Below are 137017 nucleotides of genomic sequence, written 5' to 3' on the forward strand. Positions count from 1 at the left end.
TAAAGGTTTATTTATTTTTGAGAGAGAGGGAGAGAGAGAGAGACAGAGCATGAGCAGGGGAGGGGCAGAGAGAGAGAGGGAGACACAGACTCCGAAGCAGGCGCCAGGCTCTGAGCTGTCGGCACAGAGCCTGATGCGGGGCTCGAACCCCCACACCGCGAGATCGTGACCCGAGCCGAAGTGGGACGCTCCACCGACTGAGCCACCCGGGCGCCCCAAGGATTCGCAGCTTTGATCCCCTGGACAGTTGGAGGCGGTGGGTCTTATCGGGATCCTTTGGTGCGGGGACGGAGGTGGCCAAAGTGCCTTTTGGGGAGGCCCTGCGGCTGGCTTGCAGAGGCCAGGCCAAGAGGGCCGGGTCTGAGGGACAAGCCTCGCCTCCCAGCGCCCCTAAGGGCTTCGTGCAGAACATTCCGTGGCGGGACCTTCTGGAACAGGCGATGAGGGCTTGGCAGCCCTGTCCAGTCCCCGCTCTCGGGTCACTGCCCCAGCCTCCTCGCAGCCCGCGCTCACCCTCCTCCATCCCTGTTCCCCACAGCAGCCCGAGGCAGTACTTTTTATAGAACACTTGAAAAAAATGTTAATAGGTAATTAAAGGCACAGATCTCTAAAAGCACAGGAGGGGGATGCAGTGAAAGCCTTCCCTTCCCCCCTGGGGCCCCTCCGGGTGGGGGGGGGGCCTGGGGCCACCAGTTTCTTGGGTTTTTTCCCAGAGATAGTCGATCATATGTAAGTAAATACAGCTGGTGAAATGCTATGGAGGTAATTCACATGATCCTGCCCCCCCGTTTTTTTTAAACATAAGGGTACATTCAGGGGCGCCTGGCTGGCTCAGGTCGCTGGAGCCGGTGACTCTCGATCTCGGGGTTGTGAGTTCGAGCCCCACGTTGGTCGTAGAGCCTCCTTAAAAAAAAAAAAAAAAAAAGAATATATTCACTTATTCAACACTTGCGTATTGAGCGCCTACTGTATGCCGGGTACCGTTCTAGGCCCTGGGGCTCCAGCGGAAAAGGGAGTTGACATTCCAAGTGGGGAAGACAGTAGATCGACAAAGTAAGTACATGTTAACATTACGTAGTGGGTCGGATGTTGGGAGTTGGGGTCCCTGGATGGCTTGGTCCTTAAGGGTTCGACTCTTGGTTTCTGCTCAGGTCAGGAGCTCACGGTTCCTGAGATCGAGCCCCCCCCCCCGACCCCCCGCGGGGGATTCTCTTCCTCTCTCTGTGCCCCTCACGCGTGTTTGTGTGAGTATGCTTTTTCTCAAAATAAACTTCAGTACTCGATCTCAAGTAGCTATCTCTCAGTGGGCTGTGGGGTTATGAGGAAATGCGATCTCATCTACCTTTCTTTCCGCCTTTGTTTCCCATATCCGTGGTTATCTGGGGGCAGGGGTGCAAACAGCGGCGGGGGGACAGCACGTGCAAAGGCCCTGAGGTAGGAGCCTGAAGCGTTCCACATCCGGAAAGGAGCCGCGAAGCTGAAGAGCGGGGCTCACTCTTCGGCGAGAAGACTGAGGCCCAGACACGGCCTTGTAGCGACTTGTCCGAAAGTTGGCTTTCTCTTTCTCATCTGGGAGATGTCTCCCTGGTGTGCTGGGGCTGGCTCGTAACCGTCTGGGAGAGCTGATTGCCAAACTTTCGGGAATTTTGCAAGCCCGTCGTTAAACTCGGCCAGTTGCCGGAAATGAAATGATGTGCACTCGCGATGAAATAAATTACATTAAACACAAAGACGATCGGTGGTCAACATGTGTCGCTCCGTAACGAGGAGGCTAATCTCTGCTCCAGAGATTATTTATGTCTTTCTTGTCCGCACGGTAGAAACACTCCCTAACGTGTGGGCCATTGGTGTCTGTGGTTTTGTTTTAAGTAGGCTTCGCGCCCAGCCTGGAGCCCCACCCGGGGCTTGAACTCACGAGCCTGAGATCAAGGCCTGAGCTGAGATCCGGAGCTGGACGCTTAACCGGGGCTACTGTGTATTTCTTCCGATCTCCGCTTTCGACAAGGTCATATTCGAAATCGGTAACCTGCAAATCAGGGCTGTTTCCTCCCCCAAAGAGCCAGTGGTTAACTATTTGCCAGCTCGCCGTTGTAATGCAGAGAGATTAGGCTCTTTTTTCTTTTTTTCCTGTAAAGTTGTGTACTATTTTTTTTTTAATGTGTATTTATTTTTGAGAGAGAGAGACAGAGAGAGAAAGCAGGAGCAGAAGAGGGGCAGAGAGAGAAGGAGACACAGAATCCCAAGCGGGCTCCAGGCTCTGAGCTGTCAGCACAGGGCCCGACGCGGGGCTCGAACTCACGAACCGTGAGATCATGACCTGGGCCGAAGTCGGACGCGTAACCGACCGAGTTACCTGTCACCCAGGCGCCCCTGAGGCTTAAACTCTTGGATGGCTCTGGCTGCCTGATTCTCCCAAGGCCCCGGTCCTTCAGCGTTGGGGCCTGTCCCTCTGTCTTGTGACAGGAAGGTTGTTGCATCACGACCCCACCGATGATGGGGTTTTGGGGGTGATGGTGGGGTTCGGAGCCGACAGCCGAGAAAGAATTCTTGAAGACGTCTTTGGTGCAAACAGGGGATTTTATTAAAGCCCGGGGACAGGACCCCGTGGGCGGGGAGAGCTACTCTGGGGTCGTGACAGGTAACTGATTCTATCCCCTCAGGTTGGGAGGGGATCAGGGATAGAGGAAGTCTCTCAGGTATTTCGGAAGCAAGGTTTCCAGGACTTTGAGGGGCTCTCCGGGTTAGGAAAACGTCATTGATTACCGTTTAGTAAAACCTCAGTCGTCTGACCCTTCAGATGGCTATCAGGGGCCGTCAGCTGGGAGTATGATTGCCAACACATATCCTGGGGGAGTGGACATAAAGGAAGTTTCCAAAGGCATTTTGCTACGTTCAAGTGGACTCACGGGATCCTGGGGGGGTCAGGATAATATTAAGCTAAGATTCTCTTTTGTCCCCCCGCAAAGTGTCCTCATCGAGGCAGCTGAGCTCCTAGAAGGAGGTCGTTCTGCCCGTTTCAAGGATGTGCCAATGGGCTGGAGGCAGTAAGGCGATTTAACTCTTCATTTGCCTTAGTTTCCCAGGTCACCGTGGCAAGCACTGAAACCCCTTTCGTTTGTTCTCGGGGAGCCCGGGGGTGTCCAAAGAATATCACACGGATCCCACCTGGGGGCGGGAGGGGTACTAGCTTGTATTTTGCCCTCAGCCTGCGTTATGCTCCCTCATGACCACGACCCCTTGTAAATCGCACATTCCAAGCCACCTTGATAACCTGCTGTCTGTCCCCTGAGATGGGCCGTGTTCCCACCCGCTCTTGTTTTCTGCCGCCTTCCCCTTCTCCGGGAGTTTACCCCCAGAGCCCTAGAGCCGACCGACTCTTACGGGATCGCTTCGGTCCCTTTCTACGTCAGGGGCCCGAGATCCTTATCGCCTCCGTCTTCCGCAAAATCAGAAACGGGTCGGCCCATCGGAGTGAAAAGTCGTCCAGTTGGCTGGCTTCAGGCATAGCTGGCTTCAGGGGGCTCGAACGATGCCACGAGGCCCATCTCGACCTGTCAGTTCTGTTCTCTTCCGCGCTGGCACCCTTTAGGGGTCCCCCCTCGTGGTCACAGGAGGCGAGGGGCTGGAGGCGGTGACAAGGTTCCCGGCAGCGAGAGGAGCCCGGTGTGGGGTGTGCCCGCCCCGGTGCTAGAACCCAGATCCTGGCGGAGCCCGGGAAACGATCCGTAGCTACCGATCGCTCTGCGGGCCTGACTCCCAAGACGGGAGGAGTTCTTGCCCACTTGCGAAATTCCTCGGGCGAGAGGCTGAGGGGGAGCACCTGCCTCGGCTCTGGAGGTAGAAATCCCGCGTTCGGATCCTGCCTGTTCTTTGGCGTGATGAAAACCGGGTTGGAACCGGGTAGTGCTGATGGCCACACCGTGAGTGTGTCAACGCCACTGGATTGTACTCTTTCGAATGATTAAAAGAGTCCAGGGGCGCCTGGGTGGCTCAGTCGGTTAAGCCTCCGACTTTGGCTCAGGTCATGATCTCGCGGTCCGTGAGTTCGAGCCCCCGCGTCGGGCTCTGTGCTGACAGCTCAGAGCCTGGAGCCTGTTTCAGATTCTGTGCCTCCCTCTCTCTGACCCTCCCCCGTTCATGCTCTGTCTCTCTCTGTCTCAAAAATAAATAAACGTTAAAAAAAAAAAAGAGTCCACAACCTGTTACGTATATTTAAAAAAAATTTTTTTTAATGTGTACTTATTTTTTGAGAGAGAGAGAGAGCGAGCGTGAGCAGGGGAGGGGCAGAAGGGGAGACGCAGAATCCGAAGCAGGCTCCAGGCGGTCAGCTCGGGGCCCGACGCGGGGCTCGAACCCCCAAGCTGTGAGATCGGTAACCTGAGCCGAAGTCGGACGCTTAACTGACTAAGCCACCCAGGCGCCCCTCAGGTTATGTATATTTTACCACGGCGTGAAAAGTAAGAAGGCCAAAGATGCTAAGAATAATAATCGGATAGAATATAAAGTAAAAGGAGAAGGAAAAAGGTCTCGGTGCGGCCACTCACCGGCTGCGTGAACCCTGGGCGGGGCCGGCCGCCTCTCTGTACCTCTGTTTACGGGACTGTCACAATAAGGGTAATTTTGGCAGCTTGTTGAGAGGCTCAAACAGGTTAAGACGTGTGCCCTCCCGGAAGCACCCAGGATTTAGTAAGGGTTCAATGGTTGGTAATGATTACATCAAACTACGGGTTGCTAATTGAAAGAAGTCCAATGTCAAATTCACTATCATGGTCTGGTCGGGCTGCTTTACCAAAATGCCGCAGACCGGATGGCTCGTCAACGATAGAAATTTATGGCTCGCTGTTCTAGAGGCTGGAAGTCGGAGATCGGGGGGCCTGATGGCATGGCGTGGGCAGGTGGGGGCCCCGTTCTGGTAACAGACTCGTCGCCTCGCCTGGCAGAAGGGGCGACGATGCTTTTGGGAGCCTCTTTTTTTTTTTTAATTTTTTTAAATTTTTTTTGAGAGAGAGAGAGAGAGAGAGAGAAAGGAGGGAGGTGCAGAGAGAGAAGGACGCGGAGAATCCCAAGCAGGCTCCACGCTGTCAGCACAGAGCCCAAAGTGCAGGGCTCGAACTTGCAGACTGTGACGTCATGAGCTGAGCCGAAATCAAGAGTCGGACGCTCAGCCGACTGAGCCAGGCACCCCTGCGGGGGGTGAGGGTTTCTACATATAAACTTGGGGGTGACACGCACACTCAGACCGTCGCGACCACCTACTGTGCGGTTCCGTTTGTGCGAACGATCCCCAGAAGAGGCAAATCCACGGAAACAGAACGCGGATCACTGGTGTTGGCACCCGGGGGCAGGGATGGGGAGTCACTGCTTAATGGGCACGGGTTTCCTCGGCAGGGGCTGGGGGAGGTGACAAAAATGATTTGGAACTAGACAGAGGTGGTGGTTGCACAACACTGGCATTGTACTGAATGGCGCTGAATTGTTTGCTTGAAAACGGTTGATTTTCATGTTGTGTCGGTTTCACCCCCCCCAAAAAAAATTTTTTTAAATGTATATTTATTTTAAGAATTCTATGTTTCTTTATTTTTGAGAGCGACAGAGACAGAGTGTGAGCGGGGGGAGGGACAGAGAGAGAGGGAGACATAGAATCCAAAGCAGGCTCCAGGCTCTGAGCCATCAGCACAGACCCCGACGCGGGGCTCGAACACATGGACCGTGAGGTCGTGACCCCAGCCGAAGTCAGACGCTCAACCGACTGAGCCACCCAGGCGCCCCTTATTTATTTATTTTTTAAGTACGTTTTTTTTTTTTGTTTTTGTTTTTGTTTTTGTTTTTGTTTTTTTTAAGTACGTTTTTTTTTAACTTGGTGCCTTGGGGTAAAAACATAAAACGGATGGAAGGTATCTTGATGTCCTTCTCGGACTTCTCTGGCTATTCTGGATGTTTGTGCCCTCCGCTCTTCCCGGCCTGATACCCCATCTCCATCCCCGGTGACGGCTTCTCTGGCTTGGCCAGTAATGCCCTGGGGGACTTTGTGACTCGGTTTCCTTGTCTGTACCACGAGGGGATCGGACCCACTGGTCTCTAATAGGCCCTCAAATGGTAACTGAGCATTATTTGAGGTCAAGGTGGCAACATCTTTCACAGTCCTCCCCACCCCACAACCCCGGCGGGGGGCGGGGGGGGGACTTTGCCCAGAGCCTGTTAATCAGAACTCAGATGAACTCAGATGCCCCGTCACCTCAAGCTCCAGTGCAAATCCTGACCCCCCTCAAAGCCAGGTCACTGGCCTCACACTCTTCTCAGAAAGTAAAGCGGTAGCTCTTTGGACGTTTCTCCGGGGACCCAGCTGGCCAGCCGCACAGGTGGGGACAGCACTTGATACTCAGGGGCTGCCCTAGCCTCAGGGGGCTGGAGGTGACAAAAACTCCAGACTCACAACGTCCTGGTCCTTCGCGCCGGCTGCCTTCAGAGATGACACCCACATAGTCACCGTGAACAGGCTGCGTGGTCATTAACCCTTTGAATTAGCTCCTGACGAGGCCATGTTCCTTTTTTTTTAATTTGTTTTTTTTTTATGTTTATTTTATTTTTGAGAGCGGGGGGAAGGGCAGAGAGAGAGGGAGACACAGAATCGGAAGCAGCCTCCAGGCTCCGAGCGGTCAGCACGGAGCCCGACGCAGGGCTCGAACCCCCAAGCTGTGAGATCATGACCTGAGCCGAAGTGGGCCGCCCAACCAAATGAGCCACCCAGGTGTCCCAAGGCCATGTTCCTTTGGATTCGCCTCAGACGCCCCCCGCCCCCAGGGGGGTATGGCTTGGCGAACGTCTGACCAGGGATCTCTAAAGGGAAAAGCTAGGGGCGCCTGGGTGGCTCAGTCGGTTAAGCTTCCGACTTCGGCTCAGGTCACGATCTCGCGGTCCGCGAGTTCGAGCCCCGCGTCGGGCTCTGGGCTGATGGCTCAGAGCCTGGAGCCTGCTTCCGTTTCTGTGTCTCCCTCTCTCTCTGCCCCTCCCCCGTTCATGCTGTGTCTCTCTGTGTCTCAAAAATAAATAAACGTTAAAAAAAATAAATAAAGGGAAAAGCTAATAATCTGATATACTGATAGACTAATCTGCCATATACTGACCTCTTATCACATGGCCAAGGCCTCTCTTTTGCAGCCACCTGGTTTTATTTAATTCTCCTGCCACCCTGGGGGTAAATACGACTCTCATCTTGCTTCAGAGCTGAGGACATGAGGCTCAGAGGTAGAATCCCTCGCCCAAGGTCAGCTAAGAAGTGGGAGGGCCCCTGTCGCTGCCCTGTACCCTTGACCCCACACCCTTGACCATTATCCTATCCTGACTCCCTGAAAGCATCCAATGCCTTTCCATCCAGGTCACCCAAGCTCTGAGGCAGCGGTGGGGTCCCGGGGCAGGCCCGGGAGTGGTGGTAGGGGGCAGCTGGCCTGGGAACCAGCTCCCAGGACCTTAACTGGGTGTGGGGAGAAGTAAGGAGGGCAGCACCCTCTCTCTGGGCCTTAAAGGCCCAGAAACCCGAGAGTTACTGTTGCACCACAAGCCGCAGAGACCTGACAGCCTGCAGCTGGGCGGGGGCGGGGCAGAGCAGCCCAGACAAGCCGGCTCTTAAATAAATAACTAGAAAGGTAGGAAGGGAAGGTCTGGGCGAGTCTCAGGGCCCCAGGCTGCGGCTTCCCAGGCAGGCCTGGATGCCTGAAGGCCCAGAGTCTTTTGGCTCCGGTGTACCCAAGTGTCCTGCCTCCTTCCTTTCCTTCCCGTTTCTGAAAGAGTCAGACCACATTCCCAGAGGCCCTACTGTGCGCCCTGGCCCCGTGCAGGGCAATGTGGGGGACTCGGCGGTGAAGACGCTCCCACCCTCCAGCCCAATGGAGGGGACAGACCTATCCCCAGACAGTGACCATCCAGAGTGGGCAGGGCTGGGATGGGAGACTCGAGGGACTGGAGGAGCTTGGAGGGACACGTGACCCAGACTGGGGGTCTGGAGGACACAGGGGATCCCTGGGTTGGCATGAGAAAATCTTGGCTAAAAGCAAAGAGAAGTTTGTGTGAGAAAAAGATGGGGAGATGATTGGGTAGGGGGCCGCAGACCAGTGTTTTTTTTGTTTTTTTTTTTTAATTTTTTTAATGTTTTTATTTATTTTTGAGACAGAGACAGAGCATGAACGGGGGAGGGGCAGAGAGAGAGGGAGACACAGAATCGGAAGCAGGCTCCAGGCTCTGAGCCGTCAGCCCAGAGCCCGACGCGGGGCTCGAACCCACGGACCGCGAGATCGTGACCTGAGCTGAAGTCGGACGCTTAACCGACTGAGCCACCCAGGCGCCCCAAGACCAGTGTTTTTCAAAGTGTTTCCGATTTGGGGCGCCTGAGTGGCTCCGTCGGTAGAGCGTCCGACTTTGGCTCAGGTCACGATCTCACGGTTCGTGGGCTCGAGCCCCGCATCGGGCTCTGTGCTGACGGCTCAGGGCCTGGAGCCTGCTTTGGATTCTGTGTCTCCCTCTCTCTGATCCTCCCCCGTTCATGCTCTGTCTCTGTCTCAAAAATAAATAAACGTTAAAAAAATTTTTTTTTTAATTTTTTCAAAGTGTGTCCAATTTACCTCACTTGATGCACAACAGAATTCATATTTTATCGGCAACACAGTATGTGTGTGAACAGGTGCGCGCCCACAGTTAAGTTAAAATACCAGGAAACCATAATTATTTTTACACATGCTCTGATTGACTGCTTGAGACTCACTGTTTTATGCCTAGTAGGTTAACACCTGAGGTTGGAAAATACAGATCTGGAGGGGCGCCCGGGTGGCTCGGTCCCTTGAGCGGCCGACTTCGGCTCAGGTCAGGATTTCACGCTGCACGAGTTCGAGCCCTGCATGGGGCTCTCTGCTTTCAACACAGAGCCTTCTTCTGATCTTCTGTACCCCCCACCCCGCCCCTCCCCTGCTCACGCTCTCTCAAAAATAAATAACACATTAAAAAAAAGAAAGAAAGAAAGAAAATACAGATGTATAGACTGTGCTAAGAACCCCTAAGCACTCCCATCAAAGGAGTGCAATTCTAGAATCTTGAGGACCGGCCGCTGATATTCTCGTTCTCTTCTTCTGGGGTTGTGGTAGGATTTTACTTCCTTCTGTTTCGCCTCAGGGCCGGGAATCTGTCTGTCAACATGCAACGGAAGCACATGATGTGGTTACTAAGACTCCCTGAGGACAGAGTGGAACCCCCTTGGCCACCCCTGTGACCGCAGCAGGACCCCGCTGCCTTTAAAACCGAATTAAATGAATGATTTTGACTAAAGTCTTTTTTTTTAAGACTTTGTTTTTTTAATGTGTATGTATTCCTTTTGAGAGAGAGAGAGAGAAAGAGAGAGCAGGAGAAGAGAGAGAAAAGGAGAGGGAGAATCCCCAGCAGGCGCCCTGATGTCAGCGCAGAGATGGGGCTCGATCTCACGAACCGTGAGAACCGTGAGATCACGACCCGAGTCGAAATCAAGAGCCAGACGCTCAACCGACGGAGCCACCCAGGCGCCCCCGCCGGGCCTCACTTCTTGGCAGTTTCCAGATGGAACTCTTCTTAGTTTCATAAATTCCTCACTTCCAGGTCTTTCTGCCCGGGCTGTGTCCTCTGCCCTTCCCCTTTCCCTCCTTCCTTGGCCGGTCAGCTCTGACGTCCTTCACAGTTCAGCTCAGATGCCCCCTCGTCCAGGAAACTGTCCCTGGCCTCACTTCCCAGACTGAACTTCTCAGAAAAAGTTTGCCGAACACATGAATGCAAATCTGAGGGAGGAGCAGAGGCCGCATCCTCTGGGGGCTCCCAGGTCTGAGGGAGGTGGCGGATGCCCCCCGAAGTCAACTCGGTCCCTCCAGCTGTCAGATACCCCGCCCTCTCACGGAGCCAAGCAATACCCATTTCGCGGGCGGCAGACTGAGGCCAGGAAGGCCCTCCCTGCTCCGTGCGCGGTGCAGATGCCACACCCCTCCGCCCAGCGTCCTCCTGGCCCCTCTCACCTCCTTCCCAGAGCCCCAGGCCTTTTCTTTTCCAATGATGAAATTCTAGTCTGGGTGGGAGGCTTGGGGATGGGGGGGGAAGGAAGGCTGGCTGGGACTAGTTGGTATACTTTTCTCTCCAAGCCTGAGGAGGGGAAGGGGTGGGGACGCTCCACTGGCCAATCCTGGACCAAACCCTCAAACCTTCCCCTCTTGGCCCAGACCCACCCCGTACTTCCCGAACGTTCGGGGCAACTTTGAGTTCCAGGGTCCCCTGAGTCCTGGAGACTCCTCCCCACCATCTTGCCTCCCCATCTGGCACCCCCACACTTGAAATTCAAGAGCGGGGCCTGGGCGCAGGCTGGCCCTTGCCCATGTTGCCCAACCAGCCTGGGCCACGTCTCCATCCCCAGGGCCCCGCTCACCAGGAAGGCTGCCAGAAGCTTCCCTGCCTCCCCGCCGCCCCCCCCCCCCAGCCTGGCCACCTGCAGCCACCGCACCTGAAACTCAGCTGCCAGGTCCCACCTGCTTCCTCTCAGGCTCTGTTTGCCCAGTTGCCCCGACACCCGAACGCTTCTTGGGTGGGGAGCACCAGCCTGGGCGTCTGTGTCCGAGGGAAGATATGGAAAAAGCCCTTTTCCACTTTGGCCTTAGATAAAATGTTGATCTCAAGAGGTCATCCCAGCTTAGAATCCCATGAGGGCTGCAGTTGGCCGGCCATCGACCAGAGCACTCGGTAGACGTGACCTTGGTTGGTCCCTCCGTGATCTCTGAGGCCAGACGCCGCTGCTGCTGTCTCCGTTTGGCAGCTGGGTGAGCCCCAGCGCTCATGCTGAACCGCAAAGCCACGCTTTTCTCTCTGAAAGCAGCCACTCCGGGCAGCTCCTGTGACACCCTGCAAGAGATGTCAGTGCATTCGAGACAGAGGCGGGGAAATACTTGTTTTCCCCCACAGAAGGCGTGGGGCCCGGTCCTCTGCGCCTTCTCTCGCCCCTCGTGTTTTCCTCTTCAACAATATTTCTGGACACCGGATTTATTTCTGAAGCCTGCCCTCCACCCAGGTCCCCATCTGTCTTGCCTTATTTGACGGCTCTTCTGTGTTCTGCTCTGTGGCTGTGGTTTGTTGACTGACTGAGGGAATGAATCGCTGGACAGACAGATGCCCAGCCGGAGAATTTGGACTTTGTCCCGAGGGAAGCCACTGGGGCCATTCAGAGGGTGGAGTGACTAAGTCAGGGCCACGCCTGGGAACATTCTGAGCTCTTCTCCAGTCTGGGGCTTTGCAGGTTCTGGTCCCTTTGCCCGGAATACCCTCTCCCTGGGCTTGGTCCAACTCTTTGCTATCCCAGCCGGGATGTCTCCTCCTCCGGGAAGCCTTCCCCGAGCCCCACGTTGCGTCAAGCATCCCTTCTGGGCTGCCCATCCCAGCCCTGCTCTCTCTGTCATCACCTTCTGGGGATGAGTGGTCTCCCCACTTGTCCTGTGAGTCCCCGCAGGACAGGGCCCTAGCACCATCCATCACAGAGCCTGACATTGTGCTCAGAATAGATGATGGTCCCTCGACAGAAATGCCTCTGCTTACGGGAGGAGCCACGCGCAGGGGTAGCCATAGTGTCCCATAGGGGTTGAGGGCGCAGCCTGGGGTCAGGGACACCCGCGATCAAATTCCCTGCCCAGGTAGGGGGTTTGGGCCAGAGCAAACCCCATTCCTCCATCAGCTCCCAAATCAGAAACACCAGAGCTTGAGGTCTCGAGGATTAGTGGCGACAAGATAACGTCCGACAGCATCTCTAACGGGGCGGAAGCCTCTCTTCCTGCCGCCTCAGGGCTTTGCACCTGCCGGCAAGTGGCGGAGGCCGGATTCGAACCCATGCCTCGGTAGCTTTAGCGCCCACACTTTCTCGCGCACAGCCAAGGCCAGGAGCTGAGCAGGAGTTTGTTAAATGAAAATAACTTCGGCCTGTTAAGAGTGAGAAGGGGGTGGGGGCTTTCTAAAGCAGTGGAGGAGGGAAGATTTGGGAACGCAGAGTGTCTGAGAAACACAGGTAGGAGGTCCGCAAGGCCACACGTGCCTGGGGTGGCACGTGCTTCAGAGCCTGGGCAGATCTCAGCTCAGCCTGGCCCCACTGGCTGAGATCCCGCAGATGTGTTCGCAAAGACAGTTCTCAAAGCTCCTTCCCAAGTGGGTCTGGGTCTAGGGCTGGTGGTGACCAGGAGGGAGAACTCACCAGCAGCACCCGGGGCTGGTCGGAGCCCAGACCATATTTTTTTTAGGGCTCTAAAATAAATACACAACAACAAAAAAAAATTAAGCAAAATGAAGTTTAAAAAGTGAATGGATGAATGGATTGGGAGATAAGTGGATAAAAATAATATAGACGAGATACTGACATCTATGCCTATAATATAGATAATACACACGACGGAGAAATTTGACGAAATAATTGTAGATACGGATGTTCACCGCAAGATACTTTACAATTTTTTTGTATGTTTGACATTTCTCATAATAAAATGTGGGGGGAAATATTTGGTGAAAGCGTTTGTGAAATCATTAGCACATTAGAGTGGATTCTAATTTTCAACGAGTGAATTACGAATTGCATACCCAGGGGTGAGCGGATTACCACCCTAATATGGGAACTGCCGTTATTGATAAGCGTCGGGCTCTGAACTGGGAATATTTATTTTATTTTATTTTATTTTATTTTATTTTATTTTATTTTATTTTATTTTATTTAAAAAATTTTTTTTAATGTTTATTTTATTATTTTTGAGACAGAGACAGACAGAGCATGAACGGGGGAGGGGCAGAGAGAGAGAGGGAGACACAGAATCGGAAGCAGGTTCCAGGCTCCGAGCCATCAGCCCAGAGCCCGACGCGGGGCTCGAACTCACGGACCGCGAGATCGTGACCTGAGCCGAAGTCGGACGCTTAACCGACTGAGCCACCCAGGCGCCCCTGGGAATATTTATTTTAAAACCGTGTTTTAAGATTTTATTTTTAGGTAATGTCTACACCCAACGTAGGGATCGAACCTACAACCCGGAGATGAAGAGTCGCAGGCAGGCTCCACCCACTGAGCCCGCCGGGCGCCCCGGGAACGTTTTATTTGTTTTCCTTGTTAACATTATTGAATAAATAACTCCATCTAATTGAAATCTTAACGCCAATCATGGGTGGGATGAGCTTTTCCTAATCTGCATTTTACATTCGAGGAACTTGAGCTCCGAGAGGCGACGAAAGACTGGACTCAGGGCGGAGCCGTCGCAGCTGGGTTGAGCCACCTGCCGACCACTTGCACTTTCTAGAGACCCTCAAGCCAGGGAACTGCTGTAGGTTAACGGCCCCTACCTGCACCGCGATTCCTTTGGCGGGAAAAAAAAAAAAAAAAAAAGCCTCGCTCGTTAGGCCCCGCCCCAACAGGGCCCCGCCCCCGTCCCCCCAGTGTCCCCGCCCCTCGATAGAGAGTTTGTTAGTCTGCCTTCTACGGTTGATTGGCCCCACTCTGGCCTCAGCCCCACCTCTCGCTCGCAGAATGGCTCATTAAACACTGCCGCCAATCGGCGCCCGCCGTTCGCTGCCCGCCTTCTCAAGCCTCGCCCCTGCCCTTAATTCTCGCAGCTTCCGCCGTGCGGGCTCAGAGCCACGCGGCGCGCCCGCGAGCTGCTCCCGGGATCGGTGGCCGTTACCTCCCGGGGTCCCGGACCGCAGCCTTCCGCACTCAGGGGCTCGGATCTCCCCTCCCAGACGCAAAAGCCTAGCCCCCCTCTTCCTGGAGCTCTTGTCTCCCGTCCCCCAGGTTCAAGCTTCCCAGCCTCCGTTTCCAGGACCCCGGCGCCCCGGATCCCTGCCTCCCGGATCGGCGCTACCGGGACGTGGCCTCTTGAGGACCTCTGCCACTTGGACGCCTTCAGCCTTCCAGAGCCCAAGACCCCCTGTCCCAGCCTGATACACTCCTGTATTCCCATCCCTAGGGCCGAGAAACCCAGGGGTTTCGGGCGCAGGACACAACCTGGGAGAGCAGAGGAGCCTCGGCGCCCAGCTTCGGGATCTCAGACACTCCAGCTTCCACGAGCCAAGGAACCTCGGCGCCGTGAACTCCCAACTCCAAGGAACCCTCCAAAGTTCCAGCCTCCAGGCTGTGTTACAAAACTCTCCGTTCTAAGGAACGTCGGCGTTCCGGGAAGGAGCCCCCCAAGCGCTCGCAGCTTCCAGACGCCGCAGAACTCCGGGGGGCGTTCCAACATGGTGGCCGATCCCCCGCGCGGAGAGCCCAAGGGGTTCGAGGCGGCCGAGCCCACCGGGAACGGTGCCCCGACGTTGCTCCCTAAAGAGGACCCCGACCCGGCAGGAGGCCGCTGCTGCGCTTCCCGGGAGCGGGTGCGCCGCTGCCTTCGCGCCAACCTGCTGGTGCTGCTGACGGTGGCGGCCGTGGTGGCAGGCGTGGCGCTGGGGCTGGGGGTCTCGGGGGCCGGTGGCGCGCTAGCGCTGGGCCCCGCGCGCCTGGCGGCCTTCGCCTTCCCCGGCGAGCTGCTGCTGCGCCTGCTGAAGATGATCATCCTGCCGCTGGTGGTGTGCAGCCTGATCGGCGGCGCCTCCAGCCTGGACTCGAGCGCGCTCGGCCGCCTGGGCGCCTGGGCGCTGCTCTTTTTCCTGGTCACCACGCTGCTGGCGTCCGCGCTCGGCGTGGGCTTGGCGCTGGCCCTGCGGCCGGGCGCCACCTTCGCCGCCATCAACGCCTCGGTCGGCGCCACGGGCGCCGTGGAAGAGGAAGAGGCCCCCAGCAAGGAGGTCCTCGATTCGTTCCTGGATCTTGTGAGGTCAGACCCCGCCCGCCCGGTGGAAGTCGTCGAGGGGGGGGGGCGGGGGCGGGGAAGCCACGTGGGGAGGGGACCCGTGTTAGGGATGGCCGGAGCGACCACGCGAACGCTAGAGGGTTTTGAGTCCTCCAGAGCCCGGAACCCCCCCCCCCCCCCGGCCCCGGCCCCAGGGCTGGATGGTGATGGTGTGGCCCTTTGAGGGTCAGAGTCCAGCGAGTGAGGACAGACCCCTGGGGAAGGAGGCTTCGAATGGGGGCGCCTGGGGACGTAAGTGGGGACGCTGCAAGACGGTGATAAGACAAGGAAGTCTCCTAGAGGGAAGAAAAGTAATGCTTGGGGAGTTTGTGGGGGAGGGAAGGGATACAGAGGCTTTTCTGTGAGGGGAGAGGATTCTGGGGGGACTTGGGAGGGGATTTGGGGGCGCTCAGGGCCTCAGGATTTGAGTCCAGAGTCAGAGAGCTTGTGACCCCCGAGGAGTTCATAGGGGACCTGAGGAGATCGGAGTGGCCTCTGCCAGGCCCTCTTCCCGGTCCCAGGGCTCCCCCATATTATGTGTCATCCCTGTTACCCGGACGCAGCCAGGTTTTTTTCTCAGCCTCCCTTCCCCGCCCGGGGCTGGGCCCTGGCAACTTCCCTTTTTACATCTTCCTGCTAAATCCTGCCACCTCCAAAGACTTTCCATTCCATTTCTCGCCCCCCTCCCCCAACCAACACCAGGTGGCCCAGAAGCGGGGGCCAGCGGGACCAGCTAGAAAGAGAGCAGGCTCTTTGCCTTCTGATCTCTGCTCCCCCCACCCCCGCCCCCCGCCCCATCCCAAGAATAGTTCTTCCCTTTTGAGGAGGGCAGACCCCTGGGTCCACATGGCCTTGCCTTTGGGACCTCCTGATTCAGTGTCTCCAGGTGGGTTGGGGACTTCCAGGAAGTAGGGGGGGGGAGGAAATGACGAGTCGCAGAACTGGGTTCTCCCAGCCTCTCGGGGGGGGGGGGGGCGGGTATCAGCACAGGCTGAGATGAGACTCTGGGGCCGGCTTGGTGTCCCAAAGCTGCAGTGGATGGTCGTCTCCTGGCCGGGCGAGATTAGCTGGGTCCTGGCCCAGCCCTGCCAGGTCTGGGTGGATACGGGCCTCCCGGGCCAAGGGCACACCCACTCGAGGGCTGTTGATGTGTATGTGTCCAGGCTCCCCCTGTGTGCCAAAATAGAAGTCACTCACACTTGGCCAGCCCCTCAGAGACTTTTCTGGAACGTCTCAGAACCACACAGCTTTCTGGCCAATTGACGCGGAGCTGGACACAGGCCCTCGGACACCCAGCCACAGCTGTGGCCTCTCTCACACTGACGCGTGGCCTTACACCGGCTGTCACACGTGTGCTCACCCACGGTGTCCTAACATCCCTTTACACGGCCGCCCGCGGATGCCACTGACCACAGCGGCACATCGAGCGTCACCTAGGCACATACTCAAGAGCACGTGCGCACCGACCCTGTCCCGCGAGTCCGAACCCTCACCCCTGCCCCCGAGTTTCTCACGTGTTGACATGAGAAACTGTCTAGGGACCCACAGCAACCGCCGTTCCCCCACTCACGTGGCGAGGAGTGGTTGGGACCTTCCAGCCAGCTGTCTGGGTTCCCTTTACTGTTTTTATGTTTAAGTACTCTTGTTCTTAATGTTTATATATTTTTGAGAGAGAGAGACAGAGCGCGAGCAGGGGAGGGGCAGAGAGAGAGGAAGACACAGAATCCGAAGCAGGCTCCGGGCTCCGAGCTGGCAGCACAGAGCCCGGCAATGCGGGTCTCGAACTCCCGAACCACGAGATCATGACCTGAGCCGAAGTTGGCCGCTCAAGTGACTTGAGCCATCCAGGCGCCCCTACTTTTTTTTTTATTTTTTATTTTTAGAGAGAGAGCGCGCGAGGGTGGGGGAGAGGGACAGAGGGAGAGCGATTGAGAGAGAGAGAATCTCAAGCTTAGTGCGGGAGTCTCAGGGTCGGCTCAGTCTCACAAACCATGAGATCCAGACCTGAACGGAAATCAAGAGTCGGATGCTCAACCGATTGAGCCACCCAGGCGCCCCACGGTTCCCTTTTCTAGAAAATGGGGATGACGGTGCGGATCCCTGAGCCAGGATCACACGAGTGGCTTTAGATCAAGCATTGCAGGGACTGTGGACACTTCAGCCCTTCTTTTCTTCCCTCTCCGAGAGACGCAAGAGGGTCAGGGTCCCGCTGATCCCCTGACACGCCCAGTGGGGTTGAATGTGGGCTGCCGCACACACACCGCCATCCCTTGTCACCCTCTCTCATTACCCCTTTTCCAATGCACCCCCGTCCCCTGCCTTTCTCAGCCCAGCCCCAGGGCTGCAGCGTTTCTCGGCCCTCCAGGAGGAAGTTGGCTGATGCAACACGCCCAGGGTATTAAGTTTGCTGCCCGGGGTGGAGCTGAGGCCCAGGTGACCCTGCCTTGGGAAGCCAGCATTCCTTACGGCCAGTCCACAATCCCTCGGGGCTGGCCGGCCACCCCACGGGGGCCCTGGGAGGCCAGCTCAGACTCCCCACACCCTGGAAAAGTGTGCAGGCCAGGGCTCAACTCTGCCTGACCAAGCCCGGCTGGGGCCTGGGGGCCAGTGGGGCCTCCCGAGTTTTTTCCCATCGCAAGAGGCCAACCCAGCTCCTCAGACCCCCCCCCCCGCCCGGTAACCCCCCCCTGTGGTATTTAATAACACCCCCCCCCCCCTCACCGTGTCTGTCTCTGCAGAAATCTCTTCCCCTCCAACCTGGTGTCCGCAGCCTTCAGCTCAGTGAGTCCTTGGGGGTGTGTCCCGAGGGGTGGGGGGCGGGCAAGGAGGGGGAGAGCCAGTTGGAGCCCCTTGGTGCCAGCTCTACGGTGCTGCCTGGCCAAGGGCACATGCCCGCGTATTTCTGAACGATCTCGCAGGGTCCTTGGGGAACCTCCGAAACCCATCCCGTGCCCCTCCTCGAGAAAGGAGCATGCGGGTTCTGAGCCCCTTCTGGGTTCTAATTCCAGCGGCGTGACCCCGGGCAACTGCCTTTTCCTCTCCGAGCCTCGGTTTCCGCCTCTGGAAAATGGGCGCCTGATAAGAAAACCCTGCCTCGGGGCGGTTGCTGGCGGGGATGAAAGGCGATGATGTTTAGGGGGCGCTTAGGGCAGGACAGGGTGGGGGAGCCTCCATGGCCGTGGATACTGACTGTTCCCAACCCCACCTGCAGTACAGTACTGTCTATGAAAGCAGATGGATCAACGGAACCAAGGTGAAGGTGAGAGCAGGGGAAGGGATGGGGGGAGGAAGGGGTGCATCCCTTGGCCCGTTGTTGTGGGTTTTCCATTTTGCTCCCACCCCGGCTTTTGTTTGTCCCGTCTTCAGACATCTGGTGGTATTTGTTTTACACTCTCTGCAGCCTCTCCCCCGTTTCTGTCTCTTCTGGTACCTTCGTTTGGCCCCCTCTTCTCCCTCCCTGGTCCGGGCTTCTCTTTTGCCCGAATCCCATCCTGCCCTGGGATGATCTGCCCCCAGAGCCCCCCTCTCCTACCTACCCTCCTCCGCTTGGCAGCCAGAGTGGTCTTTCCAAAGCACAAACCTGATGCTGTCTCTCCCCTGCCTGGAGCCCCTTTGGGCTCCCTAGTGCCCTCAGAAGAAAGCCCAGGCTTCTGGCCACAATCCCGGAGACCCTGCACAATCGGGCTTCTGCCCGGCCGCCCACCCAGCTTCCTGTTCGGGCTCTGCCCGGCCTATTCCAGCCCCAGTTTCTTTCTGCTCTTCGAATGCCCGAGCTGCTGCCCTTTCCAGACTGTTGCGCATTGTTTCCTCTCTCTAGAACCTTCTACCGCCGCTCTTTACCTGGTTCATCCTCCTATTCTCCAGATCTCTGCCCCTTCCTCCACGAAGCCCTCCCTGATCCCCCTCCCCCCAACCAAGCCGGCAACCCCTTCAATTCCCACACTACCTTGGGTTTCCCTATTCCAACCATCGTGGGTGGTCCCTGATGACGGGTCTGTTTCCCCAGGACCTGGACCGTGAGCCTTGGGAGGAAGGGACCCAAGGAGCCATCTTGTCTGTGCTGGGTCCCAGCAGTGCCCAGAACAGGCCCTTAGTGACTGTGCAGGTTGACTGAGTTTCCTCCTCCCTTTCTGATCTGTTCCTCACCCAAAGGTGCCCGTTGGGGATGAGGTAGATAGTATGAACATCCTGGGCCTGGTGGTATTTGCCATTATCTTTGGCGTGGCCCTGCAGAAGCTGGGGCCCGAGGGAGAGCTGCTTATCCGCTTCTTCAACTCCTTCAATGACGCCACCATGGTGCTGGTCTCCTGGATCATGTGGTAGGTGGGGGGAGTGGGGGCTGGGGATGTGGGATCGGGCAACCCTCCCTCTGCTGCTTGGAGCCGCCTGGCCTGGACCCGCACCCAGTGTTGACCGTCCCCTGGCTGTGTGACTTTGGGCAAGTGACTTACCCTCTCTGTGCCTCAGTTCCCTCATGATAACGTGAGGACAGTGCTGTATCCCATGGGAGCTAAGACTGACGGGGGCACCTTCCGGACCCTCCTGGAAAGTGACAAAAGGACGGCCAAGCCGTGGCCCCGGTTTAGCTAGTGCATCTCAGTTGCAGAGACTTAAATGTGATCGAATGTACAGGAGACAAGTGGCATGAGGTAAAAGTAAAGCGCTTACAAAGCGGGTTTTTTTTTTTTTAATTATTTTGAGAGAGAGAGAGAGAGAGTGAGCTTGCGTGTCTGCATACACGTGCTAGCACAAGAGTGGGTCAGGGGCAGAGAGAGGGAGAGCGAGAATCCCAAGCAGGTCCTGTGCTGACAGCACACAGCCTGACTCGGGGCTCGATCCCACGAACGGTGAGACCATGACCTGAGCCGAAATCAAGAGCCGGATGCTTAACCGACTGAGCCACCCAGGCGCCCCCCCCCCCCGCCCCAGCAAATGTTTTAAAGGCCTAACACCTGCTGAGCATTTACTTAATGTTAGCTATGATTATTATTATTATCAGTTTTATTAAATGATCTCACATGTGCAGAGGCCTCTGGCTTCTACCTGCCCTGGATCGAGATCCAGGATCTCGAGATCGAGAAGGTGGGAAGTCAGAAGAGGGAGCAGGATTGCTGCATTTTTAACAAATCCCTCCGCTCCCCGCCCCGCCCCATCCTGATTCTGGCGCAGGCGACATTTAAGAGGCTGCACAACCTCGTAAAGGCTCCTTGCCAGAGAGTCAGGGTGGTGGGTGGGTAAGAGTAGGCTCTAAGCGGCTTCCCGCCCGCGTGCCCTCTAACAAGTTACTTACCTCGCTGTGTCTCAGTTTCCCCGTCTGGACAACGGGATTGACAGTTCCAGGCACAAATGAGTTAAAACGTGTAAAGTCCTGGGGCGCCTGGGCGGCTCCGTCGGTTGAGCGTCCGACTTCGGCTCAGGTCAGGATCTCACGGTCCGTGAGTTCGAGCCCCGCGTCAGGCTCTGTGCTGACAGCCCGGAGCCTGCTTCCGATTCTGTGTCTCCCTCTCTCTCTGCCCCTCTCTTGCTCGTGCTCTGTCTCCCTCGCTCTCAAAAATAAATAAACGGTAAACAAAACAAAAGAAAAACGTGTAAAGTCCTTGGGGCACTGCCTGACCTATAGCGTGCCTCTGATCAACACTAATCTTTAGCAAGTACGTCACTTGTATAACTTGTGGGCACATCCCACAGGCCAGAGCTTGGGCATTTGGCCAAACCTAGCTTTACAGGTGGCTGGGAAGTGCCGCCTTTCTTCTGTTACCAAAGAGGGGAAGGGGTTTGAGGGACAACAAGCCGCAGTGATCAAACAGAGAGGCAGTCTTGGGAGGCTTCCTGGCTGGGAGGCACGAGCGCCCCTGGGATCTTTGCTTCAGGAAAGGGCGATAATAATTCCAGCAGAAGTTCATAGATCACTTATTGTGTACAAAAAGCTTTCAAGTCCTTTCACCTAGCACCTCATTAACGTCCGACATTCCTATGAGGCTGGTAGCATTAATGTCCCTGTTTGACGGACCTGTGAGATTTTAATTCAACCGTAGCTTCAAAAGACTAAAAGAGGGGCTCCCTCGTGGGATTGCGGTAAAGATTCAACCACTTTATATCTATGGGTTGTTATTAAGACGTGAACCGCGGACTGTTTATATTGCATGGACGTGGGGAGAGATTGAATCGGTTTAAATCATCCTAGCTACTATAACCACGAACCCGGAAAACGTAAATGCCTCACGCATGGGGTGGGGGGGGGGTACGTGTTAAGTCCAAATGTGGTTGGCGATTGTACTTCGGCTGGCAATAGAGGCTCCCAGGCTTCTTTGATCTCCCTCTGCTCTATTCTCTTCCTTTTTTTTTTTTTTTTTTAATGTTTACTTTTGGGAGAGAAAAAACGTGAGGGGGGAGAGGCAGAGAAGGAGGGAAACACCAGTCTCTGAAGCAGGCTCCAGGCCCTGAGCTGTCAGCCGGGAGCCCGATGTGGGGCTCGAACTCATGAACTGCGAGATCATGACCTGAGCGGAAGTTGGGCGTGTAACTGACTGAGCCCCCTGCCCACTGCCAGGCGCCCCTCCCCTCTGCCCTATTTTTTTTTTTTTCCCTCTGCCCTATTTTTAAGGGGATGGAGCTTGGAGGATGGCAGGCAGGGAGGGTGCCAGAACTCAATCACACATGGATCTGGGTGTCTCCTGCCCGCGAGGGAGGCTGTGGTCGGGCTGCGCACTGAGCGCAAAGCCCGGCCCTGGGCGGGCACATAGTCAGAGGCTGCAGTGGGTCTCCTGTGTAATTAGGTATGCCCCCGTGGGCATCTTGTTCCTGGTGGCTGGCAAGATCGTGGCAGTGGAGGACGTGGGGCTGCTCTTCACCAGTCTCGGCAAATACATCCTGTGCTGCCTGCTGGGCCACGCCATCCACGGGCTCCTGGTGCTGCCCCTCATCTACTTCCTCTTCACCCGCAAAAACCCCTACCGCTTCCTGTGGGGTATCGTGACACCGTTGGCCACTGCCTTCGGGACCTCTTCTAGGTATGGCCTTGGGGCAGACCAATGCAGGATTTTTAAGCTAAGGGGCCCTAAGTGGACATCAGCTTTCTGGAGACCCTTGAAATTTCGTATCTGGGGACGTTGGATCTGGGTACAGGGGCCATACTTTAGTAAAGTTTCTCATAAGGTCCTGGAACCGTCCCCCTCCACCCCCACCCCCCCCTACCCCCCCCCCCGCATTTGGAAAACCACTGACTGCTTAGAGATTTCTTCTTCCCTTCCTGAAAACCTCTCCTCCTCCACAAGGCCTGGCCCTAGGGGGCAGTGGTCTAGTGCCGCCCCCTGGATCCAACCTCTGGGAGCTCTTTCCACCCTTTTCTAGGTATTTTGTCCACCTGTCCCCTCAGAACCTGGCTGTCCCCACAGCAGCAGGCCCAAGGGAGTAGTAATTCTTAGCCAAGGTCTATTATTGGTGGAGTGGGGGGGGGGGGGAGTGTGCTAGATATGATAGAATTTAGGTTTCAATTTTTGTGTGTATTGTGAAGGAGAGCCGTCCATACCCTCCCAGGGGGTCGAGGCCTCACACAGGTTGGAATCCTGACATTCTACAGGATCCGCCGCCCTGCCTCTGGCTCCGGGAAGAGAAGGGAAGAGAAGGGCCGAGAACTGCAGAAGGCTGGGGGTGGCGAGGCGCGGGGCTGGCGGGGGCGGGGTCTAGGCTGGCGGGCGGAGCATGGGCTTGTGCTGATTGGCCAGCGCGGTCTGGGCGGGGCTTCGGCAGGGGGTGGGTCAAGTGCGCTAACCGACCTGCCGCCGCCGCTCAGCTCGGCCACGCTGCCGCTGATGATGAAGTGCGTGGAGGAGAGGAATGGTGTCGCCAAGCACATCAGCCGCTTCATCCTACCCATCGGTGCCACCGTCAACATGGATGGGGCGGCGCTCTTCCAGTGTGTGGCCGCAGTGTTCATCGCACAGCTCAACCAGCAACCCCTGGACTTTGTGAAGATCATCACCATCCTGTGAGTGTGGGGTGGCTGCAGCTAGGACCCCGGACCCACTTGACCCCTCCCCCGAGGATGGACAGAGGCCGGAGGGGGGCAGGGCTCCCGTGGCAGCTTCTCCCCCTACCGAGATCTTTCACTGACCGCCCTTCTCTTCCCCCAGGGTCACCGCCACGGCGTCCAGCGTGGGGGCCGCGGGCATTCCGGCTGGAGGTGTCCTCACTCTGGCCATCATCCTGGAGGCAGTCAACCTGCCAGTTCACGACATCTCCTTGATCCTGGCTGTGGACTGGCTAGTGTAAGTGTGGGTTTGGGGCTTCAGGGGCCCAAGGGGTACCCTGGGAAAGGAGATGAACAAGAGGGTCATCGAGAGCCTCCGAGGAGGAGAGGAGAGGAAGGAAGGAGTTCCAGAGGAAAGGGGATGGCATCTTGAGCGTTCTAATCAGAGGGAAAGAAGGGATCTTTGAGGTTCTTTTTTTTTTTTTCACGGTTATTTATTTATTTACTTGAGAGAGAGAGAGAAAGAGAGAGAGAGAGAGAATCCCAGGCAGGCCCCATGTTGTCGGTGCTGAGCCCCATGTGGGAATAGGCCAATCTGTAGACTGTGGTTTAGCAGTTGCCAGGGGCTAGAGGGAGGAGGGAATGGGGAATAACTGTTTAATGGGTATAAGAGTGTCTTTAGAATGATGGAAACGGTCTGGAATGAAATAGACGTGATGGTCGTACAACTCTGAATATGCGAAAAGCCACGGGATTGTATACTTTCGAAGGGTGAATTTTACCATATGTGAATTACAGCCCCATGTTTGAAAATGGCACACACCCCCACAAAGTATAAGGAGGCCAAAAGAGATCTTTAGGATTATGAGAAAGGCCTGAGGGAGAGCATAGTATTTCGGTGGGAAGAGGAGAGGTGGATGGGTCTTTTGAGGCCCCAAGAAAAGGGAGGGATGAACTTTTTGAGGTTCTAGGAGGAGCAAATCTTGTGCTTTGTTGGAAGAAGTATCATTTGGGGTCCCGAGGGGATGGAGGAGGAGATCTTTGGGGTCCTAAGGCAAAGAAAGTGTGATGGGGCGCTTAGATTTCATGGAAAAGAAGAGAAGTAGTGGGCTTCTTGGATTCCAGATGAAAAGATCTTGGAGGCTCTAGGAGGAAGGGATATTTGGGAGGATAGAGCGATGAGTTGGATCTAGAAGCAGAACGGGGTTCCATGAAGGAGGGTGTGGCAAGGACCTCAAGATCTTGGGGGAGGGGGGGTGCCTGGGTGGCTCAGTTGGTTGAGCATCCGACTCTTGATGTCGGCTCAAGTCGTGGTCTCCTGGTTCGTGGGTTCGAGCTCTGTTTCAGGCTCCACTCTGATAGTGCGGAACCTGCTTGGGATTCTCTATCTCAAAAAAAAAAAAAAAAAGAATCGGGAGGGGAGGTGGGAGGGTTGGGCCCTCCCCTCTCCCCTCTCTCCTCCCCGATCCCCCCTCCCCCCTCCCACTCACTTCCCTATCCTGTTCTTCAGGGACCGGTCCTGCACAGTCCTCAATGTGGAAGGTGATGCCTTTGGGGCGGGACTCCTCCAAAATTACATGGATCGTACAGAGATGCGGAGTTCAGTGCCAGAGTTGATCCAAGTGAAGAGTGAGATGCCCCTGGCTCCACTGCCCGCCCCCACTGAGGAGGGGAACCCCCTCCTCAAACACCGCCTGGGATCTGCTGGGGATACAGACTCCTGTGAGAAGGAGTCGGTTATGTAAACCCCATGGGGACTTTCCCTGCGCTGATGGGGGCACTCTGGACATTGGGATTGTGAGCCGGGATTCTGGAGGCCCTTCCTGCTGCACACTTAAGGGATCCAGGGTCCCAGCCTCTCTCCCTGACATCAGATCTGGGAGGCCTCGATGCTGGGGTATAGGCGTGTGTGTGTGTGTGTGTGTGTGTGTGTGTGTGTGTGTGTGTGTTTTGCGGCCCCATGGTACATCCCACCCTGTCCTCAGGCCCTCTGTTCCCTCCGCTGTAACAAACACTCCTGGGGACCCTGCCAGGGTGGGGGAGACTGAGGACAAATACTGCTGTCACTCCAAAGGACATTCTGTAGCAATAAAACTATCAAGTGTATCTCCTCAGATGTTTTTAAGACCAAAAGCATGAGCCACACAGAAAAAAATCAAACATGACAAATCAGAATCTGTTTGTCAAAAAAACCCCACTGAAGGGGCGCCCGGGTGGCTCAGTCGGTGAAGTGATCTCGTAAATGTTCCGTGTCTCGACGCGGGTGATGCTCGCACAGACGTATACATTTGGGGAAGTTCGCCTGCACGCTTAAGATGCGTGTGATTTTACCCCACGTAAAACCCTGCAGCTGAAAATGCAGCTGAAAATGTACAACTAACTCCTGGCAAGAGACTGACTTTCTGCTGTAGCCACTTACGGGTACTTCCCTGATACTTGAACTCTGTCCAATAGTGGCAGTAATGACCTGCTCCCCCCCCGCCCCCCCCCTTTTTATTTAAACCAGAATTTGCTGTTTGAATAAAAAACCTGCCGTGCAAGTGTTTTTAAGTCGTGTTTTGAGTCCAGGATGTGGATGATGCCCAGTCGTGGCTCACGTGATAACGATCCTGTCTGGTATGCTGCTGAAACGTGTTATACGTTACTAATAATTATCTTCCCCCTTCCTGGGGCCCTGTGCAGGCTCCTGCCAGGTGCCCGGGGGGCACCACCAACCCAAGTCCAATTGTAGATGGTATCTTGGGGTATCTTTTGCATCTTTTCGTTGGTTTGTTTTTGTGTATTTAGTTCCGTGGCATGATCATTGCAGTGTGGAAGGAGAGTCTAATTCCTATCTGATTCTGTGCAAAACTGTTGTGTATCACACACAAACATAACCACTAATGAGCTCATTAAGTGCTGAATAGTTAAGCAGTTGCCACATTCAGTGCTTTCTATTATGCTCAAATCCTTGGTGGGTGGTTATAAAAGTGTTGAAGGGTTTTAATGGTATTTGGGGAAGGTGGTTGGGGTTGCTGGAAGGAGCTGGGAGGGCACGGTTTTCCCCACTTAAAATAATTGTTTGTCCTCAGTTTTTCCATTTGATTTATCTATTATGTGTTTAGATTATGCCTGTTTAAAGAGATACACACATGCATAGGTAATATATATACTGTATATACAATATGTGTATATACAAGGAACACGTAACCCAGACAAGCCCAACCGAATAGTATTTCCCTTTTCCTCTATTCCATTTTTTTAAAAATTATTTTTGAGAGAGTGTGAGTGCGGGAGGAGCATAGAGAGGGAGCGGGGACAGAGGATCCGAAGCGGGCTCCATGCTGACAGCAGCCAGCCCGATGCGGGGCTCGAACTCACGAACCATGAGATCATGACCCGAGCGGAAGTCGGACGCTTAACCGAGCCACCCGGGCACCTCTTTCTATTCCATTTTTTTTTAAGATTTGCTGGGCACATGCCACTACTTTGCTGATCTGGGTCATATAAAAAGTCTGGAACCATTTCAGGCCTCCTCAGTGTGGACAGGTGCTCCAGACCTGTTTTCCCACTACAACGTGCCCACCACCTTAGTCCTGTTCACCACTGTATGCTCGGCACAGCGTGGGGACTGGCACATAGTAGGTACTCAACAGACATTTGCAGAATGAATGGATTGGGCTCCAGCTACAGAGCCGCCTGGCTAGAAGAGGCTGTTAGGCTAGGTCAGATCCTGCTTTTTGCTACCTGCCAGTTGTGTGACCTTGTGTAAGCCCTAGGGAGTCTCACCCTCTGGTGACAATGGCTCTGTTATGTGTGTGCCTCCCCCAAAGGCCACTAGTGAAGTTTACGTAAGAGCAGACGGCAAAGCGCACGTGAGGCCACCTTCCGGGCCCGGCTCCCACCTCCCGCTCCCTTCCTCCATTGCCAGATCCACCCCTGTTTTTGGGGACACCCCTCTTGCTCCTTCGAAGAAGCCTGGCTTGGGAGGAAGTGCTCAGGCTAGCCCAGCATTTAGGCTTGGACCTGCGTCCTAAGCTCTTAGTCACAGGATGGGGGTGGGGGACTGGCAGACACAGGGTGATGACAGCTTTGTCTCTCCTAGCGACAATGTTTCTATGGCGGTTGGACTTTTGTAGGGGGGAGGGGTCGACCTTATTAAGGTATAACTTGCATGCCATAAAGTGCATCTGCTAAAGTAGGTAATTGGATGGGGGGGGGGCGCCTGGGTGGCTCAGTCGTTGGGGTGGCCGACTTGACTCCAGCTCAGGTCATGATCTCGCAGTCTGTGAGTTCGAGCCCCGCGTCGGGCTCTGTGCTGACAGCTCTGAGCCTGGAGCCTGCTTCAGCTTCTGTGTCTCTCTCTCTGCCCTTCCCCACTCGCTCTGTCTCAAAAATGAATAAACGCTAGAGAATTTAAAGAATAAAGTAAGTAATTGGATGAGTTTTGGCAAGATGCATACGTTAGTGAAACCCACCGCATTCAAGATATACCATGTTCCCACTGCCCCCAGATTTCCTGCTGCTTCTTTGCAGTCTATCCCTCTCCAGCCCCACAACCACTGATCTGCTTTGGGTCACTAAGGATTAGTTTGTCTCTTCTAGAATTTCGCATGGGTGGAGTTATATAGTATGTTGCCTTTTGCACCCTGCTTCTCTTACTTTGTATCGTGCCTTTGAGCTTTTAGGCATGTTTTTGCACAGACCAGTTTATTCCTTTTTGTGTTTAATCACCAAAGAGTATTCTGCTCTCCACCCTTCACGTTTGTTTATCCGTTCACCTGTAATGGACACTGGGCGCTTTCCAGCTTGGGGCTAATGTATATAAAGGTGCATTTGTACATGGCTCTTTGCCTGCCCTCCACTTTCCATAGCAAATATTTTGCAATGCCCACGAAGGGTACACCAATATTTGCTGCTCCATAAAGGGAGCAGACCATCCAACAGCATTTAAGACGGGGGGGGGGGGGGGGGGGGGGGGGGGGGGGGGGCATTCCCTCCATCTATGCCCAGTGTTAACCCCTTGGTTGCTAGGGTGGGGGAGATCCAGGGAGTCCCCACGTCCAGCCGGGGGAGTGATAATCCGGGGGGGGGGGGCGGCGGCTCATGGCAGTGGTCGTTTAGCAGCAGGTTGAATCTATAATCTGATATTTTCATGTTTGAACCACCCTGATGGCCACACCAGCGCATGTGATGGCTTGACTATCAGCTCTGGGAAAACCCTCTTGGCTCTGCTGAAATGGAATGAAATGAAATAGATAATGTAACTCATCTGCACATGACTTTATTTAAGTTTACTTATTTTAGTTACCTCTATACCCAGTGTGGGGCTCAATCTCATGACCCTGAGAGCGTCACATGCTCTTTTGATGGAGCCCGCCAGGCGCCCCCCTGCACATGATTTTAAAAACAATCTCTTAGGGGCGCCTGGGTGGCTCAGTCGGTTAAGCATCTGACTCTTGATTTTCGGCTCAGGTCCTGATCTCACAGTTCATGGGTTCGAGCCCCACCTTGGTCAGCACAGAGTCTGCTCGGGATTCTCTCTCTCCCTCTCTGCCTCCCCCCCACTTGTGCTTGCACTCTCAAAATAAACTTAAAAAAAAAACCCACACAACCTCCCCCCCATCTCTCTATTGCCCTAAATGTAACAAAAAAGAAATAAAATGGTAATTTATAACAGGAATTTTAATACGAAAATCTGTGGGGCAGAACCGAGAACCCAAGGAGGTAGCTAGATATTTCTTTACATGGGTAATGTAGGCAGCTCCATGCTATTGGTGTTTGATTATCAAGAGCCACGTAGAACATGATTTTCAGAAATTGTTGACAATCCTTGGCCGGGTTTTGAACAAAACACCATACAAACTTGCCTCATTTAGGACCTATTAAAACCTTACACAAAGGACTTTGTGTTTGCATGAATAGAGAGTTCGGTTCTGGGCTCAGATAATTTTTTTAATTAAATTTTAATGCTTATTTTTGAGAGAGAGAGAGACAAGAGTGGGAGTGGGGTACGGGCAGAGAGAGAGGGAGACACAGAATCCGAAGCAGGCTCCAGGCTCTGAGCTGTCAGCACGGAGCCCGACGCGGGGCTCGAACTCACAGACCGCGAGATCATGACCTGAGCCTAAGCTGGATGCTTAACCGACTGAGCCACCCAGCCGCCCCTTTTGATTTCTAAACTTTATTTACTTTTTATTTATTTAAGTAATCCCTGCACCCAAGGTGGGGCTTGAACTCACGATCCAGAGATCAAGAGTCGCATGCTCTTCTGGCTGAGGCAGCCGGACCACCCTGGGCTCCGATGATTCTTACCCAGGGTTTTCTGAGTGAGGCTAAAATTTGGTTAGTAGACATTGGTATGAAAGTGCTGGTTTTTACAATACCGAAACGTCTCTGTTCTAGCTAAAAGCGAGAGCACTAAATCCAGTAATACACATCCTCATATAAACTCATTAATTCAAGTTAATTGCTGCGGTAGGGTTTTCTGCCATATTATTACTTAATCGATAATGAAGATAGCGAATGCACAAAGCTGTCACACAGTATTAGAGAGGCTACAAAAGATTTTAGTGTAATTGCTGATAGTTCAAGAACAGTGAGGAGAGGAGAAAACACCAAAACGCCGTGGATAATGCCAAGAGAAATGATCTATTGAGACCCCAAGTCACCTGATGAAACTGAGTTCGGTGGGAAGTTGCCAGAAGCACTTGATGGGGTTCCCTTATCAAATCACAGCTAAGGCAGGGTCATTTTATATATATTTTATATAATAAATAAATAAGCGATATATATATTCATAAATATATACGAATATATATATATATATATATATATATATATATAGCTGTGTCAAGAAATCACACCAACAATTTCTAAATAAGTTTCTAAATAAAACAAAATCATTGCAATGATTAAGAACGATGTGAGCTTCAGCTTATGTTCCTGGCAAACAACTTAAAGAAATATGTATATAGAGAGGGATCGTTTCCATTCTTTAGAGAATCAAAAAGAAATATTTAAATAGACGGATGCATACATTAACTTATATATTAATTTATATTACTGTGCCTGTTACAAAAGGTTTTAGACATCACACATCCTTCACGAATGCCCTGTGGCGCATTTCAAAACCGCATGTGACAAGAGACGATGTTTTATTAGGTGGAGACGCCCTGCATATTATGGGACGTCTCCATCCCTGGGCCGTGGCTCTGGAGAGCCAGGAGCACCCCGTGATCACCCCAAATCATCCCCGTATGTTTCCCAAACGCTCCACGGAAACCCAACAGTCTCGGGGCCATTTGCGGGTTCAGTGGCTAAAAACAGAGGCTGTGTTCTAAGAAGTCAGGCTTTGGACATCTGAGTCTCAGGAGACTGGGACAAATTTGCATTCGTCTTCCCTCTTGCTGGCCTGTGAGGTCTCCTCCTCCAAGGGCTTCATGTGTCTGCAATGACACCGATCCCCCACACCCGACCTATAGGTTCAGGGAGGCCGTGACTTGCCTAAGATGACCAGGAAAATCAGTGGCCAAGCCAGGAGCCAACCCCAGCCTTGATTCCTGACCCTTTACCACTCAAGTGCCACCCAGCACCCAGTCACCTCCATTTCTTAGGTGCAAAGCAGCGTTTCGGAGAGGCAGAGCGGTACCACAGAGAGGGGCATAGTATCCAACTTCTGTGTGGGCTCCAGACTGACTGCCTGGGTTCAAGTCCCTGCTCGGTCACTTCCCAAGCTGTCTGACCTTGGGCAAATGGCTTTACCATTCCAGCCTCAGTTTGCTCCCCTGTAAAATGGAAATAATAGCAGCTCTCACCTCAGGACCTGGGGGTGAGACATAAATCAGTGGATCTGTGTGAAATACTGAGAAGGATGCCTGGCACACGGTATGTGCTGGGTAACGTGAGTTATGACGACTGTTAATCCGGCCTTGCCGTGGGCTAACAGGTGCAGAGAGCTGAAATCATGAGGTAACACCGTTAACATGGAGTGGGGCCGGCATCCAGGACCCGGTTCTTAACCATAGCTGCAGCTCAGGGCTCTGAGCCTGTTCCCTCCTCTGGAAGAGGAGGTCAAGAGCAGCATGCACCTCCCGGGGCTCCCGAAGGGCGATAGTTCTCCGGTCCTGCAAGACACAGGGGATTAGAGAGGCCTAAGACTCAAGAGTCAGGAAAGCTACAGAACCACGGAGGGGACAGGCTGACCGGCGCCTTGGCCCCACAGCAGGACAACGGCGCCCTCTGGTGGCGGAAGCAGCCCCAGCAACCAAGTGCCCCACGGACTGTGAGCTGGACAGAGGGCGCTCATTGAATCCCGGAAGAAACTGAGGCACAGAGAAGCTGGGACAGTCGCCCGGGCCCACCTAAGTCGCAAGTGGTAGAGCTGGGGTTTTGGTCGCGGCAGTCCAGCCCAGAACCCACACGCTTTCCTCTTTACAAAAACTGTCCGTGCTCTGAATAAAGCCCACGCTCTCGGAAATCTTGGGCAGCGTAGGTCCTCGACGTCCGGGCCTGTGCCGGGCCCTGCAGGGCAGCTGGGCATCCCCGGCCCGCCCACCAAACGCCAGCGGCGCCAAAGCAAAGGCCAGCTCCCCGCGCCTGAGCGTTCTTCTCCCGACCCCAGGAGCGGCCGCTGGAGCCTCAGCCGCTTCCCGCCAAACTCAGGAGTGACGGGTTGGGGTACTCGGGGTTCTCGATGACCCCGGGGCCGAACTTGAGCTCCAGGAAGCGACGGTAGTTGTTAGGCGCCTGCGCCACGAAGCCAGCGAAGGGCAGGGGCACAAGAGGCTGCAGGAAGTGTTCGGGGAACTCGACATCCTGCCGGTGGTCCAGCCACGTGTCCTTGGTCATGACCCCGTTGCGGGGGTAGAAAGGCCACAGGTCCACGTGCAGATGGTTGCTCTCGCTGTACTGCACGCGGAAGAAGTCGCCCTCTACGGCCTTCTCCCACACGAAGCCGCGCTCGTCCACCACCGAGCCCGCCTCGGCGCCGCGCAGCTGCTCGCAGTTGCCCACGTCCTCCAGGTAGATGCCCAGGTCCACGTCGTAGTCCCACGGGATGATGTCCCCGTGGCGGGCGGCCCCCAGCAGCGAGCCGCCCTCCAGCCAGTAGCGCACGCCCGCCGCCTCCAGCACGCCCACCACGTAGCGGGCGGTCTCGCGCAGCGCGCGCAGGCAGCACGGCGGCGTCCAGCGCTGCTCGTACAGGTAGGCCGGCGTGTCGCCCACCACCGTCCCGAAGCAGCGCGGCGTCTCCTTGCCGCAGCCGAACCACTCGAGCCGCCCGCCCTCCCCGCTCACCAGGCGGATGCCCAGCGCGCGCAGCAGCGCCGCCCGCCGCGCGCGCCCCTCGCGCTCCGCCTTCCAGCGCGCGTGGGCCGTGGCCAGCGGGGGCAGGCGCGCCGCGCCGAACGGCAGGTCCAGCAGCCGCACGGCCCAGCCGCGGAGCGCCGTCTGCAGGAAGAGGCCGGTGCCCACCGGCCGGGCCAGGGGCGCCGACAGGTTGAAGAGGTCGCGGGCGCGCAGGAGCACCACGGCGTCTCCGTCCAGGGCGTCGCAGCGGGGCGCGGACGGGGCGGGGCCGTAGCGGGCGGTCCACTCGCGCAGGCTGACGTTCAGGGCCAGGCAGCGGGCGGGGTTGGCGGAGGCGACGGGGGCGGCCACCAGGCGTGCGCCTCCGGCCCGGAGCACCTCCACCATGTGCTCTAGCTGGCCCGGTACCTCGGCCCTAGCCCCGTCGGGCACCAGGGCCACGAACTCGGTGGCTACATAGGTCTCGGGGCGCGAGGCGGCGGCGGGCCGGTCCAGGGCGGGCTGGAGTAGCGCCAGACGAACGTTGGGAACCCGGGGCAGGGCCAGGGGTGGGTAGGGGAGCGTGTCGGCGGCCACCACCACCGGCTGGGCTGCGTCCTGTTGCAGGAAGGAGTCCACCAGCTCTGGCACCGCGTTGTCGAAGGCCTCGAACTCGCGCACCAGGACGGTGACGCGGGGGCCGGCGGCAGCTCCACGGCGGGGACCCCGGGCCCGGGAGTTCCTGGGCTGGTGCTGTAGCCACGAGACATAGAAGAGGACCAGGAGGTTGAGCGTGATGGCGGCTGCCAGGACAGCCTGGCAGCGGGTGAGCCGCATGGGGCCAAAGTCGGGCCCTAGCTGGGCCTCCAGGGCATCCTGGGGAGGGAGAATGAAAGGGGAGGCTGGAGCTGGTTGTCAGAAACCTCCTCACCAGACCTCCTTAATCCTCAGCAGTGCCCTTCTCTCCCAGCCCTTTCTCTATGTAGTGTCAGCTCTGACTTGCCCTCCTCCAGGAAGCCCTCTCTGACTTCCCATCCGCCCCCCTCTGGGCTCCTTCAGCTCCTTGGGTTCTCCCACCCTAGTCCACCACTCTACGTCATTACTGCGTGGGGACAGGTCTGCATCCTCCCACTGGATCGTGAGACCCATGAGGGCCCGCCCTGAGCTGGTCTCGATCACTGCTGGGTCCCACGTTCCACCCGGCACGGGACCTGGTGCTTAGCAAGTTTTTATCAAGTGATTCACCTTCCCTTCTTCCTTGTTCAATCCCACCTATTCCTTATCCTTTTCTTTGTCGACTTCTCATTCTGTTTTGGGTTCGATTAGAAATGCCCAACTCCATCCCCGAGCCCAGGCTGCACCTTCGGCTCCACCGTTCCCTCCTCCAGGAAGCCCCTCCTGATCTCTCTCTCCTGTCCCTCTCACACCCTGTCCAGGCTGCAGGGGGAGGCTGCAGCATGGGCACCGAGCCCCTCCCTCACCATCCCCTTCTCACTTCCTCAACTCCTGTGCCATCTGGTCATCTGATGGTCGGCCAGATTGGTTTGGTTTTGCAAGAAAAGCTAGAAATGTTTTCTTAAATCAGAATTATCCCAATTTTTAATACTGCCTACTCATTAAATTAAACAACCACCATGGACTGGATCACACTCCTAGAAACATAGGGGCGCCTGCCTGGCTCGGTCCATTAAGCATCAGACTCTTGATTTCGGCTCAGGTCATGATCTCACAGTTCATGGGCTCGAGTCCCACATCCGGCTCTGTGCTGTCAGCACAGAGCCTGCTTGGTGTTCTGTCTCTTCTCTCTCTCTGCCCCTCCTCCGTGCTCGCTCTCTCTCAAAATAAATAAACTTAACAAACAAATTCCTAGAGCCAGAAAGTAGAAAGGTGGTTGCCAGGGGCCGTGAGGAGGGTGAAATGGAGTTGTTTAATGGGTATAGATTTCCAGTTTTGCAAGATTGAGAAAGTTCTGGAAACTGCACAATAATGTCGAATATATACAACACTACTGAACTATGCGCTTAAGAATTGTTTAGATGAGGGGTGCCTGGGTGGCTCAGTTGGTTAAGTGTCCGACTTCGGCTCAGGTGTCGAGCTCTGTGCTGACAGCTCATAGCCCAGAGCCTGCTTCGGATTCTGTGTCTCCCTCTCTCTCTGCCCCTCCCTTGCTCATGCTCTGTCTCTCTCTGTCTCTCAAAAACAAATAAATGTAAAAAATGAAAAAAAATTGTTTAGATGATAAATTTTGCTTTGTGTATTTTATTACAACTCAAAAATTTTTTTTAATGTTTACTTTTGAGAGAGAGCGCGAACAGGGGAGGGGCAGAGAGAGAGGGAGACATAGAATCTGAATCAGGCTCCGGGCTCTGAGCTGTCTGCACAGAGCCCGACGTGGGGTTCCAACTCAGGAACTGTGAGATCGCGACCTGAGCTGAAGTCGGATGCTTCACCGACTGAGCCACCCAGGGGCCCCCACAACTAAAAATTTTTTAAATGTTTGTTTGTTGAGAGAGCATGAGCAGGGGAGGGACAGAGAGACAGGCAATCCCAAGCAGGCTCTTGCTGTCAGCACAGAGCCTGACAGGGGGCTTGAACTCACGAAGCATGAGATCACGACCTGAGCCGAAATCAAGAGTCAGCCGCTTAACAGACGGAGTCACCCAGGTCCCCCTAGAATTTTTTTTTTTTTTTTTTTTTTTTTTTTTTTTTTAGGGGGAGTGGGACAGCCCAAAAGAGGCTGGGGAGGTAGGGCACGCCCACTCTTCATTCATTGGCCGCACTCCTAGGCAACCTCCAGGTGGCGCTGTCTCCCTGTGCCCCGCACAACTTTGAAGCTCTGGCTGGTCTCCGGCACAGGAGTAAATACTCAGAATGTTTTTCCACGAGGGATTTCCATGGGTTTCTACTCCTCCGGGAAGGGTGACATCAGAGACTCAGCTAATCTTCCCACCCACCTAAATACTTCTGACCAAAGCTCCCCCTTGGGCCCGGGTCCACCCAGATCCCCCCTCAGCCTCCCTGGTCTCCTTTTTTTTTTTTTTTTTTTTTAATGTTTTTATTTATTTTTGAGAGGGAGCGAGCATGTGTGAGGCGGAGGAGGGGCAGAGAGAGGGAGACTGAGGATCTGAAGCGGGCTCTGTACTGACAGCAGAGAGCCTGATGTGGGGCTTGAACCCTCAAATGCAAGATCATGACCTGAGCTCAACTGACTGAGCCACCCAGGCGCCCCTCCTGGTCTCCTGACTAAATCCCCTCCTCGTGGCAGCCAGAGAGGTTTTCATAAAGCACAAACCTGACCTCTCCCTCCCTGGTCCGAACCTGCCATGGCTCTTCCGTAACCCGAGGAGAAAGTTTAAGTTTCTTACAACGTTCCATGAGCTCTTGGGTGACCTGTCCCTTGCTGGCCCACCGGGTCCAGCCCCGTCTCCTGCCATGTGTCAGACTCTGTGCCTAAGCCACCTTGGCCTTCGTCTCAAACAGATCTTATTTCTAAGCCTTTGGACATTCTGTTCCTTCTGCTTCTCCTCCCAAACACCCCTCCTCCCCATGCCTCTTTTCTCCTGGAGAACGCCTACTTAAGCTTTAGGCCTCAGCTCTGATGGCTCCTCCCCCAGGAAGCCCTCCCCGAACCCCAGGCTGGGTCAGAAGTCCTCCCTGGCCCCCCATGCCTCCGGTTCCTGAAGCCAAACTCTGCACTATGTGGCCTGAGTCTTTCTGCCTCTTCCCTCTCTATCTCCTACCAGGAATAGGCTCCTATCTCTCTTCACCCATCCCAGGCCTGTTTCCCCTTCTCTGACCCACCTCGGCTGACACTTAAGAATCCAAGTTGCACTTTGAGAGCAACTTTTATTTTTATGTTTATTTTTTGATAGAGAGAGAGGGGATCTAAAGTGTGCTCTGCACTGATGGCAGAGAACCTGATGCGGGGCTTGAACTCACAAACTCTGAGATGGTGACCTGAGCCGAAGTCGGACACTTAATTGACTGAGCCACCGAGGCGCCCTAACAACTTAAGTTTTACAACCTTGGAATTGCCTTCTGGATCTTAGATTGATTCTTCCTTCCTTCAGTCCTTCCCTCTGTTTGTGGAACTCCTACAACGTGCCAGGCACTGTCTGAGGCACTGGGGACACAGCAGTGGACACATGGCACACAAAGACAGACAGCAACCCTGACCTCACATTACTGGGGGGGGGGGGGGGGGGGGGGAAGGAGACTTTGGAACCACAGAATCTTCGGGGTCTTAAAAATCTTAGACGCTTAGAGCTTATGTACATAGAAGCACAGGAGAGACCACGGATAGTTTCGGAACCTTCTGAAGATTCTAAAAAGAGACCATCATCCTGCTCTGCCCGCATCTCCCAACAGTCTGTTCCCCACTCAGCGCCCAGAGGCATCCTGTTAAAACTCAAATTAGATCCCGTCCTGCGTCTGCTCAGACCCTTCTGTGGCCCACAACTCACTCAAGGGAAAAGCCGAGTCTTTACCGGGGCCCCCTGGGCTCTGTCTAATCCTGCACCCCCTCCCACTCTTAGCTCCAGCCGCGCTGGCCGCCGAACACCGGCGTTCAAATACATCCGGGACACCACGGCCAAAGATCAGCTGCTCCTTCTGCCCGGAAGCTCATCCCCAGGTCTCCACATGGCTCCTCCCTCCTGGCCTTCGGGCCTCTCCTCAAATGTCACCTGTCCAGTGAGCCCTCTCTTTGGCTTTTCTTTCTCAAAATGCATCTCCCCGTCACCCACGTATTTCGTGCGCCCCACCCATCCCTGCGTTTTCTCCCCTCATCGTTATCACGTAGATTTCACTTATTATTTTGTTCCCTGATGTATACTCAGGGCACAGCTCGGTGCCTGACACATAGCAGGTGCTTAAGAAATTTGTGTGGCACCAATGACTGAGTCTAGGTGTTCAGATGGGGAACGTGGGGCTCAGAGATAGAAACCATGGAGAACTCAGGTCTCTACTTCTCAGGCCCTGGCTCTTGGAATGCTCTGTCTGGCTGACTCTAGGCCCCAAGGTGCCCAGCCGGACAGAGGACAGAAATGGGGTCCTCAGAGACCAGTGAGTATGACAGACGAGCAAGCGAAGGCACCAGAGAAGAAAGAGAAAGGAATCATCCAGCCCCCTGACTAGGTTGCTCTTGGCTTCCCCAACTTTGAGGGCTCAAATCTCCTTTATCGAGGCAAAGTGGATGAAATGATGATTTTGAAGGTGCGAATGTTCTTTCTCTGAGTCCCATCAGAATGATACTATCAACGATTCTAGCCAATCGTGATACGCCAGACCCCTTTCTAAGCACTTTACACATAGGAACTTGTTTGCTCTTCAAGTTCTGATCACATTTAGAGATGAGGAAAACTGCAGCACAGAGAAGCGAAGTCACTCGTTCAAGGTCACACAGCTGGGAGATGGTGGACCCAGATGTGACTCCCAAGCCTGGCGAGTTTTGTCCAGGGTCTTTGTCCAGTTTATTGTTTTCAACCAATAAACTCTGCTATCCCTCTTGGGTCCACTCAAGACAGCTCAGCTCTCTGTCCACCCTCAGCGAACATTCTGCAGGTGCTTTCAAAGCTGAATATGGCATATTCCGTACTTTAACCCATTAACTCTTCTGGGGACTCGGAAAGATCGAGGCAGTCATTGGGCAGGCCCTCCAGAGGTAAGCAGACAAAAACCACACTCACAACTTACAGATAGGTCAGGAGACCAGCAGGGGGTGTGGCAGAGGAAAGGGGGTCAGGGAAGGAGAGGACAGTGAAGAGGAGACTTTGTGTCTCTCCGTGTCCCATCAAACAAGTGTCAGTGGATCCAGATTCCCTTCAGGCCTAGGTTCACCCGGCCTGAGCTCTGATCTGGACTGAGTCTTAGCTGCTGCATCTGCGGGGTGCGAATGTGGCAGGTGAAGAAAATGAGCGATATGTAGGAACGGCTTTGGGGAGAAGGGCGATTTCCACCTGAGTGCTGGTGACACTGTGGGACTTCTTACCTCCTAGGCTGCTGTGGGAGCTCCCGGTGGGCGGTTCCAGACCAGCTCAAATGCACCGCTGAGGGAACAAGGACCAGAAAACCCCAAATCAGCCAATTTTGCACGAGAGTACGGCTTCATCTTACCTACAGAAGTGGCAGCGAGAAGGTCAGAGAATCCTTTTTCTTGAAGTTCCATAAGCTCAGGCACCGCCTGGAGTGTCTCAGGAGTGGGTGGGAAGCATGTCACTTACCACAGCGACCTATAACCATCCCTTTCTTATGAATGTGTCCAGAGAGGTGGGGCTAGAAGTGACCAGAGCTGTTACCGTGACAACGCCTTCCCTAGACACACTCCATCCTGAGACACAATCCTAAAACATCTCCTGCCTTGGTGGGCCTGGTTCCTAGGGTCCCTGGAAGGGGGGGGTGGGGGGGGGGTGGGAGGTGGGGCTGCTCTTGTTACCATAGTAACCAGGGCGTGACCTTGCCCTTCTCCACCTCCTGGTCCAGGCCCTGTAACCATAGCAACTAGTCCTCCGCAGAGCATCTTCTCCTCTAAATAAAAACACCTGGTTGGTTTGGGCCACAGGCCTCCCACGACGAGAAAGAGGGGGGGAGCCGGTTACCATGGTAATGCCAGCTGGGCGGCTAGGGGGAGGGGTTGGGAAAGAGGTGTTCTCTCAGCAGTGTCCTTGGGGCTGGGGTCCTTGCTACCTGAGTGCTAGGTGAGGTTGCCATAGTAACCGAATGAGGGTGGGGGCAGAAGGACCACCAGGGGCTTAGGTTACCTTAGCAACCTTCCCCAAGTCCAGTGACAGGGCAGGTTTGGGAATTCATAACCACAAAGGGGGAGGGTTCCAGACCGCGGAAGGGTTACCATGACTACCGACCCCGGCCAGGAATCAGAGAGGTTGGGGCCATCGCAGAAATCACCCTTGGTGGTCGCCCTTTCTCTCTGACACTGTTTGTCCAGGAGAGTGGCATTTGGGTCTGGAGGGGGTTAGAATCTTTCTTTGGGGCGAAGGGGCAGGAAACGGCCCCTCCCAAAGTCCCGCTTTTCCTAGGGGCGCCCCTCGCGCTGGGCCTGGGTCTCTCGAGCTTTCCTCGAGGTGCGCGCTTCCGTCCCGCCCCCTCCCGCCCACCCGCGCGCGCGCGCGCTTTCGGGGTCGACCCGGGTGGGCGAGGCGCGCGCCGGGCCTCCTTCCCATCACCGGCCCCCCCGGCCCCCGCCAAGCGCGCGCGCGGGCGGTGCGCGCGCGGGGGGGGGGGGGGGGGGTCCGGCCGCGCAGGCGCGCGAGGCACAGCGGGCGCGCGGGCCGGCCCCGGGGCCTCCATGATGGAGGAGCGAGCGGCCGCCGCGGTCGCCGCCGCCGCCTCCTCCTGCCGCCCGCTCGGCTCCGGCGCGGGCCCCGGCCCGACGGGGGCGGCCCCGGCCTCTGCCGCTGCCCCGGGGCCCGGCCCGGCCGGTAAGGGAGGCGGCGGCGGAGGCAGCCCGGGGCCTTCAGCGGGGCCCGAGCCCCTGAGCCTGCCCGGGATCCTGCACTTTATCCAGCACGAGTGGGCGCGCTTCGAAGCGGAGAAGGCCCGCTGGGAGGCCGAGCGCGCCGAGCTGCAGGTGAGCGCCGCCCCGGGACCCCCGACCCCCCGCCCGGCCCGGCCCGGCCTCACCCGCCGCCGCCGCCGCCGCCATCTTGGAGCAATGGCCGCCGGGACGGCCGGGGGGGCGGGAGGGGACCGCGACCGGCCCGGAGACCGAGAGAGGGGCCGTCCGAGGGGGCTCCTGAGGCACCCGGCGGCTCGAGGCGGGAGGGGGCGGGAGAGCCCGACCGGGGCCGGCCGAGAGGAGGCGCGCAGGGCATCGGACCCGGCTGCGAGCGGGAGTGGGAGCGGGAGCGAGCGGACCGGCAGACGGGTTCCCGGGAGAGGGGCCTCGGGCCCTGAGGGGAGCCCAGGAGAACTCAGCGGAGGGTGGTGGGAGGAGTGGGGGGGGGGTTCTTGTTGGGAGTGAGCGGAAGCCCGAAGGGTGCCCCGGGGTTCCCACCTCCGTCCCCGACCAGGTGAGGGTTGGAGGTGGAGCCTGATGGGGTTTGGAGGGGAGAGAGCGGAGGTCGGGGGGGGGGGGGGGGACGTGGGAGCCGCCGAGGGCCAGAGTGGAACGAGCGGGGAACCGGCCTGCGTAGGAAGAGGAAGTCAGGGAGCCTGGGACGGGGTGTGTTTCGGATTGTTTGGACGGTGGAGGCGAAACGAAAAGACGGCCGTATGCGGACTCGGGATGAGAGGAGAGCCTCGAGGGGTCCAGGAGGAAGATGTGTGCCCTTCCCTCTCAGGAGGGAACTTTGGGGAGGCCTGGCCTGTGTGGCTGAACAGTGCAGGGAGGCGTCCCCGGGGACAGAAGCGTGGACAGGGCCAGGACTTGCCCTGGGAGCCTGTATGGAAGAGCTGCGGAGCCGAAACTCTAGTTTTGGGAGTGAGTGGGTGTGGGGGAGGGGGCGGGAGGAGGGGGCGTTTGAGACGGGAGGTGTGTGCCGATGTCCGGCGGAGAACCCTGGACTGGAGTGCGCTGGCGTCCAACGTGGAGATAAGGGGACCTGGGACGGGGACAGGGGGGAGGAGTCCAGGGGCACCTGGAAGATGGCAGGGGGAGCATTTTTGCACAGCGGGTAGACAGCATAGAAGAAGCATCTCAGAAGGACCCCGGGAGGAGGTATGTTTGTGGAAGTTTCCGGGGAGAGGACCCCATGGTTTGTGGAGTCGTTTGGGAGAGGGATGTGCCCAGGGATGATGTTTGGGAGAGCTTGAGGAATTGGCCCGGGTTACGTGACCTTGAGAAGTGCGGGTCCGCTCGCTGAGCGCTCCGCAGAGCAGAGCTGGGGCGGCAGAGTTGTGGGGATATGAAGGAATCCGGGGATGGGCAGCAAGGATTCTGAGGGTTCCTGGGCTGGGGTAGAATTAGCAGGAGCCGGTGCCTACTTCTGGCCGCCCATCTCTCTCCTTCCGGCTCACTGTTTTCCCGTCCAGTGGCTGTGGGGACCCAAATAAATAACTGATTCGAATTCTGTCCAGAGGATGAATAAAGAGAGCGTTCCGCAATTCTCCCACCCCTAGGGAGGGATCTCAGCTGTGTGGTAGCTGGGGCTCGGCACTGAGGTGGGAGAGGAATCCTTATGTAAGCACCCCTCACTTTTGGGTTCGATTCTCAGTTTCCGGAGCTCTTCCCCAGCCTACATCTCTCATCAGATCTCAATACCCCATTATGTAGACAGGGCCAGGGTCATTGCCCTCATTCAGCTTACTGCTGAAACTGATGCCAGCTGCTGTTTAGTGAGCACATAGGAGGTGCCAGGCCTGTATGAAGCACTTTAGCTGGAGACATGGTATCGTATAATCCTTGCAGCATTCAGCAAGGGTAGGTAATAGCATTCCCCCCACCACCCTGCTATTTGAGAAAAGAATCCCAAAAGGAAAGGGAGGCTCTGGGACACTCAGTGATTGATCTAGGATCACAGCCTGTGGGTGGAAGGGCTGGTCTATGGGCTTTTATTTTTATTTATTTATTTATTTATTTATTTATTTAAAAATTTTTTTTTCAACGTTTATTTATTTGTGGGACAGAGAGAGACAGAGCATGAACGGGGGAGGGACAGAGAGAGAGGGAGACACAGAATCGGAAACAGGCTCCAGGCTCTGAGCCATCAGCCCAGAGCCTGACGCGGGGCTCGAACTCATGGACCGCGAGATCGTGACCTGGCTGAAGTCGGACGTTTAACCGACTGCGCCACCCAGGCACCCCTCTATGGGCTTTTAAAAGCACATGCTCTGTACCTCTCTGCTGTCCAGTACAGATGAGGAAACTGTTCCCAGGAAGCCCAGTGGCCTCCTCAGGATCATCTAAACAGTCATAGGCAGACCTGGGATTGCATTTTGGTCTCTGGGACCACATGCGTGTGCACCCTATGGCACCCACCCTACCACTGTCCCGTATTTGTGACGAACGAGAGAAGAGTTCTGTTTATTCCCTCCCTCAGTGGCTCTTGGCAGGAACTCACGGACGGGACCCAGTTAGGCTCTCCCAGGTCTAGGCTGCGGCGTTAACTTACTTTGTACTTTTGTTTGCTGTTCGTTCCGTCCCGTTAGTAAAAGCGCACAGATCTCAGGAGTGTTTGCGTGTGTGTATATGCACGTATATAAGTGTGTACTTACGAGTGAGAGGGGAAAGTCCCCCTCTTGTCCCTTCCCTGCTCTCCCCTGAAACTGTTACTGCTGTGAAAGTAGTTCAGCTCTGCCCTGTGTGATATGCAAGGTCTATTACACGTATCGTTTTGTGACTTTTTTCACAGTCTCTGTGTCTTGATGTTCCTTTCCTATCAGCACAGAGAGCTCTCTTGTTACTTTTGATAACTACATTGGGCTGGATGTTTGCACCATTCCTCCTTTAGATGACCTTGTGGACAGATTTTAGCCTGTTTCCAGTTTTCCCTTCAGAAATGGCGGCGGTGACTATCTTTGCAGGGCAGGTGGATGGGATGATAGAATAGATACACTTATGAGACGGTGATGGGTTCTGCCAGGTTACCCCGCGGTCACACCCCCAATAGCAGCACCTTTTTTTGCATACCTGTGCCCGGAACACTTACCGCTTGCTTACAGAAGTGTGACTTCTCCCTCCCGTGAGGTCCTTTAAGGCCTGTGCTGTGTCAGACTTTTGCGAGGAGCCCTGAATGCCTTTTCTCCAGATAGCTGAGCTACAGCTGCTCCTGGCACAGGACCTGCTGAGCATCAGTGTGCGCTAGACGAGGCAGCCCCTCGTGTGGTCCTGCCAGGAGGTACCCAAGGATTGGAGCAGGGAGGTGGCACGGATGTGGTCTGACGATACGCAGGACTTTGTCAGGTGGGGGATTCTGAGAGGCAGGCAGCGCGGTTCCTGCCCTTCAGAAACTTCCAGGCTAACAGAGGAGGCGGGTGTGCACAGGAGGCTGCAGAGAACCGTGTTCTCACGCAAGCTGGGTACTTGATGGGGTGCCTCTGCTTGAAGCACAGTGATCGTTTCAAGAAAGCATAAAATATTTTAATGAAAACGTAAGTTGAAGTCGCAAATATTTGTGTTTTGTAGATAACGTGTGTTGCGAATTTAGGGTAAGTCGACTCAGGGTAAAGTAAGCACGAGCGGTCACATACAAACCCTATCGCTTATCGACCCATGGCACCTCTGGGGAGGGGAGCTGCTTGAGGACAGGAGGAACCTCTCAGGGGACTCTCAGCTGGATGCCCACTTAGGAGCAGCGAGGGGGAGAAGTGGGGAGTGTGGCAGCAGGGAAGGTGTGGAACTGGCCGCTCCCCACCTCCAGCCTCACTAGGGGCGCCGACGGATGGGGGGGGGGGGCGTGTCCTCCCTGCGAGGAGCCCGTGCAGCTTGGGAAGGAGGAGTGCAGGAGACACAGGGCTAGGTGGGTCCAGAAGGGGAGCACACAGGACTGGGGGCTGGGACAGGAAGCCCGGCACCAGCTCCTGGGAGGATTGAGATGCTGAGGCTCCCGGGAAGCCTTTTCCGCGCTGCCTGGCTGGAAAGGGGGAGCAGCCGCAGGAGAGGTGGCAGCTGAGTTTGGGCACGGATCTGGGGTGGGGGAGGGGGTGTTCTAACAGTCGGGCCAGAGGGAGTGGCAGTGGGTGGATGTGGTGGGTAGAGAAACTTCCAGATCCTGGGCTTACCTGCCGGCCTACCACGGCACTCGGGTCAGACAGACAGCACTGGCTGCCGGCATTTTCAGAGGTAGGAGGGACTGGCCCCTGACACTTCCCCTTTCCATGGGATTCCGTTGAGTTGGTTCGGGGCTTCAACCACATGTTTGTGGTTCTCTCTCTCCTCCCTTTGCCAGAGGAACTGGGGAAGGGACAGCGGAGCAGAGCGGGCTGAGCCAGGTTCTTACACCATAATTAGGACTTGACGTGGTGGTAACAAGGAGATACAGGGGCCAGGCTGAGCACGTGTGAGGGTCTGGCACGTTCTTGACTTCCCTTTCTCCCCCCACAGACTGAGGTCACCTGTGTCATCAGTCCTGCCTCCTTAGCACCTCAGATCCACTAACCCAGCACCCCCATCTAGTCTGAGCCACTGTCATTTCTCCCTGGCGTTTCTGGGACTGCTTCCTGTGACTGGCCTTCAGTTGTGTGGGCATGCCCCTCCCCCCAGGCCATCAGTTCAGTTCTCCACAGTATAGCTGGAATTATCTTTGTAATATGCACTGATCCCATCTCTCCTTTGTTTGAAACCTTTCCATGGCTTCCCCTGTGCTCTTAGGACAACCTACGAACCCTAGCTTGGTCTGCGGTCCTTTCTCGGGCCTACAAACCTCTCTGCCTTTCTTCACGAACCCTGTTGCACATTCTGATGTGGCCACACTGGCCTCAATTTATGACCCCACCAGCGGGATACAAGTGTGCCTGTGTCCCCGGTTCTTGGCCAGTCCAGGCATTACTTAGCATGTACGTGCTCAGTTCTCAGCTAACCTGAGGGCGAGACCTGGTCCCTAGAGCAGGACAGAGGTGACAGTTGGCTTGTGGGCACAGATCTTGTCTCTGCCCTCTTCCAGCAGCCACTCTACTCCCCTGGCTGACTTCTGACAGCCTTCGGGTCTTGGCTGAACTGTGCATCTTGACCCCAGAAACGGGTTGGGCGTCCCTTGTCCCATAACACCCTTTGCTTCCTCACCGTGGCCCCAGTCAAATCGTGTGTCGGTTGTCGATGCTCCTGCCTGTCTCCTGTGCTGCACTGAGAGCTCTGTGGGGCCAGGAACCACTCAGACGAATGCCTCATGCAGGACCTGGCTGTCACAGGCTGTCACAGGTGCTGGATGTTGGAATGAACGGAGGCTCTCAGCAGGCTGTACTGGCCCTGGGAACCAGAACACTCGCTGTGGAGGCCACAGAGGGCAGGGAGGACGGTGAGGAGGTAACTCAGGGCTTGTGTTTGGTGATCGACCTTTTCTTCTCCACCTCTCTCCCCCACCTTCTAAAATAGACGGGACAGGGCAGACTTGGGTGACTGAGAAGATACACAAAGGACAGACATTTCAGACTTCCAAGATGGTGATCCCACGAGAGTCCGCCTGTCTAGCCTTAGATATTTACGTATGTATGTGTTGATTTAATGTTTGTTTACTTTTGAGAGAGACAGAGTGTGAGCAGGAGAGGGGTGGAGAGAGGGAGACACAGAATCTGAAGCAGGCTCCGGGCTCTGAGCTGTCAGCACAGAGCCTGATGTGGGGCCCGAACCCGTGAACCGTGAGATCACGACCTGAGCCGGAGTTGGATGCTCAATAGACTGAGCCACCCAGGCGCCCCTGTGTTAATTTAAAACGTAGAGCGAAAACAATGTTCACAAGGGCGGGGTGGGGAGTCCCATTCCTTCAATGGACGGAGGATTTTTTCCCCCCATAGTGTGTCTGGTGACATATAGCGATCTGTTTGTTATTTGTCCCCTCCCCTCTGTAACACACGTCTCCTCGTGTTTAGTGCTGTTCTCTGTCTGTAGCTGTATCTGATACTTGGTTGGAGCTCAGTAGGTATTGGTGTCAACGGGTGAGCACGTGAAACCCTTGTTTTATGTCAATGCACATACATCCTTTTTTATTCTCTCAGAAAGAAGCCTACGTTGCACTTACAGCTGTAGGCTAGCTACATCCCTGGAAGTGGACCTGTCGGGACAAAGGGAATGTGCGTTTGACATTTTTATAAACATGGCCAAATTGCCCTCCAGGAGGGGTGCGTCGATTTATGGCCCCACCAGCGGAATATGAGCGTGCCTGTTTCCCTGGTTCTCAGCCAGTGCCAGGCATTACTTAGCACCTGCTCAGTTCTCAGCTAACCTGAGGGAAAGACCTGGTCCCTGGAGCACGACAGAGGCGATAGTTGGCTTGTGGGCATGGGCTGTGCTGCACTGCCAAGTGCACAGGGCAGATAGGTCATGGCCCTTGGAGCCCCAAGGAGAGGGAAAGCCGTGGGGGGGGCGGGCGTCCGAGAGGCTACTGAAACTTACAGTCCTGGAGCAGGGCTTTGAGAACGGTCATGGCCTGGAAGAGGGGTCTGTGGCCAGACCCGGGGCTTCTGGTGGAGTCACTGACGTCCTCCAGCAAGCACGTGGTGTTTGGGGAACGGCTGCGTAGACGACGCAGCCGCCTGTGGGGCAGGAGGCCTGTAAGCCACAGACCTCTCCGCTCACTGGGGCTTGGGTCTCAGAGGGCTTTTCACTCCCTTAAGGAGCTGGGCCCATTTCAGCGTTGCGGAAGAACGGACAGGGAGAATAAAAATAATAGGTAGGAGCTGGCATTTATTAGCCCTTCTTCTGTGCTAGGCCTCGGACTGAGAAGAACTTAACACATGAGGGGCAGGCACTCTCGTGAGCCCCATTTTCTAGAAGGGGAAATGGAGGCTCAGAGAAGGCCGGTGACCTGCCTAAGATCATGCAGCAAGTAAGTGGCCGAGCCCGGCCTGGAGCTCAGGCTGTCCCAGCCTGTCACAGTGGAGCACTTGGGGAGAAGCCAGGGTTGAGCCCTGCTCTCAGGGCTTTGGCACAGGACTTCTGGAACATGGTCAGGGGCCAGGATCCTGCCTCGAAGGCCGTTGGCCCAGTGTCTCCAAAAGACCTGTTGACAGACCAGAGCAGACTGGGGTAGCCCCTGCCAGCAGACGGTGTGAAGTGGTTGGCAGGGGCCCTGGGTCATGTCTGTGGCATGTCTCGCTCACCCTGGGCAGACTCCGGTGGGACGCGTGGTCCCCACGGCGGGGGTTGGGTGGTAAAGCTTTTGCATTGGAGCGGGAGCTGAGCTGAGCCACCCACTCTTGTCCCTAAGCTCCAGAAGTAGCTTCCTACGCCTCCCAGAGACAGATGCTCTGGTAGAAATAGTGAGACGCCACCTCCACCAGCACTGTAGGGGACAGCACCTGCCTTAGGGTGGGGGAGAAGGAGCCCGGGGCTCCTCATGCCTACCTCCCCCGCCTTCGTCCCCGGTCCGGCTTCTCCCCCAAAGGCAGGGGCCACGTTAGGCCCGAGCTGGCCCCATTTTAATTGCAAGGGTTAAAGACTCCTCCTCAGCTCTTTCACGGTGGGTCACATGGCAGGGGACTCTGGAAACAGATCCAGCATGCCCTGTCGCTGCTCCATTGAACCCTGGCTCGGGGCCTTCACGCCTGAGGAAGTGGCTGCTGCATGTCATTGTGGGGGTAGGGGCTGGCGCTGACTGTCCCTGTGTGAGCGAGGGACGCACATCAGTGAGCCTGAGCCCTGTTGCCTTCCCGTTCCCTCCTATCCCCCAGGCTCAGGTAGCCTTCCTCCAGGGAGAAAGGAAAGGGCAAGAGAACCTCAAGACAGACCTGGTGCGACGGATCAAGATGTTGGAGTATGCACTGAAGCAGGAAAGGTGAGCCCTGCTGCCCTGGAATCCTGCCTTCTGAAGTCAGGCCCGGATGGAGGCTCAGGAGGCCGGCCGCTTGCCTTCCGGCTGAGGGAGGTTTGGAGCCTGGCATTCTCTTCCCCATTGCCCACCGCCGTGTGGTTCCAGTGGGGGGGACAGAAGAGGGCGCCGTAGGTGGAGTTCAGGATAATGGCTGCTAACGGTTTTCATAGTGGCGGCGGCCCCTGCCCGATGCTCACCGCCTCGTTCCCCTTCCTCCTGCCTAATGGGTCCAGGTGAGGCTTCCAGAGGGTGAGGACTTCTTCGGGGTCTCCTGGAGCCGGGGTGGCTCCCCCGTCTGCCTGACTCCGAAGAGTGGGTCCCTCTCAACGCCGCGTGTGGTGCCTCTCCCACCAGCGCTGCTTCCTGAAGGCCGGGGTGGGGGCGGTAGGAGAGTGGGCTGGGGGGACCCTGGAATCTGGGGCGCCTGAGGTGAGTGCTGGCCCAGTCCGCTCTTCTGCATCTGTCCTCCAGTAATCATTTTGCTCTTTTAGGGCCAAGTATCACAAGTTGAAGTTCGGGACGGACCTGAACCAGGGGGAGAAGAAGCCAGAACTGGCAGAACAAGGTACCCACCGTCAGATCCACCCTACTTGCGCCCCCCGTTCCCAACAACCCTGAACGTGACGTTGTGGCGCAGAGTGGGGTCGCCTCTTTCTTACTTCGCTCCACAGGAAGCAGACTTGGCCGAGTGGGGGGCTGGGGAGGGCTTGAACCTCACTCTCAGCGCCCCTCTTCGTGGGCTGCTCTGCAGGGCCCCAGAGTGGGGAGGGTGGTGGATAGCGAGGTGGAGAGTGAGGAAGGCCTGTCCTGCCTGCCATCCCTCCGTGAAACCGACAGACAGTGTCCCTAATGTTCTAAGCTCCCTGGAAGAGGGCTCTGTTCACCAACAGGTAAGGAGGGCAGGTGTGCCAGGTAGAGGGACGCGTGTACAGAAGCACGACGATGTGGAGGAGGGTATGTTAGGGGACAGGGAGTTACTGGGTGAGACTGGCACAAGTGGTGTGGGGGTAGTGGAGGCGACCAGCTGGGCGACCCAGCAAGGCCTTCGGTGCCGCGTGAACAGTGATGCTGTTATTTATGTCAGACCCCTCCTACCAGGACAGGAGCTCCACAGGGCAGGGGTCTTGGTCACTGATGTCACCCAGGTGCCCACTCAGGAGCCTGGTTGATGCCGAGTGAGTAGTTAATAAAATAAACAGACGGTCTCATTTAATCCTCACGAGGATCCCGGTAGGTAGGTGCTACCGTTATTAACTGATTTTCTCAGAAGAGGAAACTGAGGCTCAGAGACGTAAAGCAGCCTGCTCAGTGGCACACAGCCGGAACATGGCAGAACCGGATTTGAAGTACAGAGCCTGCTCTATATACGCTCTCCGAACAGGATCGGATTCCCATGTAGGAAAATAACAAGGAGAGTAGAGGGCGTGGAGGGGAGAGGGTAGTAGGTTTCAGACGCCGTCAGGTAGGGACTCAATAGGACCTGTGACAGTGACCCGATAGTGACTCATTAGGGCTTGAGGATGAGGAAGGGGGAGGAGGTGATGGGTACATGACAGCACCCCAAGACAGCCTGTCTCCTTTGTCTCCACTCTCCAGTTTCCAATGGCCCCATGGAGTCGGTCACCCTGGAGAACAGCCCGCTGGTGTGGAAGGAGGGGCGCCAGCTTCTCCGACAGTGAGTGTGCACGGCAGGGGTGCCGGGCTGGGGTAGGCAGAGGGACGTGTTTGGCTTGGGAGATAAACTTGAAGACTCCACAGTCCTTCCTGTCCCCGCTGGGCGGTTGGAGGACATCGAACTGTCCTTGCTGGATCCTTGCTGTCCTGTCGTGCTGTGGGCGGAGGCTGGCCTGGAGGGAAGACTTGGCTGCAGGAGGCAGACATGGGGGACCTTTGCTCTTGAGAAGTGACCCCAGAGGCCTCTGGTTTTTAAAAAAAGGGGGTATTTTATTATTAAAGAGGTTTGTGTTTTTTTATTTTTGTTTTTTGAAGAAGTGACTTTTTTTTAGGCTTCTTTATTTTGAGAGAGAGAGAAAGAGAGCATAGGAGAGACAAAGAGGAGGAGAGAGAGGATCCCAATCTGTCAGAGCAGAACCCGATGCAGGGCTCGAACTCATGAACTGTGAGATCATGACCTGAGCCGAGACAGAGTCGGATGCCCAACCAACCGCGCCACCCAGGCACCCCATGTCCCTGATTTCCTTAAGCTAAATATCTGGAAGCACATTGCTAGCTTCCGGTGTGTGCAGTCACAGCAGAATGGTTGTAACACGCAGCACCTGCCAGGCGCCTGTTACGTGCCTGGCGCTGTGCTGAATGTCGCGCTCACGTTGATTCCTCGCGAGACTTCCTGTGCGGTAAGCTCCTAGCGTTCCCCTAACAGCATGGGTGCGGCGAGGGCGTGTGTTTGCATAAGACGACAGCGCCATCAAATGGAGGGTCCGAGAGGTGATCTTGGGGGTCCACCCCCAGAGCCCAGCTTCTTCACCACTGTGCTTCCCTGCCTCTCCCCTGCGGGGGTAGGGGGACCTCGGACACAGGCAGGCACTCTAGATGACACGGCAGGTGAAGGCAGGTGTGCTCCAGTGTGTGAGGGGCAGTCTCAGGGGTCCCCGAGGGACAAGGTCATGGTGAACGTAAAAGACTTCTTGAGGAGCCGCCAGAGGACCGGCGAGGGACTCGTCTCGTATCTTTTAAAGCCACAGATACCCACAATTGATTTTTCCCCCTATTTTTAACTTTTAGACTAGTCCCAGCTAGTTTCCATTTTTTTTAATTACAGAAGTAATAAAAACTAATTTGTCAAAGTGAGTAGAGTAAGTTGTAAAGGTTTATTTCACATCTCGAATCCCTTGTTCTGAAGATTGAAAGTCACTGCTGTTGAGTTTAGTGTGTCTGTCTCTTTCCAGGCCTTGTGGGGGGCATACTTCAGATACGTTTGTGTGTGATCTCATACTCTTGCACCCATTGACGCTTTTGTTGTTGTTGTTCGTTTATTTTTGAGAGAGAGACACAGAGCGTGAGCAGGGGAAGGGCAGAGAGAGGGAGACACAGACTCCGAAGCAGGCTCCAGGCTCCGAGCTGTCAGCCCAGAGCCCGACACGGGACTCGAACTCAAACGAACCGTGAGATTGTGACCTGAGCTGAAGTCGGACGCTCAACTGACTGAGCCACCCAGATGCCCCTAACACTTTTTAAAAAAACGTTTATTTATTTATTTGGAGAGAGGGAGAGATAGAGATGGAGCAGCGGAGGGGCACAGGCAGAGGGAGCCCGAGAATCCCAAGCAGGCTCCACGCTGTCAGTTCAGAGCCTGACTCATGGCTTGATCTCGTGAACCGTGAGGTCCTGGCCTGAGCCAAAGTCGGGACGCTTAACTGAGCCACCCGGGCGCCCCGACACTTTTTTTTTTTTTAAACTGAATTATACGGATCACGTAACTTATTTCGTGAAACCGTTTCCTGTGGCCGTCTTGGCACTCTGCCTCCTTTATTTTCTGCCTAGCGTCCCCATCAGTCATTTGCGGCCCTGGTCCTCTGCAGCGGACATGTTGCTTGGCCCCTGCGTTTTGGCTCTTACGTACAACATCCTGGCAAGCATCTGTGTGGCCGCATTATGCCTGTGTATAAAGGCTTCTCCTGGAAATAGACTTGAAAGTGAAACAGTGGTGCCAGGGTATGCTTATTTAAAATACTGGTGTGCCGGGGCGCCTGTGTGGTGCAGTATGTTGAGCATCCGACACTTGATCTCGGCTCAGGTCATGATCTCACGGTTCTTGAGTTTGAGCCCCACATCGGGTTCTGCACTGATGGTGTGGAGCCTGCTTGGGATTCTGTCTCTCCCTCTCTGCCCCTCCCCTGCTTGTATGTGTGTGTTCCATCTCTCTCTCTCTCTCCCTCTCTCTCAAAATAAGCCTAAAAAAAAGGAAATCTAAAATACTGGTGTAGAGGTGCCTGGGGGGCTCAGTCGGTTGAGCATCCGACTTCGGCCCAGGTCACGATCTCCCGGTCCATGGGTTTGGAGCCCCACGTCGGACTCTGTGCTGACAGCTCAGAATGAACCTGCTTTGGATCCTGTGTCTCCCTCTCTCTGCCCTCCCCCACTCCCACTCTGCCTCTCAAAAATAAATAAACGTTAAAAATTTTGTTAATTAAAAAAATACCGGTGTGTAGTCTTTATTATTTTTTCCTTAACATTTATTTATTTTTGAGAGACAGAGTGGGAGAGGGGCAGAGAGAGAGAGAGGGAGACACAGAATCCGAAGCAGGCCCCCGGCTCCGGGCTGTCAGCACAGAGCCCAAGGCCGGGCTCGAACCCACGAACCGTGAGATCGTGACCTGACCTGAAGTTGGGCGCTTAACCGAATGAGCCACTCAGGCACCCCTGATGTGTGGTCTTAAGTTGCTTCTCCAAAAAGGCTGTCCCAGTTTGCAGCAGCCCCCAGAGAAGCCAGGAGACCCCTGACCCATGCCAGTGCTGTCTCCCTGCAGGTACCTGGAGGAGGTGGGCTACACGGACACCATCCTGGACATGCGGTCCAAACGCGTGCGGTCCCTACTGGGTCGCTCGTTGGAGCTCAACGGGGCCGTGGAGCCCAGCGAAGGTGGCTCCAGGGCCACGCCAGGCCCCGGGGGGCTCAGTGGCGGTGAGTCGCTGCTGGTGAAACAGATCGAAGAGCAGATCAAAAGGTGAGCCCTTGGTGAGGCCTGGCAGGTCTGTTCCTCTGTGTCCCCTCCTCCTGATGAAGGCCCATGTCAGAAAAGCCAACGGTACTCCCTCGTGCTCTGGTGGCCACTTCCTTCCTGGAGGATATTGTGGGTCCCTTTGCTCCAGAGCCTTCGGTGCCTTCGTTGTGGGATCCCTGGATTCTCTTCTGGGTCCCCCTGCACATACTCCCGTGGTGTCATCTTCGTGCCGATTCGCGTCACGGCTCCCGTCCGGCACGGCGCTGCTTCTGAGGCTCAGGCCTTAAACCGCTCAGCACGTGGGGCAGCAGCTGAAGGCAGAGCCTGGGTGGCACCCCCAGCCCCCGGTGGGGAGCAGAATACACGGCCACCGCCCTGGGGAGCTCTCACTTGTTCGTCGTCTCACTGGTAGTTGTTCCTCAGCATCAGTGACTTAACATTTGGTGACGTTCGGTGCTGTGCAGAAGGGGAAGAAGGAAGAGTGATAGGCAGTGGCCCTGCTTTGAATGGGCGGCGGGGGGCCTCTTCACGGGGTGACATCTGGGCAGAGAACCGCAGGACATGGAGTAAGCCGCCCACGGGAACAGCGACCGTCAGGGTCCCGAGACTTGGCACGTTGAGGAACCCGCGGCCAGGCCTGTGTGGCTGCAGGGAGTGAGCATGTGGGGCTGTGGTCTGTGGTGAGGTTGAAATCTCAGGAGTGAGATGAAATGGGGCTGTACCGGCCACGATAGGGAGTTTGGATTCTTCTCTACGGGTTGTGGGAAGCCCGTGGTTTCGAGCGGGGGTGTGACACAATCCGGTGTGCTGGTCGGCTTCGAGGAGGAAGGGCTGGAGGGCAGGAGCCGGAGCGCGGCTGGGAGCCTCCTGCGGTGTCCTGGCGAGAAGCGGAGGGCGCGCCAAGCGGCCAGCCTCTCCGTGGGTTTTCTTTTGGAAGGAGTGGATGTGGGGAGAGGAGGGAAACCGGGGGGTGGCTCTGGGGTTCGGGCCAAGCAACGGGAGCCGCGTTGGCTGCGACAGGGGAGACGAGTGGAAGGAGCGTCGAGGGGGCCATCGAGGGCGGGCGGGGTCCGCGGCCGGGCGGCCCCCAGTGCAGGTGATGCGTGGCCAGCCTGGAGCTCGGGTGGGGGTGGTGGGGGCTGGACTCCGGACTCCCCTCTAGTTCACCAGCATGCGGGCGGGGTTGGCAGGCTAGAGGCAGCAGCCGAGGAGGCTGGGCCGGTGCAGCCGTGTTGCCGAAGGAAACCCCAGAGATGCTCTGCTGGGAGGCCGCACACCATGCGGCCAGGACGCGGTGCCGGATTTGGCAGCCCGGAGGAAAGATCTGTCCTCCGGGCAGTGACCGTAGACCTGGGCAGTTGACAGGAACTCTCCGGAGCATTGGCCCCGTGGCCATAAAGGAGGATGTTTGTGTTCATCTGAACTTCGAATTCCACCCACTTTTCTACCCTGGAGTCAGGTTTGGGCAAATAACCCTTTTGTTAAAACCCGTTATCCGCTTGGAGGCATCCGACGGTTGGCCAGGAGTGGAAATGGGAGGCCATCTGTCAGTCGGGAGGGTGCAGGTGCGTTGACGGCTGGGCCACCCACGGGGCCCTGGGTGTTTTCAGAGTGACCGGTTCCTCTTTCCCGCCGGGCGCGTCTGCCGCTTGCTTGATCCGCGCCTGTGGTTTGCCCGGGCCGTGGGAACAGGGGCTGCTGAGTCAGCGACACTCCCTCGGCCCACTCTCCTGACCCGGCACTTGAAGGTGTCGGGGTGGGGTGAGTGTCTGTTGGTCAGAGGCTGCGATTGGAGCCCCGCGTGTGATCATGGTGGTTTCAGCCCCCTTGAGCGCCGGGGCCAGGCTCTGGCCGCCTCTGAGCTTCGCCACCTGGCGGGACTAATGCCCCCCCTGCCCCCCTGTCGTGGGCAGGAACGCGGCAGGCAAAGATGGCAAAGAGCGCCTGGGCGGCTCGGTGCTGGAGCAGATCCCCTTCCTGCAGAGCTGTGAGGACGAGGACAGTGACGAGGACGACGAGTTGGACAGTGTGCAGCACAAGAAACAGCGGGTGAAGGTGCGCTCCCCGCCCCATCCCCTCCCCCGGGAGGGCCCCCCTGCTTTGTGTGCCGGTGGCACAGTGCCCCCGTGGGTGCTCTTGGGGCCGTGTCTCTGGCCACGCCCCTGCCTCGGTGACCAGTCGGGGCCTCGTCTTCCCCCACCCGTCTCCTCCCATCCTTTCTTCAGCTCCGAGAGGCTTCAGCTCTCCAGACTGGGCCAGCCACACCCTGCCCTCTCCGCGCGCTCTGTCCCTTGGGCTAGTCTGACCTCCATCACCCACACCACGTGGCTCTCTGTCTTCTCCCTCGATAGACTGTGAGCTCTGCCAGGCGGGGACTTAGTGTGCTCGCAAGCGTGTGTCCTCCCGCTCTTCTCTTCCCAGCACCCAGCCCCCGGCGTGGATGGCCGCTGTGGTCAGCCCGGGGCCAGGTTGGGGCATCCGCGGGGGCCTTGGTAGTTTTGAGCGTCCATCCTGCCTCGAGACCGAGGCCCAGGGGCACTCCCCGCAGGCCAGAGTCCAGATCTCAGCTTGGCTTCAAGATAATGGCCCTCGCCCCATTTGACCCCTGCGCCTCGACTGCCAGAGCCACCGTGTTCCTGCCGTTTCAGTGGCACCGTCCCCAGGCATGACGTGGGCTCATGTCACCTGTCCAGTAAAAAAAACCTTGCTTTGGGCCTGTGCGGACCTAGCTCTGCTCTAGCAGCGGCGACATGGAGAGAGAGGTCCGGTCCCTGGCATGGGGAGCCGGCAGCCGGCGGGGGCTGGTAAGCAGTCCTGTGCCAAGGGACGTGCTGCCATGCGGGCTGCACGAAGGGGGCCTGTGTGGGGCCTTCCCATCAGAGCCCTTCTCTGCCTCCTTCAGCCTCACCTTAGCGCCCCTCCTCCGCCGCCCCTCCACGCCACCTTCTCTGACCTCTCACCGGCCCTTCCTCCCCTTCCCTCGGCAGGGTCGGAGCCATCTGGACCCGGACCGCTCTGGGTGCTCCCTGTCTGGTGTCCCCACGTCTGTGTGGGACCACGTCTGTCCTTGCCACAGCTCTGTCTCCAGGGTCCCCGGTGCGGCCCAGCATAGGGTCCCGCCTAGCGTAGGCGCTTGGGGAACGCACAGAGCCAGGACGCTGGCGCTGGGTTCCAGGAGAATCAGGATGTGTCCGAGGCTGGGGCCTCTGATCCTGTTCGTGGTCTCTCCCGTGCCTCTTGGGATTTTCACTCCTTTTTCAGCTCTTACCTCATCCTCCTCTGGGAGGCCTGCCCGCTCCTCTCTGCTCCTCCCAGCAGAGATCATCGCTGACTTACACTCCCTCAGGCTTTTGTGTCTGTCCCCGCACTTGTCCCGCGGGCCCTGCGGGGGAGGCTCATCAGACAGGGGTCTCGCGCCTCCCCGGGCCCGCTCTCTCACCCGGGAGACCTTTAGTGACCAGACTGTTCTTCCAAAGACCTCTAAGGCTCCCGCAGTGGCCACTGGCCTGGCTGTGTGCCTTCGGGCATGTGATCCTCTTTGTCTTAGCGGCAGTTTCAGGGGCTCACCGTCTCTGTCTGGGTTGTTGAGGATTTCTTTAACGTGAATTCGTGCCTGTGGAGTCCTTGGCTACGCTGGGGCTGGCCGCACACGGAACGGCACGGGACACCTCTGTCGTGGGCCCTGGAGAACGCCTGTTTACGCTTCATGCTTCTGCAGAGCCCTGGCCCCACCAGGGCCTCTCTGGGCACGCCGGCCAATCCTTGAGGGAAGGAGGAGGAGGTCGCCGCGTCCCGTCCCTCTGGTCCCCCCACACGGGCCAGTGGCTGGCGCCTCACGGACGCCTGAGCGATTTTGACTCCACGGACGCATAGCCCGCTGTGCCGGCTTGGAGTGCTGGGCCTGCGTGGGGGCGGGGGGAGGGGGGTCAGCCACACCCTCCAGGAGCCTGCGGTCTGACTGAGGCTGGCCTTGTGAGTGCCCGGACTTGGTGCAGTCCGGGGACACTTGGGAGGGAGAAGATTCCCCGAAAGGGGCGGTGTTGGAGGCCGGTGGTCGCCAGAGTCCCGGTGCCGGGCCGGGGTGTGCTCTGACACCAGCGCCTAGAGCAGAAGTCAGAGAGAGACCCGAACTGTTGCTGAAAATCCTGGAACCCCCCTGTGTCGTCTCAGGCAGCCGTGGGGGTGGCGCGCACACAGCCCCCGGACGGCACTTTGTGTACGACGTGGTGACGCGGGCGCCGCAGGAGGGTAACGGATCGGGTGCGGGTGTCCCTGTGGAAGGCCGGGCCGCGTGGGGAAACGCGGGCGCCGTGCTGCTCCGAAGCCCCACGTCTGGGATGGGGTCCGAGCTTGCGGAGGGAGGAACACGAGAGGGTTTGGTCGTGACCCTGCGGAAGACCTCGCCTGCCTGGCCTCCTGCTCCTCCGGGCGGGGGGACGGTGCTGTGCGCTCTCGGTCCGAGGTGGCGCGCGCTACGGAGCCTCAGCCCACCCAGCAAGATGGAAGGGAGACGCGGAGGACCCTCGGTGATCTTCCGGTCCAGAGCCGCCTCAGCGTCTCGAGAACGGCTTGGACCGGGGACCTGGGATGCGGGGCTTCGCTGTTCAGCCTCGGTTTCCTCGTCTGTAGTATGGGAATAAGCACAGCGATGCCAACTCTTCACAAGGTTGTGAAGTCACACGGGTGAAGCTCGCTTGGTGCGCTGAAGAACGCGTAGAGGCTGGCACGGAGTTCGATAAGCGTTTGCCACCGTCACCCCCGCGCGTCCGTGCCACCCGAATCGTGCATCTCCGCACGCTCGCTTACACACGTAGGCACACACGTCTCTCCCCTCTGCCCTGCGGCGGCCTTTGCTGTCTGCGTCTCCCCACCCCCTCCATACAGGCTTGCGGAAGGGGAGGGTGGGGCCTGTGAGGGGATCACAGGCGGGGGCAGGGGTGGGGTGGCCGGGAGGCGAAGAGACTTCCGAGCTGTGGGGCCGTCTCGGCCCCTGAAGGCTGCCAGCAGGGGGAGCGCTGCCACCAAAGCGCGTCCCGGCCCCTGGGAAGGGCACGAAGGGAGGGAGGTGGAGCTGGTGTCCGGTGTGGGACACTTCCGGGCAGGGCCAGGTGGTTCCTGGAGGCGCGGCGGGCCTGGGCTTGGGCTCGCGCCGCGGGCGGGAGCCTCCTGACCCGTCTGGTTTCCTCCATGCCCAGCTGCCCTCCAAGGCCCTGGTGCCTGAAATGGAGGACGAGGACGAGGAGGATGACTCTGAAGATGCCATCAACGAGTTCGATTTCTTGGGCTCGGGAGAGGATGGGGAGGGCTCTCCGGACCCTCGACGATGTGCCGCAGAGGGGACCCACCACGAGTTGGGTAAGCTGAGGGTTTTCTGGCCAGCCGTCCTCACCAGGCGAAGTAGGGGCACACGCGGCCGCCCACAGCTGCTTCCTGCCCCAGGGTCTCCACCGGACGGATACGCTTCCTGAGAGGAGGGTGGCCGAGGAGAGCAGGAGCCCCACACCGTGGCGGCCGGGCCCTCACCCCTTCCCTGGAAAATCCCTGTGGGGACGCAGGCGGGCCCAGCTCTTCCCGGAACGGGGCCTCTGGCCCTCCGCGCAAGCGTCTAGTTCTTGGACCTCGGGGAGGGAACAGGACGAGGACCTGGCAGGCAGAGGCAGGCAGGGCAGGGCTGCATTCTCCTGTTCTGTGACCCCGAGCCACGGGGCCCTCGGCCGTCACACAGGATGGCCGGGGACTGAGTTTCCCGCAAGGCTGGCACCACAGAGCATCCTAGCTCAGTGCTCCTCTGCCTGACCCCACTCCCGCTTCGAGCCCTGGTGCTCCCTGGTCAGGACTTTCCGGCTACCTCACGTTGGCAGGAGAGGCCTCCGGTGGCTAAGGTGAACCGGAACACGGGCTCCAGCCCCGTGCTTTGTCCCTGCAGAAAGCCGGCGGGTCAAACTCCAGGGAATTTTGGCCGACCTTCGGGATGTGGATGGGCTGCCCCCTAAAGTGACGGGTCCCCCTCCTGGCACACCCCAGCCCCGGCCACACGAAGGTAAGCGGCCCCTCCCCCCCGGCCCAGTCCCCTGGGGCTCATAGCAGAGGGGGGCTGCAGAGCTAAGCCCAGGGCTTCTGTGTCCTCAGGGTCGAAGCCTGGCCTCTAGTCTGCAGCCTCCCTGTCCCAAAAGTTTGTCTGTCTGTCTGTCTCCCTCTTTTTTTGTCTGTCCTGCCCTGTGTGTCTGTCTGTCTCTCCCTGTCTCTTTCTTTCCAGCTGTGATTCTTGATCTCGTCCTCTCCCTGTCTCTTTCTGACTCCTTATCTCCCCCTCTGCCTCTTTCTGTCTTTCTTTCTCTCTCCCTGCCCCTCTCCGCCCCTTCCCTCCCCTCCCCCTACCAGGTTCCTTTGGCTTCTCCTCAGACGTTTTCATCATGGACACTATCGGGGGCGGGGAGGTGAGCCTGGGGGACTTGGCGGATCTCACCGTCACCAACGACAACGACCTCAGCTGTGATGTAAGTTCTTGGGGTGCCCTACCCCCCACGAGCCCTCATTGGGCATCCCGCACTGTGCCCACTCTTGCTGAGCTCTGACCCGGTGCCTGGCCTGCGCTGGGTCCCTTAGCGGGAGGACGCTGTGAGGTCATTCAGCAGCTCACCTGTTGTACAGAGGGGTGCGGACATGTACTCGGCACGGGGCTTGACAGGGTCGCCGAGGCACAGGGTCTGGAAGACACCATGGCCCCTGCCATCTCCTGTAGGCAGTGCTCCCTCCCACCCCTGGCCTACGTGCCCCTCACACCCAGGCCCCGGGTGGGCCGGCGGCAGGGCAGGACGGCATCAGAAGGGGAAGGGCACTCTGGGTTGGCACAGCGTGGGGAAGCGGACTTGTGCAGGAGATAGGAATTGAGCTGAACTTGGCAGCCAGAAACCAAAAAACCAGGCGTGGATGGGGCCTTGTAGGCAGGCGGGCCGGGGTGACAGGGAGGCCTTTAGGGCCGGTGTTCTGAGCCCCAGATCCACAGATGGGCCTCTGGCCCTCTGGTCTCTGCATCGGCTGCACGTGCACATTTCCCCCAGGAACGTTCACCACAGCTTTTAGCAGGATCTCGAGCGGTTGGTTCCCCAGCAGGGTTGTGGGCCCTGCTGTGAGATGCCAGGAAGGGGGGCCAAAGTAGAGGCTTCGAGCAGGCGTGTGTGCCTGTGAGGGGTAACCACACAGCGGCGGAGCCTCTGGCCCTAAAGAACGAGGGCATTGGTGACAGCTGCAGTGGGGACCTTTGGGGATAGAGCCCAGACCGAGGGCTTTATCAGCTGTGGAGCCCGTGTTGGGGCAGGACATGGCATCTTGCCTGACAGTCTGCTCATCCTCCTTCCCGACGGGCTGCCCCTGGGTCCCCCGCGCGGAGAGTGACACCACCATCCACCAGGGCACCTGCAGGGTCTCTGGGACTCCCCCAGCGACCTATTGATTCTGCTCCCCAGTCTCTCCCTTCTGTGCATACCTGTCCCCATTTCCGCTCCCCAGCATGTGGTCTCTGTGCCCTCTCTTTGCCTGAGAGGCTTCTCTCAGGGCCCCTTGGCCCCTGCAGCCACTCGTATGTTCCTACATCCGATCCGTGTCATTTCCCTGCTCTAAACCCTTCCATGGCTCCCTGTTTCACTTAGGATGCGATACGGGTTCCTAGAAGTGGCTCCAGCCCCAGCTCCTGCCACTCTCTCCCTTGCTTTCTACAACCCAGGCCTCCCCTCAGGCTCTAGATCTGGCCTGCAGCCTCAGGGACTTTGTTCATGCAGTGTCCTCCCTCAGTCCCCTCCCCTGATCTGGTTAAGTCCTGCTCTCTTGACACCTTAGGAAAGCCACACCGACCCCCACAGAGGCGGTCAGGCTGCTCGGGTACTCAGAGTTCAGGGACCTGGCACCGCGGGGCAAACTGACTTGACTGCTTTCCCGCAGCCCCCGCTGTGGGTCTGGGTGGGGAAGGGACCGGTCCTTGGCCTCCTGGATGTCAGTCCGTGTCTGCGGGACCGTGGGGACGCTGAGGCACCTCCCCCTACCCCAGCTCTCTGACAGCAAAGATGCCTTTAAGAAGACGTGGAACCCCAAATTCACCCTGCGCTCACACTACGACGGCGTGCGCTCCCTGGCTTTCCACCACAGCCAGGCCGCCCTGCTCACCGCCTCTGAGGACGGCACGCTCAAGCTCTGGAACCTGCAGAAAGCCGTCACGGCCAAGAAGTGAGGGCGGCAACCCCGGGTTGGGGGGAGCGGAGGGGAGGGGCTCTCGGTGACATCCGGCTCCTCTGCCTCCCCCAGGAACGCCGCGCTGGATGTGGAGCCTATCCACGCCTTCCGGGCTCACAGGTGGGGAAGCGCCCCCACAGGCGGGTCTGGCCCCGGCCCTCTGCACGCACACCCCCTTGCTCCCGGTGCTCTGCAGACACGGCGCTCCCACGGCCGGTTCTGGGCGCAGCCTTCGGAGGAGGAGATGGGTGTGGGGAGCTAGGGGCAGGCCGGTCCGGGGGCACCACCGGCGCCCCGGAGCCCCGGAGGCCGGATTCCTTTTGGCCGTCCTCGAAAAATCTAGCAGAGGACCTCAAGATCCCACGGAGGGGGCCGGAGGAGGGCTGAGGCTGAGCTTCTCATTTCTCCTTCGCCACTTTTGTACCTTTCAGGGGCCCTGTGTTGGCAGTAGCCATGGGCAGCAACAGCGAGTACTGCTACAGCGGCGGGGCCGACGCCCGCATCCACAGCTGGAAGATTCCGGACCTCAACGTGGACCCCTATGACGGCTACGGTGAGGACGGCTCCCTCCTCTGGCTCCCACCCCCCCTTGTCCACCGGGGCCTCTTCGTTCCCTCAGTGCCCACCCGTGCCTAGCAATGCAGCGCCCGGGGGGCGGCGGGGGGCGCACCGTGTGCCCCCAGCCCGGGTGAGCCTGGAGCCTCGTGTTCAGTCTGTGACGGGGGTCAGATGGGCCGAGGCAGGAAGGCGGTGGCGTTGGGGGGCCGCTTCCTAGAGGAGCTGGCAGGTGAGCGGACTCGGAATCCACACCGGGGCCGGGGACCGGCCCACGCGGGGGCTTGGTAGGCCCTGCCGGTGTCTTCCTGTGGCCGAGTGCAGGCAGTCGGTGAGGAGAAGTGGAGCGGGTGACAGGGGACAAGTTAGTTGGGCCGGGCTGTAGGAAGTCTGCACTTGATCCTTGGCACCCCTTTAAGAGTTAAGTGGAAAAGTGACCGCACTGCTATTTATTGTACGTCCCCCTTCTTGTGGTGCCTCTTCCGATAACTTTCTTGGTCACACGCGTGGCTCTTTACTGCATTGTGGTGGTAGAGTTTAGAGGTCTGTGTCTTCCCAAGAACAGTCCCACCCTGTAAAAGGTCAAGGGTCAGTCCCAGGTAGTTTGTGCTCTGGGCCATGCGAGCTGCCACGCGTTGGGGGTCAGCAGGGCCTGACCGGAGCACGCCGTGTGGACTTGAGTGACGGGGGAGGCAGAGGTGGGAAGGATCAGAGGGCTTTAGAGAGACTGGGCAGGGCTTGTGCCCTGGGGGCGAGGAGCCAAGGCAGGCAGAGTGGGGCACGACCCGAGTCCCAAGCTGGAGAGGGTCTTGGGGCCACAGAGCCACCATTGTTCCTTCACCAAGGAGGACCAATGCTCCTTCACCATTGTTCCCCTTCACCAAGTCCTAAAACTTGTGTATTGAGCGCTCATTCTGTGCCGGGCACAATGGTGGGCCCTGTGGGCGTGGCAAGGGAATCCCTGCCCTCTGGAGCTTCTGTTCCGAGCTAGTGGTCAGAGTGTGTGCGGCCGCTGCGGCGGGTTCCAGCGGTGACAGCGCCGAGGGCAGGAGGAGTCTGGGTAGAGCTGGGTGAATGGGCGGCTAAGCCGGGCAGCCTGGCTCTCAGCAGGGGTCGGTGCCCTGGAGCTGTCTGGGGTGGGGCCGCTGGCCCTGACCTAGCTTGTTTCCTCCCTCCGCTGGGTCTAGACCCGAGTGTGCTGAGCCACGTGCTGGAGGGCCACGGGGACGCTGTATGGGGCCTAGCCTTCAGCCCCACCTCCCAGCGCCTGGCCTCCTGCTCTGCTGACGGCACCATCCGCATCTGGGACCCGAGCAGCAGCAGCCCAACCTGCCTCTGTACCTTCCTCACAGCCAGCGGTGAGTCGGGGGAGCAGGGCTGGGCGCGGGGTGGGCGTGGGAACACGTCACAGAGGAACATGACTCCCCACGAGGGGCCCAGGCTTCCCAAGTCCCGTCCCGCAGCCCCAGGGCAGGACCAGGTCTGTTAAGCAGCCCTCCCTTCCCTGTGCCCTCAGATCATGGGATCCCCACCTCAGTGGCCTTCACCAGCACCGAGCCCGCCCACATCGTGGCCTCCTTCCGCTCTGGCGACACGGTCTTGTACGATCTGGAGGCTGGCAGTGCCCTCCTCTCGTTGGAGTCCCGGGGGAACAGTGGTAAGGGGGGCCTCAGGGACAGGGGCTGGTATCTGAATGCCTCCAGGGCCCCGGTTCCTCCTGTGGCTCTGCTGAGCCGGTGTCTCATCAGCAGAAGATGTCTCCCCTACCCCCTCGTGGGCTCTGGGTAGGAAGGAGATAAGGTCCCAGCAGCTGCCTGGCTCTCGGGAGGGCTGAGGGGACAGAGATCATCAGGAACTTGCCCGTCAGGCCTCTTGGCAGAATGCATGGCCCTTATGGGTGGCTCGTACCCGTCCTGTGGCACCCCAGGCATCTTACGGACGAAGCACTGTGGCCCGGGGAAGGGAGAGGCCTGGGAGCCCAGGCCCCCGGCCAGCTGAGCAGACAGCAGGGCCGTGGAGCCGTGGTTCTCTTCCTCTGGTCTTTGTCCTGGTCTCCCTGATTTCCCCGACATCCTTCCCTCTCCTCCTCTCCTTCCAGGCCCAACCCAAATCAACCAGGTGGTGAGTCACCCAAACCAGCCCCTCACCATCACCGCCCACGACGACAGAGGCATCCGCTTCCTGGACAGCCGGACAGGTGAGGCCCAGCCTTCCTGGTCCCCGCTCACTCGTGCTCACGGTGTCCCGTCGGGCCCTTGACCTTCCCCGCCAAGGGAAAGTAACCTGCCGCCCACCCTCTCTCCTCTCAGGGAAATCCGTGCACTCTATGGTTGCCCACCTGGACGCGGTCACCTGCCTAGCCGTGGACCCCAATGGCGTGTTCCTGATGTCGGGAAGTAAGTGGGGACTCTCCTGGCTCCTAAGGAGCAAGGGTGTGTGGGACCGAAGAGGAAGAGACGCGGGCACTGGTCACGAGGGCGTATTCTGGGGCCCCCTCCCGCAGCGGGGCAGGGGCAGGGAGCCTCCCGGCAGAGACCGCGCACGCTCAGCCCACTGGAAGCTTTTGCGTGCGTCTTCCCGCTTCATCCAGATCACGCTGTCGGCAGGGTATGTTATACCCGTCGTGCAGATGCGGAAACGGGCTCGTGGAGGTTCCGTGATTTGGTCGAGCGTGGTGGGTTGGCTGCAGGAACAAGTCCGAGTGTGTCTGGCTCTCAGTCCCCACAGGATTGTTAGCATTTGGAGCCACGCGCTCCGTGGATAAGGGCACTGGGGCCCGGCCACCACGGGGCCGTGCCTCAGAAGGATGAGGTGCGACGTGGGCAGACGGGGAAGGGAGGTGACGCGTGTGCCGGGCCATCAGGAGTGCCATGGGCGAGGGGTCTCCTTCCGCTCACCTCTGCTCCCCACTGTCAGAGTATGTGGGAGGTTGCAAGCGAGCACACACAGGGCGTGGGAGAGCACGTGGACGGGCCTGGTCCCATTGTGGCTGGGTCTTTGCCTGGTGACGGTAGCAGCTGTGCCTGCAGGTGCCGGTAGAGGGGGTGGTCAGGGAGGTCAAGCCCAGGGCAGAGAGGATTTGGGACAGGGCCCAGGTCCTCCGTATATAAGGGACACATCGAGCCAGCCTCCGCCACAGCCAGCCTGGTCCTTCGGACGCATAAGTCGGGCCGTCTCTGAAGGGGGCTCTTGCCCCAGGGCCCGGCCCTGTCCGCTCCACCCTCTCTGGCCTCCTCTCCATGCTCCTGCTCAGGCTGCTGCAGCCGTACCCGCCTCCTGCCCGTCCTCAGAACCTTCCCCTGGCCACCCCTGCTGTTCCTCCTCATACCCCCGTGGCCCTTCTGTCATCACGGTGACCAGCTTGTGCCGGTGCTGCTGTCCGCCTGGCATTGCTCCTCCTGTTTTCTCATTTACCGGGGGCCACGTTGGAAGGTCAACAGCACTGGGTGGGCAGCTTTGCCCAGGACGTTCACCGTGTCCCCGGGGCCTGGTACGCAGGTGCCCGGTGAGCACTTGGTAACTAATGGGTGGACGGCCAGCTGGGATAAAAGCATTCTCCTTTGGGCTGGGCATCAGGAGGCGGCCGGCAGAGGTGGGGGACGAGAGGATGGAGACCCCCCCCCCCATTGTTGAGGCTCCTCCAGTGGGGGAGGTTCGGGGAAGCCGGGGTACCTGCTGGGGGACAGTGCTCTCTGGTCCCACACCTGCGCAGGCCATGACTGCTCCCTGCGTCTGTGGAGCCTGGACAACAAAACATGCGTGCAGGAGATCACGGCCCACCGCAAGAAGCACGAGGAGGCCATCCATGCCGTCGCGTGCCACCCCAGCAAGGCCCTCATCGCCAGCGCAGGCGCCGACGCCCTGGCCAAGGTCTTCGTATGATGCCCACCTGGCCCCGCCCCGGCCTCCACCTCGGCTGGGGAGCGGGGCCAGGCAGGTGGGACTGAGGTGAGAGGCCAGACAGGAGGGAGGCTTGGTCTGGGAGGGCTTCTAGAAACCCTCTGCGTCCTCACCCCTGACAGGAGGGACCTCAGATGTATCCCTTTGCCTGGCACTTCGGGAGGGGGCCACGTTCCCAAGGTGGAAAGCCCTGGGCGTCGAGAGAGGGGACGGAGGCGGCCCGACCGCTCGTACCCGGGGTGTCATGCTCCAGTCCCCCCTCCCTTCTGTCTCCCTCAGGCGACTCCCAGCCTCAGCGGAGGCCCGGAGGCCCGGCCTCTTCCCGCCTGCCTTGGAACCTGGTGGTGCTAATGCCCCTTTCCCTGGGAGGCCATCCCCCACAGCCTCCCCTTCCCCAAGCATCCAGCCTGGGGGGCAGCCTCCTTCAGGACTTCCCCTCCCGGACGTCCTCGAGGAGTTTCCTCTCTGCACCCGGACACCCAGTCCTGGTATCTGAACTGCTTTCTTGGGTGCAGCACAGCCAGGGCTGGGTGTCCTTGGGGATCAGCTTTTCCAAGACGCCAGAAGGTGCCAGGTTCTCTCTTTGAACCCCGATACCCCCCTCCTTCTTCCCAGACCTGGGTGGTAGCTGTGCCGGGAAGAGCCCCAGGCGCCCCCGCTCTGGGTCCCCTGGGAAGCCATGGCACCAGCTGGACCACCTGGTCCTCCTCAGCGGGGAGCGCCCGGCCTGGTCCACTCCAGAAGCTAGCCCCAGTCCACCACCCTCTCCTCCAGTTCCCTCAACACAGCTTTCCAGACACTACCCAGCGCCTCCAGGGCCAGTAACTGCCTGGGGATCAGGTGATGCCCTCGGGGGAGGCGCCCACCCCTCTCCCCTCCCTCCCCCAGCACTCTTCCAAGGGCAACCCCCCAGCCCCCACGGGGTCACCCATGGGGAGAGATGGCCTTCTCTCACCCCTCCCTGGGGCATGGAGGCTGGAGGGGGTCCCCCTGGTCCCCCACAACTCCCTGTATATCTGTATAAATAAATGGGATTTTAATGGAGCCCCGCCCCCACCCATGTTGTTATCACTGTGTGATAGTCTGTGTCTCCTCTCCTGGCCCTCCACTCTCTTCCTCTATTTATTTCACTCTTTTTTTGGGTTCCACCCTGAGCCCTCGGGCCCCCTTCAAGGTTCCTGTTTATAAGCCCCGTCCCCTCTGCCCCGGACTTGGATGTGAAACTTGTCTCAATAAACCCTTTGGAGTAAGATGGGTGGCGGTGCTGACTGTTGAGGGGGCTCAGGGGACCGGGGACTTCAGGAGAGGGGTAATGGGTTCTGCCTGGGCTGGGTGGAGCTCAGGGAGGGGATGATGGGTTGGGGTTTTGTGGTAGGGTGGGGGGGGGGGGTGCCAGAGAGGGGCCCAGGGTTTGGGCGGGTTGTGGGTGGAGGGCCGGAAATGGGGGCACAGGACCGAATCTCCCCGGGCCCCTCCTTTCTGTTCCTGAGCACACTCCTTCCCCAGGGGCCTCAGCAGCAGCCTGGGGGCAGAGCCCTGAGAAACATGACATGATGTGACAGCTTGAGACTCCCCCTCCCCACCCCCAGCCCCCATGTGTGATGGGTGGTAGGAGGCCAGAGGGCTCATCCTGAGTACTTAACTCCCCACCTCGCCTGTCCTCCCCACGTGGGCCTGGGCTTACTAGAGCCTCAGCCACCATGGAGGGTGAAGGGAGAGCTCCCGCCATGCGGGGAGGAGCCCTGAGGAGTCCCTTCCCCTCACCAAGGTGGTCAGACCCAAGTGGTCGGTTACGCACCCAGTGGGAACCAGATGCCACGCCAAGTTCCTCACGTGCTATTTCACTGGGTCCTCACGACACCCTCCAAAAGTGGGATCGTTAGACCAAGTTACAGAAAACGGGGTGCGGGCGGGGGGCTGCTCAGGGCCTCCAGAAGGCCATCAGAATTTGTACCCAGTCCTGTGGGACTCCCTCTGCACACCCCTGGCCCTCGGCACGGTCTGTACAACGCGCCCAACGCTAACGCCCACCCCCTGGGTGGTCAAGGGCTGTGCCCCAGTGCCCACAGTAGGACCTGGCTCCTGTCGGGGCCCTGGGAACGCTTGAAGAAGGATGCAGGTTGGCAGATGGCCATCAGGTGACACTGACAGGAGCCTAACTGTGAGCTCCACGTGGCCTTGTTCACCCCTCATCCCTCTGGGCTCTGAGCAGCTTCCCCAGGTGGTGGTTTGGGTTTTCACTCCAGCCTCAGACTTCCTTCCTTCCCCAGCCCCAGCCGGCCCAGCCCCCGGATGTGGTGGCAGTCGCTACTGTACCGACGACCTCAGCTGCCCCTGGCAGCCCTTCACCAGGAAGGGGGGCCCGTCTCGAGGCCCCCAGCCCCAGCCAGCCCTGCTGGTCTGGAACGCAGGCGGGCAGGTGGCCCATCTCTACTGGGATGTCTTGGAGCTCAAAGCCAGGCCTTGAACCTTCAGTGAAGGGGATGGGGGCGGTAGCAGCTTCAGTGGTGATCTCGGACGAGTCTTAATGCCCCATGGGGGGTTCTGTTTCCTGAACGTAAACTAATGGCAGCCACTCTTCTTCTTAGCTGGGGAAGAGAAATCGAGTCTGAATCGCTCCTAAATAGGCTGGAGGAACTGTTTTAGGACAAGCTTGGCACATAGTAGGCCAGCATTCAATGCTTCCCGAGACGACTGACTGAATGAACATACTCTACTTAACCCCTGAGTGCTCGAGATGCCTACCCCTTTATTTGTGCAAATTACAGTGATGGCCACCACCTACTGAACCTCAGCTGTGTGCCAGGGCCATCATACAACCTCATTAATCCCCACAAAGACCCTCTGGGGTCAGTCCTATCACTGTCCCACCTAACAGATGGAGAAACAGGCCCAGAGAGGGGAAGCCACTCACCTAAAGGCACACAGACACATGCACAGTTCCCCCAGGAGAACAAACTGTTCTCCCTCTATGAGGTGGGGGTGGGGGTGTTGTCTTCCCAGGTTGCTATGGCCCTTTCAGGCAACCCCCCCCCCCCCCCCCCCGCAACTCCCGGTCTGTGGCTCTCCACTCCTGAGGGCTGGGGCGGAGTGGCGAGCTGATTAAAGGAAACTACATCCCTTCTCTGTCGCCCCTGGGTCTGACTCTCCCTGCACAGATAATCCAGCTCCAGCCCCTCCAGGTTTCTCCATGCACCTTGCCAAGATTGCCAGAGACAGACATGAGTCAGGGTCCTTCTGCCCATCTGGAGACCTCTGCCTTCCCACTTGTGTAGCGGGCTTGTGGTGGGGGGGGGGTGTCTCTACAGCACACCCTCTCCTGGGCGGGGTGGGGTAGGGGTGGGGAGGACGACGATCTGAGAAGAGGCGGACCGAGTTCAGAGATCCCGGAGCGGGCTGGACCTGACACCAGTTTCCCACCCTTTCCCCTGCGGTGGGCGCCGGATGCCGGCCAGGCTAGACGGGCCCCCTTCCTTAAAGGGCCAGGCGCCTCCTCAGCCCGGGCCCCCGCGACCTGTGGCGGGGATGAGGGTGGCTCGCCCCTCCTCTCCAACTCTGGGAATAGTTAACTTTCTAGACTCGGGTGTGTTGGGGGGTAGGAATCGGTCCCGGATCTCTGCCCTGCCCTGCATCTCGCACCCCAGACTCCCGGACAGGGGCAGGAGGGGCAGGTGACGCCCCCACTCGGAGGTGCGGGGCCCGCCCTCTCCTTCCGCCCCCGGCCCCTCGACAGGCTCCGCCCATCTCGACGTCACCGAGGCCCGCGCGGATTGGCCGACTGCGCCATCGCTCCGGACACTTCCTCCTGGGCCGCAGCCGCGGAGTTAAACTTTGGAGGGGGAAAAAGAGCCACCGGCGCCCGGCGCCGGGCGACCCTCCCTTGCCCCCCCCCCGCCCCCTCCACCGCCGCTGGGAACGCCCCCTTCTCCACGGCCCCCGACCGAACTTTTCTCCAACTTCTGAGACCCGTGAGATTCCCTCCTTAGTACCCCGGCCCTCAGGATCCCTTTGCCCATCCCTGGGCCCGTCGGATCCCTGGGATCCACTCGATCCCCGACTCAGAGACTCCTGTCCTCCACCCCCAGGGTCTGGTGAATCCCCTCGGGCCCCCTTCTTAATTGGATCCTCTTCTTAGAGCCATTGGATTCTGCGATCCTACTCCCCCCCACCCCCTCCGCCCGCTCTCTTCTCAAGCCTTTCTCTCCCCAAGGGGCCTCTGGATCCTGGGCTCTCCTGATCCCTGAGATCCCGACCTGCTAGGTTTTCTTGATTTCTTAGAATCTCTCAATCTCTGGGTGCCTCAAACCATTAGATCTCTCCTTTATGATTCCCGGGCGTCTGATCCACTGGATCACCCTTCTCTAATTTCCCAGGGTCCCGCCATCCTCGAGTGCCCTCAACCTGCTAGGTTTCTTTTCTCGTAGCCCCGGGATCCCCGCACTCCCGCTACCAGCTTACGAGCTCCCTTGGATCCAGTGACCCGGGGTCCCCGGACTCCTTCAGCCGGATCCCGGGTGGGCGCCGGGCGGCCGGTCCCGGGCCTCTCCCCTATGGCCGCCCCCCCCTCCCATCTCGCCGGGCTCCCAGGCTCTCCCGGGCCTGGGTCTCCTCCGCCCCCCGGCGGCTTGGAGTTGCAGTCGCCGCCACCGCAGCTGGCCCAGATCCCAGCTCCGAGCTCCGGGGTCTCCTTCCACATCCAGATCGGGCTGACCCGCGAGTTTGTGCTGCTGCCCACCGCCTCCGAGCTGGCCCACGTGAAGCAGCTGGCTTGCTCCGTCGTGGACCAGAAGGTGAGGGTGCAGCGTTTCTCATCCACCTTGGGGAGAGGTCTGCAGGGGGCGGGGCGCTGCCAGAGGTGGCCTGGAGCCCGGCATAGGGGAGGGAGAAGAAGGACGATTGAACCTTGGGCGACTGGGAGGTGGGGGTGGGGCATTTAGCCCCCAGTTGCCTCCTCACCCCACTCTCCTTTTGAGGGAGGCCAGGGCAGGGGTGGGGTGCTCCAAAGGTCTCCCCAAGTTGCGTGTCCCTGTATGTTGTTGTTTTCTGCAGCCAGCAGGGAGGAAGGGAGAGGCCAGCTGGGTGTAGAGTGGGAAGGAAGGGGCCGGTGGGGTGAGCAGATGGGGGACCTCCGCATTCAAGCCCATCCCCGACCTCCCATTTGGTGGAAACAGTAGAAATCCAAGCCGCACTGGCTGTGGCTATCGGGTGACACGTGTGGGTGTGGGCTCTTGCACTAGCTGCTGTGGGGTAAGTGAGGTCTCAGAGCCCAATCGCTGCCCTCCCCCAGGCCTGAGATGTGTGTGGTGGGGCCAGCACCTCTTTGGAAGCCCCAGAAGCTCTGGGGACTCTGTCCCCACTCCTCAGGTCTGATACTGGCCTATTAAAACAGGCCTTCCCCAACCCCAGCCTTACCTCGGTGAGAAGCTGGGGATCACGGGCCGAGAGGGAATCAGGTGGCACTCAATGCGTGAATTCTAGAACGTCAAAAGTTAGGATAGTGGGATTCTCTGTTGTTGGAGTTCGAGACTGTAAAAATGTTAGAATATTAGATTCCTGGGCTGCTGGAATCCTAGACTGTGAACATGTTAGACTTTGGGAATGCTGGGTTGTTGCAATCCTAATGGTAAAATATTCAAACACTAGAATCCTCGTGTATTAGATTCCTAGAACATGAAAATACCAGACCGTGCTACTCTGGGGTGGTGAAATCCTCAAACATAGAATATGTTCGAACCTGAGATAGATGTATATAATACTATCATGTGAGCATGTTGGGATCCCAAAATGTCCACGTTCCAGAATCTTCTCAGACCCCTGATAATGAATTCTTTGGGCTTCCGAGAAACCTCAGGAACTGAGCCAACTCCCCCATTTTACAGACAAGGCAACTGACACCTAGAGAAAGCCCCCTCTCCCCCCCCGCCCCCCCCCCCCCACCTACCCGACCAAGCAGCCAGGGCCTAGGCCCTGTCACCTGAACCCTCTCCCAGCAGACAAGAACACATGGGGCTTCCTTCACCCTCCCCCCAATCCCCAAACCCAGAGGCCTAGTTTTCACACCCAACTCAGCGGCTCTGTGAGAAAACTGGGTGGGGGTGGGATAGGTTGGAGGACAGATTGCCCCCTGGGGGTGATTTGTCGGGGGGGGGGGGGGGCGCTCACATCTTCTGCCTACTCCCTCAGGCCTCACCCCCGTTTTGTTGTGCCTTCTCTGTCCAGGTGTGGCACGTCCCTTCCCTTCTTTCCAGCTGCCCCACCTGGGCTGTTTCACTTTCTGTTCTACCAGGTTTCATTTCCTGTCCCCCACCCCCCACCCCAGCAACCAACCAGCCCAAGCTAGGGACTGGGACACCTGGGTCCTTTGGGCGTTGGGTGGGGGGGGCACCCTCCCTACCTCCAGCTCCCTTGAGCCCTAGCCTTCCTGCCGCCACCCCCGCACCCCCCAGATGTCCTAAATCCCCTTCTTCCAGCTGGCCCCACCCTAGTGCTGGGCTTGGAGCCAGGTAACAGGGACAATAGATCCAGGAAGGAAGCTGGGGAGGCGGGGAGAGTAAAGGAGCGGGTGTTCGCTTAGCCCCTCACCGCACACACCCACCCGCCCCCCTGGAAAATTCTAGATGCCCACCCTCCCAGAGCCACTCTCCCTCCCACCCTAGTTTCTCTGTCCGGCCACCAAACTCTGTCAGCGGTGCTGTCTCCCAGCACACCTGGGGCCCTGGCACCCCGCCCGCCTGAGCTTCGAGCTGCATCGGGGAGGGAGCAGGCAGGAAGCTAGGGCTGCGGGGTCTCTGTTTCCGGGGGAAGCAGCCGGCCCTGCCCTGGGAGCGTTCCAGACCGCCGCTGAAGGCAGCTCGGGGAGCCTTTCTCGGTCACCGCCTCCCTCTCCCGCCCCTCAGTTCCCCGAGTGTGGCTTCTACGGCCTTTACGACAAGATCCTTCTCTTCAAACATGACCCCACGTCGGCCAACCTCTTGCAGCTGGTGCGCTCAGTTGGAGACATCCAGGAGGGCGACCTGGTGGAGGTGGTGCTGTCGGGTGAGCGGTGGAGGCCCCCCTATGGGCGCAGCCTGTAGCTGGGGGTGGGGACGGGGCGCAGTGTGTGTGTGTGTGTGTGTGTGTGTGTGTAGAGGGGGGAACGGATAGAGGTGAGACGGGACATCTGGAGGAGGGAAAGGGAGAGGTGGGCCCAGAAACCTGCTTCTTAAAGTCGGGGGCCAGTGGTTCCAAGCCCTGGTTGCAAATTAGAGTCCCCTCTGGAGCTTTTACAAACCACGGCCTGGGAAGGAGTAAATATATTGTGCGGCCTGGGAAGGAGTAAATATATTGTGCGGGTACCCCAGCAACATCAGTGAATCTCGCACTTCCTAATGCCGAAAGCTGAAAGACGCTAGACATCAGACTACGTATGTTATCATTTCCTCAAGGAAGCACCGAGACGGATGCGATCGCTATATGGTGTTAGGAGGGAGGAACGTGGGTGCCTCCGGAGAAGATAGAGTGTGGGCCAGGAGGGAGATTTCTGGGGACTGTTTCCAACTTCCATTATTTATCAAGATGTTGGTGACGGGGTGTGTGCAGTCTGACCATTCACTGAGCCGCGCACTTGAGATGTGTCCTTGTCTATCCATGCCTCCCCCCCCCCCCCCCCGTGAAATGCTAAATGGAATCAGACTCTGCGGGGTTAGATGTAGTGTGGGCACCTGTATTTTCAGCCGGAACTTAGCTACCCACTAGCCGTTCGCATTAAAAAACGAATTTTTTTAATGTTTATTTATTTTTGAGAGAGACAGAGCATGAGCGGAGAGGGGCAGGGAGAGAGGGAGACACAGAATCCGAAGTAGGCTCGGGGCTCCCGACGCGGGGCTCGAACTCACGAACCTTGAGATCGTGACCTGTGCCGAAGTCATACCCTTAACCCACTGAGCCACCCAGGCGCCCCATCCTGAGTCCATTTCTTACTACCTCCTCTAGTCCATGAGGCCGTCACCTCCTGCCCAGACTGTTGGAGTAGCTCATAAGTCAGATCATGACACTTGGCTGCTCAGAATCCTCCCATGGCTCCCCATTACCCTTGGAATAAAATGTGTACTCTCCTAAAATGGTCTTAAGGGTGTCCATGATCTGGCCCCTGCCAATTTCCCAAATTCATCTGTTACACTGTCCTCACTTTTCTTTGATCTGGCGGAGCTGGTCTGTTCTCTGTCCCTTGAGCAAGCCAAGCTGTCCCCCGTCTCTGGGTCTGTGCACTTGTCCCCTGTGCCTCCCTCCCTGCCCTGTCTTCTCACAGCTACCTCCTTCTTGTTATTTGGATCTGAGCTTAAGTGCCATTTCTTCCAGTGTCTGAAATTCCCTTGTTTATTTGTGTGTGCATGTTTTTTGCCTGTCTCCCCGAAAAATGTCAGCTCCCCGAGAGTGGGGTGTAAATCTGTCTTGTTCATAGCTTTACCCGGAGTATGTAAACGGTGCTTGGCACACAGAAGAGAGTCCCCTTTCTGTCACACAATAACAAGGAAAATAGCTCAATATTAGACTGAATTTCGGGAGTGGGGCAGGGGTAGGAAAGAGAATGAGAGTTAGTTTAAAAATGAACCTTTAGGGGCGCCTGGGTGGGTCGGTCGGTTAAGCATCCGACTTTGGCTCAGGTCATGATCTCTCAGTTCATGAGTTCAAGCCCCGTGTTGGGCTCTGTGCTGACAGCTCGGAGCCTGGAGCCTGCTTCGGATTCTGTGTCTCCCTCTCTCTCTGCCTTCTGCATTCCTCCCTCACTTGCACTCTGTCTCTGTCTCTCAAAAATAAACATTAAAAAAATTAAAAAATAATACATAAATAAAAAATAAAAATGAAACTTTAAAAATAAAAGCTAATGGGGTGCCTGGGTGGCTCAGTTGGGTAAACACCCGACTTCAGCTCAGGCCATGATCTCAAAGTTCGTGAGTTCGAGCCCCACGTCGGGCTCCATGCTGACGGTACAGAGCCTGCTTGGGATTCTCTCTCTCCCTCTCCCTCCCTCTCTCTCTCTCTCTCCCCGCCCCCATGCCCCTTCCCCTCACTTGCTCCCTCTCTCTCTCTCAAAATAAATTAATAAACTTAAAACAAATCATTCTAAAATAAAATGATTTATTCTAACCATTCTAACCGTTCTTGAGCAACTTTCTATGTGGTCTGTTTAAAGAGCACTGTTTAAAATTTTTTTTTAATTTAAAAAACTTAAGGGGCCCCTGGGTGGCTCAGTCAGTTAAGCGTCCAACTCTTGATCTCAGCTCAGGTCTTAATCTCAGGGTTGTGAGTTCAAGCCCCTACTTAAAAAAAAAGAAAAAATTTTGTTAACGTAAAAAAAAAAAAAAATACGGTGTGCTTGACTGACTCAGTCAGTAAAACATGTGACTCTTGATCTCAGGGTTGTGGGTTCGAGCCCCACATTGGGTGTAGAGATTACTTGAAAACAAAATCTTAAATAATAATAATAAAAGAACAGTGTTTTCAATGCTTTCCATATATTAATTTAGCCCTTAAGAAAGAATTTATAAACAGGGCACCTGGGTGGCTCAGTGGGTTAAGTGTAAAACTCTTGATTTTGCCTTAGGTCATGATCTCACGGTTTTGTGAGTTTGAGCCCCAGGATGGGCTCTGGGCCGACTCTGCAGAGCCTCCTTGGGATTCTCCCTCTCCCTCTCCTCCCAGCTCACGCTCTCTCTCTCTCTCTCTCTCTCTCTCTCTCTGTCTCTCTCTCTGTCTCTCTCAAAAGAAATAAATAAACAAAAAATTATTTAAAAATGAATCTATAGAGAATACTATTATGATACTGGGCATGTTCTTTCCTAGACACCTGCGTGGTTCCTACCCTTGCCTCCTTTTTGCCCTAATGACACCTTCTGAAGGAGGCCTTCCTCAATCACCTGTTTAACATTGTAACACTTACACCTTCCCTATCTCCCTTCCCTGCTTAATTTTTCTCCTAAGCCCTTATTGACTTCTGGCCTGCTGTATGTGTGTGTGTATGTGTGTGTGTGTGTGTGTGTGTGTGTGTGTGTGTGTATACATATATATATATAGAAAGAGAGAGAGAGTAGTTGTAACTTATTTCTGGGATATAGATATTGTATAAACATATATACATAATTTGCTATATATATATATATATATATATACACACATATATATGTATATGTGTGTATATGTGTGTGTGTGTGTGTGTGTGTGTGTGTGTGTGTGTGTGTATTTATATGTAATTTTATGCTAGGGAAAACCAGAGCCCGCAACTCATGTTGGTTCTCAATAAATATTTGTCCCGTTATTGAGATAGGAAACAATTGCTTGACAGTTTGTTTTTTTTAATTATTTGAGCATAGTTGGCACAAGCTGTATACTTTATTAGTTACACAGTTCAGCGAGGAAGTAAGCACAGTGCTAAAAGCTTGAACTTTGGAGCTGCACTGGCCTGCGTTCGATTTCAAGTTCCACAGTTTGCAAGCTGTGTGACCTTGGGCAGGTTGTTTGACCTCTCTGTGCTGCCATCTTCTCATCTGGAAAATGGGGACAATGGCAGGATGTATCTCCAGGGCTCTTGAGACAACTGAATTCATTCTTTTATTTTATTTTTTAAGTTTGTTTATTTATTTGATAGAGAGGGAGAGAGTACCAGCAGGAGAGGGCAGAGAGAGAGGGAGAGAGAATCCCAAGCAGGCTCCCCACTGTCAGCACAGAGCCCTAGGCACGACGCGGTGAGATCATGACCTGAGCCAAAGTCAAGAGTCTCAACCGACCGAGCCCCCCCAGGTGCCCCTGAATTTGTTAGTATTTTAAAATACTTGGCGCAGTGCCTGGCACAAGGTAACTGCTAGATTGGGTGATTGTTAAATAGGAATATTTATATTTTCTTTATTTTGGGGGTCTGCCCCCGCTTACTAGAGGCTAGGAAGGGAGTTTGTTTTGTTCTATGTGGTGTCCCTAGCACCTAGGACAATACTCGGTGAATGTTTGTTGGATTTCCATTTTAAAGTTTATTTATTTATTTTAATTTATTTTGAGAGAGAGAGAGCAAGCGGGGAAGGGGCAGAGAGAGAGAGGGAGACAGCATCCCAAACAGGCCTGGGGGCTCTCAGCCCAGAGTCCCAGTGCGGGGCTCTAACTCACGAACTGTGATATCGCGACCTGACCGGAAATCGAAGAGTCCGAAGCTTAAACAACTGAGCCACCTGGGCGCTCCTGTTGGATTTCCCTTTTAAAGATGAGGACATTGAGATACATAGGTATTTGTTTTTTCTCTTGAGGCTCGAGCTCTATCCTAGACCAAGTAGATCGCAGACTCTGAGGATGAGACTTAGGCATCTGTACTTTTAAATTTGATTTAAAAATGTTTAACTGTGAAATATTCGTAACATAAATTTACTGTGTTAACCATTTGTGCGTCTCCTGTTCAGTAGTGTTAGTTACATTCACGCTTCCCTGCAACAGTCTCCAGGAGTGTTTTCATCTTGCAAAACTGAATCTCTGTATCCGCTCAACGCCTCCCCAGTCCCTGGCATAGGTGTGTGCCCCGGTGGTGAAACTGGGATTTGAACCCAGGTAGAGTGTAGTATGCGAGTAAATGAATGAAGGCAGGCAAGATGAAGCCTTGCAGCCGGGAGGACTGTGAGAAACCCAGGACCCTACAGCCTCCGCTGCCCCGGCTCAATCTTCCGCCTCCCCCTGCTGCCTGCAGCTTCGGCCACCTTCGAGGACTTCCAGATCCGCCCCCACGCCCTCACCGTTCACTCCTACCGAGCGCCTGCCTTCTGCGATCACTGCGGGGAGATGCTCTTCGGCCTTGTGCGCCAGGGCCTCAAGTGTGATGGTGAGGGGAGAGGGGCTGGAGGCGGGGCCAAGGGGTAGGGGGCGGGCAGGAGGGTGGGGCTGGGGTGGGGTTCAGGTGTAGGAGGCGGGGCTCGGGGGGCAGAGGCAAGGGCCGGGAGGCACCGCATGGGGGAGGAACAGGAGGTGGGGTGGGAGGCGGGGCTTGGGCGAGGGGCGGGGTCTGAGGTGGGGCTCAGCTCCGGAGGAGGAGCCTGAGAGGTGGAGCTCCGAGGGAGAGGTAAAAGGGGGAGGAGCGTGGGAGAGGAAAAGGGGAACGGGCGCGGGGGGGGGGGGGGGGGAGGGGAAGAAGGCGGAGCCTGCAACTGGGATCGACCAGAGAAACCGCCAGTAGGAGGTACATATTAAGGGATATTTGGAAGGAATTCCTGTAAGGGAATTGTAAGCCCCTGTCAGGGGGAGGCTGGCTAAGCAACTCTGAAATCCATAGGGCAGCCGGTCAGGAAGGGCAGGCAGAAGCTGCAACTGCTGTTCACTGGCAGAATTTCTTCATCTGAGAGATCTCACTTCTGCTTTTCAAACCTTTCTACGGAGGGAAACGGGCCCACCCAGCCTAACTAGGACACTCTCCCTCACTTCAAGTCATCCGACTGCCGACTTGATTCACATCCACCAAACACCTTTACCAGGAGTCCCTACATTCATGTCGGAATTACCGAGGATGCTAACCTAGCCAATTTGACACAGGCACCTGACCATCAGAGTCCAGTCCTTATTGACTTGGCGCCTCAGTGGGCCAGGGCTGTCATAACCAAATACCACAGGCCGACTGGCTTAAACAACACGTATTTATAACTCAGAGTTCCAGAGGCGGGGAAGTTTAAGATCAAGCTTCGGACAGGGTTTGGTGCCTGGTGAGGACCTTTTCCTGGCTTGCAGATGGCTGCTATCTTGCCGTGTGCTCACAACTTCTGAAAGGTCTTCCTTTTATAAAAGACCCCAATTGCCTCGGATCAGGGCCCCACCTTTATGGCCTCATTTAATGTTAGTTATCTCCTTAAAGGCCCATCTCCAAATACAGTCACATTGCGGGTTAGGGCATCATCCTATGAGATTGGAGGGGTGGACACATGTTCAGTCTACAACAAGCACCCATGCACATGTCTTTGATTTTATCATACTTAAAAAAATAAATAAAGGAACACACAGTGTTCCTTTAGCCCAAATGTCTCAAGGTTAAGCCCGAGTGTCAAGTTCCACGGGTCCACTCTTCCTATCTTTGATGCTTCTGAGGGAGAGCGTTGAGATCTCACCCCACCTGCAGAGGAAGGTCGCACACCCGCCTTGACTCTACGCACAGCAGCGGAAGACCATCCGTTGTTCGAAGACCGTCTGCCCCGCCATTGTTTGTTCAACGTGAGCCTCTATTAGAGGCATGTTTTCCGATATTCCGTCATCCAAGGATCTCCAGCTTTGCGGCTGTCATGCTCAAATGGAAATCTAGAGTCTGGAACACCAGATGACCTACAGAATGGACCAGAGTTGTTACCGTGCAGCCCTAAATAGACTTGTGGCGTTTAAGGACTCTTCGGATAAGAGCCATATCAGGCCTGCGGAAAACCGATTCTGTGCGTTCAGAGCTGCTGTCAATATTGCTCTCATGCACACACCGTATCCAACCCCTTTTTTTTTTTTAAGTTTTTTATTTTGAGGACACCATATCCAACTCTTGACGTCCTGGCATCTGGAAGGTTTCTTTAACGTTTATTTTTGAGAGAGAGTGCCCACGCGGGCACTCACACACACAGTCGTGTGTGGGGAAGGAGAGAGAGAATCCCAATCGACGCGGGGCTCGATCCCACAAACCACGAGATCAGCTCAGCTACCGGCCTAGAAGGTTCTGGGCCAGGTAAAGAACCAGGAGCAGGTGAGGCGCTCCTGTCAGACTTGACACCTTCCGATGAGGGTTTGATTCTACCTTGATACTCACACACGGAATCACGGATGAAACTCTGAAATTCCAATGAAGGACATGAGTGAATAAAGGTCAACGCTGGAAAGGGTTTCCCTGTGCACAACGGCCATTTGCCATCCTGAAGCTTTTCTGGTAGCACCACCTTTGGGAAAGCCCATGACCGCCGGGCTGCCAGAAGACAGGCTTCACGAAGCATTCCCCAAGGAGCTTCCAAAGGCGGGAGGAACATTCTCCACTCCAGAACAGAGCGCCGTCTTGGAATCATTTGGAGTCACTGGAGGTGTACTAGAGTAAGGCTTCGGGAAGCCTCTTAGGAAAACAAGCTGAGTCTGTCCAGGCTTTCATGGACGAGGATTTTTATTTATTTATTTTTATTAAAATTTTTTTTCTTTGAGAGAGAGTTGCCGGGGGTGGGGGGAGGGGCAGAGGGAGAGACACAGAATCCGGATCAGGCTCCAGGCTCTGGGCTATCAGCCCAGAGCCCCCCCCCCCCCCCTCCTCGGGGCTTGAACCCATGAACCTCCAGAACCTCCAGATCACGACCTGAGCCGAAGCCCCGAGCTTGACGGACCTGAGCCCCCCAGGCCCTCCTGCTGTTCAGTCTTCTGCTTCCTTATCCTGTAACTTACATCCAATACACTGTAACTTACATCCAATACACTGTAACTTACATCCAATACCGTGCTTGCTCTGGCAACGAGCATCCGCGAATTGGAGCGATACGGAGACGAGGAGCATGGTCCCCGCGCGAGGATGACAGGCACATTCGTACACGTTCCGTATGAAAAAGGGATGAGGGGATAGAAGGAAGAGAACAAAATATTGGCGTCCGCATATGTCGGAATAAGGAAGACACACAGTCCTTGCTCGTGCACTCTTCGTTTGTGCCGCTGGTCACGTGGTTGTGGCCCCCTTCTTCCACGACCCAATCCACATGCCCTGGGCCCTCAGCGAGCACCTCACCCGCTCCCGGTTCTTTGCCTGGTCCAGAACCTTCTAGGCCAGGAGCAGTTCCACCTGAATTGAGTCCTTGTAACTTTTCATTGGCTTTAATGGCACTACCAGGGGGCCCTCCGGAGAGATCTACTGTATTTCCGATCCACGGAAAAGGAAGGGGGGGGGGGGGGGACAGAGCGTTAGAGCCCAGGCCTGGTGGAAACGTGTCTCTGATCGTCTGGCGCCCCCCGCAGGCTGCGGACTGAACTACCACAAGCGCTGCGCCTTCAGCATCCCCAACAACTGCAGCGGGGCCCGCAAGCGCCGCCTGTCGTCCACGTCTCTGGCCAGTGGCCATTCCGTGCGCCTCAGCACCTCTGAGTCCCTGCCCTGCATGGCCGATGAGCTGGTGAGGGGCTGGGGAGTGGGCGGGCCGGTGGCGGTGGCCCGGGCGGGTGACAGGGCCCAGGCACTAATGCGTCCCTCCCGTCTTGCTGACCGATAGAGCCGGAGCACCACCGAGCTCCTGCCTCGCCGGCCCCGTCCTCCTCCTCCTCCTCTTCTGCCTCCTCCTACACGGGACGCCCGATCGAGCTAGACAAGATGCTGCTCTCCAAGGTCAAGGTGCCGCACACATTCCTCATCCACAGCTACACCCGGCCCACCGTCTGCCAGGCTTGCAAGAAGCTCCTCAAAGGCCTCTTTCGCCAGGGCCTGCAGTGCAAAGGTCAGCGGGGCCCCCGCGGGGAGACAGACGGGGTCAGGGGTCAGACGCCCCCCTCCCGCCCCACCTCCCATTCGGCACATACATACACTGGCTTAGCAGCTTAGGGGTTCTCTCCCCTGGGCTCCCAGCAGGCCATAAGAATCCCACTATTCTGGGGGTGCCTGGCTGGCTCAGGCGGTAGGGCGCATGACTCTTGACCTCGGGGTTGTGAGTTGGAGGCCCGTGTTGGGTGTGGAGATTACTTAAAATCTTTAAAAAAAAAAAAAAAAAATGGGGCAGCTAGGTGGCTCAGCCGGTTAAGCTCCTGACTTCAGCTCAGGTCCTGATCTCACAGCTGGTAAGTTCGAGCCCCGAGTCAGGCTCTGTGCTGATAGCTCAGAGCCTGGAAATTTAGCTTTATAAAGCCACTTAGCATGGAATTAAAACAATTTTTTTTAATGTTTATTTATTTTTGAGAGACAGCAAGAGTGGGGGAGGGGCAGAGAGAGAGAGACACACACACACAGAATCCGAAGCAGGCTCCAGACTCTGAGCTGTCAACACAGAGCCCGACGTGGGGCTGGAATTCATCAACCTTGAGATCATGACTTGAGCTGAAAGTTGGCCGCTTAACTGACTGAGCCACCCAGGTGCCCCGCATGGAATTCTCAAATCGCAGATCTTGAGAATTCTAGAACCATGGAATGTTGGAAGCATAGGCTTCAGGAATTCTGGGCTGTAGGACTCAGCGAAAAGAACCACAGAAACTTTAGGTTCGTAAAGCCTAGAACTACCAAATTATAGATTCTCAGAATACTGGAACTTTACAACCATCGGATTTGAGAATAATGGAAGCCTAGAAGCATCGCATGGGAACCATGGGATCCTAGAGTCCTAGAAATCTAGAACACGGAACTTTGAATTCTAAAATCTAGAAAATCAGAAATCTAGATCCATAAAAACTTAGAGCTGTCCAATTCTAGGATTCATTGGAACGAAAACATTACAGAATCTTAGCTGCACACAGCTAAAGAACAATAAGAACATTAAGGTTTAGAATCTTAGGTGTATGGGATCCTGGAACCTTGGAATCATCAGATTCTGGAGTCTTCGCAGTCCAGAACGGTAGAGTCACTGAATTCTAGAATTTATGTATAGAAAACCCTAAAACCTTGGACATCAAGGAGCCTCAGCAGTCTAGAATCATAGAACTGTAGAACTGTAGATGTGTCAAGTTCTAGAAACTTGCATGTCAAAATCTGGAGTCTTAGAAATCTAGAATTGAAAGAAGGAAGGAAAGAAAGAAAGGGAGGGAGAGAGGAAGGGAGGAAGGAAGGAAGGAAGGAAGGAAGGAAGGAAGGAAGGGAGGAAGGAAGGAAGGAAGGATCATCCAGCCCAAAATATCCTTAGTGCCAGAGGCTGGGAAACCCTTTCCTGAGTGTTCAAAGTCCAGAATCATGGAATGGTAGACCCTATTACATTCTAGAATTTCAGAAGGAAACCGGCTCAAAGAGGGATAGCCAGAGAAGGTTCGGCTGGGTTTCCTGCCCCAAACAGCGAGCGGAGCATCTTTTGGGTCTGGGGGATAGGAGTCAAGATTCAGCCCTTACAGGTGACCTCTCTTTCCCCTGCCACCTGTCCGCTTGTTCCCTGTCCTCATACCAGACTGCAAGTTTAACTGTCACAAACGCTGCGCCACCCGCGTCCCTAACGACTGCTTGGGGGAGGCACTCATCAACGGAGGTGAGAGGCTGTGGGCTGGGCGGGAAGGGGGTGGGGGCAGGGCCGGGCGGAGGCCCCTCTGATGCCCCTGTGCCCCTAGATGTGCCGATGGATGAGGCCAGCGACTACAGCGAGGCTGACAAGAGCTCCCTCATGGATGAATCCGACGACTCCGGGGTCATCCCGGGCTCCCACTCGGAAAATGCCCTCCACGCCAGCGAGGAGGAGGAAGGCGAGGGAGGCGAGGCCCAGAGGTACCCAGCGCACCCTCGGGGGAAGGCCCTTCCTCTCGCTAAAATGGGTTGGCATCGCCCTGTAAATCTGCTAGGCACCCACACCTTTATTTTTCAACGTTACCTTTTCTCTTGAATAATGTGTATTGAAAAAAAGTTTTCACAGACACGTCTTTTCATTCAGGTTGCATTTCCGTTCAAAAGGCAGAGTGTCAAACACTCCCGCCTCCCAGCTGCTTAGCCCCGCTCCCTGGGGATTGCCCCTGGGATCGGCCGCTGGCGGGTCCTTCCAGAAACAGTCTGTGTTGCAAAGGGACAGTGCAAAGAATGAGAACATGGGGGTCTGGAACCAGACTGCTGTGTGACCCTTAGGCAGGAGACGACCCTCCCTAGGGCCTCAGTTTCCCCACCAGTAAGATGGGGATAAATTAGTACGTACCTTTGGGGACTGTCGTAAGGAGAAAATCAACGGATACAAACAAAGTGCCTAAAATAGTGCCTGGCACGCAGTAAGGGTTAAAAATGTTGGCTCTTCTTGGGGCGCCGGGGTGGCTTAGTCGGTTTCAGGTCACCATCTCGCTGTTCATGGGTTTGAGCCCCGAAGCCGCACGTCGGGCTCTGTGCTCACAGTGTGGGAACTGGCTTGGGATTCTCTCTCTCTTCCCCTTCCTCTGCTCACGTGCTCTCTCTCTCTCTCTCTCTCTCAAAATAAATAAACTTTAAAGTTAGCTCTTCTCAGAGAGAAAACTACCCATTTGTTTTTAACCACTTTGGCCTCAGATTGACTGGTACGGCCTGCACAAGCCCCTTCCCCTTTTGGTGCCTCAGTCTTCCCATCTGTAAAATGGGGAAGGGGAGAACCATCCCCAGGGACCTGACAGGCAGTGGCTTTCTTCTGGCATGGGAGCTCTAAAAAATAATAGTAAATTGCTCGATTATACTTTTTTTTTTTTAATTTTTTTTTCAACGTTTTTAATTTATTTTTGGGACAGAGAGAGACAGAGCATGAACGGGGGAGGGGCAGAGAGAGAGGGAGACACAGAATCTGAAACAGGCTCCAGGCTCCGAGCCATCAGCCCAGAGCCTGACGCGGGGCTCGAACCCACGGACCGCGAGATCGTGACCTGGCTGAAGTCGGACGCCCAACCGACTGCGCCACCCAGGCGCCCCTCGATTATACATTTTTAAAAATTTTAATTAATAAATGTATTTATTTATTCTGAGAGAGAGATTGTGAGAGAGAGAAAAAAAAAGCGCGAGTGGGGGAGGGGCAGAGCGAGAGGGAGAGAGAAAATTTCAAGCAGGCGCCGCCCAGACGGTGGCAGAGCCCGATGCGGGGCTCGAACCCACGAACCGTGAGATCGTGACCTGACCCAAAAATCAAGAGGCAGAGGCTTAACCAACTGAGCCACCGAGGCGCCCCTAATTATACATTTTAAAATTATAAAAGGAATTCATATTTATCCTGGAAGGTATTTATTTATTTATTTATTTATTTATTTATTTATTTATTTATTTTTAATTTTGTTAATGTTTATTTACTTTTGAGAGAGAGAGAGACAGAGGGTGAGCCGGGGAGGGGCAGAGAGAGAGAGGGAAACACAGAATCGGAAGCAGGCTCCAGGCTCTGAGCCGTCAGCACAGAGCCGGACGCGGGGCTTGAACCCACGAACTGCAGATTCATGACCTGAGCCCAAGTCGGACGCCTAACCGACTGAGCCACCCAGGCGCCCCATGGACTATCTATATCTATTCATATATATATTGGACTCTACGCTGGGCGCTTGAGGGCAAGGATATTTGTGCGTTTTCCAGGTGCCTAGGCCGGGGCCTGGCTTCATACATGGGTGTGGAACCCCTGTGGGCCTAGGAGGGCAGGAAGGCGGCGGGGTTCCGGAAGCACAGGGCGCCAGAGGCTGCGAGCGCCAGGGCTAGGTCGGAGGTCCACCACTTACGCTGCCAGTCACGTCTGTGACTGTGCCTTCGTTTCCTCCTGGGGCGATAAAGGCACCTGTCTCGCGGGGTGATTTTCGGATTCTTGCTGGCTTTTAAACGGGGTTTTAAAGAATTCTCTCTGGGGTTGAGAGAGGGTGGGGGGGGGGTGGTGGTGATCCCTTCCGGAGCCTGGGGAAAGATATTTGCATTTCCGTGTCTCTTTACTTTTAATCTCATCTTAAAAAATTTTTTTCAATGTTTATTTTTGAGAGAGACAGCGTGAGCGGGGGAGGGGCGCGCGCGCACACACACACACACACACACACACACACACACACACACAGAATTCAAAGCAGACTCAAGGCTCTGAGCTGTCAAGCGGGGCTTGAACTCACAGACTAGGCGATCATGACCTGAGCCAAAGTCAGATGCTCAACCGACTGAGCCACCCAGGCGCCCCTAGTCTCATCTTTTAAATGTTTTCACTCTTTTGCATATGTTTTAGAATAATATTTATACGCTATCACTAATGCGTTGCATTCATACGGTAATGCGCATGTAAATAGGAGTAACCTGTGGATTGAAACCGTCAGCGAGGGAAGCATTTGTTCCTGAACTAAATCCTTCCCAGAAGGACCACGAGGATCACCGTCCCCACTTCTAGGCTAGAAGGTTGAGCCTCAGTGGCTTTGGCCAATAATGAGTAAGGGAAAGGAGCTGTGACGTCACCCCACAGGGCTGGGGCGGCATAAAGGTAGTGAAGGTGGTCAGCCACTTCCACGGTGCGTCGGTAAACATTTAATGAGCACCTACTGGGTTCTGGACTCCCAAGCATGACGGCAGTGAACCAAGCCTGTAAAACTCTCCAGCCTCATAGAGCAGACACTCTAGTTGGGGAGACCGGTAATAAACAGACACATCCGTAGCCTCAGGTATCGATAACTGCTATCAAAAGGAAATAAAAAATAAAGCAATGAGAGGGGGCAGAGAGTGAAGACATGTTGTTTTAGTTTGGGTCACTAAAGGAGGCCTCTCTGAGGAGGTGCCATTTGAAGAGATCTGAAGGAGGGGAGGAAGGGAGCCATGTGGATGATAGTTGGTGGAAGAGCCTACCAAGCAAAGGGAACAGCAAGTGCAAAGGCCCTGAGGTAGCGTCAAGCATGTTCCAGGAACAGCACGGAGCTTGGTGTGGCTGGAGCAGGGATGGGGTGGGAGACCAGGCCGGGGGGGGGGGGGGGGGATTGGTATGCAGGTCACAATGGCTGAAGAGAGTTTCTCACTGGTGCCACCTGACCCAAGCTGCCTGGAAGTTCAAATTCTCTTTCTGCCAGGGGTTTCCTGGGAGTGTTGAGCAACAGAATAACAGGGCGTCAGAGTTGGATCTTGATGGACTTGGGCCGCGTGGGGGTGTCGGGAGAGGCAGCCCGTTTCACAGACGAGGAAACCAAGTCTCAGGCAAAGGGAAGTGCCAGGGCCACCCGAATCCTGATTTAGTGCAGGGCTCAAGGGGTTGTTGGTTCTGGAGTCGAGCGTGTCCCTTAATCTCTCTCGGCCTTCGTTTTCCCTCTGTAGTAATAACATGGGCACAGATGAGGGCAAATGAGGCACAGAGAGGTTGAGTCACTTGCCCAGTGTTACACAGCTGGCTCCACAATCACCGGGCTCAATACTGATTAGCACTTTTTGGAGGCTCACTGTGTGCCGAGCACTGTGCTCAACCCCTTAAAAGGGTTTTCACTTCTCACAACAACCCCTTCGGGCGGAGAAACTGAGGCACATAGAGCTTGGGTGATACGCCGGGCAGCCTGACTTCCGAAGCCAGCCTTTTAATGTGGCCCTCTCAAGAGTTCCCTTCCTCCTTAAGGGAAACCTGGAAACCACCGAAGCGTGGCCCCCAACTCCCAACTCCTGCCGGCCCAGAGATGTGCCCCGCCGCCCCAGGTGCTCATGGGTATTTTCCACTGGTAACATCTCGCCTCTTCCTCCCCCCTCCCCCTCAGCTCCTTGGGGTACATCCCTCTAATGAGGGTAGTGCAGTCGGTGCGACACACGACACGGAAATCTAGCACCACCCTGCGCGAGGGTTGGGTGGTTCATTACAGCAACAAGGACACGCTGGTGAGTGGGCGGGGTGGGGCGGAGCTAGAGTTGGGGGCGGGGCAAGATTCGCTTGAGGGGGCGGGGCTGGATGGGTTGTGGTGGGCGGGGGCAAGGTGGAGGCGGGGCTGGACCAGAGGGATGGTTCTGAGGGAGGGAGGAGGGGCCCTGGGGGTCAGGGAAGAGGCGGGGCTAAGGACAAGGTTGGGGGGGCATGGGATCGGGAACCGGGAAGCTGGAGTTAGGGGCGGGGGCGAGAAGGGTTAAGGTTATAGACGAGGGGATGGGGGGGAGGGGGTGCTGGGCGGGGCTAGAAGCATAACTAGAGGTAATTAAGGGGGGGGGTGGGATAATAGGGTGGTACCAGGTAGGGCGAAGTTGGAAGGGAGGGAACGGGAGGGCTTATAGTGGGGGGCAGGCAGGAGACAGGGGTGGGGCAGGGTTAGGGGCAGAGGAGCCAGGCTGGAGGCTGACCTAAAGTTAGAGAGGGGTTATGGGGCGGGGCAAAGTGGGGTGAAGCCGAAGCTAAGGAGGGAGAGGAGCGATCAATCTGAGAAGGGGATGAGGTGGGGGTGGGGCTGGAGTTAGAAATGGGCGGGGCCTTGCGGGAGGCGGAGCTAGAGTCAGAGTGCGTCCCCAGAGGCGGAAGGGGTGGGGCCTGCGGGGGCGGGGCTAGGGCTAGGGGCGGGGGTTGGCCCGGGAAGGGCTGGAGCCCCAGGCGCGCCCAGGGCGCCCCACCTCACCCTCTGGGGCACCTCTCCCAACAGAGGAAGCGGCATTATTGGCGCCTGGACTGCAAGTGCATCACGCTCTTCCAGAACAACACGACCAACAGATACTACAAGGTGGCCCAGCTCCCCCAGACCTCCTCCACTCCTCTCCCCGTTGCCTGCCGGCTTGCTTGTCATCAGCAAATGGGCCCCGCTCCGCCCCACCACTTTCCAGCGGGGGACCCGGGTGGCTTACCTCACCTCTCTGCGCCTCACGTCGCGCACCTCAAAGACTAGTCCTCGTCGCAGGGCCTGGCATGTGTTGAGGTCCCCGTTATCATCATTACTTTATAAGGAATTAGTGGATTATTTAGTAGTATTGCTCACCACGTCCCGTGGCTGCCTTGGGCTCCAGGCTGTCTCCTCGCTGCGTCCTTGCTTCTGCCCTTGCCCCCACAGTCTTGGTGCTCCCTTGCTCTAAACCCTTCCATGGCTCCCCAGAGCCCTGGAGACAAAACCCGGGTTCCTCCCTGTGGCCCTTGAGGCCTCTCATGGCCTAGCCATAGCCTGATGTCCTTCATTTACTCTCATTTACAACTACTGTGTGCCGTGCACCATGCATGTGATGGGAATCGAATACGTCCCTCGAAAACAAGCCTTTCCCACCTCAGGGCCTTTTTGCACATGCTCTTTACACCATCCGCCACCGGCTGGCCTCTTCTTACCTTTCTGATCTCTGCTTCATGTAACTTCTGCCGGGAGGCTTTTCCTGACTCCTCTGCAGTCCAGGCCCTTCCCACTGACCCTGGACTCTGTGTGCTCTTCTGAGTAAGTGCGGAGCCCCAGGGTCCGCCTGGCCTCCTCACTGGTGCCGGTTGTGTGTCCTGCCAGGAAATCCCACTGTCAGAAATCCTCACCGTGGAGCCCGCCCAGAACTTCAGCCTTGTGCCACCGGGCACCAACCCCCACTGCTTCGAGATTGTCACTGCCAATGTCACCTACTTTGTGGGCGAGACGCCCGGTGGGGCCCCAGGGGGCCCCAGTGGGCAGGGGGCCGAGGCCGCCCGGGGCTGGGAAACGGCCATCCGCCAGGCCTTGATGCCCGTCATCCTCCAGGATGCACCCAGCACCCCGGGCCACACACCCCACAGTAAGTCCCCACCCTGGGCCCTGAGCGGATGGATCTGGGGGGGCTGGTGTGGGGTCCCAGGGAAGGGAAGAGCGAGGAAGAAGGCAGGGGATGGCAGAGTGGAGAATGTGGCTTCTGGACTCAGCTGGCCTGGGTCCAAATCTCCATTAAGCCCGGACCCAGCGTGTGGCCTTGGACAGGTCACTTCCCTTGTCTGAATCTTGTCCCAGGTGGTGACAACTCCTCCAGATTGTGCGTTCAGACTATTTAATTCATGAATTTGCTGAGTGTCTTCTCTGTGCCCATCCTGTGCTGGACAGTACTGGGGACATAGCTGTGACCGAAACAGCCCAGGGCCTGCCCTCACCTGCTCAGAGTCCAGTAAGGGAGACAGACTTGTCCCCAGACAGTGACGACCCAGAGTGGGCAGGGCCCGGACAGGGGAGCCAGAGGGCTGTTAGGAGCTCAGGGGGGATGGTTAATCCAGCCTGGGTATCTAGGAGGGCTTCCTGGAGGTGGCAACATCTGAGTTGAGCCATGGAAGCTGAGGAGGGGTGAAAGAGGGGCAAGCAAATGGGAAATACTTCAAGCAGAGGGAAAAGATGATCAGAAAGTCCAAGGCCCCTGCCTTCTGGAGCTCAATCCAGAGTGAGTGACAGACACCGATCAGATCATCCTATGTGAATGACCAGTGTGATGTAGAATGTGTTCCGGGGTAATGTGACATGGCCTCAGGAGGCATCTGAGCTGAGACTGAGTGTCGAGGAGGATTGAACTAAGTCCAGAGGCAGGGACACGCGTTCCTGGCAGAGGGGACAGAAAATGCAAGGCAGGAGCTAGGAGGGAACCTGCTGTATCCGAGGCCAGCAAGGAGGCCAGGGTGTCGGGAGCACACATCATGGTGGGGGTTGAAGTCAAAGAAATAAACGATGGCCCGGTGCCTATTAGGCCATTGAAGTGTCTTGGGCTTGCTCCTGAGGGCCCTGGGGAGCCATGGCGGGGTTTTGAGCAGGGGAAGGGCAGGCTCAGGTTGGTGCTTCAGCAAGCTCCCTCCGGAGGCTGGAGAGGAGAGAGCAGAACAGGGGCAGAGAGACCGTGGAGGAGGATGAAGGGCCAGGCCTGGAATGGGGAGGGGATAGATGTTCAAATGGCAGAAGGATCAGAAATGTCTGGTTCTGATTGGGTGGTCGGGTGGCGAGCTTAGGGGGAAGATGTTGGAATCAGTGTGTGCCTTCCCGCCGAGCCTCAGTTTCCTCCTCTGTAAGGCGGGATCGGCACGCTTCCCTGGGCACTGAGCTCATGGGGTGCAGTGCTCGGCGAAATCATCCGTGACGTCACCTCTTGAGCCCCCCACCCCAGTATATATCTCGTTTACTTCTCCCCCAGCCCTGTGAGGGAGCACCTGATGTTATCCCCATTCTCTAGATGTGGAAACTGAGGTTCATAACGGACAAGTCAGCAGCCTGCAGCTGCACTGGATTCAAACCCGGGTGGAGTTGTGGGTGAAGATATTCTTGAGCCCGGGGTCAACCCACCTCCACCTCTCCCCTCTCCCCTCTCCCCTCTCCATAGGACAAGCTTCTCTGAGCATCTCCGTGTCTAACAGCCAGATCCAAGAGAATGTGGTGAGACCCTGCCCCACCCCATGGTCCCAAGGATGGCCTCTGCCTCCCACACAGCCTCCCAGCCCTCCCACACTGCCCTTCCCAGTCTCTTCGATGCCCTGTCTCCATTGGCACTCCTGACCCTCCCCGTCCCCACCTTACAGGACATCGCCACCGTCTACCAGATTTTCCCTGATGAGGTGCTGGGCTCAGGGCAGTTTGGAGTGGTCTATGGAGGTAAGGATGCTTCCGAGCTCATCCAGAGGGGATCCTGGGGGGGGGTTCTGGGCTCCAGACCTTCCTATCTGATTGACCACATGCTCACCTCCTGTTCTGGTTGACTTTAGAAGGCTAGATCCTCGGGGCGCCTGGGTGGCTCAGTCGGTTAAGTGGCCGACTTCGGCTCAGGTCATGATTTCACGGTCCGTGAGTTCGAGCCCCGCATCGGGCTCTGTGCTGACAGCTCAGAGCCTGGAGCCTGTTTCGGATTCTGTGTCTCCCTCTCTCTGACCTCCCCCGTTCATGCTCTGTCTCTCTCTGTCTCAAAAATAAATAAACGTTAAAAAAAAAAAAAAAAAAAGAAGGCTAGATCCTCTTGGCGGATGGTCACAGACTCTCCTTTTCTTACTGGGAAAAAGCCAATGGACTTCTTCCTGTTATTACCAGGGAGAGCAAATTCTGCCCTTCGGCCACAGAGCTAGTTCCGAGATTCTGATTGGTTATAAATCTAATTTGCCGCCTCAGAACTCTGTCTTTTACCTTCTTCATTATGCCTTTGTCCCCCAAGGCCCCCCACCCCTCACATCTCTCCTGGGGACCCCACAGAGCCACCTTGATGACCTTCTGTTCACCTTTGTTCAACTATGCCTGTGCCTCTGTGGCTGGGGCAGGGCGGGGGTGCGTCTTGCCAGGACTGGAAGGTCTTGCTCCCCTCACCCCCCACCTCCCCTACCCCCAGGAAAGCACCGGAAGACAGGCCGGGACGTGGCAGTAAAGGTCATCGACAAACTGCGTTTCCCCACCAAGCAGGAAAGCCAGCTGCGGAACGAAGTGGCCATTCTGCAGGTGACCGCCGGGCTCCGGGGCCCAGCTCTGCCCCCACCTAGGAGGGACCTTCCCTTCCTACTTCCTCCTTTCAGGGGCTAACCCAGGCTGCGGGGGTGGTCGGGGAAGGCTTACTGGAGGAGGGAATATGCGTATGGAGACTGAAGGGGTGGGAAGGTGTTCTGAGCAGAAGTCCTCTAGGAATTTGAAGTCCAAGGTTAGTTACTAGATGGTTTATGTGTGGGGAGGTGGTGGGAGGTGAGGCCAGGGAAGAGGGTGGGGCCACACCCTGTGGATTTTCTCCTGAGGGTACTGGGGAACCGTGGAAAGATTTTGAGCAAGGAAGGGAAATGGGTGAGTGTATACTTTGGGAAGTTCCCTCTGGCTGCTGCTGGAGGATGGGACCAGAGTCTGGAGCTCCGGGTAGAGGCTGGGTGGGGACCTCGATGGGAGAAATGAGGTTAGGCCAGGCAGGGCTGTGGGGGAGAGGGCAAAGGATTTAAAAAAAATTTTTTTTTAATGTTTATTTATTTGTGAGAGACAGAGAGACAGAGACAGACAGAGTGTGAGCAGGGGAGGGGCAGAGAGTGAGGGAGACACAGAATCCGAAGCAGGCTCCAGGCCCTGAGCTGTCAGCACAGAGCCCGACGCGGGGCTCGAACTCACGGCCCATGAGATCATGACCTGAGCCGAAGTCGGATGCTTAACCGACTGAGCCGCCCAGGTGCCCTGAGAGGGCAAAGGATTTAAAAGACAGAGGTGTACAAAAGTTCTTCCCATTGTTCCATATTCCTGGTCCCTCCCACCTTCCCTCCCCAACCCTGGACCTTCAACAGAACTTCAAGATTTAGATCCTTCTAGATACCTGGCGGTGCGGGGATGTGCTTCTGTCTGGGCCTGTGGGAAGCCCCTTCCCCCACCCCCCGGAAAGGAGCTGCTCACCCCCCAGGGACATTTTAAAAAATATTTATTGGGGCACCTGGGTGGCTCAGTCGGTTAAGCGTCGGACTTCGGCTCAGGTCATGATCTCACGGTCCGTGAGTTCGAGCCCTGCGTCGGGCTCTGTGCTGACAGCTCAAAGCCTGGAGCCCATTTCAGATTCTGTGTCTCCCTCTCTCTCTGCCCCTCCCCTGTTCATGCTCTGTCTCTCTCTGTCTCAAAAATAAATAAACATTAAAAAAAATTGAAAAAAAATATTTATTTATTTTGAGAGAGAGAGAGAGAGAGAGAGCGAGCAAGGTGGGGGGGAGGGGCAGAGAGAGAGAGGGAGAGAGAGAGAATCCCAAGCAGGCTCCACACGGCTAGCTGGACGTGGGGCACCACGCGGGGCTTGAACCCACGAACCATGAGATCACAACCTGAGCTGAAATCAAAAGTCGGACGCTAGACGGACGGAGCCCCCCCAGGCCCCCCGGGGACATCCTTCTTATTTGTCGTCTTGTCTGGAAGCCATGGAAGCATGGCTTGCCTCTCGGGTCCCAAGTTCGTGGGCCACCGAGACCCTGACTACCACCCTACCCCCCACCCCACCCCCAGAGTCTGCGGCACCCAGGGATCGTGAACCTGGACTGTATGTTTGAGACGCCTGAGAAGGTGTTCGTGGTAATGGAGAAGCTGCATGGGGACATGCTCGAGATGATCCTCTCCAGTGAGAAGGGCCGGCTGCCCGAGCGCCTCACCAAGTTCCTCATCACCCAGGTGCGCCCCCTCCCCTGCCCCTGCCCCCCTCTGTCCGGCTCCCCACCCGCCCTGCGCTCAGGCCCCGCAGACGCTGCGTGGGAGTCGCGATCGCGGATAATAAAAAAATATACTAATAGAGTAATAATAGCAACAATAGAAAAAAAAATAAACCAACTGAGCCACCCAGGTGCCCCAGAATGATAGTTTTATTTTTATTTAGTTATTTTTAAAAATTTTTAAGTGTTTTATTTGTTTTTGAGAGAGAGAGAGAGATTGTGAGCGGGGTGAGCGGGTGAGGGGCAGAGAGAGAAGGAGACACAGAATCCGAAGCAGGTCCCAGGCTCTGAGCTGTCAGCCCAGAACCCGATCCGGGGCTCGAAATCCCGAACACTGAGATCATGACCTGAGCGGAGTCGGACGCTTAACCGACTGAGCCACCCAGGCGCCCCAGAATGATACTTTTAAAATAATAATAGAGTCATAATAGAACAGAGGTAAAAATAATAGACTAGTAGTCATACTAGTTATTAGTGTAGACAAATAATAAATAATGTTTATATTTTGGATTACTTTATATAATGCGGCTCCCCAGGCCTGACAATATTCATGTAGAAAAAGGGAACGGGAGAGAGTCCTTTCGGTGGGGAGCTCATTCATTCATTACATTGTTCAACAGACACTCCCTGTGCCTCAGCTCTGTTCCCGCCCCGCGGAGGGGACAGTGCTGGCCACACAGCTACGATCAAGATAGCCCAGCCCTGGACAGTGATCACCCAGAATGGGCAGGGCTGGGATGGGGGACGCTGATAACGGTGATAAATAATGCAGTCGCTAACCTTTATTGAGCACTTACTGTGTGCCAGGCAGTGTTTTTAACTCATTTTACCTCCATAGCGACCTTTGTGGCAATGGCTGTTGTCACGCCCGTTTTCCAGTTGAGAAACGTGAGGCACAGAGACTTGAAGTAACTTGCCCGGGGTCACACAGCTAGTGGGATTTGAACGTAGGGTCTATGCTTTTAACTAGTAATGTCCAACTACTTGGTGTTATCTGTGCCTCTCTGCCTCTCACTTTCTTCACTATAATAGTACTTCTGGAAGGCTATTTTATTTCAGTACGTAGTTAGCCGAACTGCCTTTTTTTTCTGAGCTGTATCCCGTGGCGGATATCGCCAAAATCCCTAATTGCTGAGCACTTAGGTTGTTTTCACTTTTCCACTATTACAAATAACCTCCTGTGAATATTTGTCTACAAACGTTGCTGGGCTCTGGTGGGAGAATTTCCATAGAATGCGCTTCAGATAATGGACTCCTGAGTCCAGGGGAATGTGCTTTAGAATTTTTTTTAATATGCTGCCCAGTTACTCTCTAAACTCCCTTTCAGTCTTTGCTCTCAACAACAATTTGAGGGTGTCTACGTTCTCCTTGCTAACTCTGGATAAAATAATCACCACTCTCATAGGTGGAAAAACACTTCATGTAGCTTCATTTGGCAGTTTAAAAATTATGGGTCAGGTGGAGCATACTTTCCTATGTTTATTGGCCTGTGTTTTATATACCCTTTGCCCATTTTTCAGTTGGATTGATCTTATTGAATTGTAAGAGCTCTTTGCATATGACGGACACTGGATCTTTGTCACTTGTGTTGTTCAATTTTTTTTTTTTAATCCCAGTATTTGTTTTCCTTTCCCTTTCGTTCATGGCTTTTATTTGCCATTAAGAGTTTAACTTTTGCAATGTTAAATGTTGCCTTTCAAGGTTTCTGGGTTTTACAGCCTTCCTAGAAAAGCCTGCTCACGGGCTGGTCCCTCACCTGATTCTAGGGCTTCTTCTCTTGGTTGCAAAATCCCCTGTGCTGTGCTTCCTTTATACAGACCCAGCACCCTCGCTCTCCCCAGCACTGTGTCTTTGTTAGGGTGGCTTGTGGGGTGTGGACAGAAGCCTACTGGGGCGGGCTTATCCAGACTCCATGTGGAGAGAGGGAACTGCCTGCCCTCAGCAACTGGTTGCTTTCTCTTTCTGGTCTCCCATCTTTTCTTCTCTTTGTCTGTGCTTCTCTCTCTCTGTCTCTCTCTCTCTCTGCAGATGTCTGCCTTCCGCCTCTTGTCTGCTCTACCCCAAGTCCTGTGCTAAGCCCTTTACTCACAGGCTTGCTTAGGCTTCACAACTGCCTTCCAAGGTAGGTATTACTCTAATCCCCATCTTACAGATGAGGAAACTGAGGTGGAGAGAGGGCCCATGTCCTGCCCGTAACAACAGCAATAGCTAACATAGTGCTTGCTCTGTGCCAGATACTGCCCTAGGGACTTTTTATTGTTTTTGAGATTTTACTTTTATGTAATCTCCACAACCAGCGTGAGGCTCAAACTCACAACCCTGAGATCGAGTCACTCACTCCAGGGGTGTCTGGGTGGCTCAGTCGGTTAAGCTTCCGACTTCGGCTCAGGTCGTGATCTTACGGTTCTCGAGTTCGAGCCCCGCGTCGGGCTCTGTGCTGACAGCTTGGGGCCTGGAGCCTGCTTCGGATTCTGCGTCTCCCTCTCTCTCTGCCCATCCCCCGCTCATGCTCTGTGTGTCTCTCTCTCTCAAAAATAACCAAACATTAAAAAAAAAAAGTTGCCCTCCACTAACTGAGCCAGCCAGGCACCCCTGTCCTAAGCACCTTTCATGCGTCAACGCATTTAAACTTCAATAGCAACCCCTGAGGATGGGTACTTTTATTGCCCCCATTTTACAGATGGGAAAACTGAGACCCAGAGAGTTAAAGTGGCTTGCCCAAGGCCACAAGCTAATAAGTGTAGAGCCAGATTTTCCACCTAGGTAGGCTGGCTCTAGCATTTGATATAAAATGTAGATCATATTGGTATTTGTATTGTTTCATTATATATATATATATATATATATTTTTTTTTTTTTTTTTTTTTTTTTTTTAAATATTTGTTTATTTTTGAGAGACAGAGTGCGAGTTGGGGTGGGGGGGTGAACAGAGAGGGGGATATAAAATCTGAAGCAGGCTCCAGGCTCTGAGCTGTCTGCACAGAGCCTGACGCGGGGCTTGAACTCAACAACCCATGAGATCATGACCTGAGCCGAAGTCAGAGGCTCAACCAACAGAGCCACCCAGGCACCCCAATATTATGTGTATATATATTATATTATATATTATATTATATTATATTATATTATATTATATTATATGTAATTATATATATATTATATAATATATTATATATAACATATTATATATGATATATAATATATTATATATCATATATATAATATATCTATAGTGGATGAAAAATACTTTTTAAAAAATGGGGTCACATAATAGTACTTCCTTAAAGGCTGCTACTTTATTAATAGCATTCCCCCCCCACACACACACCTGACACCTTTTATAAGTAAACTCCAGGCCCAAAGGAAGGCTTGAGCTCATGACCTCAGAGATCACAAGTCATGTGCTCTACTGGCTGAGCCAGCCAGGAGCCTCATTAATAGTTCTTTTTTGTCAGGAGCTTATCACATGCCAGAGGATCTCAGGATCTTCCTAAACCCACTGCTCCGCTGAGCCTTTCTAGAATTATCCAACTCCTAGCTTGGATGTAATGGTTTTGGGGTTCTGAGATTCTCATGTGGAGCTCCAATGCCCCCTGCCCCCGGTCCTGGGGAGACATCTTCAGGGGTGCAGAGAGAGGCACGGATGGGGTTTGGAGTGCTGGCCGCTGAAGTCAGAATCTGAGGCAGGGACCTTTCTATCTTCCTTACTGGCCCCATCTCCTCCCCTCAGATCCTGGTGGCCTTGAGACACCTTCACTTCAAGAACATCGTCCACTGTGATTTGAAACCAGAAAACGTGTTGCTGGCATCCGCTGACCCATTTCCTCAGGTCAGTTACGTCCCAGCTTGATTTGGGGAAGTCCAGCTAACACTGGAGGCTGGTGGGGGTTGTATGAATAGGCCAGCTGGACACAGAGACTCAAGATAACAGTGGCTTAAATAAAATAGAGGATGTTTCTCACTCATGTAGCGTCCAGCATAAGCATTTTGAGGCTGAAACAGCAGTTTCTTAGTGTCAGGTATTCGGCTCCGGCTGTCTTGTTCTGGCCTCTCTGTGATGTTGTTAGTCTTCAAGGGTCATCATGGTCCCTATCATGTGAAAAGATAATAGGGAGAAGGAGGAAAGAAACAGGGTGGAGGAAATGGACACACCCCCTTCCTTTTGGAGCCTTCTGGCATCCCATTGGCCAGGTCTTGATCATGTGGTCATGGCTGGCTGCAAGGGACGCTGGGAAATGTAGTCTTTATTCTGCACGGCTCTGTGGCCAATTACATTCAAGATTTTTATTTTACTTTTATGTTTTACTTTATATTTGAGAGCGAGAGAGAAAGAGAGAGAGTTTGAGCAGGGGAGGGGCAGAGAGACAGACAGAATCCAAAGCAGGCTCCAGGCTCTGAGCTGTCAGCACAGAGCCCGAGGTGAGGCTCAAACTCACGACGCGCGAGATCATGATCTGAGCCGAAGTCGGGCACTTAAACGACTGAGCCACCCAGGCACTGGTGACATTAACTTTAAAGATTTTATTTATTTATTTATTTATTTATTTACTTACTTACTTACTTACTTACTTATAGAGTGTGCAAGCAGGAGGTGGGGGACAGAGAGAGAGGGAGAGAGAGAACCCCAAGCAGGCTATCCACTGCCAGTGCAGAGCCCAACACGAGCCTTGAACTCACGAACCGTGAGATCGTGACCTGCGCTGAGATCAAGAGTCGGATGCTCACCCAACTGAGCTACCCAGGTGCCCCAAGTTATCTCTACTCCCAAAATGGGGCTCGAACCCACAACCCTGAGATCAAGAGTCACATGCTCCACTGACTGAGCCAGCCAGGCGCCCCTGGTGATCTTGACTTTAATAATACACTTTATCCCAGTATATTCAAATATTATCATTTCAATGTGTAATCAACATAAAAATTATTAATGAAATACTCTTTCTTTTCATACCAAGTTTCAAAATCTGGTGTGTGTTTAACACCTAGAGCACATCTCAATTCAGATACGAAATTTTTATCAGAGATATTTGATTTGGGAAAACAATAAATATTTGATTTTGCGCTTAGATTTCATAAAAGCGGTTGGAAAAGTAGATTGACCTATCCAAGTGGTTCCAAGCATATTTAAAAGCTGTCCAATAACTAAGTCTAGAATCTTTTCTTCTAATAGTAAAAAGAGGATATTATTCTCTTATATTATTATAACATATTATAACATTATTATAACATATTATTCTCTATATTATTATAACATTTATTTTGGAAGGGTAAAAGATTTTGACTCCCAGTGGAAACAACTTACGTCAACCCCATAGTTTCCTTCTGCTTCCAGAAGTTCAGTGTTAGTGGCAGCCCGGGATGTAACACAGGATCAGTTTTTACACGTAAAACTGTAGGAAATTTAGTGGAAATTAAATAAAAACTAGTTTGTCAATTGCACTTGCCATATCCAAGGGCTCGGTAGCCACAAGTAGCCAGTGGCCACCGTATGGGTCAGTGCAAGTCACAGAGAGAAGAACAAATGTTGATCATATTGTCACGATAATGTCATATCTGTAATGAGTTCTCTGACATGGTTCTGTGAGCTCACATAACTATGTAGCCCACTGGAGGGTCAGAGAAAAACTCTCTGAAGAAAGAGTAAGAGTCTATTTTTTTTTTTTTGGATGGACAAGTATTCCAGGCAGGGGGAACAGTCGGTGCAAAGGCCCTGTAGCGAGTTTTTTTTTTTTTTTTAAACAGCTTTATCAAGATACAATTTACACATGATACAATTCACTGATTCAGATATACAATTTGGGGGTGGCTGGGTGGCTCAGTTGGTTAAGTGTCTGACTCTTTAAAGTAACTTTTTAAAAAAATTTTTTTTAACGTTTATTTATTTTTGAGACAGAGAGAGACAGAGCATGAACGGGGGAGGGTCAGAGAGAGAGGGAGACACAGAATCTGAAACAGGCTCCAGGCTCTGAGCGGTCAGCACAGAGCCCGATGCGGGGCTCGAACTCACGGACCACGAGATCGTGACCTGAGCCGAAGTCGGATGCTTAACCGACTGAGCCACCCAGGCGCCCCAAGTGTCTGACTCTTGATTTCAGCTCAGGTCACGATCTCATGGTTTGTGAGTTTGAGCCCCACATCAGGCTCTGTGCTGACAGTGTGGAGCCTGCTTGAGATTCTCTCTCTCTCTCTCTCTCTCTCTCTCTCCCTCCCTCCCTCCCTCCCTCTCTCTGCCCCTCCCTCCTTCTCTCTCGTTCTCTGAAATAAACGTAAAAAAAAAAAAAAAAACCCAAAGTATACAATTCAGTGGGTTTTAGTGTATTCACAGAGTTGTGCAGCCCATTTTAGAACATTTCATCACCCCCAAAACAGACCCCGTACCCCTTAGCCATCATCCCCCAATCCCACCACCCTTCATCCCAACCATGAATCTACTTTCTGTAGATTTGCCCATTCTGGGCGTTTTGCATAAACAGAATATCCAACGCTAGATAGGCCCTTTGTGTCTGGCTTCTCTCACTTAGATGTTTTCCGAGCTCATTTATATCGTCACATGGCTCGCTACTCCCAAGCAATATTCCATTGTAACATCTGCAGAAAAGGCTGGATCTTTGAAAAGGAAAAGGATCTTAGGACAGGGTGGCCTGGCTGTCACATCGAGTCAGTGGTTGGGCTGTGGCTGATTCCGAGGGCAGGCAACAGAGGCTTGGGGCTCCAAGGGTCTTGGACTCTGGAGAGCCATAGTGAGCCATAGAAAAGATTTTGAGCAGGGGAGGAACAATACATGAACAGAGATGGCAGCACAGAAAGGGTGCTGCCTATGAACTGATGGGAAGGAGGGCAGGACCTTGAACCCAGGTGTGGCTGGGTCCACAGCCTGTCCGTGACCCTAGACTGCCTCCACCATCAAGGGAAAGTTGGGCGAACACCTGTTGCTGTCTGCTGGCTTTGACGGCCAGCAGTTCACGCGCGGGTGTCCCATTGAATCCCCAGGGCAGCTGGAGAGGAAGCTGCTGTTAACATCCTCGATACACATGACATCGCTGGGGCTGGGACGAGTTGGGTCCTGCCCCCGAGATCTTGAAACTCACATTGAGCTAGACGCTGCTCCCAGCACTTTGCATGTATTTATTCTTTCAATCCATACAACCACCCTTTAAGGTGGGGATTTTTAGGATCCCGTTGTGCAAAAGAGGAAACAGAGGCACGAGGTGGTTAAGAGACCTGCTCAGTGTGGCGGAAGCCTAGGAGCAGGTGGCATTTATTAGGCGCTCACGGCATACGGGGCATTTATTACCCTATGCGCGTTAGATGGATACACTCACGTGATCCTCATGGCGGCCCTTTGAGGTCGGCGGGTTTGATCCCCCTCCTCCTACAGATGAGGACACTGAAACACAGAGAGAGGAAGTCACTTGCCCAAGGTCACTTGACTAGTGGGAGGAGAGGCTTGGATCTGAACCAGCATTCAGTTTTGTCTGGAATGCCACGGAGGGGCGTGGTGGTGGGGACCCTGGGTGGGGTGCAGCCTTAACACTCCTTCAGACCCTCCACCCCACGCCCTCTGCAGGTGAAGCTGTGCGACTTCGGCTTCGCGCGCATCATCGGCGAGAAGTCGTTCCGGCGCTCGGTGGTGGGCACGCCTGCCTACCTGGCGCCCGAGGTCCTGCTCAACCAGGGCTACAACCGCTCCCTGGACATGTGGTCGGTGGGCGTGATCATGTACGTCAGCCTCAGTGGCACGTTCCCCTTCAACGAGGATGAGGACATCAAAGACCAGATCCAGAACGCCGCCTTCATGTACCCAGCCTGCCCCTGGAGCTGCATCTCCTCCGGAGGTGGGCGGAGGCGAGGGGCGGAGGGCGCGGAGGGGGGCGGGGCCGGAGGGGGCGGGGCCGCAGAAGAGGTGGAGCCCTGAAACAACTATGGGGGTGGAGCCTAGCGACGGGTGGGGCCACGGGGGGGCGGTCCTTTAAAAGGTGAGGCGCCCTGGACCTGGAACCCTGGGGCGGGGACTCAGGGGTTTGTGTGGAACCAGTCAGGCCTGGTTCCTAGTTCACAGGAAACGAAGTGTTCCAGAAGCAGGGGACAGACGGCGCCTTGGGGCCTGAGCGAGGTTTGGCTGGTCTAGGGCGGGACCAGGAGAGGGACCGCTGGACCTGAGGAAACCAAACAGCTGGGGTGGCCAGAAGAGGCAGATCCTTCCTCCCATGGCATTGGCTGGGGCCTGGAGGCTTTGGGGTTATGACCCCGGAAGGGTTAGCCTTGCAAAAGCAGTGGCTCCGGAGGGCAGCTCATTTGCTGGGTGCCGGGCAGACTTGGGCCTGGGGCCAAGGGGGCAGGTCCAGCGATGGAGGGGACTGGTTTAGGGGCGTGGCGAGAGGAGGGGCAGGGCCATGGAGGGTTTCTGAAGCCGTCCAGAAGGACCTGTCCTGGGACCAAAGTCACCTGAACCTAGAAGCGGGTGGGAATGGGGGGCGCATAGTGAGGGGAGCCAGGCCCGAGATGGACACTGGGATTCAGGGGCTTCGGCGTTGTGGCCGGGTAGTGACACTGGATCTTGTGACTTGGGCCCCAGGAGGCTTGTAACTTTGGGGCCCCAGCCAGGTGTGGGGACGCGCTTACCGCAGGGCTAAGATACTGGGGCACGTGAGGGGGCTGTAAGAACAAGGGGGCAGGTCCCGGAGCCGGGGGAGCTCAGGAAGACAGAGTATGCGAGGGGGGCTAAGAAGACAATCACTATTCAGAACAGTTTACGCAACAACTACCTGCTGAGTGCCTACTATGTGCCCAGCACTGACTGTCCTAGGCTCTGGGAATACTGGGATGAATAGGAGAGAAGGGATCACGTGAGAAGGTTGCGAAGAGAAGGTTGTCGAGGAAGGAAGGGCCCTAGAGGGATGTGGCCTCATGGAGCAGGCAGGGCGGGGGGGCGGGGAGGGGTGCTGTGGGGGTTAGTGCAGAAAAAGGTGGCAGTGGTGGGCCTGAGGCAGGTAAGCATGAAGTGATAAGTGATAAGATAAGCACGAAGTGCATTCTCGAGCGCTAGAGTAATACTGGGGGGTCCTCAGCGTGGTCTTTTGGGATCCACTCAGAAGTCTCAGTAAGAGGGAATCTGGTGTGGATGGCCGTGTGTGAGGGAGGCCGTGTGGGTAAGGCCTGTACTCAGAGGGGTTCACACAGTGAGGCCTTGTTCTTCAAGGCTTCTGATCAAGGAGACAGCCTTGGACGAGTGATGGCTTGTCTTGAATGCCTGACACTCGCCAATTCTCCTTTTCCTAAAAGACAGGCCGGTCTCTGGGCCTTCTGCAGGAAACCACTGGCTGACTACCGTCGAATAAGTTTGTTTTATTTTCATTTTATTTTTGTGTGCCTGGCAAGTGATCTTTGGATTCTCATTGACCAGGGTGATGTAATATTTTCATTTTCACCTTGAAAAATGAATTTTTAAAAAGGGAAGTGATGTGAAACCGAATGCTGTCGATTTTTGTTTACATACTCCCATGGCTCAAATTTTTAAATATACAGAATGGGAGGGGGGCGCCTGGGTGGCTCAGCCGGTTGAGCCTCCGACTTTGGCTCAGGTCACGATCTCGCGGTTCGTGAGTTCGAACCCTGCAGTCGGGCTCTGTGCTGACAGCTCAGAGCCTGGAGCCTGCTTCGGATTCTGTGTCTTCCTCTCTCTCTGCTCCTCCCCCCTCTCAAAAATAAATATTAAATATACAGAAGGATCTATAGTGAAAATTCTCAGTCCTTTGTTATTCTTCCCAAAGACAATGGCTATTACAAGTCTTTTTACAAGTCTGGGTGGCTCAGTCAATTAAGCATCGACTCTTGATTTGGGCTCAGGTCATGATCTCCTGGTTCGTGGGATCGAGCCCCTCGTTGGGCTCTGTGCTGACAGTGTGGAGGCTGCTTGGGATTCTCTCTCTTCATCTCTCTGCCCCTCCCCTGCTCACACTCTCTTTCCCCCTCTCAAAATAAATACACAAACATTTTTTAAAAAGTTATAGGGGCACCTGGGTGGCGCAGTTGGTTAAGCGTCCAACTCTTGATTTTGGCTCAAGTCAGGATCTCACGGTCCGTGAGTTTGAGCCCTGAGTCAGGCCCCATGCTGAGAGTGCAGAGCCTGCTTGGGATCCTCTCTCTCTCCCTCTCTTACCTTGCCTCTCTCTCTCAAAATAGATAAATACAAACTTTTATTTTAAAAAAAGTTATAAAAAATAGTGCAAGAAAGTATGTGGATCTATATTCTTTTATTTCCCCCTTTTACGCAGATGGCAGCTTACTGTTTTTCAATTTGCATTGTCCACTTCACGGTATATCTTGGACAAATGGTTTGGCTTAAACAAAAATATATATTTGTAAAAATTTTGTTTCAATCCAAGTTAGTTAACATATAGTATAATAATGGTCTCAGGAGTAAAATTTAGTGATTCATCACTTACATAGAACACCCAGGGCTCATCCCAACAAGTGTCCACCTTAATGCCCATTGCCCATTTAGCCCACCGCCCCACCCTCTCCCCTCCAGCAGCCCTCAGTTTGTTCTCTGTACTTAGGAGTCTCTTATAATTTGCCTCTCTCTCTCTCTCTCTCTCTCTCTCTCTCTCTTTTTAATGTTTTATTTGAGAAAGAGAGACAGAGTGCGAGTGGGGGAAGGGCAGAGAGAGGGAGACACAGAATCGGAAGCAGGCTCCAGGCTCTGAGCCCTCAGCACAGAGCCCGACGCGGGGCTCGAACTCACAAGCCGGGGGAGATAGGACCTGAGCCAAAGCCGGATGCTTAACCGACGGAGCCACCCAGGCGCCCCCCTCGCTCTGTGTTTTTATCTTATTCTTCCTTCCCTTCCCCTCTGTTCATCTGTTTTGCTTCTTAAATTCCACATGTGAGTGAAATCATATATTTATCTTTCTCCAACTTATTTCACTTAGCATAATAGTCTTCCACCCAGTTGTTGCAAATGACCAAATTTCATGCCATTGTATATGCTTAAAGAAGGATATTAAGCGAGGAGTAGTACAGGTGTTCCTGGATGCACCTCTGTATGACAAAGCTTACGAAGGTGACCTAGAAACGGGGAAACTGAGGGAGAGTCTTGGTGAAGAGATGTAGGAGCTAGTGTGTGTGCAACGTCGGAGGAGGGGTGGGCAAAATGGTAATTTAATGAGGAAACGGGTGGGTGAGCGAGTGGTGCAGGTGAGGCTTCAGAGCCACCGGGGCCATGCAGAGGGAAGGCCCCGGATGGTAGGCACGCGGGCTGGAGTGGCCTGTTGGAGGGGAGGGGCGGCCCCTCAGCGCGCAGGACTTGAACTGTCTCCTTCCGTGCAGCCATTGACCTCATCAACAACCTGCTGCAGGTGAAGATGCGCAAGCGCTACAGCGTGGACAAATCTCTCAGTCACCCCTGGTTACAGGTGATGCAGGGGGCGGGGCTGAGAGCGAAGGGGGCGGGAGGTCCTATTGGCTGGGTTGGGGTAAGGGGAGGAACCAGATGGCTTATTGGCTGTGCGGGGTGGTGAAGGATGCAGGTACTTTTTCCGTGGCTCGCGAACGTGGCTGAGGTTCCCATTGGCTGGGCTGTAGAAGGAGGTGGAGCTGAATTTCTATTGGCTGGGCGCGTGGTGAAGGGCGTGGCTTCACCTTCCCTGGTACCCGGCCGGTCCCCCGCGGGGTGGATAAGGTGCGGGCGCTGTGTGCTCTGTGCCTGCTAACCTTTGGTCTCCGGGGCCCAGGAGTACCAGACGTGGCTGGACCTCCGAGAGCTGGAGGGGAAGATGGGCGAGCGGTACATCACGCACGAGAGTGACGACGCGCGCTGGGAGCAGTTCGTGGCCGAGCACCCGCTGCCCGGGCCCGGCCTGCCCGCCGATGGGGACTTCGGTGGGGCCCTGCCGCCGCAGGACCACGAGATGCAGGGGCTGGCCGAGCGCATCAGCGTCCTCTGAGGCCCCGTGCCCCCCGCCCTGGCTGCCCCATGATGCTGTGCTCCCGTCCCCGGAGAGCTGCCCTCCCGCACCATCTCGTGGAACTGTTCCATCTAAGGAGAAGCGGCTTCCTGCCCAAACCGGATGGCGCACGCCCCGGGGGAGGAGCACGGCGGGTGTCCGTGGAGGGGTGTAGTTATTTGCAACGTGAACTCCCCAGCAATTAAAACGAACTCATCTCTGGCCCCATGGCCTGAGTCTCTGGCCACACCGCACTCTCGTATCATGAGTCTGTTGTTCACGGAGATGGAGTTCACCCGGAAAGAGGATATTTCCTAAAAGGGGGTGGGGTGGGGGAGGGATGGGAGAGGTGGCGGCGAGGGGGCTGGAAGCAGGAGGACTTTTGGAAGAAGGAGCCACAGGGATGGGAAACCTGGAGGGAGGACTGCCAGGAGGGAAGTCTGGAAGGGGGAAGGTACAGAGGGGAGCAGAAGGAGGATGGGGAAGCGAAAAGCAGGAAGAGTTCGAAAAGGAAGGAGTAAGCCCGGAGGGGAGGACGGATGCAGGAGCCCGACTGGAGGCTCGGAGGGTTTGGAGCAAAGTAATCCCGTTTGATCCACTGTTTTGGTTGGGGACATTACTACTAATCACAACCACTGGTAGGAACAATGCAGTTAGCGCAAGTCTGGTCGGGGGTAGAAACCTGATGCGCAATATTTAGTATTTTCTTTTAAACCGATGCGGTGACTTCTCTACGCACAGAATGTGTTCATTCACTGGGTCATCCATCTGTCACACTGTGGTGGGTGATGCTGGGGACACAGTGGTGACTGAGACCGCCCAGGCTCTGCCCTCAGGGGGTTCGCCATCCAGCGGAGAGAGAGACCCGTCCCAGGACAGTGAAGACCCAGAGTGGGTATGGCTGGGTGAGTCTCAAGCGAGCCTCGGGGTCGGGAAGGCGGTCTTCTGAGCTAACTTCTCAAGCTTCATCCCGGTCCTGAGATTGTAGGCAGAGGGATCGCTCCACCTTTGACCCCTGCCCTCCAGCTCCTCATTGTCACCCAGACTATGTTTTTAATGTTTATTTATTTTTGAGAGAGAGAGAGAGAGAGAGAGAGAGAGAGAGCGCCAGTGGGAGAGGGGCAGAGAGCCAGGTGACAGAGGATCAGAAGCGACTCCACAGTGACAGAGTAGAGCCAAATGAGGGCTCGAACTCACAAACTGTGAGATCATGACCTGAGCCGAAGTCAAGAATCAGACACTTAACCGACTGAGCCATCCAGGCTCAGTTTGTTTGTTTGTTTGTTTGTTTGTTTGTTTAATTTAAATTTTAGCTAGCATAGAGTGCGATATTGGTTTCAGGAGTAGAAATTCAGTGACTCATCCCTTACATAAAACACCCAGTGCTCAGCACAAATGCCCTCATTAGTACCCATCACCCATCTGGCCCATCTCCCACCCACCTCCCTCTGTCAACTCGTGATTTGTTCTCTACAGCTAAGAGTCTCTTGTGGTTTGTTTCCCTCTCTTCTCTTCATCCATCAATGGACATTTGGACTCTTTCCATAGTGTGGCTACTGTTGATAATCCAGAGCGACGGCTCTTTGATTTAAAGAAGTTCATTGGGCACCTGGGTGGTTCAGTCAGTTAAGCGTCCGGCTTCAGCTCAGGTCATGATCTCGCAGTTCACAAGTTCGAGCCCCCACGTCGGGCTCCGTGCCGACAGCTCAGAGCCTGGAGCCTGCTTCGGATTCTGTGTCTCTCTCTTTCTCTCTCTGTCCCTCCCCCACTCGTACTCTGTCTCTTTCTCAAAAATAAATCAAACATTTAAAAATTAAAAAAAAAAAAGCTCAGATGAGGGGGGCACCTGGGTGGCTCAGCTGGCTAAGTGCCTGACTCTTGATTTTGGCTCAGGTCATGATCTCATGGCTCGTAGGTTCCAGCCCCGCCGCAGGCTCTGTGCTGACAGCATGAAGTCTGCTTGGGATTCTCTCCTTCTGTCTCCACCCCTCCCCCACTCACACACACTTTCTCTCAAAATAAATAGAAACTTAAAAAAAAAAAAAAAAGAAGTTCAGACGAATCTCAATGAGGATCTCCAGATAAATGAGAATACCTTTGAGGCATAATTCGAGCTGATAATATTGGAGAGTGTCTCTTGGATTCCATCTCGAATGCTTCTCCCTCTAAAACTGACTGGTCCGGGGCGCCTGGGTGGCTCAGTCGGTTAAGCGGCCGACTTCGGCTCAGGTCACGATCTCGCAGTCTGTGAGTTCGAGCCCCGCATCGGGCTCTGTGCTGACAGCTCGGAGCCTGGAGCCTGTTTCGGATTCTGTGTCTCCCTCTCTCTGACCCTCCCCCATTCATGCTCTGTCTCTTTCTGTCTCAAAAATAAATAAATGTTAAAAAAAATTTTTTTTTTAATAAAAATAAAAATAAAACTGATTGGTCCAAGGTCCAGGAGGGTAGACAACAGATAGACCAATCCATCCCCAATGACAGACCCACATTGGGAAATATACAGAATGCCTACTCAGGCCTGATCCTGGATAATCCCACTGCTTCGATCTTGGCCACTCGTTTTGTTAACACTTTGAGGCCAGAAATGAGAGAGACGATCAAAAACATGACGTGAGGGACGCCTGGCTGGCTCAGTCCAAAGAGCATCGAGAGCAATTCTTGATCTCAGGGTTGTGAGTTCAAGGCCCACGTTGGGCGTAGAGATTACTTAAATGAATAAAGAAATAAAAACTTAAAAAAAAAACAAAAAACAAACCCGTAACATGAGCTGGAGAAATACCTTGATTGCAGAATTCCATGAGGTTAGTCCAACATCAATCATGAGGATGCCGGGGCACATCAAAGCAAAGCCACACAGTGTCACTTTAAGGCCCCACACCTTGAATTTGAAAAAAAAAAAAAAGAAAAGAAAAGCCCATTCTGTCAGGGCCATTGGATACTACCAACCCTGATTTTTTTTTTAATTTTTTTTTTAACGTTTATTTATTTTTGAGACAGAGAGAGACAGAGCATGAACAGGGGAGGGGCAGAGAGAGAGGGAGACACAGAATCGGAAGCAGGCTCCAGGCTCTGAGCCATCAGCCCAGAGCCCGACGCGGGGCTCGAACTCACGGACCGCGAGATCGTGACCTGAGCTGAAATCGGACGCTTAACCGACTGAGCCACCCAGGCGCCCCTACCAACCCTGATCTTGACAGAGGTGCTTGTAGGGACAATAAAGAAAAGGGACACCAAATTCGAGGCTTAAGATTTAGTCTCCCAAGGATCCCCTTCTGAAAGGCTTTCTCCGTGTCCATAAACACCCCTCAAGCCTTTGGCATATGGCTGGGCCAAGACCCGTAGGCCATGAATAAAAGAGTCAAACCTGGGTCGCTGCGAGTTCCCAACCCGAACACTGTCTCTGCCTCTCTGTACCTTCCGGAACCACCCAGCTTACCTTACGAACGCCTCGTCTGTCCACACATTCTTTCATTTCCCTCTACGTCCAGATTCTCCATGTTTTTCTTCTCACCCGGGAAAGTCCACAATGCACAGGGACAGGAGGGCCTCAAGAGGTCACGGAAACCCCCTCTTCCTTTCCGGGGACCCTGAATGCTCATTTGAGGGGTGTGGTTCCCCTTGCCATACCCCCCCCCAAATCCAATATGTGGATGATCCCCCCACTCGGCTCACTCACTGACACTCAACACGTACCCCCCAGAGACATGAGGGGTCTAGGGATGCATTGCCGCGACGTTAAGCCACAAGCACCCCATTGAGGACCCGACTTCCGCACCCGAAGGCTAACGGTAGCCACAGGAGGAAGTTATCCCATCGTTCGTGGCATCTCGACCCAAGACTAAAACGCAACTCCAGTGGTTTCTGAGGCTGCGATGGGTTGAAGTGTGTCCCCTCCCCCGACCCCAAAAAGATAGGTTGACGTCTCACCCCCCCCCCCAGTCCGTCAGCATGTAACCTGATTTGGAAATAGGATGGGTTGCAGGCAGATTGAGCCTTGTCTCACGTACCCCTCAAAGACTCCTTCTAACTCACCGCCTGGTTGTGACAGTAACCTCGCCCTAGCCCTGGCATCGATGACTCAGGATGTCTGGGCTCCTTCGCACCCTGTCCCTTCACGGGACTCAGTCTCAGACCATAACAACCCTAACGGCAGGAACCACCTCCCCACTGCACTCACCCAGATTTTCCAGCTATCAAAACACTACCCACCCCGAGTCAACGGGGGCCGCTCGTAATTTCTCTTGGCAACAAGCGGCATCACCCCTCTTGTGACTCATTTCATGGCCCCGGTCCCGCCCCTACATCTTCTCCTTGGTGTCCCATCTTCAATCAGCATTTATTGGCTGAGCCCCTCAGCTGAATGAGACAATTATTTCCATGAGTCTTGCATTGCCCCCCCCCCCCCCCCGTCAGGCGTGTCTTGTGTGTGAGGATTTTGCAGACTGGTACCTACCTGCCAGCCGGACTGGCTCCTGTTATCTTGCCAATCCTGTGAGTCCTTTTCAGAGTTTCGATCCCCCTTCAGTCTATTCATGTCTAACCTTCACTCTTTCTTCTCTCCACCCCTCACCGAATTCCCCACAAACGTAGGAGACCAGCCACATCCTGCCAAGGCCGAAAGTCACCCTACAGACACAGGGTCTAGGATGACTGCGACCCCCTTTTTCATTAGCATCAGAGGAGCCAAGTGCTTAGCAGTAAGCCCCGAGGATTTAATATGGCCTCCACCCATGTGTGGGCAACTTTTGCACCCAGGCCCGGGGCTTCCGAGGGAGGGACTTGTATGTTACAGTTGGAAGTTTCTGCTGCATGTTCATTTCCAGGGACTCCTCGGACATCTCATCATCAATGGGAACATCAAGAGGCCAACGAGGTGGGGACGCCTGGGTGGCTCAGTTGGTTGAGCCTCTGACTCTTGATTTCAGCTCAACTCATGATCTCATGGTTCATGAGATCGAGCCCTGGGTCGGGCTCTACGTTGATAGTGCGGAGCCTGATTGGGATTCTCTCTCTCTCTCCCTCTCTCTCTCTGCCCCTCCTTTACCTACACGTGCATGCCCCCTGCTCTCTAGATAAACAGATTTAAAAAGGTGGAGGGGCAATGAGGTTATCTGAAGAATTGTGACCGCTGTCCTGATTCCATCAACCAAGGATCTCTCTGTACCTCCTTCTTGCAACCCTGTCAACTGGCTGCCCTCGGGCCTCAACTCTTGGTTTTACTCCCTTATTCAACCATTAATCATTCTCTTTTTTTATTTATTTTCCTAGGAATACCCATCTTTGAATGCCCAGTGACCAAATCCTAAATCAGTTTCAGATCCAGCATTTTATGCAAGAAATGGTTCAACTGGCTTTGCACAAACAGCAGGGATGGAAAACCAATCCTGACATCACCCCAGACACTAACTACTGAGAAAATCCTGTTTGCGACTGAGCTCCCTAGATCCACCTATCATGAATCTCGGTCATCTCCCCACTGTTGGAAAATTAAGGCAGTTAAAGGACACTCTAGGTCTGTCTTAAACAAGAGGGGAATTGACTGTAGTTTGTCTCTACTGAAGTCCAAGCTCATTGGGACTCACGAGATTATTTCGTACTTATTTATCAGACCCTTCTGTGGCTCTTTCTACATAGAAGGCTCTAGACAAGTATCTCGCTCAATCCTCAGAACGACTCTATCTGGTAGATAATGTTATGACCCCCATCATACAGATGAGGAGACCGAGGCACAGATGTTAACCAAGTTTCTCAAAGTCACACAGCTAGAAAGGGGCAGGGCTGGGGCTCACACGCCCTTCCCCTCCCCCTAGTCTGGTTCCAGAGTCTTAGCTCTCAAGAGTACCACCGCCTCTCCAGCTTACGACCAGAATGCATTCTGGTGCAGGAGGGTCCCAGAAGAGGGAGGTTCTCATATGATCTTCTGGGCCCTGGCCTTTAGGGAGTCGAGGTCTGTCTGAGAAATGGGTATGAACACTGGAGCTAGATCTTGAAGGTTGTAGGGGGACACACTCGGCGTAGTGACACAGGCTGGCCGCCTGAGGGGGCGCCAGCCCGGCTCGCGGAGCCAGGGGAGCCAGAGGGAACCTTGGAAACGAAAGTCAGGCTCAGACTCTTAGGACCACAGAACGTCGAGAACAGAGCATCTTAGAATGCTGAGAACAAAGCCTCTTAGAACGTAGAACAAAGGCTCCTGGAATCGTAGAATGGTGAACGCAATATCCCATACGATCTGGGAGACAAAAGACGCTTAGATTCTGTTCTGGTCGAATTATAGGATCTTCCACCCAAGCTGGTCTTCTAATTCCAGAATTTGGGATGTCATCGATCTCAGACTCTTAGTTAGAAGTTAAGACTGTCTACATAATTTGGGAAGCCTGCTGCAAGATGAAAATGCGGAGCCCCTGGTTCAAAAAATAAGAATTTCAAGACAGGAACAGCCGAATATTAAACCAAGCACAGGGCCCTCCTAAGCTGGTCACACGCCGGTGAAGCCGGTCACGCTTAGAAGCATCATTTTATGGGAGGATGCCGGTCTTAGCCAGGCTGGTCCTCTGGTTATACAGCTGAGTGTCTGGGAAGGCTTCCTGGAAGAGGAGGCCAAATCAGGGCTCGACTCAATAACCCTCTCCGCCCCCTGCACAGCCTCAGCAGCTTAGGGTTGCTAGGGGTGGGGGGGGTGGGGAGAGGAACAGCTGCCAAACTGTCACGTGGACCCATTCCCTATTTATAGATCACCCCTTCCCCTCTCGCGGGACAGTCCAATGGTAGCCTGAGCTCGCCCGCAAGGGGGCGGAACCAGCTGCGGGACCCGGGAGGCACGGACCAATGACATTGAAGCAAGGGCGGACTTGTTTCATTGTGACGCGCGAGGGGGCGTGACCAGGCCCCAAAGGCTGGCAAGCGGTGGGGCGTGGCGAGGCCGCCCAGAAGCAAAGCGAGTAGGAAGCTGCGAGCATGCGTCGCGTCGGGGGGCGCGGGTGCACCGCCGAGCAGCTTCGTAAAGGAGGGTAGCAGCCAATAGGCGACGGTTGCTCTGTCGCCGGGGGCGTGGCCATGCAGATAAGGCGCGGGTGGGCGGCCCAATGGGCGGGCGCCTATGCAGATGAGACGGTGACAGCCGGGCCAGCGGGCGGGCGGGCGGGCGGGCTGTTGGGGCGGGGAGGTGGGACCCGGAGAGGGGTGGCCGTGGGGCCCGGCCGGGCTGGGGTGGGGGGCCGCAGCCATGATCCGGGCCTTCTCGTTCCCGGTGAGCCCCGAGCGGGGCCGGCTGCGGGGCTGGCTGGAGGGCAGCCTGGCCGGGCTCTGCGAGTTGCACTGGCTCCGGGAGAGGCAGGAGTACCGCGTGCAGCAGGCGCTGCGGCTGGCCCAGCCCGGAATGGGGGGCGCCGAGGCCGAGGACGAGGAGGACGCCGATGAGGACGAAGATGCGGCGGCGGCGCGCCGGGCCGCAGCGGCCCTGGAGGAGCAGCTGGTGAGGGGCCGCCTGTCCGTCCATCCCTCCGCCCCCGTGTGTGTCTATCTGTCTGTCTGTCTCGGTTGGATGCTCAGACACCCGTTGCGGTGGGGGAGGGGGAGAGGACAGGGGGTGGGGCTGGAGACCCAGGAGTATGGGCGGCGGGCGGGATCTGGCCTCCTCGACCCCAAACTGGGGAAGGTGGCGGGGGGGGGGGGGGGGGGACTGCATCGCCTCCGCCGGGGCCTCGTGAAATGCACAGACCCTTTCCCCAAAGAAAATTCTTCTAGGCGCTAAGTATGTGTCAAGCCTGGGCCGAGTATTTGGTATGCGTTGTCTTCTTGAAGCTTGGGGGAGAGGAGGGTGATAGTCCTCATTTTGCAGAGAAAGAAGCTGAGGTTCAGAGATGGCAAGTGACTCACCCAAGGTCACACAGCCGGGATCCAAACATGCCCCGCTCCGGCCCCGCTACCAGGGCTCCATCTTCCCTAAGTCCCGATGTGCTTGGAGATCTCCGGAGGGGGCGGGGCGGGGTGGGAGGGGGGGAGGGGATCCTCGGGCCTCCTGAGGGAGGGACCACTGCTGAGAGGAAGCTTGCAGTCCCTGAGGACCCCGCGGTCATCTTTACTCTCTGGTGACACTTTCCCTCCTTTCCTATCTGGTCCCAGCCTTGGTTAACCCCAGAAGAGGCAGGTTGAGGCAGCGTGGGGGCCCGACTTCTGAACTCCCCGAGTGCTCTCATGGTGGAAAATGAGGCAGAGGTCTCCAGAAGGACTTAAGGAGCACCACCCCTCTCTCCTTCTCTGTCATTTGTTCATTCTCCTGACCTCTTCCTGGATTCCCCTCACTCTCTCTCCCTATTGCCACATCCCTGTGACTTTCAGTGTCTGTTTCTATCTTTCTTAACCCTCTGTGTCTATCTCTGTCTCCCAGGCTTCCCTTGCATTTCTGCACACCTCTCTGTTCCGGCCCCAAGTCCCTGTCCCCACCTCTCTCTTCCCCTCCCCCCGCCCCCCCCCCCCCCCCCCCCAGCCTGCCAGGCCCCAGACCCTGGCTCTCCCCTTGCAGATCCCATCCCCAAGCCCGTGTGTGGTCAGAGCTTCCCGTTTGGGGAAACCTGAGCCGGGGTGGCGGGGGAGGGGGCTCTCCCTGCTGCTGACCTCCATTGCCCCCGCCCCAGATGGGGAATGGGGAGGGGGTCTGCAGCCAGACTCCGGGGCTGCACGCACAGCCCCTCCCCCGACTGGGAGCGGGACCCTGCACATTCTTCTCTGGAAACAGAAACAGCTGTGGGAGGCCCCACCCCCTCCCAAAGTTGGAGACGCCTTGTGGGGGCCTTCACCCCGCTCCCCCCCCCCCAAGCTGGCTGGGCTTGGGAAGGCACCTCCCACCCTACGAGGAGAGGGAGAAAGCGCAGGGATGGGCAGGCTGTGTCCTTCCTTCCTGTCCCTCGGTCTCGCCCTCTCTCTGCCTCAGTCTCCTCTCTCTGTCCTTCAGCTTCCCCATCCCTGCCCCTAAGTCTCCCCCCTTCTCCGCCCCTCTGCCTAACCCCCCCCCCCCCGAGGTGGTAGTGGAGAGGCCTCTTTCCCCCACACTCTCCAGGCAAAGCTCCGTCCCAGCGTCAGGGAGGAGGCGGTGGCAGGCAGCGGGAGAGAGACAGCGGCACCGAGGGAGGAACAGAGAAACGCTAAATATAAACTCCTCTGCCGTTGGGGGTTCCTGGGTCCTTCTGAGGAGGGTGTGGGTACCTCCTCTGATCCCTGAGCCTCTGTCTTAGGATACTTCCCCCTCCCACCCCCCCCTTGTGCCCCCCTCCCCTGCCCCAGGAATACACTCCCTTTGAAGCAACAAAGATTGAAGCCAGACTTGATTAGTTTCTAATAGGAATGGTGGGGGGTGCAGGTGACGACGAGGGATATTCAGAGAAAAGAGGCAAGAATCCTGGATGGGGGTGGGGTGGGGGTTCTGTTCTCTCCCACCAAGAGAGAGGGTCCCCTTCCAGCAAGAAGGACTTAAGTTAGACTCGCAGAAGGACTTCCTAATAGAGATGAAGGGAATTGGACGACCAGTGGGGGTTGGGGTGTGGACAAAGGTCTGGAAACGCTTGGGCAAAGGGCTCTCCAGGGGTCGTAACCCCATGCATGTTAACCCTCCCTGGATGGCGGCCGGTCCCCTGGCAGAAGGGTTTGCAAAAAAAAAAAAAGAAAGAAAGATGAGGGGCATTGTGGGTACACAGGGAGCTAGATTCAGGCCAACATCCTTCTGGTCTTTTAAAGAGTTATCATTGCTTCGCACCTGGAAGGGATGGGGGTCAAACTTACAAACAGTGACAGTGTGTAGACTAGGGTGGTGTTGGAGGGTCCAGGTGCGGGGGAAGGGGAGGCCTCTCCTGTCTGTCCCCCTTAACTCCTTCTGGGAACCGGCGTGACACGGGCAGAACTTCACCCCCCCCCCCACCAGCTCCCAAATCGACCCTTTCATCTTTATTTTTAATTACACGAGTGAAACATGACTTTCTATTTTCCTTGTTGAGACATTCAGCACTTTGGGGGCGCCTGGGTGGCTCAGCCGGTTGAGCGCCCGACTTCGGCCCAGGTCACCATCTCGAGGTTCGTGAGTTCGAGCCCTGCATCGGGCTCTGTGCTGAACAGCTCAGAGCCTGGAGCCTGCTTCGGATTGTGTCTGTCTCCCTCTGTCTGCCCCTCCCCTGCTCATGCTCTCTCTCTCTCTCTCTCTCTCTCTCTCTCAAAAATAAGTAAATAGTAAAAAAAGAAAGAAATGCAGGGCTTTCATGTAATAATCAAAGCTAGCATTTATTAAGAGCTTAAAAGGAACTGCTATTTTAGTTCATTTAATCCTTATGACACCCCATAAGAGAGAGAGTTGAATGCCATGTTGCAGAGGAGGAAACCAGGGCCCAGAAAGGGGAAGTAACTTGTCCCAGGTCTCCTCGGAATCGACACTGTTGTCACCTTGGCGTGGGTCCCTCCAGACCTCTTCCACAGCTTACATACCAAGAAGTGTAGTGTTTTGCTTTGCTTTTTAATTTTTATTGTACTAAAATTTTTTTTTAAATTTATTTACAGAGATATTTACAGAGAGAGAGCGCACGCATGGGTTAGGGGCAGAGAGAGAAGGAGAAACAATCTCAAGCCGGCTCTGCGCTGTCAGCCGGAGATCCCGGCACAGGGCTCGAGCTCACAAACCGTAAGATCATGACCTGGGCCAAGATCAAGAGTCGGATGGTTAACCGACTGGGCCACCCAGGTGCCCGATGCTTTGCTTTCTCACAAATTCCAGGTCTCTTGGGTGAGGTCCTTGGGGGGACAATGCCAGTGGTTCTCAAGGTGTGGCCGCTGGACTAGCAAGATGGGGGGGGGGGGGACTTGCAAGATATGCAAATTGGGCTCCAGCCTGGAAGCTCTGGAGGCAGGACCCAGTAATTTAGGCGCGAACAATGCCCTTCAGGTAATTCTGACTCACGCTGGTGCTATGCCCTTTCCTTTTCTGCCTGGAAGCTCTATGTGAGTGATGACTGTATACACATATGGCCTCCTTCCGTTTTGACAGCTGCATAGTATTCTGCTGTATACGTTCATCCCTTCAGCAAACATCTCCTGAGCGCCTACTCTGTGCCAGGCACTGTGCTATGCACTGGGCTTGGGGTGGGTGTGTGTGTGGGGGGGGGGGAAGTGGGGGAAGGACGCAGCGGCCAACAAAGCAGACAAAACGCTCTGCCTTCCAGGAACGACATTTAGTGAGCAGACAAAAAACAAATGACAACCCAATGTATCATTCTGAGCCAGGAGGTCATGTGGGGGTGGGGGTGGGGAATGAAAGCAGGGCAACAGGGTGCAGAATGACTGGGGAGCTATTTTGGAAAGACTGGTCAGAGGAGGGATCATGTAAAGTGAAGATCTGAACCGAGCAAGGGAGGGAGCCAGGGGGAAATTCAGGGGAAACACATCTTACAGAGGTAGGAGCTCGCCAGGCGGCAAGGCGTGCTGGGGGGGGCCGGGGCGGGGGGACAGCAAAGAGGCCAGTGTGGCTTCGAGGCTACGGCAGAGTGAGCAAGGGGGCGATTAGTAGGGGGGACATGACGACGTGGGGTACGTGGGCGCTCCGGGAACGCTTCTAGCCACCCCTGATAGGACACAGTTGGGCTGGCCTCTTGGGTTCTGCTCAAAGATGACGCCACCCTGAGCATCTCTGCACGGCCCAGGGCAGGAGCCCAAAGTGGACCGATTTGTTGACTTTGCTCCTATAAACAAGCCCAGAAGGGGGCTTCTGTTCTGGGGGCGGGGGAGGGAGGGGTGAGGACGGGGGCCCAGGAGAGCCGCCGCTGAAGTAGGAAGCTGGGGGAGGGAGGGGGGGGCGTCTGCGGGGGAGCCGGGCCCGTCTTTCTGCCCTAAATAGGCAGGGCTGGGCGCCTGGCCTCCCAGCTCCTCCCCCCTCCCTGCCTCCCGCCCGCCCGTCCAGACAAGCCGCTTTTGTCTGAGGGTCAACCGTCGGCCCGCGGCTGCCGCCACCTCTGGCCTCACCCGGACTCATGTGGGACTCTTCCTGGATCTGTTTTCCAAAATGGGGTTAAGCCCTAGTGTCTCAGAGGCCCCATCTGTGTTGTTTCAGCCCCACCCCCTTCCCTAATGACGGCCGCTCCGCTAAAAGGGTTTTCACCTTCATTCATTCATCCCTGATAAGAAATGGTCATTTCCTGCAGCAAGAAGGATCCGGGATAGACTCAAGAGAAATTTCTCATGGGGATGAGGGGCGATGGGAGACATGGGGGGGGGGGGGGGGGGGTGAGGCTTCTGGGTAGGAATGAAGCAAGGGCAGGAGGAAGATGCCGTCCCCCAGGCAAGCGAACCTGCTGGGGCTTGTTGCTGTAGTACCCACTAAGGCTAGACTTACAGACGGACTTTCCAGTAGGTGTTGGGGGGCGGGGGAGTGGTTCTTCCCAAGAGAAGGAGCAAAGGACTTAGTATGAGTCGTGGTCTGCCTATTTTATCCATATGAGGGAAAGAACCGGTCTGCAGCAGGAAGGACTTAAGGAAGCCTTGCAGAAGGACTTTCTGCTGCCGATAAGGGGCAGTGGGGGGAGATGGGAGCATCCAAGAAGAGAAGGTCAAGGACTGGAGAAGGTGGACCCCATGGCTAAGGGATCTGCCAGGTAGCAGCGAATTGCCCTTCCAGCTAGACCACCTGAGCTTAGGCTCGAAGAGGGACATCCTAATAGGTATTAAGGGGCCACGAGCACAAATGGAGGGAACACCTGATAGAGAGGGAGCAGGGGCGGGGCCTTCTGAAGCTTAGCACACCCAAGAGACGGTGATGTCGCTGCAGCACGAAGGACTTGAGTTAGACCATCGGAAGGACTTCTATTGGGCTGAAGGGACAGAGAACTTGAGGCGGGAGATCCTGGGGCTTGGGTGCTTTTACCCTTTCGAAATCAGAGCCTCATTGTCAAAGTGAAACCCTACCCGTGGTCTGGGAAGATGTGGGGGGCTCATTGGCAGAGGTTGGGGGGGCATTCTGACCAATCTGCTTTCCTCATGCCCTCAGGAGGCCTTGCCTGGGCTCATCTGGGACCTGGGCCAGCAGCTGGGAGACCTGAGCCTGGAGTCTGGGGGCCTGGAACAGGAGAGCGGGCGCAGCTCAGGTAAGCAGGGCGTGCCTGGGATACCCCCATCTTTCCTCCTGCCCCTACCTCTCAGGCTGCCTCTTGGTCTCTTCCTTTCCCCACCCCTGGCTTCCCCGCCCAGCCCCTGATGATCTCTCCTCTTCTCCTTGGAATCCAGGCTTCTATGAAGACCCCAGTTCCACGGGGGGTCCAGACTCACCACCCTCTACCTTCTGTGGGGACAGTGGCTTCTCTGGATCTGGCTCCTATGGACGCCTGGGTCCCGCTGAACCCCGGGGCATCTATGCCAGCGAGAGGCCCAAGTCCCTAGGTAAGGTGGGTGGGGTTGGGGCCCTGAGAACCAGGGAATGGACAGTAGGAGAATGGTTTTGAGCCCAAGCTTCTGAGTCAGACTGACCTGGATTCGAATTCTGGCTGTGACATTCCCTTTCGTGTGATTTTGAGCCTGTTGCTTCTTTCGGGGCCTCCGTGTCTCCCTCGGTTAAAGTGGGATTGATAACAGCACCTACGTCGTCGTAGGGAAGTTTTGCATATTCAGGGAGCCTCAGCCCTAATTGCTATTAGACTTGGCACCCACGGTAGCCACTCGGGAAACAGGAACTGCTGTTGTCCATTTATACAAGTAAGTTTCTGAGCCCCTGCTATGTGCCGGCGTAGCCCTATCCTAGTGGTGAGGGATGCAGTCGTGGCCGGGGGGGGGGGGGGTGTGGGGGGGGTGTGGGGGGGGATGGGGGGGGAAGACCCCTGTCCTCAAGAAGCTGACTTTCCAGTGGGAGAGACAGATAATAAACAAGATAAGTCAGATATAGACAGACAGAGAAGAAAGTTAGGGGAAGGGGACCAGGGAGGGCGTCCTCTTTGGAATCGGCGAGGAAGTTGCCATTTTAGAAGACGCGGCCCCCGGGGAAGATGTCGCTGAGACTGTGACATTTGAGTGGCGTCCTAAAATAAGTGAGGCAGTGGGCCAAACAGATATCCTCAGGGAACAGTGTTCCAGGTAGCGGGAACAGAAAGTGCAAAGGCCGTGAGGCTGGAACGTGACTGGCAGGTGCAACCAGGAAGCCAATGTAGCCGGAGACCTAAAATTACAGAGGAGAGGCGTCAGAGATGGCGGTCAGAGAGGCAGGGGCGGGACAGACCATTCAGGGTCTTGTGAAGATGTGGTTATGAACCTGGTAGGAGGGAAGGTGGGGGGGGGGGGGGAGAGCAGGGTTTTTGATGACAGTGGAGGAGGAGGGGTAGGCAACTTGACCCTCCTAGGCTCACCTTAGAAGGGGCTTCGAGAGTCTCTCCACTCTCTTCCTTTTTTTTTTTTTTTTTTTTTTTTTGCCTCCCTCCCCAGGAGACGCCAGTCCTAGCGCTCCAGAGGCGGTGAGCGCTCGGGCAGCCGTGCCGCGATCATACTCGGCGCCCTACCCGACGGCAGCGGGCTCCGCGGGCCCGGAGGCCTGCTCCTCCGCGGAGCGGCGGGCCCGCGCGGGGCCCTTCCTGACGCCCAGCCCCCTGCACGCCGTGGCGCTGCGCAGCCCGCGGCCCTGCGTCCGGCCTCCTGCGGACTCGCCGGACGCCCCCGGCACGGGGCGGCCCCTGGACGGCTACATCTCGGCGCTCCTGCGCAGGCGCCGCCGCCGGGGGGCGGGCCAGCCCCGGACCAGTCCCGGGGGCGCGGACGGGGGCCCGCGGCGCCAGAACAGCGTGCGCCAGAGGCCGCCCGACGTGTCCCCGCCCCCCGGAGGCGCGCGGCCCGCGCCCGAGCCCCCAGTGGAGCGCGCGGGGGGCCGTCCCGCCAGCCCGGCGCCTTTGGGGCGCGCCTGGGCCTCGCCGTGGGAGTCGGAGACGGCGGCCGAGCCCGTCGCGCCGCCCGCCGCTCCCTCGCCCCCCGACAGCCCGGCCGAGGGTCGCCTGGTGAAGGCGCAGTACATCCCGGGCGCGCAGGCCGCCACCCGCGGCCTCCCCGGCCGCGCGGCGCGCCGCAAAGCGCCACCGCTGACCCGTGGCCGCAGCGTGGAGCAGTCCCCACCCCGGGAGCGTCCCCGGGCCGCCGGCCGCCGCGGACGCGTGACGGAGGCCTCGGGCCGCCGGGGCTCGCCCAGGGCTCGCAAGGCCGCGCGCTCCCAGTCTGAGACCAGCCTGCTGGGCCGCGCGGCCGCGGTGCCTCCGGGGCCCCCCAAGTACCCCACGGCCGAACGGGAAGAGCCCCGGCCGCCGAGGCCCCGTCGCGGCCCTGCGCCCACACTCGCGGCGCAGGCCGCGGGGTCCTGCCGCCGCTGGCGCTCCACGGCGGAGATCGACGCTGCGGACGGACGCCGCGGCCGTCCCCGAGCCCCGACAGCCCGCGGCCCGGGGCCCGGCCCATCCCCGTCGGCGCCGCAGCGCCGTCTTCTCTATGGCTGCGCGGGGCAGCGACTCTGAGTGCTCTGCGGGGCGCCTGGGGCCCCTTGGACGCCGGGGTCCCACCGGCGGCGTCGGCGGCGGCGGCGGCTATGGGGAGAGTGAATCGAGCGCCAGCGAGGGGGAGTCGCCTGCCTTCAGCTCCGCATCCAGCGACTCAGACGGCAGCGGTGGCCTGGTGTGGCCGCAGCAGCTGGTGGCAGCCACCGCAGCCTCTGGGGCAGGGGGTGGTGCAGGTGGAGGGGCACCCGCGGGCCCCGCCAAAGTGTTTGTGAAGATCAAGGCTTCCCACGCACTCAAGAAAAAGATACTGCGTTTCCGTTCGGGTTCTCTCAAGGTCATGACTACAGTGTGAGTTTGGGGGTTTGCTCGGGCTCCCCCTTCATGGCCTCTGCACCACCACGCTCCCAATCACTGACCCTTCCATACCTCCCTTCCAAAGACCACCATTTTCTCTGCTTCCAAAGACCCTTCCTCACTGCCCCCATCTCCCCCTCCACCATAGGGAGGAATGGGGGAGGAGCCCTGTTTGACCCAGTTCAGCTGCTGGCTCTGCAGCCCTTGGGCAAGAAAGTTCCCTTTGTCTGGGCCTCACTTTTCCTCATCTGTACTATGGGTGTAATATGGTATGCGGAAGGGGTAATTCGGTTCGAATTTCCCCATTTTAGTTTAGACACTTAGTCCGTTTGTTCCCGTTCACCACTGTCACTGAACCCTCTTATTCCTCCTTTCCATGCCCAGATATGGTGTCTCCCCCCTCCCCCATTCACAAAGTGCCCCCATCCATGTCCCTGGATTCTTAAGCTATCCCTTGGCACCGCGGTCAGAGACGCTGTGTCTGACCCAGGTGGTGCCTGCAGAGTGCCCTGGGAAAGGAAGGAGCACTGACTTTGGGGTTTTGAGGGTCAGTTAGGAGGTGGTAGCACCTGGAAAGAAGGACTCTTTCGCCTCTATCCCGGGACAGTTATGGAGGATTAGGAGGTAGAAGAGGGGAAGGAAGATGGTTTCTATCTCATGCCCCGCCTTTTCTCCCCCCTCCCAGAGGGAGTGGGGAGAGCCCAGGATGACCCTCAGCTGTTCCAATCCAGTATTTTTTTTTCTTTTTTAAAATTACTGTATTTATTATGACGATGGTGACTCCCCAGTGCACAGGGGGGCCAGATTCTGTGTTTCTCTAACCTCTTTGTAAATAAATGCACACTGTTCCATACGTGGTGGACTCTCCTTCTGTGGTAAAACGGCTTTCCTTTGGACTCATGTTTAGTGAGCAACTATTATTTGCTTTGAACATAGGGGTGTCTAGAGCCAGGTGGCAGATCTCAGGGTGGGTCTCAACCTGATTTTCCTACCATGGGGCTGTTTTACCACAATGAATCTGACCTTTGATTGAGTTGTGTTTGGTCACAAACATGGTTTCATAAAAATATAAGTGAAGGGCCGACCCAAATTTCTTTTCTCAAAAGTCATCATAGTCAGTTTGATGTGTATCCTTGAAGGTTTTCCTTTATGTGTTTGCATACATATGTGAATTTAAGTAACTATATAAATATATAACTATATTATACATATATACCATGTATATTTACATATATACATATATAAATTGAACCATATATTTGCATTATTTATCACTTCTATTCTATTATTATTATTATTATTATTATTATTTTCATTTGGTGGTGTTGAGTCATCTGTGTCCAGAGATTTCTTTATGGGAAGGATTTTAATTAAGAATTAGATATTGGGGTGGGGGGCACCCGGGTGGCTCAGTCGGTTGAGCGTCCAACTCTTAATTTTGGCTCAGGTCATGATCCTAGGGTCCTGGGTAGAGTCCTGCGTTGGGCTTCATGCTGAGCCTGGAGCCTGCTTGGGATTCTCTCCCTCTCCCTCTCTCTCTTTCTCTCTCTCAAAAAAAAAAAAAACAAAAACAAAAACAAAAACACAAAACAAAAAACAAATCGGTTTCTTTGATGGTTATAGTACTATTTAACTTTTCTATTTCTTCCTGTGTCAGTTTCACTAAGTTGTATTCTTCTAGGAAATTGTCCATTTCATCTCCATTTAGATGACATTTCCCTATCGTTGTATAATGATTGTTTTTTAAAGATTTTATTTATTTTATTATTTTTAATTTTTTTTTTTTTGAGAGAGAGTGTGTGAGTGAGCAAGGGGCAGAGAGAGAGGGAAAGAGAGAAAGTGTGGAGCCCGAAGTGGGGCTCAAGGTCACCTGAAGCAGGGCTCGAGCTCACCCAAAATGGGGCCGGAACTCACAAACCCTGAGATCATGACCTGAGCAGAAGTCGGGTGCTTAACCCACTGCACCACCCAGGCGCTCTAAGATTTTATTTTTAATTAATCTCTACACCCCACGTGAGGCTTGAACTTACAACTCCAAGATGTAAGGCTTGAACTTACAACTCCAAGAGTTGCATGCTCTACTGACTGAGGCAGCCAGGTGCCCCCCTCACTGTATTATTATTATTAGCTGCATAAGAGTCCACTGTGGGATTGTCAGCTCTCCCAATTATTTTGCTGTTAGGGACCTTGCTGCAGGAATGTCCTTGTACATACCTCTATGTGCATATATGTATGTATTTCTGTAGGCTTCACTCCTAGAAATAGAATTGTTTGGTCATTAATGTACACTCATTTAAAAACTTTTAATTGAGGGACGCCTGTGTGGCTCAGCTGGTTGAGCATCCGACTTCGGCTCAGGTCACGATCTCATGGTTTGTGAGTTCGAGCCCCTTGTCGGTCGGGCTCTGTGCTGACCGCTCAGAGCCTGCAGCCTGCTTCGGATTCTGTGTCCCTCTCTCGCTCATGCTCTCTTTCTCAAGAATTAAAAAAAATAAAAATAAAAACTTTTAATTGACATTGCCACACTTCCTCCCACTAAAAGCGCCCTCAGCTGATATTTTCATTTCTTTCTTTTTAACCTTTTATTTGTGATTTTATTTTTTTAAATTTTTAAATTTTTTTTTTTTGAGAGAGAGAGACAGAGTGCGAGTGGGGGAGGAAAGGAGAGAGAGGGAGACACAGAATCTGAAGCAGGCTCCAGGCTCTGAGCTGTCAGCACAGAGCCTGACGTGGGGCTTGAACTCATGAGCTGTGAGATCATGACCTGAGCCAAAGTCGGACACTCAAAGGGGAGCCAGGCGCCCCTCCCATGTTCTGTTTTAATTAGCATGTCTCTCTCCCATTCCCTTGAGGCAACACATGCTTTGGTATATTCATTGGCCCACTTGTAATTCAGTGAATTGCCTGTTCATACTCTTTGCCCATATTTCTATTGGATAAGTTCAATAATCATACCCATTTCATGGATGGATAACTAGAAGTTTGGGAAGGGGCCATTACTTACCCTGATCACACAGCAAGAAGGAGGGAGTTAGGGCTAGAACCCATCCCCCACCTGACCCCACAGTCAGGTGGAGAATGGTATTTGTTCTGCTTTGACTTTGTGTCTAGATGGGTGGGTCCACCTCTCGGTAGCTTTGAACTCTGAGAGAACAGGAGACCAGGCCAGCTGTGCTCACCTGCATCTCCACTGCCCACTGAGGCACTGGGGAAAGAGCAAGGAACAAAACAGAAAAAAGAAGTTTCCTTCCTTGTGGAGTTTCCATTCTAGAAGGTGGGTGGGCAGTGTGTGTGTATGGATAAACAAGTATTTCTTTTTGCATACCAATGAATAAAAGTCATTTTTAAAAGTTCGCCAAGGGGCGCCTGGGTGGCGCAGTCGGTTAAGCCGCTGACTTTGGCTCAGGTCATGATCTCATGGTCCGTGGGTTCGAGCCCCGCGTCGGGCTCTGTGCTGTCAGTTCAGAGCCTAGAACCTCCTTTGGATTCTGTGTCTCCCTCTGTCTCTGCCCCTCCCCCACTCGCACTCTGTCTCTATCAAAAAATGAATAAACGTTAAAGAAAAAAATTTTAATAAATAATTAAATAAAATAAAAGTTTGCCAAGGGATGCCTTGGGGGGGGCGCAGTCGGTTAAGCGTCTCACTCTTGGTCTTGGTTCAGGTCATGATCTCACGGTTCGTGAGTTCAAGCCCAGCATCGGCTTCTGCACTGATGGTGTGGAGCCTCCTTAGGATTCTCTCTTTCTCTCTACCCCTCCCCTGCTTGTGCTCTCTCTCTCTCTCTCTCTCTCTCAAAATAAATAAATAAAGATTTTTTAAAAATTGCCAGGAAAAGCCACTGCTTGTCAGGCCTTCCTTTGGGAATATTTGCCTCATCTCCATTCCATAAAAGTGGCAACTCAGAAAGGGAAAGGGACTTGTCCAAGGTCACACTGGCCACAGGGGTCAAAATGGTTGAAGTACACCTGGATGACCTTTCTTCTTGCTTAAGATTGTGGTACAAACTCATTAAAAAAGAATAATAATAAATAAATAGCAGGGGGGCGCCTGGCTGGCTCAGTCTGTAGGGCGTGTGGCTCATAATCTCAGAGTCCTGTGTTCAAGGCCCACATTGGATGTGAAGCCTACTTAAAAAAAAACAAAAACCAAAAAACAAAAAAACCCCACCCAAAACAAAATATAACAGCTAACTGTGAAATTGAGCATTTATTGCATGCCAGACTCTATTCTCAGTGACTCAAGCCTCACAGCCTCGAGGGTATATTAGAGAGATGATATATGGATACTAATAGGCCCATTTCACAGATGGGGAAACCGAAGCACAGAGATGTTAAGTAACCTACGTGAGGCTGATAAGTAGCAAAGCCAGAATGTAAGTTCAGGTTGCCTAAGAGTCTAGGCTCTTAAGCGCTGTCCGACATAGCTTATATGGATTCTCTCTAGAAGGCTACAAAAGGAACTGCTTACAGGCACGGGAGCTGGGGGGCGGGGCAGGGGCGTTGACATAACAAATAAATTCTGTAATTTGCTAAAGGTGACAAGGATTATGGGGGAGAACTGAGCAGAGCTACGTGGAAATTGGGTGGGGTGAGGGAGCAGAGATGTTTGTGATTTTCAGTAGAGTCATCAGGATGGTCTCATTGAGAAGGGGACATTTGAACAGAGATCTGAAGGAGGTGGGGGAAGTGAGGCATGTGAATAGCATGGGTGACGGACAAAAGGGTGGGAGTAGCCGGAGGGGGGGGCAGAGAATCCTAGTGTCTGTCACATTGTGTGGGGCCTCATGGGCCATGGTGAGGATTTGGGTTTTTACTTCGAGGGAGGTGGGAGCCATGGGAGAATTCTGAGCACAAGAGGGACTTAGGAGGTTTTTTTTTTTGGGGGGGGGGGGAAGGTGAAAGGGTTAACAGCTCTATTGAGATATAAGTCACATATCTGGGTGCCTGGGTATCTCAGTCGGTTAAGCTTCTGACTCTTGATCTCAACTCAGGTCTTGATCTCAGGGTTGTGAGTTCAAGCCCCCAGCGGGGCTCCACGCTGGGCGTGAATCCTACTCAACAAATAAAAAAGTCAAGGGGCACCTGGGTGGCCCAACTCTTGGTTTCAGTTCAGGTCATGATCTCTCAGTTCTTGAGTTCGAGCCCCGCGTGGGGCTCTGGGCTGATGGCATGGAGCCTGCTTGGGGTTCTTCTCTCTCTCTCTCTCTCTCTCTCAAAATAAATAAACATTTTTTAAAACGTTGAGATACAATTCACAGACCATAACATTCACCCAAATCGAGTTCAGTGGCTTTTAGTGCGTTCACAGAGTTGTACAGCTCTCCCCACAATCAATTGAAGAATATTTCCATCCCAATAAGAATATTTCCATCCAGTATCTCCAGCCCCTGACAACCACTCACCTACTCTCTCTGTCTCTGTATTTTGGCCCATTCTGGACATTTCATACAAAGGGAATCATGCAATAAGTGACCTTTTGTGGCCGACCTCTTTCACTCCGCATGATGTTTTCAAAGTTCATCCACATGGGAGCACGTACCACGGCTTGATTTCTTTTTCCCGCCGAATGATCGTCCATTGTCTGGACGGACACACCACATTGAGCTTTTCCGCTCCTCGGCGGATGGACATGTGGGTTGTTTCCACTTTGGGGCTATTATGACCAAAGCCGCAGGGAAACATTCAGGTACAAGTGTTTGGAGGTATGTGTTCATTTCTTTTACGTAGATACCTGGGGACTGGAATTGCTGGGTCCTACGGTGACTCTTTAGCCTGTGAAAGAACTGCCAGGCTGTCTCCTACCCTGGCTGTGCCGTTTTCCTTCCCACCTCCTCGCCAACACGGGCTATTATCTGGGGGCTCCCTTTCAAACAGGGTCCCTCTGGCTGCTCTGTGGGGCCCCGGATGAGGGAAGCCAGCGAGGAACTGTGGCTGGACCGGAGTGCCAGCCGCAGAGGAGGCGAGAAGTGACTGCAAGCCGGAGTTCATGGCAGTCGTAGCTGAGCCTGCAGTAGGAGGGGGTTTGGCGGATGGGGCTCAGTGTTGGACGCGCCGAGTGTGAGACACCCGCGGACACCCAGCCGGGAATATACAGTGGGCCATTGGGTATGGGACGCTCGAACCACTCCTGGCGTTCACGGCCCATTTCTTGAATAATTAAAGTCAAAGCGGAAGCCGAATCCAGGGTCTCGGTTTCCCCCTCCGGAAAATGGGCACAATAGGACCACTGACTGCTAGGCTCTCACGAGGCCGGGGCGACTCCTGGGCAGCACAAGGCGGGATTGCACGTCTGAAAACTGAAGTTACACGTCGGGTGGAAAGACGGCTGGGGGCTGCAGCTCCGGCGAGAAAGGGAGGGCATTTAGGTACGGTTCGAGCAGCGTCCGTCCGTCTCCAACCCCCCCACCCCCCCCACCCCCCCGGCGTCTGGCCGCCGTCAGAAAGCAGGATAGGAGATTGGGTCGTCACCCTGGCTTCCCCCACTCTCAGCTGGGTTTCCTCCTTGGGGGCGGCCGGGGCCAAAGTCGCTGATGGAAACCAGCTGCGGGAGGCGCAGAGGCTCGGCGCACGCCCAGGCCCCTCCCCGGCGCCGGCAGACCCCGCTGAGGGGGGAGGACGAGGGCGCCCTGGCTCCCCTCCCCCCTTCCGCAGCCGGGCCCGGGGCCCTGGCACGTCCGGCGCGCCTGATGCTTTCCAGATGTGAGCCCGGTTCCCTTCCCCCACCTGGCCCTGTGGCTTCCGCGGGGTGGCGGGGGGAAGCGGGGAGTCAGGGTCGGATACCCTCAGATCACCGGCACCCGGGCGGTGTCCCCTCCCCGCTCGGCTCGCGTCCCCATCCAGTCGGCCAAAACCGCGTAGGGAAGAAGGGCTGACGGCGAGAAGCTCCCTCCGGGGCCTCCCCCTGCTCCCCCAACGCCCGCCCCTTGGGGCGCGCCTCAGCCAGCCCACGCCCCTCCTGGCCCGCCCCCCCCGGACGCGCCCCTCGGGGGAACCCCGCCCCTCGCCACGCCCCCCAGCATCGCCCCTAGGCCACGCCCCCGGGGCCCGCCCCGCAAGCCCCACCTCCGCCACCGTCCCCGGCGGGAGGCTTGGTCTGCGAGTTGGTGTCTCCGTGCGCTTCTGTGCGTGTCTCTCGGGTGTCGCTGTTTGTCGGTCCCTGTCTCGGCCTCTCCATTTCTGTGTGTCTCTCCTCTATCCTGCATGTCTCTGTCTCTCTGTCTTTGCGATCCTCGGCCTGTGTCTGTCTCACCTAGTCCCTAGGTCTCTATCTCTCCAAATTTGTCTCTGCGTCCCCGTCTCTGTCGGCCTCTCCCTGCATCTCTCTCCCCTTCTCTTTGAATTTCTCCTGTCCCAGTGCGTCTTCAGTTCTCTCCCTCTGGCCTGCAGCCCCGCCACCCTGCTGTGTCCCGGCGTCTCTCCCAGGTCTGCGTCCCCCGCCGGCCCCGCGGGGACGCCCTGCCCTCCCAATTTCCACCTCCGCCTACGGCTTTGGTGTCGGCGGGCCGCGGGCGCCCCCGTGTGGCCATCGGGGGCTGTCACGAGAGGCCCGAGGGTTGGGTATGGGCGCCCCCAGGGGTGTGACCAGTGCAAGACAGAGACCCTGTGGGTGCCCCTGGTGACCCCGGGGAACGGCGTGCGTCGCCAAGAGACTGTGTGAGCGTGTACTACCGCGAGCTTGTGACGTTGTGTGTGTGGCTGTGTGACCTGGTGACATTTTGTGACAACCAGAAATGGTGTGTCTGTGAAACCGTGTGTTACGCAGAGAGGCTGTGTGCGACTGAGTGTGTGACATGAGAGGTCGTGACACGCAGGTGGCTGTGGGGGACGCCGTGAGGCTGGATGTGCCTGCGACACCATTTGGGGGACTGTGACATCAGGAGGCCGGATGTGACAGCGAGAGGTTGTAGGGCACAGTGTGCAACATGGCGAGGACACGAGGGCTGTGGGGGTCACAGGGTGACAGGGTGAATGAGTGTGACACACCCAGAGGTGGCGTGAGAAGGCAGCGTGACGGGCCCCGGGCAATGGGTGTGACAGAGGGACCACGTGAGTGTGACCGTGTGTGTCAGCCACGCTGGTCAACTGTGAGAAACTGACGATGTGCGACACACGGCAGGTGGGACAGCGAGAGAGGCAGCGCGCCACTGTGCGGGGCACTCGGAGATGACAATACGAGAGAGACCTTGTGCGTGTGTGTCCCTAACATACTGGGTGACGGTGAAAGCGCGGGTGAAGTTGCCACCGGCCGTGAACACGACAGAGAGAAGTTCCAACCGCGTGTCAAGGTGTGTGACGTCTTGAGACATGGCGTGTGACGCGGCCGAGCTGTGTGTGCCCATCTGAGCCAGCGTGTCTGGCTGCGGCGCGTGAGGCGGCATCGGTGATGCTGGGCCACACCAGGAGCGACGGGGAGCCCCCGTGCGTGGCGCTGGGGGGAGGGGGAGGGGCCGCGACTGTGACGAGCGAGCGCGGGTCAGTCGTGAGACTGTGTGGCCCCCGCCGCCGCGCGCGGGACAGAGCGTGCACGTCGATCTGAGGGACGGCGAGGGTGAGCCTGTGTGCTGGGAGGGGTGGTCTGTGACGGGACGACGCAGGTGGCCGGCGGGACGGGGTGAGAGAGCACGTGTGCTGGAGGGGCCGCGCGGGACCCGCATCCGAGGTCCGGGGGACATGGGGACAAGTGCAGAGCGTGGGGCAGGCACCCTTGAAGACTGTCTTTCCCTGCGAGTGAGCGTGTGCGTGCGTGTTTGAGAGGGACAGAGGCAGAGATGGAGAGGGGGACGGACAGAGAGAGGGGACCCAAAGAAACAGACCCAAGGCGGTGGGGGGGGGGGGAGCGGGACAGCGGTGGTGGCAGCAAGGAGGGGGCGGGCCCTCAGGGGCTGCGCCTCGGGGGAGGGGGCGGGGCGGACTGGGGGAGGGGGGGAGGGGGGGAGGGGGACCCAGACTCGGTCTCCCAGGCTCTGCCACCTGCCTGCCATCCCGGCCCTGAGCAGCAACAGGTAGGAGGCTCCGGTCTCACCCCACGGCGGATCCCTCTGCCCCATCGCAGCCGCCATCTGTCCCCCTAGGAATGAATGAATGCGTGAATGAATGACTTCCTACGTCTGCGTCTCCACCAGCCTGTCTCTCCCCAGCCCCTCCATCCCCCTCTCTCTGTCCCCCTGTCCCCTCTCTCCTCTGTCCCTTTATCCACCCCCCCCCACCCCACGCCTCTCTCTGCCCCTCTATCATTGTGCCTTCCTCTGTCCTTTCCTGTGCCCCTCCCTCTATCCTTTCCCACCCCCTCTCTCCACCCCTCCTGGACCCTCCACCTCCCCTTCTCTGTCCCTGCCCTGTCCCTTCATCCCCTCTGTCCCCCCTGGATCACTCTTTTTTTTTTTTTGACCCCTCTCCTTGTCCCCCCTCCCCCCACATCGCTTCATCCCTCCACCTCTCTCTCCCGCGCCCCAGTCTCTTTATTTCTTCCGTGCCTCGGTCTTTCTGTCACTCTGTGGCTCCCTCTGCCCCTCCATGTGTCCCTCTCTCCATCCTCTCTGCCCCTCTCCCAGTCATGGCCGAGTTGCCCGCCGCACCCCACCCCCAGCCCTCTCTCGGGCGGCTAATGAGCAGAGGCGCCTTTGAGGTGGCCAGGCCGGGGGTGGGGGAGCTCCCCAAGGGGGCCGGAGGGGGCAGCTGCTGCCAAGGCCCTAATGAGGCCCCCTCTGCGCCCTTCCCGCCGCGATCTTAATTCCTTGTTCTCCCCGAGCCGCCGCTAATTGGCCTGGGGAGGGCCCCCCTCCTGGCTCATGCTCTGTCCCCGGGGGCTGAGGACACCTGGATCCCGACCCAGCACCTGTGGCCCTGTTCTTTGGTCCCTCCCTCCACCTGCCAGGCAGCCTTATCACCGGACTTCCCTCGGGCCTTCCCTCGCCCGTCTTTGTCCTTCCCTCCATCTAGGTACCCCGTCTCTGCACCCCTCCATCCCTCCTCTGGCCCCTCTGGCCCTCCCTTGGCCTGCCTCTCGGTCGCCCATCTGTAGGTCCCTTCATTCCTCCTCTTTTCTCTGGTTTCCTGTCCCTCCCTCCACCTCCGGGCGCCCCATCCGTACGCTCTTCCTTCCACACCCCTGTCGCCGGGTCCCACTACCGCTGCCACCCCTACCTGGGGACCCCGGCTTGTCCTAGCCTACCCCGTCAGCCCCTACTCCCGCCCGGCGTCTAAACTCTTCCCCGCCCTTAGCCATGTCCAACAACATGGCCAAGATCGCGGAGGCCCGCAAGACGGTGGAACAGCTGAAGCTGGAGGTGAACATCGACCGCGTGAAGGTGCGGGGTGGGCTTGGGGAGGCCGGAGGGAGCTGCGGGGCCGGGGGCCGGACCCCGCGCTGTTGGAGGCCGGGCCCGCGGGAAGACCCTCTCCGGAACTGGGCGGGACCAGGGGGCGGGGCCGGGAAGGGGCGGGGCGGGGGCGGGGCCTTGGGCGGAGAACGGACCGCGCCCCGGCGTCCGCAGGTGTCGCAGGCGGCGGCCGAGCTCCTGGCCTTCTGCGAGACGCACGCCAAAGACGACCCGCTGGTGACGCCGGTCCCCGCCGCAGAGAACCCCTTCCGCGACAAGCGCCTCTTTTGCGTCCTGCTCTGAGTCTTCGCGACAGCTTACCCCCTCCCTCGCCAAAGAGTGAATCCAATAAACGTGGCGGCTGTGGTGGTACCTGTGCTTTTGGGGAAACTGAGGCACGCACAGAGCTTGGGGCCATCACGGGGGACCCTGTCCCTCCACGGCCCTCCTGAGTGTGTTTGGAGTGTGTTGGGGGTGAGGATGTGTGGCGTGGGGGGGGGGCGTTGTGGATGGGGAGGATGTACCGGAGGAAGTGAGCACCCCGGACTCTGACCTGCACTGGGCCCTCCGCGACCCTGAATATATTTAATCATCCCCACAGCCCCAGAAGGCAGCTGGCTACTTGCATAGGATCCATTTTGCAGGGGGGGAAACTGAGCCAAAGGAGGTTCCCTCACTCCAAGTTACACAGCTGGGAGGTAATGAGGGGTAGACTGTGGCCTCCAGCGCTGAACCCCCGAACCCCTGAGCTGGCCCCTCTCCTCTCCAGGAGCCCCCATGCCCACCCCTCCTTTCCCTCTCCCTGAGTGACTCCACCCCCTGCCACGGGCTTACCTCTGTCCGTAGCACTGACCTCTGTTCATTCATTTGTCCCGTTCATTCTTCCAAGCCCTCCCTGAGGACCTACCTACCTGCTCTGTGACCAGCCCTGTTCTGGGTGAAGCCGGGGACATAGTGGGGACCGAGACAGCCCTTGGCTTTGCCCTCTTGCGGCTCAGAATCCAATAGGAGACCCAGACCTGTCCCCAGATAGTGATGACCCAGACAGGGCAGGGCTGGGGTCGGGGAGCTCCGAGGGAGCGCTTGACTCAGGTTGGGCGTCGGGGAGGGCTTCCTGGAGGAGGGGACATCTGAGCCGGGACATGGTGGTAATAACACTTGGGGACCCAGAGGAGACAGAAGCGTGGCTGGAGGGAGAGGAGACAAATTGAGGTGTGACGTTCCTCCCTTTGGTGGTTATTTTCTTTGTTATGGGGACACAGGGCTGCCTCAGTCACAGTTCCTGCCCTGTGTTTCTCACTTCACACATTGGTGGCCCACAGGACATTTATAGCCTGCAGTTATATATATATATATTTTTTTTTCGTTCTCTACTTTTGGCCTACATAACGTTTAAAAATGTTCTTGACTTGGTTGCCAAATTGAAAAATAGGAGTACTTCACATAAAAGTCCTTATTTCTGGCTTCTCCCAAATCGGAAGTTCTGGTGACCTCAGGCCTGCCTGAGCCCTCGGGGTGACCCGGAGGCTGGGGGATGGGACACGGGCTTCGGGGTTCACCAGAGTCTCCGCCCCTGTCCTACCGTCTCCTGGTCCCAGGGGGTTCTTACCCCGGCGTGAAGAGAGTGGGAAATGTCTTGAAGGTCGAAAATGAGGAGACGCAGACCGCAGACCCGGTGAGGTGGCTGGAGGGCCACTGAGTTAGAGACACCCCCCCCCCCCGCCCCAGGGTCCTCACATGCTTCCTCTTCTCTCCAGAGTAACACCTGTGCTCCTCAGCTTGGGGCTAACGGGGTGGGGGGGGGTTGCTGGACCCCTGGACCTGGATGGAGCCCCCTCACTGGGCCTCCCCTCCCTAGAGGGGGCCATGCGTGCTTCTGGCGAGCGCTCCATTATTCACATCGGATTGGGGTCCCCTGGGCCCCAACTCTGAGCTTCCTGCTGGATCGAGGCAGAAGCTTCTGTAATTACATCTCCCTCCTGCCTCCCACCTCTCAGCCGGCTCCAGCCCCGGTCGCATCATGTCTGTGGGAGCCCCGGGGGAGACTGGGGACAGAGAGAGCCAAGGATGAGCTGGGGAGGAGGGATGCCGGGAGGGAAGTTGCCAGAGGATTCTGGAATTTCTCAGACCCGGCCTCCTTGCCTCTTAGAACCTGAAAGGCGAAGGAATCTCCAATTGCAGGACCTCAGAGGGCCGGCATGCTGGAGTCTTTCAACCCCGGGGGGCCAGAATCCTTCCCCTGTCCGGCTAGGATCCAGAGCTCTGCACCTCACGAGCGTAAGGATCTCTTGAGCCTAGACTGTTGGGATTTTTAGACCCTTTCAGCTTCGAAATCTTGGGGCTGTATAGCGGAGATCCCTTCTCCTGACTTCCTGACCCCGTGTGGGGAAGGGAGGGCGGGCAGGAAGGGAGGTCTACCTGGAGGAGGCGGGGGGAGGCCGGATGAGCCGGACAGAGCAGGTCCCGGGTGACCAGCATCCATGCGTGCAAATCTGGATAATCTTGTTAGCGGGTATGACTCGGGAGCACCGGCTTCTGGTGACCCGCTGCTCTATCCGGCCAGCCCCAGCTGTGAGGTCAGCTCTGCGGTCAGAGCCAGGCCAAGAGGCAGAGAGGTGACCGCCTGGGGAAGTGATTGCTGTCAGCAGTCCCCTCCCTCTTCACCCCCAACCCCGAGGGCTGCCCCTGCCAGGCTGTCTTCCCTCTGTACCCCACAGGCCCTGAGCAGTGCTTGGTTCTGCTGAAGGGGTCTGGGGGCGGGGTGGCCCCGAGCCACAACTGTGACCATCACTTCCTTGGAGTCCTGTTTCTGAAGCCCCAACCTCACTTAATTGTTGGATAACCCCTTCCCCCCCCCAAAGACCCGGTTTATCCCCATGTTTCAGACGTGGCATCAGGCACAGGGCGGTGACATCACCTGGCCAGTGGGGGCTTGAGGTGGGAGTGGGGGCCGACGGATGAGCTCTTCCAGAAGCGACTGGAGGTGTCGGGAGGGGGCTTGCAGGACGGAAGTGAGGGGCGCACCCCCCACCCCCCGCAAAGGCAGGGCAGGGACGACAGGGGAGAGCCCCCTGGAGCAGGGGTGAGAGGCAGAGTCTGGCGGGTAGGCAAGGGCCCATTTGCGGTGCAGGAAAGGGCGGTGGGCAGAGGAAAAGGGCCTCTGACTGAAGGTGTTGGGACCTGCCGATGAGGGACAGGTCAGGATGGGCACACAGCGGCTCCTTGCAGCAGCCCGAGGGCACAGGAGGACAGGAAGGCTTGGCAGGTGTCAGAGCTGACGCGGCTGTGCTCACTCCTGTCTGTGCGTGGGGCGGGGAGGGGTACAGGGTGGGTCCATCCTTCTCCCTTCTCCCGGGGCAAGGTCAGGAGGCTGGGAGCCAAGAGAGGGTTGGGCCCAGGGCAAGGGGGGGACGTGAGTTCAGCCGCAAGGCCAGATGCGGCCCAGGCAGGCAGCCGGAGGCCTTGGCCAACAAGCAGGGGTGGGGGAGACCTGGGGGGCGCAGATGACTCAGGGGAGGGCCTGCCGGTCCAGGCTCCAGCTCTGACCTTCCTCTCCCTCCCCCCTCCCCTTGCCGCACACTGAGGGGGGCCGTGCCTCGGAGCCCCTCTGGGGCCCTCCCCCTGGGCACACAGTTAAGCGGGTGGGAGTCTGTGGAAGGAATAACGACCGCCAGCAGCTACCTGAGGGCTGCCTGGAGGCGGGTGGGGTGGCTTCTGTCCCCACTGTCCACACCACGCCCCCAGCAAGCGCGAGGCAGCCACTCGAGGAAGGAGGACATCAGGGCTGAGCTAGACCAAGTCGTTGTCGGGAGTCACACAGCAAGTGGCCGGCGGGTGGCGGAGGGGGGGGGGGCTTCCAGAACCCGTGTCTTCCCAAGACGCCGGGCAGCAAACCTTCCCTTGCAAACCGACGCGGGAGACACAGCCACGAAGAGGCCCATGGGCCCGCGGTACCCAGGCGCCGACACCCGCAGCAAGACGCGTCAGCGGACACCGATGGGCGAGTGGACCTTCGAGGAAAGGGACACCAGAGTGCACACACACACACACACACTCACAGCGCTCTTCCAAGGCTCACCCAGGTGACACTAATCCCACACAGACCCGCACGTGAGGGTCACACGTCCACCACGGTCCCTGGCACACCCCGCCCCCCGGTGCCCACCCCACCCCCCCCGGCCCCACCCTGCCCGGGTTCTGTGCCGGCCGGCGCCAGCTGTCCCTGGGCTGTCCTCTCCTCTGCCCCTCTGTCCGCGGTCCTTCTGGGGACGCCTGAGTCGCGTTCGACCAGTGCGAGAGGGAGGAGGCTGACTCACCCCCCCCCCGGGGCGGCTCCTTCCCACGGTTCCCCCGCCCGTGGAAGCCGCCTGCCCCCTCATAGCACAGCTGGGGTGACCTTTCACCCCAAGGCACCTGCAGGAAGAGGAACCCTTTGTGGCCCTTGCTGCAGGCGTGGCCCCAGCTGGGCAGGATGTGAGGGTTCCCGGAAAGTAAGTGGAAGTGTGTCCAGCACTGACATTGGCCCCGGGACAACCGGCCCCCAGCGGCACAGGTGGATAAACTGAGGCCTGGAGGGGGGGCAGGGTGTGTGAGGCCTCACTGGGCATGGGAGCAGAGTGGACTTCCTGAACGCTTCACGTCCCCAGTGGGGACAGGAAGCCAGTGGGAGGGAGGCTCCAGGAACCGGAGCTACCCCCGCCCCCCCCCCCCCCCCAACTCCCCTGATGCTTCAACAGGACAGAAGCCTGCCAGGCGTCATCTTTCATTAATATGATACAACTTCCTGAGTTCCCTCTGGTCTGTCTGGGGACCGCAGAGCATGGGGCGGTGGCAGGTTGGGGGGGGGGCACCACATAGCTAGGAGGCCTGAGGCCCATACACACGGGCGCCCCCCCTCTCAGAGCCTCTGCTATGGCTGGAGCTGAGGCCGGAAGCCGGGATGCCAGCTGGGCACAGGCGATAGGGAGAGGGGGAGAAGGGGTGCGGGGGTTGTGGTCACTGAGGGGTCTGGGTACAGAGAGGGGAAGTCTGCAGCTAATCCCTCCTGGCCTTGGACATGAGGCAACACGGGCACAGGCTCTCTCCTTGTGACAAAGGGGGCTCTGGGATGGGCCACTTGCCGCGGTTGGCCGCCAGGCCCGTGAAGCTGGTGTTAGTGGTGGGATGGGGACAGGACAGTTAGTTAGTGGTGGGATGGGGACAGGAGCTCAGGGCAAATGGAGTTTGTCATCCCTCTAACTCAAACGGGCCTCCCCTAAGGGGTATCCGACAGGGTCTCGGGCCCTTGGGGGCGGGGAGGCTGAATGGGGAGCCGTTGACTCAGTGGGAACCAGGACCCGTTACCGGCTGTGCTGGCAGCTGGGACACGCAGGCCGACCACACTGGCCCGAGGGTGGCGGTGGCCGGGGGTGTGTTTGGGGTGTGGGAGAGAACCATGTGACAGTGATGTTGGAGTCTTGGACTGCTGTCTGTGGCCAGAATTATTCCTGGAAGTCAAGGTCACCAGAGCTTGGCCTAAGGGCCTGGGATTGCTGGAGCAAGAAGCCGGAAGGTGGGAGGGCGCTCCCCTTTGGTGCTCTTGGAAGCCCTGGGTCCCCCCGAACCCCCCACTCCCCCCCACACCCGACGGCGGAGACACCAAGTCCCAAGTCTCTCTTCCCAGACTCAGCTGGCTGGGTGAGCTTGAAAGTTGGGATGGGCTCCAGGGACTGGCATTTTTTCCTCTGGCTCGGCCACCTCCTTCTCCAGCCTTCTGGAAGGAGCGAATTGTGTCCGGGGAACAGAGATCGCAGTAATGCCTGTAAAACACTACATCGGGGAGGAATTTCCTGGTCATTTCTCAATCCCTGGGCAGTGTCCTAACCCCGGGGCCCGGAGCCCAGAATGGATCCCAGAGGCCACCCCCAGACGGCCTCTCGGACCGGTCAGCTGTGCCCCTTAGGTCTTGTCCTGGTGTGCCCCCGAGTGTGACATTCAGTGGTCCCCACGCGGGGCCACCGGGGAAGGGAGAAGAGCAGAGAGAGACCCTCCTGCGAGGAAGTGGCAGGTGGCTCAGTGAGGGCACCTGGACCAGGCAGGGGAGATGGACAGAGCCCGAGGTTGGGGAGGGGTGCCTCTAGAGCAAGCAGGGGAGGGGAAGGCGGGGCAGAGGGAGGAAATGAAAAAGCCGGGGCCAGGCGAGGAGGGAGGGAGGGAGGGAGGAGGAGGGAAGCAGGGAGAAGCTGACACACACAGACCAACACAGACAGACACAGACCTCGGCTGACAGGAGAGCGGGGGACAGAGGAGGCACTGAGAGAGAAGGCAGACAGAGGTGCGGTGAGGAGGGGAGAGAGAGGGAGAGGCAGAAGCAGAGAAGGGGTGGGCAAGGGAGAGGACAGAACCGGGAGAGGGAAGGGGGAAAGACAGGGAGAGAGAGGAGAGAGGCAGACAGACC

General features: G+C 56.2%; 7 protein-coding genes and 1 long non-coding RNA gene across 22 annotated transcripts in view; 7 read left to right on the forward strand and 1 right to left on the reverse strand.

Moving 5' to 3' along the window:
* LOC107180149 overlaps positions 1–1188 on the forward strand; it is a 2729-nt gene extending 1541 nt beyond the window's left edge. For both annotated transcript variants that reach the window (XR_001510884.2, XR_006211908.1), the window contains exons 3-4: positions 990–1053; positions 1152–1188. This is a non-coding gene — a long non-coding RNA (uncharacterized LOC107180149). The remainder of the gene's footprint in view (positions 1–989; positions 1054–1151) is intronic.
* Positions 1189–13557: 12369 nt separating this feature from the next.
* Positions 13558–25419, forward strand: SLC1A5 (solute carrier family 1 member 5). 3 transcript variants are annotated; one of them, XM_042969436.1, is made up of 8 exons: positions 13558–14825; positions 17579–17621; positions 18052–18099; positions 18993–19159; positions 21617–21850; positions 22633–22827; positions 22973–23107; positions 24320–25419. In XM_042969436.1, the coding sequence occupies exons 1-8, from the start codon at positions 14251–14253 to the stop codon at positions 24552–24554; spliced, it is 1632 nt and encodes a 543-aa protein (XP_042825370.1). In that variant the 5' UTR covers positions 13558–14250; the 3' UTR covers positions 24555–25419. The 3 variants fall into 3 exon arrangements, with proteins under 3 accessions (XP_042825370.1, XP_042825371.1, XP_042825372.1); XM_042969438.1 differs by lacking the exon at positions 17579–17621 and having other exon boundaries at positions 14355–14825; positions 24320–25410; XM_042969437.1 differs by lacking the exons at positions 17579–17621; positions 18052–18099; positions 18993–19159 and having other exon boundaries at positions 13636–14825; positions 24320–25417.
* A 4226-nt stretch (positions 25420–29645) lies between these two features.
* On the reverse strand, positions 29646–39751 carry LOC122234008 (fukutin related protein). 3 transcript variants are annotated; one of them, XM_042968109.1, is made up of 3 exons: positions 39718–39751; positions 38069–38126; positions 29646–32955 (listed from the first exon to the last, which is right to left on the reverse strand). In XM_042968109.1, the coding sequence occupies exon 3, from the start codon at positions 32914–32916 to the stop codon at positions 31429–31431; it is 1488 nt and encodes a 495-aa protein (XP_042824043.1). In that variant the 5' UTR covers positions 32917–32955; positions 38069–38126; positions 39718–39751; the 3' UTR covers positions 29646–31428. The 3 variants fall into 3 exon arrangements, with proteins under 3 accessions (XP_042824043.1, XP_042824042.1, XP_042824044.1); XM_042968108.1 differs by having other exon boundaries at positions 38069–38193; positions 39718–39733; XM_042968110.1 differs by lacking the exon at positions 39718–39751 and adding an exon at positions 38940–39147.
* STRN4 (striatin 4) lies at positions 39383–66113 on the forward strand. 4 transcript variants are annotated; one of them, XM_042968105.1, is made up of 18 exons: positions 39383–39664; positions 47359–47462; positions 47990–48063; positions 49095–49173; positions 51986–52183; positions 54094–54235; positions 57376–57535; positions 58086–58220; positions 58562–58677; positions 60225–60400; positions 60479–60526; positions 60838–60959; positions 62149–62319; positions 62478–62618; positions 63060–63158; positions 63271–63357; positions 64674–64909; positions 65141–66113. In XM_042968105.1, exons 1-17 carry the CDS (start codon positions 39383–39385, stop codon positions 64841–64843), a joined length of 2304 nt encoding a protein of 767 aa, XP_042824039.1. In that variant the 3' UTR covers positions 64844–64909; positions 65141–66113. The 4 variants fall into 4 exon arrangements, with proteins under 4 accessions (XP_042824039.1, XP_042824040.1, XP_042824041.1 ...); XM_042968106.1 differs by having other exon boundaries at positions 58107–58220; XM_042968107.1 differs by having other exon boundaries at positions 58107–58220; positions 58583–58677.
* Positions 66114–68758: 2645 nt separating this feature from the next.
* On the forward strand, positions 68759–104729 carry PRKD2 (protein kinase D2). The gene is given in 19 exon segments (XM_042968821.1): positions 68759–69651; positions 71758–71896; positions 76563–76694; positions 79817–79971; positions 80068–80098; positions 80101–80289; positions 81934–82011; positions 82091–82244; positions 86159–86276; positions 87023–87100; positions 87857–88115; positions 89667–89719; positions 89863–89935; positions 90657–90763; positions 92279–92440; positions 96209–96307; positions 100043–100310; positions 103804–103889; positions 104208–104729. Coding segments are annotated over 19 exon segments (2634 nt in total). The 5' UTR covers positions 68759–69411; the 3' UTR covers positions 104421–104729.
* Positions 104730–111593: 6864 nt separating this feature from the next.
* Positions 111594–121115, forward strand: DACT3 (dishevelled binding antagonist of beta catenin 3). The gene is given in 5 exon segments (XM_042969709.1): positions 111594–111891; positions 117436–117532; positions 117672–117824; positions 118857–119911; positions 119913–121115. Coding segments are annotated over 5 exon segments (1902 nt in total). The 5' UTR covers positions 111594–111642; the 3' UTR covers positions 120261–121115.
* Positions 121116–127337: 6222 nt separating this feature from the next.
* On the forward strand, positions 127338–130953 carry GNG8 (G protein subunit gamma 8). 7 transcript variants are annotated; one of them, XM_042969712.1, is made up of 4 exons: positions 128078–128162; positions 128379–128547; positions 130484–130569; positions 130756–130953. In XM_042969712.1, exons 3-4 carry the CDS (start codon positions 130486–130488, stop codon positions 130882–130884), a joined length of 213 nt encoding a protein of 70 aa, XP_042825646.1. In that variant the 5' UTR covers positions 128078–128162; positions 128379–128547; positions 130484–130485; the 3' UTR covers positions 130885–130953. The 7 variants fall into 7 exon arrangements, with proteins under 7 accessions (XP_042825647.1, XP_042825646.1, XP_042825650.1 ...); XM_042969713.1 differs by lacking the exons at positions 128078–128162; positions 128379–128547 and adding an exon at positions 127338–127383; XM_042969716.1 differs by lacking the exons at positions 128078–128162; positions 128379–128547 and adding an exon at positions 128580–128810 and having other exon boundaries at positions 130484–130548.
* A 5996-nt stretch (positions 130954–136949) lies between these two features.
* PTGIR (prostaglandin I2 receptor) overlaps positions 136950–137017 on the forward strand; it is a 4383-nt gene continuing 4315 nt past the window's right edge. Inside the window, exon 1 of the mRNA XM_042970028.1 lies at positions 136950–137017. This exon is cut by the window's right edge and continues 896 nt beyond it. The gene's annotated coding sequence lies outside the window, so the exon portion shown is untranslated.

The sequence above is a fragment of the Panthera tigris genome, chromosome E2 (assembly GCF_018350195.1).
Source record: "Panthera tigris isolate Pti1 chromosome E2, P.tigris_Pti1_mat1.1, whole genome shotgun sequence".
In the NCBI taxonomy this organism is placed as follows: Eukaryota; Metazoa; Chordata; class Mammalia; order Carnivora; family Felidae; genus Panthera; species Panthera tigris.

Excerpts from the sequence above, each read along its gene's own strand:
- SLC1A5 (XM_042969436.1), top strand. The coding sequence starts at position 14,251 with ATGGTGGCCGATCCCCCGCGCGGAGAGCCCAAGGGGTTCGAGGCGGCC. Across the intron at positions 22,828-22,972 it reads GTGAAGATCATCACCATCCT|GGTCACCGCCACGGCGTCCA; the intron begins GTGAGTGTGGGG and ends CTCTTCCCCCAG. Across the intron at positions 23,108-24,319 it reads CTGGCTGTGGACTGGCTAGT|GGACCGGTCCTGCACAGTCC; the intron begins GTAAGTGTGGGT and ends CCTGTTCTTCAG.
- LOC122234008 (XM_042968109.1), bottom strand. The coding sequence starts at position 32,916 with ATGCGGCTCACCCGCTGCCAGGCTGTCCTGGCAGCCGCCATCACGCTC.
- STRN4 (XM_042968105.1), top strand. The coding sequence starts at position 39,383 with ATGATGGAGGAGCGAGCGGCCGCCGCGGTCGCCGCCGCCGCCTCCTCC. Across the intron at positions 39,665-47,358 it reads CCGAGCGCGCCGAGCTGCAG|GCTCAGGTAGCCTTCCTCCA; the intron begins GTGAGCGCCGCC and ends CCTATCCCCCAG. Across the intron at positions 48,064-49,094 it reads GCCAGAACTGGCAGAACAAG|TTTCCAATGGCCCCATGGAG; the intron begins GTACCCACCGTC and ends TCCACTCTCCAG.
- GNG8 (XM_042969713.1), top strand. The coding sequence starts at position 130,486 with ATGTCCAACAACATGGCCAAGATCGCGGAGGCCCGCAAGACGGTGGAA. Across the intron at positions 130,570-130,755 it reads TGAACATCGACCGCGTGAAG|GTGTCGCAGGCGGCGGCCGA; the intron begins GTGCGGGGTGGG and ends CGGCGTCCGCAG.